The sequence below is a fragment of the Ostrinia furnacalis genome, unplaced genomic scaffold (assembly GCF_004193835.3).
Source record: "Ostrinia furnacalis isolate ACB-3 unplaced genomic scaffold, ASM419383v2 OfSCF7614, whole genome shotgun sequence".
NCBI classification, from domain to species: Eukaryota; Metazoa; Arthropoda; class Insecta; order Lepidoptera; family Crambidae; genus Ostrinia; species Ostrinia furnacalis.
Window position 1 is genome coordinate 77,338 of NW_021137853.1, and position 119,194 is coordinate 196,531.

At 40.0% G+C, this 119,194-nt stretch overlaps 5 protein-coding genes across 14 annotated transcripts; 2 read left to right on the forward strand and 3 right to left on the reverse strand.

The window, feature by feature from the left end:
• Positions 1-18,038: 18,038 nt before the first annotated feature.
• On the reverse strand, positions 18,039-21,704 carry LOC114365712 (uncharacterized protein C1orf43 homolog). The gene is made up of 5 exons (XM_028322351.1): positions 21,480-21,704; positions 20,589-20,742; positions 19,937-20,156; positions 18,700-18,853; positions 18,039-18,402 (listed from the first exon to the last, which is right to left on the reverse strand). Exons 1-5 carry the CDS (start codon positions 21,627-21,629, stop codon positions 18,295-18,297), a joined length of 786 nt encoding a protein of 261 aa, XP_028178152.1. The 5' UTR covers positions 21,630-21,704; the 3' UTR covers positions 18,039-18,294.
• A 6,763-nt stretch (positions 21,705-28,467) lies between these two features.
• Positions 28,468-63,056, forward strand: RIC-3 (RIC3 acetylcholine receptor chaperone). Of its 10 annotated transcripts, XM_028322346.1 has the most exons (14): positions 28,486-28,863; positions 29,598-29,909; positions 35,901-36,073; positions 44,231-44,368; positions 45,166-45,274; positions 46,227-46,247; positions 47,451-47,542; positions 52,838-52,916; positions 53,382-53,611; positions 54,890-54,988; positions 57,325-57,444; positions 58,604-58,676; positions 59,647-59,702; positions 60,515-63,056. In XM_028322346.1, exons 1-14 carry the CDS (start codon positions 28,707-28,709, stop codon positions 60,635-60,637), a joined length of 1,782 nt encoding a protein of 593 aa, XP_028178147.1. In that variant the 5' UTR covers positions 28,486-28,706; the 3' UTR covers positions 60,638-63,056. The 10 variants fall into 10 exon arrangements, with proteins under 10 accessions (XP_028178146.1, XP_028178145.1, XP_028178147.1 ...); XM_028322341.1 differs by having other exon boundaries at positions 35,901-36,028; positions 52,838-53,611; XM_028322338.1 differs by having other exon boundaries at positions 28,488-28,863; positions 52,838-53,611.
• A 568-nt stretch (positions 63,057-63,624) lies between these two features.
• ND-B14.7 (NADH dehydrogenase (ubiquinone) B14.7 subunit) lies at positions 63,625-64,789 on the reverse strand. Its single transcript, XM_028322350.1, has 2 exons — positions 64,200-64,789; positions 63,625-63,727 (listed from the first exon to the last, which is right to left on the reverse strand). The coding sequence occupies exons 1-2, from the start codon at positions 64,702-64,704 to the stop codon at positions 63,717-63,719; spliced, it is 516 nt and encodes a 171-aa protein (XP_028178151.1). The 5' UTR covers positions 64,705-64,789; the 3' UTR covers positions 63,625-63,716.
• A 465-nt stretch (positions 64,790-65,254) lies between these two features.
• Positions 65,255-66,976, forward strand: cpa (F-actin-capping protein subunit alpha). The gene has a single exon (XM_028322349.1). It carries the CDS (start codon positions 65,284-65,286, stop codon positions 66,148-66,150), a length of 867 nt encoding a protein of 288 aa, XP_028178150.1. The 5' UTR covers positions 65,255-65,283; the 3' UTR covers positions 66,151-66,976.
• Positions 66,977-69,734: 2,758 nt separating this feature from the next.
• Positions 69,735-115,709, reverse strand: LOC114365715 (alpha-2-macroglobulin-like protein 1). The gene is made up of 30 exons (XM_028322352.1): positions 115,246-115,709; positions 112,256-112,431; positions 112,000-112,072; positions 111,542-111,704; positions 105,119-105,286; positions 103,657-103,772; positions 103,125-103,341; positions 102,245-102,370; positions 101,601-101,795; positions 100,816-100,989; positions 97,657-98,013; positions 96,969-97,194; positions 96,094-96,263; positions 94,129-94,275; positions 93,696-93,803; positions 91,691-91,893; positions 88,619-88,701; positions 88,390-88,508; positions 88,006-88,144; positions 86,650-86,774; positions 86,035-86,157; positions 85,454-85,684; positions 82,477-82,612; positions 81,794-81,954; positions 81,194-81,374; positions 79,956-80,116; positions 77,437-77,554; positions 74,877-75,067; positions 70,266-71,307; positions 69,735-69,877 (listed from the first exon to the last, which is right to left on the reverse strand). The coding sequence occupies exons 1-30, from the start codon at positions 115,326-115,328 to the stop codon at positions 69,735-69,737; spliced, it is 5,655 nt and encodes a 1,884-aa protein (XP_028178153.1). The 5' UTR covers positions 115,329-115,709.
• Between the last annotated feature and the right edge of the window lie 3,485 nt (positions 115,710-119,194).

Below are 119,194 nucleotides of genomic sequence, written 5' to 3' on the forward strand. Positions count from 1 at the left end.
TTCTATTGACATTTGGGAATTCAAACCATGACTAGAATCGAGTTAATTTGGAATATAAATACCATGACTTTATTGGATGAAGATGAAAAAGAACTAAAGGGGTTCTGCCTTTTGTGACGCAAATAAAAATCAATCAATCGTTGATTCAAATCCAACAATAAATAACTTTTGAAGAAATTTTTGATAAAAGTTTAGAGCATTCCTTGCTCGATGGACTGTCGATCTCATTATAGATGACAGTGGTTGGAAGAAAGTAGAGTTTAGGTATCTCATTTGTCTCAAAACAAGCTTTTGCATAATAGCAAATGTGAGAGATTGTTCTCTTAAGTTCCTTGGAAAATGACGATGATGACTTCAAATATTTTTAACCGAAATTCTCTAACAATAGAGAACAAAAACTATTTGAAGCTTTACTGACATGCCTCTACTCTATCCAGTGACTAGACAAAACTCGGTTTGATAGATATGACGTGTTTTAGTGCACAGTCATCCCAAAATGGCGGCGGAACTACCTCCTCCAGTCACTTATAAGTTCGCGACGACCTACTTTGTGGGGTAGTTGAACAATATCATTGTTTTGTTTATGTTGTTGTACGCGTGGGATTCATTAGGGCGGTATTATTAATTCAAAGAGGAGCGGCGTTTCAAACGCGTATTCTGGAACTGTGATGCTTTTGATATGTACTGAGATTGTTTGGGGAAATTATTACTCTATGGTATTGAAAATAAGATTGCTTGTCAAAAACTTTTATCATTTAGTTGTTTATTTACTACGCCCCGTTTATTTTTTTTTTCCATGTATTTCGTGTTTTTTTTGTCAGTTACTATGCTGTCGAGGGCTAGATACAGTTTTGATGTCGTGCTCGTGACCCATACTACAGGGTGGCCCAGAAGAAAGTTCACTTTTCAAAGATTCAAAGATTCAAAGATTCAAAGATTATTTATTCACCGAGATAATGTATTGTGGTACAATAAAATATGTGGTCTTAAATTAAAAAGAGGTGCAGCTTATCTCACCAGCGTAGCTGGCATGTGAATTTGTGCATAAAAATCATTATTATAAATTACAATTACAATTATAATTATTAATAATTCAATTAGTTATTCAATAATATTAATTATAATAATCTTACTTCAATAAATTAAATTAGATGTCAAAATTGTTTATCGGAATTTACATGTCAAATAATCCTTAACTGAATAAAAACATTTTTCACATAACAAATTATACAGTTTCTTATTAAACAGATTTCCATTAAGGTCTTTTATTTGGTTGGGTAATTTATTATAAATAGTAACAGCCATAATGTGCGAGTTACGACCGCATAGTCCAGTTTTGACCACTGGGTGCGCCAGTTTATTTTTGTGTCTTCCGCCAAACTTGTACACATCTTCAAATTTAGAAAACAAGTTGGGATGAGTCTTTACAAATTTACACAATTCAAAGATATATAAGCAGGGAAGAGTTAAGAGCTTGTTTTCTTTAAATATTGGTGCACATGGTGTCCATGGTGGCACATTGAAAATAGCTCGAAGACATTTTTTTTGTGTTACAAATAGGCTATTTACTGCAACGCTGTTGCCCCACAACACTAGCCCATACCTGAGGAGGGACACAACATAGCCATGGTAGGCCAGAAGAGCAGTCTTGCAATCGGTTATGTTCGTCAATTTCCATAAAGCATAAACAAATCTATTTATTTTACCATTTAATNTACTATCCTAAGAATTATTGATTACCTACATGGCCAACATACCTTTCAGCATCTTTGGGAAGCGAAAAAAAAAGATAAATCCGGTAGATTTCAACGCCCAAACACCCGAACGCCGCACAATATTTCTTTCTCTTTATGTCCATTTTTAAATAATACTTCGATCATAGAATTAGGTACTACAACGCACGCCAGCGTCCTGGACGGGCGCGCGCGTGCCACTCGACTGATATAATACCCGCCGGCGGGGCGCTTCGCTGTAGGTAATTATCGGATGTACCGCGCGGAGTGAGCCAGGCCTGGCGCCAGTTTATTTTTGTGTCTTCCGCTAAACTTGTACACATCTTCAAATTTTGAAAATTCAAGGAAACGAAAACTGTAATTTTTTGTAGAACTTTAACTATTAATTTTAAAATAAATTGCATAAAATTTCCTTTAACTTGCAATAGTTAAAGTTCTATAAAAATGTATAGTTTTCGTTTCCTTGAATTTTCAAAAGTAAACTTTCTTCTGGGCCACCCTGTACTTGTCACTCTGTTGAATTTATAGACATTCGAACACTTGGAAACGCTTGTGAAATCATTAGCAGACTCATTATTTGAAACAAAATAGAGACACCTACTGATAAATAAATTAATCAGGATTTAAGACATACGACATACTTCAATTGACATTATTTTTCCTTTCGCTATCAGACGCACTTATTAGCGGTGAAGCTGTAGATCCTGGCTACACAGGAGTTGCAGCGGTGGGAACGAGAGATGGAAATAGTCCCGTTATCAAACGCTCCTAATATTTATTTTTCAGGCTATATGAACCTGCACCATCCCATAATTTATATATTTATATTCCCATCTGATAGAGCAATTCCCAACGCCTCCATCGCGTCATGCCCCCATTACGGCCTCAATCTCGAGCGCTTTCCATTAGCCCTAAAACCCATAAAAAAGAATTAACCATTACAGGGGGTATTTATTCTGGTGCTTCTCACTCGAAAGCACTCGCATCAACCACTCGAGAGTTATAATCTCTCGATCGACAGACGGTGCCTACGTGATGCTCATCCAATATAAATTCCCGCACTTTTAGGGATGTAGCGGTATCGATATGTTACAAAGGGCTAGGCCTACCTGTGGCGTAAGATGTAGGGCTCTTTCAAATGAGACTTTCTGAGTTGGATTAACAATGACATTAGTGTTCAGTCTGACAGCTCAAATGTCTTATTTGAATGAGCATTTACGTAACGCAGTTGACACTCAAATACCTACTTAGAAAAACGTAACGTTGTGTGTAACTGTTTTAGAGACTATTGAAGCTTTTTAAAAATAATGTATATTTTAAATATTATTGTAGTTGTTTTACAGTACCTAATCCTACATATAAAACCGGCCAAGTGCGTGTCAGACTCACGCACAAAGGGTTCCGTACCATTGATTTATTAAATTTTTTATTTTTTTTATTTAAGTTATTTGTATGAAAGATTGCGCGGTAATAAGCGGTTTACGATTTACGAGGTATTTAAAAAAAAACTTCTCACTAGATCTCGTTCAAAACAATTTTCTTTGGTAGTTTTTATAGTAATGTTCATCATAGTTATGTTTTTTCCACTTTGGAAGCGTCTGTCACGCAAACTATTCGGTTTAGAAAAACAGTATTTTAGAAACCTCGATATCATTTTTGAAGACCTATCCATAGATATCCCACACGTATTGAGTTTGACGAAAAAAAATTTTTTGAGTTTCAGTTCTAAGTAAGGGGAGCCCCCAAATTTATTTTATTTTTTTTTTATTTTTGCATCAAAATCTTAATGCGGTTCACATAATACATCTACTTACCAAGTTTCAACAGTATAGCTCTTATAGTTTCGGAAAAAAATGGCTGTGACATACGGACGGACAGACGGACGGACGGACAGACAGACAGACTGACGAATCTATAAGGGTTCCGTTTTTTGCCATTTGGCTACGGAACCCTAATAAAAGAACAATTAGATACTCTTCATTTCACACTACATAAAACAATCACAATAAATACAATATTTGATGACACAATTGCCGTATGTTTATTGTCAATATAAAATAAATAATGCTGTTCAAAGGCATGTAACCAAAATATTTTAGCGCAAAAATAAAAGCAATATTTAGCTGTCAATTCGATTATCGTAAGCCTCTGCGAACGCGAGTTGTCGATGATTATTGTTTCAACACAACCTAAGTAGTTAAGTAGGTATTGGATGTATTTACTCAGTTATTGGTAAATATTTTTAACGTTTTATTTAATATTTAGGACATTATAGTCTTTAGGGCATCATTCTCTAACTGAACATTCTACTTAATTATATCTATCAGTTGATCTTCATAATACCGATTATGTCGACTAGTATTAAGAGAATTTAAGATCTATTTTATATATAGTAAGTTACATTATAATGTCTGTCTGTCGTCTGCGGTGTTTCCGGACGGATACGACCTGCAAGCTTCTAAGAAGAGAGCGTATCTTCACCTTAAAGGCCGGCAACGCACCTGTAACGCCCCTGGGACTGCGGGTGTCAATGGGCGACGGTAATCACTTACCATCAGGTGATCAGTCTGCTCGTTTGCCTCCTATCACGTAAAAAAATTAATGGAATGGCTTTTCCATAAAATATTTAGGTAACGAGCATACGTTCATTCGTTCGTTTCAGCCGAATGACGTCCACTGCTGGACAAAGGCCTCCTCCAAGGTTTTCCACAATGAACGGTCCTGCGCTGCCCGCATCCAGGCTCTTCCAGCGACCTTCACCAGATCGTCGGTCCACCTAGTAGGAGGCCTGCCCACGCTACGTCTTCCAGCCCGTGGTCGCCACTCGAGAACTTTTCTGCCCCAACGGCCATCGTCTCTACGAGCTATGTGCCCCGCCCACTGCCAATTTTAGCAATTCTGCGAGCTATGTCAGTCACTTTGGTTCTCCTGCGGATCTCCTCATTTCTGATTGGATCATACGTAAAAAGGTTTAATTGATAAAAAGTAAGAAGTTGACTTATGTTTTTATCGATATTTTTGATAGTCTCCCCTCACTACCCCATAACTTTTGAGGCGTTCCCTAAAATCGTCTCCTCGGGTTTACTACACCATGCCGTCGGGAGATGCATCCCCGAGAACCAAAACACTATCACAGTTTGAATGTTTTATACCTTTACTTGTTTGAGGTAAGTCAGTGAAAAAACAGAAATAAACAGTAAAACAGAAAATTTTGTAACAAAATGTGCTTTTTATCAAGAGGGAGGGTAAAAAAGCAAGTTAAGTTATCAAAAGTCTTTTTCACTTTTTCAAACTGTTAAAAATTTAAAGAGATCAAGCGCGCCAAAGTTCAAAAGAAGAGATTTTCTTCGTTTCTTTACCTCATAAATAGTTCTTTAAATTGAATATTCTTACCTTAACATTTTGAAACGCTTTTCTTTTACTGAAGGTTCACCACATAAGTTCGCAAACGACCTGCCTTAGGGCAACCGAACACTACCACTCGCTGAATTTTTAATGCGTCGCCGGCCTTCGCTTTGTGGACAAATCGAATTTGCCCGACTACCCGCCATTACCGGTTTATAGAGGAAAGATTTTAGGAGGCGAGACGAAGGTCAAATTTGAGAGAGAAAAAACACGACGCATTAGAAATTTATCAAAGCTATTAAGTTTGTTAAGGGCAGGTTTGTTTGTAAATGAAGCAAGCGAATTTTGAACAGAATGTTTGTCTAAATATATTATTATACCACTCAAAGGTGACTGACTGACTGACTGACATAGTGATCTATTAACGCACAGCCCAAACCACTGGACGGATCGGTCTGAAATTTGGCATGCAGGTAGATGTTATGACGTAGGCATCCGCTAAGAAAGGATTTTACGAAACTCCACCCTAAGGGGGTAAAACGGGATCCACGCGTACGAAGTCGCGGGCGGCCGCTAGTTATTTATAAGATTTTAAACTTTCGCGTTCCATTTCGACTTAAATAGAAAGACACGGGTCTTAACGCGACGTTTATTAATGAGTTACATTATGTACTCACGGCTTGACGTTTCGGCTGCGATGCTGCAGCCGCGGTCACAAGCAGACTGGCGGCTCGCGGCGTCGTCCGTTCGGGCGGGCTTGAAAATTTTCAGCTACCCTTGTCATTTGTTACACCACTAGTGATGTTAGAATGTTTGTTGCAAAATTGCAACGATTAAAACTACTTACAAAGATACCATAGCATTTACCATAGAGCCAGCATTGCACCTATGGGATGCGCGAGAGTCATAAGACGACATGCAACAGACGGCTGCCCATTAGTGCCCATCCCAGTGGTTCGTATACTGGACCATAACATAACTATGGTGGCAGGGAATTCCATCGGGGGAACATAAAATGACAATGTGATGAGCACGGTTATTTAAGTACTTATAGTTACGCCCGTATTCACAAAAGCTTGCTTAAGTGAAGCAGCAAATCGCAGCAATCGAACGCACAGCGTTGAATAGAGCTCTGTGATTGGTTCGTGTGTGACCCTGTGCGTCCACGCGCTCTGTAATGTTACCTCCTACTAATGTTTGTGTTAAGTAATACTTAGTCGTTAATTAATAGGTTCAGTTCATCCCATCTGGTAAAACTTTGCTTAGTTTGGGACTATAACATACTAGCGGCCGCCCGCGACTTCGTACGCGTGGACCCCGTTTTACCCCCTTAGGGGTTGAATTTTGCAAAATACCGTTTTAGTGAGCACCTGCGTTCTAAAAGAAACCCCCATGAAAAATTTGAGACTCCTAGCACTTGGAGTTTCTGAGATTTTGTAATGAGTGAGTGTGTCAGTCAGTCAGTCAATCAGTGACCTTTATAGATTTGCAGTATATAGCTCTGAAGGTGCTATTTCTATTAAAGTGTTAAGTCTGATCGTGCCTGTACTTGAAAGCACTAAACGTAGACCTTATTAGAAACATTTCTCGCGAGTAGACATTGGCTTCACATAACAACTTACGCGGTCTTATACAGGGTGACATTGGAATCGTTGGCATCCTTGCAAAATTAGACTCTTCTCATGATACATACTCGTAGTACATTCCCTGAACATGTGACAAATCTAATGAGTTTTTTTATCTTAATTTTACTATTTATTTGAATTAGTGTGCTCTTAAAAAGTTTAAAACGATTGTACAGTTAACAGCACATCAGGCTTTTCATTTTATTGCAAAATAACACTTAATATATCGAAATAAGATGCCACAGTGTTAAGTTTAATGTGCTGGCGTCTGTAAAAGGTTTTAATTTTTGAAATTTCAACTCATCAGATTTATCTCATATTCAGGGAATGTACAGTCACGGAATGAAAAGGTTCGTCAGTTTTCAAATTGATTCCTTCAACGAATCGCGAGCACATATTACCTTTTGAAACTATGTTACAGAATAATCTAGAGTTAGAGAAAATAATCTTTAACTGTTCGTCAGTAAAGTTCAAAATTATTCAGATCAAAGTTGTTTTACGATTTATCTTGTCAGAAATAATAATGGCAGGTTGAACCAACAAGAAGTTCTTGTTGGTTCAACCTGCCATTATTATTTCTATTAAAAAAAAACTACATTTTGTAACATTGCACTGATGCAGATGGGATAGAAAAATAAACAAGCAAAACCTTATTCGTTAGCAAACGTCATTTTTATTTAAATGTTAGCAGCACTGTTTCTTGCACTGTTATGTTGGCAGATTTGACTCTTACAGTACCTAGTGCAAGCGAAAACCGACACTAAGGTGACGAACCTTTTCATTCTGCGACTGTACAATGTTCCATGAGAAGAGTCTTAGTTTAATAGGATGCCAACGACTTAAAAGTCACCCTGTATAAAACTCTCCGAGGAATGTCATGCCACGTCTACAGTATCGGAAAAATACTTAATTGGGATTCTTCTGAAGCTATTCACATACTTTTCACCTTTTTCCACTTATTTGCTTTCCAAAGGGTTTAATGTGTTACTTTCTTTTCACGTGTCAGAAATAGTATTTATTTTTAGACATCATTTTTTTCGTTAGATAATATTTTATTTGTCTGGGCTTTGTTACGAATTAAAGAATACCTACCTCTACTTAAAAATATATTAAAGAACAAAAATTGTATGTATTGTGATTTATAATGTGTTTCGCAAGTTATATTATTACTCTTAGTCAAGACTGTACTGTCGTTCGATAGGCATTTTGGATTTATATAAATCCGAATTTATTTAAATACGTGGGCAGGCCTCCTACTAGATGGACCGACGATCTGGTGAAGGTCACGAGAAGAGCCGGGATGCGGGCAGCGCAGGACCGTTCATTGTGGAAAACCTTGGGGGAGGCCTTTGTCCAGCAGTGGACGTCATTTGGCTTAAACGAATTAACGAACGAACGAAATCCGAAATGCGTTATTGAGTGACATTTTTCAATACATTTGAAAGATTTTCACAACTAAAACATATTAAAGTCAATAGTTTCGCATTACAGTAACACTATTAGTATAAACAGCTAAAAAATCCCCAAAGAAAGAGTCCAAGTCCGTTTTATCTGCGTACTAACATTTTTGCGATTAAGCACCTTCACACAAACTTCTGGAACTCAACAATGGAACAATCAGACGGGAAGAATTGGGTATCATTTCCAAGTTTCAGCTCCCGACGACCTCGGCACAATACAGTGGGGTGGAGAAGACCCTCGTTCACTTAAGGATTATTATAGGTTCACTGAACTTCCATTTCTATTTATTTTATACATAGCTTCCTAAGACAGATTGGGCAAGGAGAAGGCTCTTCCAAGTTTAAATTCTTAAGAGTCTACTTCTAAAAAGTCTAAACGTCAAAAACGAAACAAAATCTGTTTCGCGTAGGTTCGTTCGTTTCAGCCAAATGACGTCCACTGTACAAAGGCATCCTCCAAGGATTTCCACAGTGATCGGTCCTACGCTGCCCGTATTCAAGCTGCCCGTATTCATGTACCGCATAGGTACCGCTACTCATAAAAATATCAATTGGTAGACACACAGACACAAATTTCAAAAACTTCAGGAGCCGATCTACATATATGAATCTGTCAATGAGATCATGGAAAATCGCCCTATAAATGAAGAAAGAAATCCCTTTCACTTTTCACTTTATCATCACTTCCTTTAAATTCTACATGTGTCACTATGAGCATTACATTTAAAGTGCTGCTTATACTATTTTCATTACATAACATGATACATAAGACCTGTCTGCGGTTTTACATACTACCACGTACTGCTTACGACAGTGGGTCATGTGAATGTGCTTTAGTGTGGTAGCTATGATGGCAGTAAGGGCATGACATGCCTACTTCACCCACACCTACTGCGCCTGACGAAGCGAACTATCCGCCAAAAAACAACAAAGGATCGGAACAAAGAAACAATACCAGCTTTTGTTTCGAAAACAATCCAATTAGTTGCGAAAAGGCTGACGGGGAGGGGCAGGGGGGGGAGGACAATTAAACCGTCTTTGATAAAAAGAGAGGGCAGATGCCATCTCAATGTCTTGATTGGAGATTGACGTTTTAACTTCCCGATTTAGTTCGATTGGGAACTTTTTGGATTTTTTGAAGATCCAAGTTGAGATGTTCATTAGGAAATTACAATTTGAATATTTCTCATTTGTTTCTGTATTCCGTTTCCAGAAATTATTAATAAAGCAAAACGATTTTTGTAAAACAGCGTACAATTTTCTTAGGAATTCTTTTAAGTATTGTTTGTGTCATTAAAGTTAAGCGAGACTCCGCTAATTTGGCCCAGTTTTTTTAAATCCCATTGTATATTTAGCACAAATCAACAAAGTACGAGTTCAGAGCTTCGGTCCAATTTAGCCAACCGGTTTGATAATTTGTACCACAGGGTTACTAAATTGGATTTCAATAAATTTCAAGCCTATAAAAAACTATGGCAAAATATTATTACGATACATTTTTAACAAATTAGGAAACGAAAAGGAACAGTAGTTAATAACATAGACAATCGATATTGTTTTACACGTTATCACGATTTTGAGTATAAGTTTTGTAATTCCAATTATCGTAACGCATACTTGTACCTAATCTACTTTGCCAGTCTTTTGCTTTCATTTATTGTTAGTCAAACATAACTACGCTATTATAATTGCAAAATATGATTTACTAAAAAAAATTTCAAAATCCTTTGGTAAAGTTCCATACAACTTGATGTGGTACAATTTAGCCGACTAGGTGATAATGCTTTTAAAAAATCGGTAAAAAATATAGCTTATAAATACCGAAAAATCTTTCAAATAATTGTAATCCACACTAATTTATGCTTCTAAATAATATATTAGAAACACCCTGTGATTAAATTTAACAAAATTACAAACTAAACATGTATTATCAAAAGTTACTTGAAAACAATGAAAAAATACTTTTCAAAATAAAACACACGTGTTAATTGTCACGGCAAAAACCACATGGCCGATATTAATTGATTTTAGTTGTGTATCGCTGAGTGTTGCAATTACAGACATTCAATAAATACTTTACGAAATATGAGGGTGGTACAATTTACCCGGCGGTACAATATACCGAACTCTCCCCTAATACATTGAACATGTACCTATTCTTGTTAAGATTTATACAATTGTATTTGTGTAATTAACTGTTGGTAAACCAAATAAATAAAATAAAAATCAAGAAATATTTCTCAAAAACAGTCATAATTAAGTTCGCCACAGTGCATTGTTAGTTTGTGTGCTGAAGATTAAATAAATAATTTCCGTGACTGTTGTTTAATGAGATGCAACAATAAATAGTAGGTAAGAGTGTCTACTTTTTCACCAATTACGAGGCTTCTTAACCAGAGCTCTCCCATCAAAACATTTAATTAAGAAAAACACCGTTCCTCAAACTGTCATCTCCCTAAATCAGTATTAATAACCCCCTTTAACCGTTTCATGTTTTGACAAGTGACTTATCGGCGTCCCCTGACGTAACGCGTCCCCAGGGCCGCGAAGGGGTCTTTTGGCTTATATCCGAGTTTTTGATGACACTTTGAAATATAGGACCGGAACAACCCCTGAGAGCATTTTAGGGTTTTTTCACTTTACGAAGTTAATTTCGAGTTGGAGTTGTTTTGTGTATTGTTACAGTGTTTAACGTTTACGTCAGTTCTATCCTAAAGTGGTTTCGTATGCTTTGGCGAATCTTTCGCTTCTGTTATTTAGGATTTGACCCAGATTTTATTTTGATAAGGACTTGTCCTTATAACGTGCCGCAAAATGCAGCTAATCGTATCAATTTTCTTTTTCAATAAGCTCAATAGAAGAATTATTTAACAAATTAAAATAAATATTGAAATTCTAATTCACGATTGCCCCTGCCCACATCTTATTTTATAAAGATTAAGGCTTGTTTTCAAGTTTTTTTTTGTTTAGCTTTGCAGTTAACTGTGTGTACGAACAAATGAACTATGAACTATGAACAAAGCTAAATATCCACGTGTGCCAATCTTGAAGCCGCTCGCTGCGGATAAAAATAATTAAATATGAAAAAAAAAATTTTTCTTTACGTAAATCGATTAAGTTACTGATTCTGAGTCGCTCCTAAAAATTTAGACACTGCACTGATTACAAAATCACCCTGTTTTAACTTTGAGGTGCAACTTTTAATCCAAACTAAGGGGTCATCCATAAAGTACGTCACATGTAAAGAGGGGGGGAGGGGGTTGACAAAGTGTGACATGGTGTGACAAGGGGTGGGAGGGGTCCTAAGTTTCGTGACATCACATTTCAATTGTTTGAAATATTTGATATTTAATAATGTTGATTTCATTAAAAAAAGTACTAGCTTAAATAGAAATAAAACTTATTTCGGAACTGCTGTTAATTTAATAATTTTTCGATGTGTAATTGCAAAACATGTTGATTTCATTAAAAAAAGTACTAGCTTAAATAGAAATAAAACTTATTTCGGAACTGCTGTTAATTTAATAATTTTTCGATGTGTAATTGCAAAACATGTGACGTCACACTAGGGAGGGGGGGGGGGGGTCTCGGAAATGTGCCCACCTGTGACAAGGACGGAGGGGGGGTCAAAAAATCATGAAATTCGTGTGACGTACTTTATGGATGGCCCCTAATGACAAAACAAAAGCTGAATTCTTATTGCCCAAATTAATATAAGCACTTTAAGTAATATCCGAAATTTTTTCTCAAACAAGTACTTACCTGGAGTTGTGTTTCAGATAGTCTGGTATTCCCAGAATAATGGAAGCCGAGCAAAAGTTGATAATTATTCCCTTTTACTTTGGAAGAAGGAAGCAAAATAAAAACTTGGAGGAGATCTTGATAAAATGATATTGTTTCGCGAAACCATTCAAAAGAGACCATCGAAAACTTCACGAACATAAAACCAAAGCGAAATTAATACTCAAGTAAATCTAATTAATATAAATCATAAAATAGTATTAAAATAAATAAGCCTGAAAAATTGGTTTGTTCATCCCACAAGCCTTTCCTGGAAATAATGGGCATTATTAATTATAATAATCCGGTTTGTTTTACAATCTTATAAGGAGTTATAGGTTTAGGATTAAGCAATTTTTTTCAATAATTATTTAGCACAAATTTTTTCACTCATGTGGTCCACTACTTTTCGAAATAGCTAATCCTATTTTGATAGAGCTTTTACTGACTGATAAGAAGTAACTGAGGTTACTTTTATTTTAAGAACAAGGAAGAATAGGTTCCACACAAAATATTTAAACTCATGATACTGATTTATCTCGTGGAACCCACGAAACTGCGGTTACTATAAGGCTGATTTGCACACTTTATTATAATCGTAACAATAACTATAATCGGTGCTTTTTGTATAGAGTTTGACAGATTTCTGACGTTTGTCAAAGTTAAAGTAAGATGGTGCAACTCAGCCTAATTGATTTCTGTCTCGATTCGCTGACTTTAATGGGCTACGAACAAAATCCGTGGTAAAATTTACTTAAGTGAACCCGCGGGAAAAAGCTTTGTCTACGCCATAATGTCGCTGCTGATCTATGGACCAATCACAGCGCATAACGTGGGCGCTCCCGCGCCGAGCTGTCAAATTCGCACTCCAACGACAGACCTTTATTGCCTCCCAAACTATTAACTTGATTGCCTTGTATTTATATTCAAACTTGGTAAATCTATAAACCTAATATTCCCAAATCTAAATCTTTTATTGTTCGTCTAAATTCCCTGAACAAGCTTGATTAGTCAAACATATTCGTAGATGCTTAAATCTTAACAATGTCAGTAGTTTACACCAGAATAACCTTTATTTCATCTTCACCCTAAGCTCACGCAGCGGCCCAATTAAACCAAACAGTTATAATGAACGAAACAGTCCAAACAAGGCGTTGAAGTTAACCGTTGGTTAAACTATAGCGACCGAGCGTCAGTTTTCTTGCTCAAGTTAAATTAGCTCCGGGAATTTATTGCCGAAGTAACCGGAACTTGATGAGCGAGGAGCTCATTGATTTGTAGCGCGAATTAACGTTCTTGAGAATTATAAACATTCCTCAAGATGCGGTCGTGGTAAGTATGGTAATTATGGGATCAAAGACAAACTAGTAATTACTCAACTTTTTCCTCACCTAAGTTCCTTTTGCACTTGCACCTCAACGCAACATCTAACACTCGTATTCACAAACATAGTTGCTTAAGTGAAGCAGCAACGCTATGCGAAGTCGAACGCACGGCGTTAAATAGAACTCTGATCTGTGATTGGTTCGAGTGTGTCCGCGACTCAAGTATTGTCTATGAAAGGTTTTTGGAACCCTGTGCGTCCACACGCACTGTGAGACCTCACAATAATGTTTGTGAATACGGGCGTAAGCCACTGAGTTTCTTGCGCTGCTTCTTCTCAGCACTGGCATATTTATTGTCCCGAAGCAGTGGTAGGGTTAATACTGGGACTTGTAAAAATGCTTTTTAAAAGCAGACTTGCAAAAAAAAAGAGTTTTATAAGTTTTTTTAGAGAGTTGATTGTTGTTCCGTTACGGTCTTTTTTCGTGCAGAAACACCAAGTGGAAGTGAATAGTTTGCAGAACAACTTCATGTTTAACTGCGCTCAGAAACTTTGCTGTGGCGCTTCACAGCGTCATACAGGATACCTGACAATTAAAAGTCTTTGAAGCAATTTCTCAAGCAAGCTTTGAAGCAAGTTCTTTCTGTAATACGTGGTAGTACCTACTTAGATAGGCAATACAAGAAGTACATAGAATATGGGTGGTCGTACAGACATCGCTTCGGGGACAACGCTTATGATTTTAGTATACTCGCAATATGCAACCAAATATTATGACTTAGATTTTTTTAACTTTTGTAGTCAATTTCCGGGACAAACTTGACCTTCACTGGTTAGGTTTTTATAGCGGTCAAGCTGCAGATCCTGGCTACATAAGAGTTGCAGTGGTGGTAAAGAGAGGTGGAAATAGTCCCGTTTTTATAGTCAATCTTTGTTTCAAAAGCATTACAATAAAATGCGACAACTAGGCTGAAGTATAATGGTTGAAAGACACAAAAAATACAATGTTAAAAGATGAAATTTACGACAGTAGACTGTGAATATAAATCGATAGAGAAGAATGAAAATTTCGCATTCATTTTGCGAACAGCTACCGCAATGTTATTTAAATTCCAAAAGCAAATAATTCCGTATTAATGACGAATAAATTATTTTAATTGATTGAAGGAATAAAGCTTAATTTCGATGACTTGTTTCATTTTAATTGCTGTATTGATTAATCCGTGTTTTCGACGATCTCATGCGAATTACTGGAGATTTACATTCATGATTAACAAATGAGTAATTCATGTATATTTTTTATGTTAACTCTTTTTTATAATTCCTGTTTTTTCTGGAGCAGTTTTTTAATAGTTTATTGAATCACCTGTACTTCTTGCTACTTTAATTAATAATGGTATATAAAAATGTTCCTTAGAATTCCTGTGCTAACGTTAAACTGTACTGTAGTCGATATTATATTTAGCTTTTGCGTTATCATCAAATAAAGATCAACAAATAAATACCTTAAAATGAAAATTATCCTTCGTTACAAAATCTTTTAATGCAATACAGGGAATGCCATTTTATTTTGGGAAGTAGCAGAGATTAAATATTAATTAGATTATGAAGTTAGTGAAGATTAATGCGGGACTCCCCCAGGGAGCATATTTAGTATCTTATTCATTATTGGTATGAAATTCAGTATTTTTAAGCCTATTTTAATTTTGAAGCAGATGTTGATGTAAAGGTTTTGTTTAAAATAAGAAATGTTGATAAGAAATGTTGAAACTATTTGAAGAAGTATGTAATATTTGGCATTATCTAAGGCTGTGGTGCACCACCTTATTTTAACCGTAACATTGACAATAACCGGTGCTTTTCGTATTGAGTTTGACAGATTTTTGACGTTTGTCAAAGTTAAAGTAAGATGGTGCAACTCAACCTAAGTCTCTCGAGAATCTGATTAATAAACTAAAAGTTAAAGTAAAGAGGTTATATTATGTACTAAGTGTGCATAATGTACAATGTACATAAATAAAGAATTTTTGTTTACCATACATACAGATCTCGAAAGAATAAATAGAAAAAAGAAATCCTCGTTCATGTTGTTATGAAAATTGAAATGCTCGTGACTTTGTCGACAAAGGGAGATCGAAGCGACTTAGCTATTTGCATGATAGACAGATGTGGAGTATCAAAGGTCTTTGCCAGTACGAAACAACAAATTGACTGGCAATTATTTTATCTGTGTCCTTTATTAATATACTGCTGGGGAAAAATGATTTGTATGAATGATGTAGGTATACTTTTTGTCTTAAGAAAACACTAAATTCAAAGCTTAAAAGTATTTTGGTTGGTTTACGTCTTGTGAAACGCGTTATATTGTCATATTTAATGTTATTTTATACGGCTACCAATCGGTCAATATGGAAATCATTAGGATAGGCCTATGTTCAGCTGTGGATGTCCTATTAATAGCTGAAATGATGATGATGATTGTAATTAGGTACTTTACAAATCAAATCAAATTTATTTATTTGCGTAATAATTCCAGGTACATAAGTGGTCTTACATAGATTTGGTAGGTTTCACAGGAAGCGTGCAAATATTAAAAAAGAGTAACTAGTAGGTAGACTTTACATCGAAAAACAAAATATACCAGCAATAAAAACATGTCATATTACATTGAATTTAATACCAAATTGTCTTATTATGTATCCTGCTATGCCTTATCCCGTGCTCTTGCTCTTAGGTTGTCTTACAATAGAAAATACCTACGCTATGATTATAATTGTTACTACGATCTATAATTGTTTTTTTTAATAAGGTAAGGTTACTAAACTTATTTTATCGTGTCGAAATTTGACTTCACCAATTCCAGAAGCGTACCAATCACTTAATGCTAATACGGTTGGTACTCAAAAGCAGTCGCAATCAACACCCAACTGCGTTCCATTAGAGTTTGGCTCGGACTGATTGCGTGCGGTCGTCACCCGACTACGGTTTGGCTGATTAGTGCTATGTTAGTGTTGGTAACGACTGGATCAAATGACAGTCTCGTTCGGTTCAACCAAAGGATGTCCACTGCTGGACATGGTCTCCAAGGATTTCGACAACGACCGGTCCTGCGTAGCATAGGCACTACATCAAGGTGCTTCCCGCGTCCTTCACCAGATCGTAGGCCCACCGGTGTATGAGTTACGATAGGAGTATTTTTACTGTGGGACTCATAGTTTTTTTTNGTGTAAGGAGAGCTTACAAAGCGCCGCTACACTTCATTACCCGTTACCCGATGCGGAGTTATCGCTTATGACCGACGCTTCAAACACGTGCGTCGGCGCGGTTTTACAGCAAAAGGTAAACAACGTGTTATTGTGTTTTATTTTTTTGCATAAGGAGGGGGATGATGTAGGTACGCATTAATCAGAGTAATAAATTAACTTTATGAATGAACAGAGCGTATTGAGTAGCGTCCTGCGTTCCCACATCATTGCCCAATACAATCAACAATAGAAAACAATAGTTATACTGTTCCTTGTATGTGTCGGCGGCTGAGCCCGCCAGTTTTATTTTAGTCGCAATTACACCTTTAAAGAAATCACATGTTTTACTGTTCCAACCTTCTGACGTACGTTTTGTGGAATTAACTTATAAAGTGGACATTACTTATAAGTGGACAACAACAATAATATACCTGAACATAACGTATATTAATATAATTACGTACTTACATCGGGTATATAAAATTAACGTACAATTATTACAATATTTACAAAGCAAACTATCCTATAGCTTTTGTAGATTTTCGTTCACTGCGCCTTTCTGACACGAATAAATAGTGGAATTATCACTACACCACCACTTGTGTAACACAAAGCTTTTTTATACAAATAAATACCACTTAGCCCTTTGGAGTTGTTTCAGTCCGCCGGCCTAGAGAAATATGTGCAGATCAGTCACTTTCTTAGCTGTTTGTTGACGACTTGGGAAAGAAATTAGCACTAAAAATGTCTTTGATAGTTTTTTGACCCAAAAGATACACTATATCACTTCGTCCCTTTCTTGCACCACCATTTTGTTCTTCTTTTGTCATTTTGTCCCACTCTAGCGGGCGTTTTACGGATGAAATCTCGTCACTAATCATGTGTCCTTTATAGTTTTTGGCTCAAAAGATACACTATATCACTTCGTCCCTTTCTTGCACCACTATATCATCCTTCTTTAATGAGGGCTATCGTTTTAGCGCTCACCAGTTAGCGCCACTGTAGAGTAAGGTCCCGTCACTTGCTAGTAGCGAAGACAGTGGCGCCAACTTGTGAGCGCTAAAGTGGTAGGAGGACTATCGCATTTGCACTCATCAAGATGGCGCCACTGTAGAGTAAGGTCCTGTCAATCGCCAGGGGTGCCAACTGTTAAGTATAAAAACGATAGCCCTCATTACGTTGTCCCGCTCCGGCGCCTACAGCGTGAGGCTGGGCGCACGGCGGGCGTGGCGCGCGCGTCACACGGGCGTCTCGTCGGCGGGGGGACCCCAGCTCTTGCAGGACTTCCTCATCTTAGCACTACCATGATCACTACACTTGTGTCACTAGCTATTTGTCCCACAAGCCTCACTCGGTCCCACTCTAGCGCCTACAGCGTGAGGCTGGGCGCGCGGCGGGCGTGGCGCGCGCGTCACACGGGCGTCTTACGGATGAAATCTCGTCACTAATCATGTTTTTGGCTCAAAAGATACACTATATCACTTTGTCCCTTTCTTGCACCACTATAACATCCTTCTTTAATTACGTTGTCCCGCTCCGGCGCTTACAGCGTGAGGCTGGGCGCGCGGCGGGCGTGGCGCGCGCGTCACACGGGCGTCTCGTCGGCGGGCGCGGTCTTTAATAGTTTATAGCCCAAAAGATACACTTTATATCACTTTGTCCTTTTCTTGCACCACTATTTTGTCCCTTTCTTGCACCACCATTTCGTCCTTCTTTTGCTATTTTGTCCCACTCTAGCGCCTACAGCGTGAGGCTGGGCGCGCGGCGGGCGTGGCGCGCGCGTCACACGGGCGTTTCGTCGGCGGGCGCGGGCGCTGGCGCGGCGGGCCCCGGGCTCTTCACTGCGACGCGGATCACCTCGTCTTCTAATTTGGACTCTATTGGCATGTTCTGGAAGAGAGAAAGTTCTTTGTCAACAGGGCGCAAGTTCGTTCGTTCATTTCAGGCAAATGACGTCCACTGCTGGACAAAGGCCTCCCCCAAGGATTTCCACAAAGACCGGTCTTGCGCTGCCTGCATCCAGGACGCAAGTAGACGACTAATATTTTCAAATAAAGTTAAGATGTTCGGAATCATTCATGACGTTTTGAGTGGAGAACTGTTTCGCCTATGTTTCTAAAAGTCATTTGACGACAAATCTTTTGTATCTACAATAGTCCCGTTTTTATGTGACATTTCGGTGCGTACCTCGAGCGCGGTATAGTGTTTGTGCAGCGCGGGCAGCTTAGCGGCGGGCAGCGCGCCGGGCCGCAGCCGCGCCGCGTCCAACAGTCTCGCCGGTCGCCGCAGCGGGCTGGCGCGAGGCGAGCGACAGGCGCCCACGCTCTTTAGAAGACGGGCGCTGGAAACACAACGATGATTCATTGGGCAGTTGACAACAGTAACCAATAACCACCCTCTTCATCAAGCGCTATTAATTATGCAGTTGACAATAGTATCTAACTACAGTTCATAGGAGACACTATTAGACTAAGCCTAGGCGCAGACGACCGACTTTTAGTTGGCCAATAGTTGGACCCGATTCTAATTTGTATGAAGAATCGGCCGACACCAAATCGGTGTAATGTGCGCACTTTCATACATCTCTATACTGATGAACAGCCCGAGCCAACTGGTGGTCTGCGCCTAGGCTAAAAGATCTCAATTCCAAGACACAAATTTTCATAAAACGATTCATTCTAACCCTGAAATCTAATCCTCAGTGAGATATTGGCAGGTAACAACTATCAGCCCTAGGCATTTGCAATAGTAAAGAGTTACCAATTTGAGCATAATACTCACGCATCCAACAGCTTCAGAAGCAGCCTGCTGTATGCCTGGTACTCGTCGTCCCCAAACTCTCCAGGGTGATGACGAGCATATTCGTAGGTATCGCAGAACTGATGCACCAGCTTTCGTCCGCGACCGTCTCGCGGCGCCGCGAGAGATGAGAGGATTCAGACCCTAGTAGATACTATTTCCAATAGCAGAGTTAGATATGTATTTGTGTGTGACTCACGCATCCAACAGCTTCAGAAGCAGCCTGCTGTACGCCTGGTACTCGTCGCCAAATTCCCCAGGGTGATGCGCATACTCATAAGTATCGCAGAACTGATACATCAGTTTCTGTCCGCTGCCGTCGAGCGGCGCCGTGACAGATGAGAGGATTCAGACCCTAGTAGACACTATTTCCAATAGCCGAGTTAGATATGTATTTGTGTGTGACTCACGCATCCAACAGCTTCAGTAGCAGCCTGCTAAACGCCTGGTACTCGTCGTCTCCAAATTCCCCAGGGTGATGCGCATACTCATAAGTATCGCAGAACTGATACACCAGTTTCTGTCCGCGGCCGTCGAGTGGCGCCCCGAGAGATGAGAGAATTCAGACCCTAGTAGACCCTATTTGCAATAGCAGAGTTAGATAATGTATTTGTGTGTAACTCACGCATCCAACAGCTTCAGAAGCAGCCTGCTGTATGCCTGGTACTCGTCGTCTCCAAACTCTCCAGGGTGATGACGAGCATATTCGTAGGTATCGCAGAACTGGTGCACCAACTTCTGTCCGCGACCGTCGAGTGGTGCCGCGAGAGATGAGAGCAGAAACGCGCGGAGGGATTCGCGCGGGTGCCGCCGTAGGCCTGGGTCTTGGTGGGCTATCTCATCCTCTGTTGATAGTAAAGGAACAATGTTTTGAGAAAAGAATTAATGCAAGAAATTACACACAAAAGAACAATAAGATTATATGAACAGGCAGAAGCTAGAAGCCTAGGAGTGTTGAATTTAAACCTGTAATAAATTCTGCGAGATCTCATTCATGAAATGAGAACAAATATCAAGTTACAGGTGAATCAAGTCCAATAAAAAAAAATGTTGCAGCTTTTCTGTGCACTTGTGCAGTCAGTTAAAACATCACTATGGCTTAAAATAAATCATTCTGACTTATCCTAGTGACACAAACATTTAAGGAGTGTTCCTAAAAATATCAAAAGAATCTTTGATTTGAATTGACTACATATAAACCTGATCTGACTACGTGCAGAATCTAAGAATATTCTGATTCAATATTTTTCAATAGAAGCAATGATGCCCATTATTACCTAGCGTCTTGACATCGTCCACAGCTCGGAAGCGGTAGTGATAGGGCTGCTGGGGCTCCAGGATGTAGTGCGAGGGCTCGGCGCTCAGCAGGCGAGGCTCGTGCGTGATGCGCGGCACCGCCTCGATGCGCCGCTCGATTTCTTTCTTCAGGCACTGGACAGTACAATAATTAACTTTAAAAAAAAATAAAACCGACTTCAAATGCGTGAACACAAAAAAAAACTAAAAATTAAAAATATTTCATATAAAAAAGTTCATCCCCAATTTTCCACCCTTGGGGGTGAAGTATTTTCTTTAAATTCGCATGAAACCACCCTTTTGATAATACCTATTCAACAAAAAAATAATCGTTCAAATTGATTTATAATCGGCGGAGATATTGCGTATAAAAAAGTTCATCCCCAATTTTCTACCCTTGGGGGTTGTTTTTTCTATTATTAAATTTAAATGGGACCACCCTTGAGGTATTACCTATACGCCGAAAAAAGATTTGTTTAAATCGGTTCATAATTGGCGGAGTTATCGCGTAACAAACATAGAAAAAAAAAACATACGGGTCGAATTGAGAACCTCCTCCTTTTTTGAAGTCGGTTGAAAATAATAGTTACTTTCATTTGTTTCTTTAGCCTCTTTAGTTTATATGACCTAGATTTGACAATAAGAATATGTTGGTTCGTTATAGCATATCTCAAGGCGCCTCATGAGGCCGTGCATGAGGTCTAAACAGTGCTTAAGCAAGCGTACAACACACGCATGACAATAAAGGTACATTGTTTGAATTTGGAGCGACTCCTCTACAGATTGCAATGTATAGAACATGAACCTGGTATTTGTTTATACCTTGTACGTAATATAGTCGAGAAAACAATAAAAGTATCTCCAAAACTTACTTTTTTAGCATCAGTTCCAATCGGAACGTGTGGGCCTCTACGGGATCGAAGTGCAAAGCGATAAATCTGTCTCTTCGCGAAAATGAATAGGATGACAAATGTCAGCACGCCGCCGCTTATGATGAATATTATCTTGATGTAGTCCTGCATCTTGTTGATTTCTTATATCATTTATTTTATTTGGAAATAACAAAAACACCAACTGCACACTCACAGAACTGCGACTGTCAGTGTCATAGAGAAAAGTAATACACATTACACAGTGTCAATGTCAACGTCAAAAATTATGACATTTGCAGCTGATCGCTACACTCCGTTTCATGCAATTTAGGTTTGATTAAAAAGAATATTTATTTGTGCAATGCATTTATAAAATATACAGGGTGACGTAAATCTGGTTAAACTAAATAAAAGTACTAATTAACTTTGTTCAACCGTAAATTGCCAAAATCAAACACTTGTACTCGGATATTCAGCCAGAACGACCAGTATTTTTGGGCCCAGGAAAATGGCCTATATCCTTACAAGCCTGTTATGTAGGGCTCGAACCCAAACAAACCAGAGCCCCGATTACGGTAATTTTTAACGTCAACAATCCAGACACGCTTCTCGATTCTGCGATACGATTGGTCGTTCAACAGCGTACGTCAGCTGTTTTGACCAATCGTATCGCAGAATCAGAAACGCGTCTGGATTGTAGACGTTAAAAAAGTTACCGTAATCGGGGCTCTGGGGTGTTCCCTCTGCCGCATAGTGGTCATGCATGATGTATAGTGATGCATTTAAATTGTAAATGCATGCCAGCATCGAAACAAAGCAAAATAATTATAATTTGTTTGTCGTTTCCTGCGAAGACAAAAGCTATCCTTGTAGGTCGATAAACATATTATGGAACCTTCCAGAAAATATCAATCATCTCTCTCTAGATTATTCCTTCCAACGTGCATTAGAAATCATCAGTATTCCTAGTAACTCGTTACTTATTCAACGTATATGATATAGCCCTTACGTGCTGACGATCATGAATGCCATCACCATGATTCCCTCTATTCAGGGTTGGGCGCGGCGTAAATGTCTTTGGTGAAGACGCGACCCGCATGTTGATGGCCGAACATCGATGGCGATGACCATTATGGCATCCTGGGATTGCTCACAGCCCGACAATAGCTGTCTACAATGGACGGCGAGGTCATATTTGGTCACTTTACGCTGCCTAAAAGGCAAAGGGTACGTTTGAAGTGCGCACGGACGTTTGTGTACAGGAAATCGCACGCAGTTATTATTTTAACTGAAACTTTTATTGTTATTGATTTGAAAGTAGGTACCTACTTTAAGTATGAGCCGTGAGCCTATTTCTTACTCATCTTTTCGTCGTTTCTATCAAGTTTCATTAAGCCATGCTTAGAGGTATTGACTTAGTACTTTAGTTACGAATATGTACAATTATTTGAAAGACCTTTACTTTCCGAGAACTCTCGAGAATCAAACCCAAGACATTTTACCAACATTACCTACTCTTAACCGACATTGTGTCTCAAACCTATAGGGTGTCCGCAACTTAAAGCTCTGTGACTCTAGCTGGGGGATGGGTCCATAGTTGAGTATTTAAGATCGTTCGATCGATCGAAAGTTAGTTAAACGGTTGCGCGATGTGCTAAATGTACTGTCGACTGACTGCACATCCAGCTAAATAGGTACTGTACTGTGGCAATTGTGGCATCTAATATGTTCAAGTCTTTAGTAAAACAACATTTACCTAAGTAATCGTCTGTGGGTAGGTATTCCACTCATATCATAGGAGTATTCCGTGACATCACTGAGAATCCCTGAACGAAGGCATATTACATTTCATCCCAATCGTCAGTTATTTTACGTACCAGTAATTTTTATTCAGTATCGGTACATGTAGGTACCGTATACCATTATTGCCACGAAATAGGCATCGTGACATATTAATTTAGCGCAGATTCCGTTTTATTTAGTGACGTCCCAATAAGTCACCGTTTTCTCATGTTCCCGCTAAAACCATCAACCTTCGACTGAGGCTGCGTTACGAAATTATTACGTGATCTTGAAATAAGTAGGCGTAACCTAACTTGCTTTCCTAGACCAATTTCGACCTTTTCGAAGATTTGAACTAAAAGTTTAGGGGAAACTTTGTTACAACAAAAAATTGGTCGTCAAGGAATGAAGGAAAGAAGGAATGTACAGCTTCATAATATTGTGTTACGACGAGTTAGTTACCGCGTGCTACCAAAAAGTCGACGCGGAATCAAACTTGGGAACTGTTCAAAGATTTACAGTGCCACACCGTAGAGCCGAACATTTGTTTTGAATATTTACATCTATGTTTTTTCGACGACATCCATGAGGTACAAGTACAACCTAGGTACCTACTATGCAGTAATTAATATAATTAAAATTAGATAAAGATTAGTTAGTAATTTATTGAATTACCGGTGGATTAGATACATGTACTGCTGCACATAGTGGCGTTTAATTGAGTCATAGAATGCAGGTCTACTTTAAAAAAGAATAACATCAGACAATTTTTCACACAATTCCACCCCGTGTTAGTACACACGCGTCGCTGCGCTTGCGCATGCAAAACGCGTGCGCGCTTCCACAATGGCGGACGCGCAAATATGCGCGTGTCGCCACCGCACTTGTGAAACACTGCCGATTGTGTTTGTTAATGTTTTATTGTAGAATATTAATGTTTCAGCACTCCCTTCGAAGCTGAATTATTTGATTTGATTTTCAGGGGTAGGGGGACCAGGGGTCTGTGACCTATTGGTGAGAGGGTTGGATGCTATCAATCGGTAGGTGAATCCTGAAAAGTCGCTTAAGTATTTACCTATGCGAGTTGAACTTTGATGATCTTAATTGTAATCCGTTTTGCGTCTTTAATACCTAAATAAATAAATTAAAAACTACTTCACGTTCGCCAGGGGAATCGACTGAATTAGCTCTACACTAACTTATTTTATAACTCTACAATTTAAGTCACCCATCATCAATACCATCATTGATCACACATCAATATCCAGTACCAGATAGCTTAATAGGGAGGAGGATGCGAGTGCGACGGGCCACAGCGAATGGAAAAGCACTGTGACCATGAACTCTACTTTGAAGCACAGAATCATCAAGGAATCATAATCGCAAACAGTTTGATTCAAGCATGCGTAATGTCTAACCTGGGAATTAAACCGAAAACTGCCAGAACAATAGTATACATTACATTCCTTAGATGGGACAAATCGTAGCAAGCGGATATAATTTGTCTCCAGCATCCAACGGGAAATCGTTAGTGTCGGCCGCTTGACCTAGTGGTTCACTCGCTACCTCAGATCGTAGCCTATGATCTGAGCTCACTACTAAGTAGTTAGACCTAGGTAGCATGCCTGAGGTCACGGGTTCGAACGTTTATGTGCACATCTTTTCAAATTGGTCCTAGTGTTTTCTATGATATTGTACTGTTGTCTGGTAACCAAAGTACCTACCTACGCTTGGTTTGGGACGTGTTTTGATGTAAAAACGTCCAAAGATATATTATTTTATATTGCTGTGGTTTATGTTCGACCTGACACTGACGAGGCGGCTTATGACTTTTTTGACTGACTCGCGGTGGGTCTGATGGAATTTAATCTCAAATCCGCAAAGGTAAACTCATTTTTAGCCCAATATGTAGGTACATTAGTCCGTTACTCTTCATGATTAAAACTCAAAGTAGGCGAGTACCCTAGAGCACGAGGGCGTAATGAAATGATCTGTGAGTCACCGTGGCATCACTTCGCCATTCATCAGGCAGCAGCCCACGCGTGCGCAGTTGTTGTTACCGTCTGTCTTGTACCTTGGAGTAGAACAGCTGTGAGATGAGCTGAATGAGATTAGCAATACCTTAAGATAAGAATTCCGCTATTCGGAGTAACCGCATCGAAGTGGACAAATACTAGTCCGAAGGGGTAACAAAAAGGTTACTTCTTCCTCTTTTCTAACGGTAATAACTTGGGCTTTAGAAAACTAGCTCTACTTTGTAATAAGTGTTCAGAACCTGTTGGGTCCAGGCCGCGATATTAGTATATTGATTGAAACTTAGTTGTTTCAGAAAATTTATAAAATAAATTTGTCCTCTCCCCGAGTTGGCTGTAAGAGATCTCTTCCTGCGATAAAACCGTTCAATTTTTTTGTACTTCTTGTACGTAATTTGGTCAGTGTGTGCTATAAATCTACCCTACCTATCTCAACAATTTATTCGCTTCCATGTGCGGCTACCAATTTATAAATTCTATTTAAAAGTAGGTGTTTTTAACTCTTTACGTACCTATTTTGAAGACCGAAAAATGTTTATTTAAACAGTTGTAACACCAACAAGACGGTCTAAAAAAGCTTTGGGGCTACATTTTTTTCGAATCGACAGTTAAACCATTATATGCAATCAGTATTCGTGTCACACACATCCCCTCCCAGAAAACAATAGGTAGGTAGCGCTCTTTTCGTCGCAGGAAACGGCGCACGCGGCTGACTTACAAAATGGCCGCCGTCGCCATATTGGAATGGCACAAATGGAGTTATAAGACAGTCTGGATGCTAAGGAGACAGCTCGCCATAAAGAAAGAGGATATCCTGGCCGGTTTCCGTTGGTTCATATCGAAAGTATATGAGGAAATGCGTGATTCAAATTACATTTTGTGGTGGTAAATTGGTAACCTCCCGCACGAACATACAAATTAAGTAGGTAATTGTAACTATTGAAGCTTGAAGGTTAAACTATATTGCTACACATATAATACACACAACACTCCACTCACAACACAACACACTAATTCACTCAATACACCCACTCATAACACTACACACAAATTCACTCAATACCACAAAGTCCACAAACACACTAACTAAGAATGTATGTTAATACTTTTGGAAGAGCGGTAACCTCCTACTACAGGCATAGCTGGGCACCGTTAATCAAATAGTTAACTTCGTTAATCGTTAAACCGTTAATAAAAAAATTAACTTCGTTAAACGTTAAAACGTTACATTTCGCAAGAGTTAACGCAAGTTAACGTTAATCGTTAATCCGTTAACACATGATAATAAAACGAAAAAAATAATATGTTCAAATAATTTCGAAAGCTTGTATCGCGCATGGAATTTATTCCTCTTTTATGTTTGCGCTACAAGCTTTCCAAATTATTTGCACCTTGCATAAGTACAATTATTTTTTTCGTTTTAGTACAACTGCATTTCAGTATAAAAGCTTGTTAGGGTTCCGTAGCCAAATGGCAAAAAACGGAACCCTTATAGATTCGTCATGTCTGTCTGTCCGTCCGTATGTCACAGCCATTTTTTTCCGAAACTATAAGAGCTACTGTTGAAACTTGGNACTACAGGTATTCCTATACTTAAAAGGATGGTTACCAAAATATCTTGTAATCCACTTTATTTATCAAATAAAAACATTTTCATTTTTTTCATTTTCATTTTGAAGGTTGCAACCTTTATACTCCAAAGTTTAGGACAATATACAGCGAAATTGATAGGCAAATTACGTTTACCTAAGGTCTCACTCCAATCAATGTAAAGCCTGAACCATAATGACTAGCAAATTCACATCTACTAATTGCGGGCATGCAAAAATATTAAAGTATCCAGCGGTCAGCGCATGTAAATAAAACACCTACTTAGCTACTTAATTGGTACATGGCAGTTTTAATGCGAAAGAGTAGAACAGGTGGGATTACCTCCTGTCATCAAGTAGGTACTTAGACTGAGGGCCAAAATATCCGAACATCACGCCTTCTCAGCCTGTCTGGTAAGCGAGGGAAGTTTTATGTCAAATCTCCCACCTGATGAACAAATGTAGGTACATTTCATATAGCAGCTATAAAATATACCATTAATTTCTTCACGTAAGTAGCTGCTACGTACGTATGCTGCTGCGTATAATATGATTAATCTAAATATTAGCTACTTTTTTACTTTCTTTCAAGGGATGATTCCGAAAATATGGGTCTTATTTAACTACTTTGGTATGTTTGAGAGTGGATAGGAGACTGTCTCGTTTTCTCAGCCCAGCAACCCAAGGAAGATCTTTACGAGATAAGCTAAATCTCGGGTCAATGTAAACAAGATAAGTTTTTAGAGCTCTCCATGGAATTTGTAGGGTAAGTAAGCAAGCAGTCATTATAAAAATAATTAAGCGTAAAATACACTTATCTCGGGCTCACCATCTCTCTAGCGATGATGATAAACTAAGATCAAACTTATACCTAATTGTTCGCTCATTATGTAACTCTGTGTAAGCAAAGGCTGGTTTTATTATCGTTAACGTCAACAATTTTGCATAATTTAATAATTTACGTTTGCCGTAAAATATTTGTAGGCGAATAACATTCCGCTCCGTCATATCATTATAGCGTAGGAGATTACACGAAATGATGGAGGCAGGTAATACTAGTAGGCACATACTTAGTAGGCAGACTTTAGTACCTAAAGTACATACTTACCTACCTAAACTATTAATGTACGAAGTAACTTGACTGCCTACTTATGTTAGGTAGGTTACCTTACATGTAAACTATATGTGAATTATCAAGCTGTTGCTGTTTACCCATCCTCTTCCCTTTTTGATTGACAAAACCAACGGAAAACTACAACAATTGATGAAGTTCGGGGAGGAAGCCACCGAGTGTCGCCTGCGACATGTAGAAGTGTCTAATTAGTATTCATCTGAGCGCGTGTAGTCCTCTTCGCGGTGGGGACGGGTTAATAGCCGCCGCCGCCTCCGCGCCCAGCCATATTGTACCGAGGTCTGACCAGCGTGCGCCGTACGCTCGCCCGAAACGATAATTATTCACTCTGTCAATATTTGAACATCAACGATTTCACCAGAAGCCGAGCCGGTGGCTGGGAAGGCAAGAAGTCGGCATAGCTGTTTGAAGTTATATACGGCTGTGTCACTTCGAGCCAGCTCAATCCACCGGCTTTCTACGAGGGAAATGAAGAAAACTACGATCGCTCCTGTAAAATGAAGAAAGTGGGATCGCTCCCGTAACGTTTCCGCCGGGAGAGGGCGCGTTTGACAGCTGTCATTTGCGCGCTTTCCTCTCGGGCGGACGACGACGGACGGAAATCTTTATTTATATCACACACGACGATGTTCCCCTAGAGTGCGACCGGCTGTGAACGTGCGTGACGAAAACGATACGAAAACACGACAGAATGGCGAACGAGGAGGTGTTGGGTCCGCGAAAAACGATGTTTGTATTAGTGATTGTTGTGGGGTGTTTTGCGGTGCTCTGGCCCAGGATCCTGTCCCCGCTGATCCTGGGCCACACGCGGGACCAGTTGAAGCCCAACCAGTTCGACCGGGAGGCAGGTAAAGTCGGTATTTTTAACTCAAGCTCAATGTCAATACCGCTGGACGGAGCGCGTTCGTTTGTGACTTTAATCTAATTATACGCCGCTTACGGCCGTTAAATTATCACTTACTGCAGCTGATGTCATTCTCGTGAAGAACATTAGTTTCCATGCCTAAGTAAACCGAAATTCTATGGCTGTGCACGCACACAAGCACACCGCGCACATTCCTATTTGCAATTCACAAGAACGAGATATTGCTAAGTAAACAAGTCTTGGTCCAGTTGTTGACTTTGAGCATCATATTTACTGAAGACCTTCCGAGAGAATAGCACGCTTATGTAATAAAAAATAAGCATCAGAATTGATTGCAATCACTAAAATTAGGATGTTTGAAGGCATTGTATTTGGTCAACTTTTGCATCATATATTTTGAGTAAATTGGTACATCTTTGAGTTAATATCATGCTAAATAAAACTTTATCCAATTCCTTTTTTCATTACATCAGAATGATTTATTTGAACTTTCAAAAAATATTAATTTTCAATCCGGTTTACTTTTTGCTTTATATTAATTATAATTCGATCTACTTGATTCTCTTATTGTAATGATACAATGTGTACCTTTTATCATGTGACTAGTTCTCACTCAATATGTATGAATCATTTTGTCGTTGCACAAAACAAGATTTATGTACCTGTGTATTTTTTTTGTGTGTCACGTGCAAACCCACCCATCGAGTTACTCCACAGGATGCTGTGAGGTAATGTTTGCATCGGAAGTAGCAGTTCTGGAGCTCATCAACGAAGTGTGCAACTCAGTGGTGCATGCTGACGTGAAAATATCACCGTACGCAGCTGCTGAATGTAGAAAGGCTGTGAACGAAACATGTGGCGTTGATATAGCAGCGTTTTTGAAACGCGATGAGAATGTGGGGAAGACGTCTAAGAACTTGGTCAATATTATGAAGAGTAGCAACAGTTCGTGCTTGAAAGAGCACTTTGGGATGCCACAATGGAGCCTCAATGCGCATACAGCGTTGAACTCTTGGACTATACCAGACAGTTAGTTGAATTTTACAGTGATTGGCACGCATGGAATTTAACTACAAAAAATAATTTATAACATGTATGTATAATAAGGAACTGAAGTATGCGACTAATCATGTTTGGTATACTAACATTTAACATACTAATGCATTTAGCATTAAACTTCAAAATTATGTTGTAATTATGCAAATGTATGCAGAATTACTTTATTTACCTTTGCTTTTTAAACAACTTTTTTTATCCTTAAACCTTGAAACATATTCTCATATTTTTGAATGTTTCTGCAAAACTGAATAAAAATGTATTGACTACTTGCACAAAAAAATTTTGTGGAGAGGCATTCTCTACCAGTAAACATGTTATAATAATCAAAAATGTAAACCTGTCGCCTCTAACTTTCACGTTATTGTCATTCGGCGCTAACTCCATTGAGTCACGAACGAGACGTGTGTAGGTACCTAGAAGTTAGAACTTAATACATTCAGTTTCTGCTCACAGAAAGACTTGATTCATAGACTGGATACCTTATCCAAGATAGATTAAAAGATTTTTCGGAATGTTCTGAAAACACCTTCTTTCTCTCTTTCCTTTTTCCCCTTTACGTGGGGTTAGATTTTCTAATTGGACGCACCATTTATTTTGCTCAAAGCATCGTCAATCGTCATCTTACCTCTTTTAGATAGCCAAAGCTCCTACCTATATCTCGCGAAAAGTTGCTTTGCGATCAAGCTGCATTGATCTCTTATTCTTGCTTGCTACAATTTCGTCACTCGGCGCTCTAGGCGCCAGTTGGTTTGGACCAAAAGGTTGCTCATAAACATTCAATTCCACCCTGATTATGGGTTACCGTGATTCTCGGGTCTTTTGCACATCTCGTCCATGACCGATGGTTTCTGAAAGATTTTTTTGTCTGAATTTCATCCATTTTGAGTAGGTATCTACACGTGGGCTAAATAATATGGATCCTCTAATTGGTTACTACCGCTTATAGTTTAAATTAGTGCACTCGTTTGTCTTCTAGCGAACCATTTTATAAACAGCCTTGATTTTCGCTCAAACAGGGAGTTTGTTCACAAATAGATCTTATTACATTTTCGTCATCCTCACGTGCAATATCCTACACTAGTTCTAACTACGGACTTCAATTTAACGTGTGAATTGCGTCGTGCGCGCACAAATTAGCTTTCGTACGATGATTGTGCTTCGATTGCAGCAATACCGTAGATTTTTCATTGATTTGCCACATTTTCGCGAAACATCTTCATCATCGACATTGTTCTAAAGTTATTGTAACGAATTCTTCTATCGCACAGGTTGTATGTTACATCAACTCACCCTTACCTTGCCACAATCCGATATAGGTAGGTCCCTTTCGTGTTGAATGTAAGTGCTATTGCTAAGGCTGTTATGGGCATTTTAGGACTTTATTTCTTTTGATAGACTTTCTTCGTTACTTTTGCTACGGGCCAAGCGGCAGAAGATAGATTTTCAGATAAAAGTAGTACGGCAATTAAACATGCATTACTCGCAGCGTTTAGTAAATCAATTCCTCGTAACTGTTACGAAAAGAGCTTCTAACAAGTAGGTAACATTTTACCCACAAAACAGCCGAAGTCGAAGCCCACATCAAAAACCTTTGCGAGTCACCGCCTACAGTTCCAAGTATTTAAACATGCAGAGCTAGCCATCAGTATTAGAATGATGAACTTGACTCGCGTTCCTTTGTGCAAGTGAATACAAATAGGGGCACTTTAGCTTTCACAATGCGTTTCAAGTAAGACGAGTTTGAGCGGCCTCAAGACAGAACAAAAGTTTGTCGCCATATTGTCGTGGTAAGGTCACGTCACGTGCTAACGGTTTGGGGCGACAACGTGTGAAATGTACCGACGATTTGTGGGAATTTGTTGGACCTTCTCTGTTGAAAGTGCCCCGTAACCTGTAACCTTGGATGGATGTTCCAGAATTACCATTCAAGTTATAAACTACTGAAGGTAGTTTTTGATGTTGGGGAAGTCCAATCGCACTTTTGATTGCTAGATTTAGGTGCAGTTTTAAATCTAAAGCATTATCTTTTATCATTTGAACAGAGATGATTTTGTATTGGATTTTTATGATGGTCGCTCGTTCCACAATATTTGCATCCTTACTAAGTATTGCACGTTGCTGCCAACCGGTGCTGTTGATTGAGCAGTCGTAATGTGTGGGTAGACGTCACGCGACATCTCTCTATTTGCGGTTAGCTAAGTGCACTGCAAGGCTATGTTTTAGGACCCGCTTATGGCAGACTTGATAGGTCGGTTCATCTGTAATCTTAATTCATAGTTTGGTGCCACTTTCATCCTTCACTTTACTACCATATGCGGCTGATGAAATAGTGGCAGTCAGAATCAATAGCAGTGTAGATAATTGGAGTAGGCGCCCTTCTTGTAATTATCTGATGAAGGCATTTAATTTCCTATTGTTTTAAGCCAGCGGTTCCCAAATTTATTTAGTCTACTGCCCACTTTAAGAATAAATTATATTTTAGCGCCCCCCGTTTTTGTAGTCAAGAGTCGAGCTCAGTCGGTGTCTAAGAGTTCTCCTAGTAGATGACGCCTCCCAAGCCTGTACACAACGTCCCGATTTTTTTTTCTGGGTCTCTTTAAGCCTGCAGCGCCCACAAGGGGGCGTTATCGCCCACTTTGGAAAAGACTGTTTTAAGCCTTCACATAAGCCATTGACATTGCTGAATACTGCTCAAAGTATAACAATCTTGTGCCTATTACTCTCTGTACTAGTCGTACAGGGTGGGTACATTAGCTCGTAGTACAAATAAGTAAACTAAACATTGTCAAACTGGCACCGAGACGGGCAGATTCCAAGCATAAATTGCCATAATGAGATCCGGCCGCGCCCAAACCTACGGAACAGTTAGGCCCTAAATCACATTTCCGAGATTGTTCCGACATCATAACTTGCACTGATTATGTCATAATTTTGGCAGGATTTGTTCAGTGCAATTAGATAGATAGGATATTGCTGAATGTCCTAAACAGCAAATGATTTACGTCCTACCTATGGGTGTAAAAAATATTAAAATACTCTCTTGAGCTAAGAATTAGGATGCTCGTGATAAAAACTTATCGATGAGTTTAGACGACAAGTCTATGAATTTATCGCGTAAAATCGATAAATTGCCTCGCGCAGCATCTTTTAGGCCTACAAATCAGAGTCGTCAGGACATCATCAAATTCATGATCTTCCTTACTCCATGGTCTCTTTTCCGAAACAATTGTGGAACGTTATTCTCGTGTTCTTCTAGTTATGGCGTAACATGTTGATGCCACATGGTCACACAAGTTTATTATATTAGCGGCACCTAAGTGCCTTTTAGCGTCCATACCCTGCAGTCCTTGACGCGCACATGGTTTTTATACAAATGAGGTAACTCGGTAACTCGCCTATTGCCGAAGTGGGTCACAGTGGAATTAACACAGCACAAAGTAATCCATTGTTACGGGGCTGGTGAGTCAGTGAACCATATGGTGTTGTTTCTGGTGCTTCCTGATAGGTTTTTAACTTAAAACACATTTTTTGGAAGATCCCATGAATGTTTGCTATAGGTCTTTTTGTCATAGACTTCAAATATTTGGCTTTATTATCAAATCAGGAGGTGCATTTTTTTCAATGTAAACCTGGCACCGCTGTTCATTGGTTCTATTGCAGATTTCTATACCATCGTTATACATTAGCTGTTGACTATAGAACACCAATTTATTCATTAGTTCTATTGTGGATTTATCGCAGCTATGCAGTTCTACAGCTCTACAGAGCCAAGTGCAGGCTTTAGACTTTACAATGTTTAAACGCTGGGAATTGTAAATGGGTCTACATTGGAAGTTTGGGATTGGAAGATTGGGCCCTATTCCAAGCTCGTCTTATTATCTACAATATTAATAGAGATCGCTTCATAGCGATAAGACCGCCTAATTGTACCTTATGTGTTCCTTTCTGTTTTTTTATCTGGTGTGCAATAAAGAGTATTTATTATTTTTATTAATCTAGTCCGTGACCCGTGTATCTATGATATCTATCTACATTTGAATGAAAATATATGATACTTCTAATGTGTTCAGAGTAATTTTCATCGATGCATGCTTTTTACGAAGAACGCATCTACTTAATTTCTTATTGGAATGGACGGATATGGAACTATAAACTCTTAGATGAAAGATAAAAAGATAGGAGATAAATAAAGATTTTATTATATTATTTTTTTCTACTATGTTTCATAGGCACGGTTTCCACTGGAACCCAGTTTAATGTCGTTCACGGGCCGAAGCCAAGTGAACAGACTTTTTGAAAGTATTGGGTTTGTTCGCTTTGAAGGAAGATATTAGATATTAATTAACTATCGTAGAAATATTACATGTAATCCGTCTAGATTAGACGCCACTGTCAATGCGCGCGCGCTGACTCACCCTGGCGCTGATCGCGCTAAATTAGGAAATGACTTGTTTCGGAGTATGAGAGGAATTTTTTAGTAACCGCTTTAAATAGGCCAATTAATTGTGCATTTTAATTTTGTCACTGAATAACCCAAAAACATGTTTAAAAGAATTTTGCAGATGTTCCACCATGTGTGCTTGTGACTTTTAACTGGTCATATTTGCTAAAGAAATCCTACCTATACTATCTTGTACTTACCTAAATTCCACTACATTTAGGTCTCCAAAAATACTCGTAGCTACTGTAAATAATATTTTAAATCTAAGATATGTAGATAGGTATTAAGTATATTAAGGTAAAGTCTCCTTATTGATGTAAATTCGCATGAATGTTTCAAACAAGTTTTGAGATTTTATTAACACATTTATTGAATTATGTTGATAAGGATAAAATCAGGGCATTGAACTAATAAAATTGTTTTTTTTTGTCACTAATTGCCGTAACTGCATCGTGATAATAATATACCTATTTTACTGTATGTTAGTAGAAATAATCACAAAAAAGTTGTGTAAGTTATTAATTGTATAATTAACATAAAATACCAATTAATTATGTATTTGTTTTTCAAACAAATGTTAGTCTCTAACTAGATACACAGAACGATTGACTTTTATGTGCACTATTACGGTAATTCCAGTATACTTACACTGGTCCAGTCAGCGTCAAATAGTTCGTGATACTATAAGAGGCCAAAAAGTTGACAACACAATTATTTCAATGAGGGCTATCGTTTTTATACTTAACAGTTGGCACCCCTGGCGATTGACAGGACCTTACTCTACAGTGGCGCCATCTTGATGAGTGCAAATGCGATAGTCCTCCTACCACTTTAGCGCTCACAAGTTGGTGCCACTGTCTTCTCTACTAGCAAGTGACAGGACCTTACTCTACAGTGGCGCTAACTGGTGAGCGCTAAAACGATAGCCCTCATTGTAACAAAGACGTGCTGCAAACTTTTTGGCGTTTGGATTGACGCTGACTGTCCCAAAAATCACCACTGTTTCCTAAACCACCAGTTCTTCCATGGTCTCTTCGCCCACAGCCCTGAAGCAAGTATGCCCCTCAATGCAAGTAGGCCTTTACGATGACTCAAAAAATATCCACCAATACTCTCATTTCCATAACGGTCTTGCGCTGTCCACATCCAGGTTCTTACAACGATTTTCACCAGATTGGTCAACCTAGTGCCAGTGCAGTTATGGAAGTCCTTGAGGAAGGCCTTTGTCCAGCAGTGGACGTAATTTAGCTGAAATGAACGAATGATTTTAGCGATTCTGCGAGCTATGTCGGTCACTTTGGTTCCCTTGCGGATCTCCTCATTTCTGATTCGATCACGCAGGGAAACACCGAGCATAGCACGCTTCATTGCCCTTTGGGTGACCTTGAGCCTTCTTATGAGGCCCATAGTGAGCAGATGCCGACAGCGCAGGACCGTTCGTTGTGGAAAACCTTGGGGGAGGCCTTTGTCAGCATTTGGCTGAAACGAACGAACAACTCTCATTTACTTTTCTCCCACAGCCGTGAAGCAAGAGCGCCCGTCCATGCGAGTGGGCCCGCACCCTGCTTTGCGCGAGAGAGGGCGCGCCATCCCACCAGGGCCCAGTCCGCAGCCGCGGCCACCCATCACCATGCCGCCGCACGCCAGGGTACGCCCTTCCCCCCTAGCGGGGTACTATGAGCTCGACATCAAGGTCAGTGAGAGAGAGAGAGGGAGCTTCGCTGATGGCTGGGATTACTAATGGGAAGGGCTTGCAATGGTCGTGCCAGGTGTTCGTAAAGTGTGGAAATTGTAGATTTGCTCTTTATAGTAAACTCAATGGCCGGAAGAATGTGGGTGGATGTATTTGTATCCACCCTTACACGACCACGTTTTCACCTACTGAGACGTGTGGATAGAAGATTTGAAAAAGATAGCATAGCAATGGGTTGAAATCATGACCATAAAGCTGCGTTTCCACCTGTGATGTGAGAGGATGCGTAGCGAGGGATGTGTTTGTGAAGACCCACTAGAATCGCTTCATTGATTTCTCGTCTCGGTAGATGAAGTGGTTCTATTGGTTCTTTACAAACACATTAACTACGCATCCTCGCACATCTCTGGTGGAAACACAGCCTAATTTTAAAAACTATCTTAAATTCTTATTGCCATTGCTTGAACGCACGATGAGCTGCGAATTGAGATTTCTGAGAATTTTCTGACCCTGGCCCTAGGCATTTGACTTTTGCTCTAATTAGCCTCATTTCCGATTTGTCACTTAGCTACAACTCCAAGTCTACTAGTGCAATTATGAATGATGGCATTATAAAAACAAGAGAAAAAGAAGAATTGCAATAACTTCTCTAGAAAAATACCTGGTATGAATGAAGCCATAAACATAAGGAAACCCATTGCAAACCCTTTCAATTTAACAGCAGCGACAGCTTCGCCGCATAGTCGCTTGTACCGACTAACCCGTAAGTAGGTACGTAATAATAGTATTCCGCAATAGTACGCAGGTTTGATGTCAGATTAAACAAGGTTTTGTGGAAATTAACATAGCATCCGCAAGAACTTGCTTCGCTAACGTGAAAATGGTAAGTAAATAAAGTAACGTAACTCGACAAATCTACAATTTGCTGTTGGATTCCACTGTTCGTAGCTCGAGGAAACTCAATAAATTGTTAAATGACTTTTCTTTTATGTTTCTATTTTAAACACTTAGAAAGTATATTTATCGTCGTAGTAAAGGTATCATATTTTATAGCAGACTTTGATGCATATTCTTCAAGGATATTCAATTCCAATTTCCAATGCAGCACTTTTGGAGCTTTTATGTTGGTTATAAAAATGGCATAGAAATTAGTCGATTGATAACTACTACTGATATCTTGGTAGGCCTATGTAGCTGTTGAGATTTTGAATTCAGATTACATTTATTTGATTTCTTTAAATTGTTGTGCATCATTTGGGATGATCTCTTTCCTCAACTGGTTTCAAACTTATCAATATGAATATGACAAGACAGTGTACATCAATGCACCAAACAAGTGCAGTATTAAACAACGCAGTACCCATACAAAGCCAAAACACAATGCCCACTTGAGGCGGGATTGCACGCACGTCGGCGCTTGCGCACTGCTTTTGGGATTTGTCATCTGCCACAAGATAAACGCTTTAAGCGGTGCTTAAAGAAATTACAGTAGTTCTTGGAACTATTTGTTTCAAAATAACCGTTTATCTAATTTCAAGTTCTGCCTCATTTTGAAACCTTACCAAATTAATAATATGTGAAAAAACAAATTAAAAATACCAAATTAATAATATGTGACTATCCCTGTTTTATTATTTTATCATCGTTATGTGAATTAAGTTTATCCTTATCAGGTTATTTAGGCTCTACATTTTAAACTCCTCTGCAAGTAGCAAGACTGCCAGAGGAGTTATGTTGATCTGTGTCTCGTCAGTGTTCTTCCACATTCCAAATATTATAGCTATACGCTTCCCTCTTATGCCCTGTCCTACAAGCTAGAAAGAGCCGGCTGTTACGCGCATGATGTCATGCTCATTATTTCGGGGCTTGATCATGTTGCGCTAGCGCATGTGACATCCTCGCTCGCAGTTTATCAAACGCCCGAGCCGAGGCGATGATGAATATTTTAAACAATTGAACTGCGAGTAAAGCAGATGGCGGATAGGGTGGGAATCTGCGAAAATAAATGGTGCTTCTTCAGTCAATTTTTCGAAGAAGCTGTGAAAATTCTCTGAAAATAAAATACCTGGAGCAGATGTGAATTACTCAGAATCTGAGCGCAACAATATTGAATTATAATTTCTGCAGATCACAAGAGGTCGTTGTTATAAATTTCATTAAATTAGATTCTAGCATAGTTATTTTTTAAAAAGAGTCAAAAAGATCTTTTCAAAAATTCGGATATGGGTCAAGGTTTTTAAGCCGTTTGTTAGAATATTGATTACTAGTGTTTCATAGAGATGTGAGACAGATATCGTAGATTCTACGATGGAATTCAGACCAGGAACCTAGGCTTCTAACATTTAGCAGAGCTATTGCAAGCTAGATATTACTCGTATCATTAATTTATCTGAACGGGTGTTGAAGCTGCGCCAAAACGTGTGTCGGTTCAGTGGGCCATTGTCTTTCGCGTCTATAAATCACGCGTGTTCGATGACTGAAAATGTTTGCTTATTTATGTATTATTCAGTGCCAATTGGTTTTCTACAATAAGTAGGTACTGTTGGAATTATCTTAGGAACCTGTAAAAGTAAAGTTGAAAGATCAACAAATTCAAAGACAGCTGTAATCGTATCAGGCACGATTTTAGTTAGCAGATCTATGTTAGCTTTCGCTTTAATTTTAGGCTCAACTACTCTTATCAGGGGATTTTTTATTTTAGTGTAGGTACTTTAACCCTAGCATCATCAGTACGAAGTAGGTTATTCTAATAATCTGCAGTCTATTTCAGTGAGTCATTAATAATATTATGTTTAATTTGGGGTTTGTCCAAATCTATTTATGTGGCCTTAATTTCACGATTAACAGCATAATTATCTGCTACATGATTATTTAGGAAAAAAGTATTTTAACTCTCAGTGTGAATCTCCTTTTATACATTGTTTCTCTTCTTTTTATGGCAGTGATGTCCTATTTTCTGCAAGCTTAATTTTCAAACATTAAAAAGTAGTTTAAAACCTATTCGAATGAAACACTGCACAGAGACGGAATTCTTTAACTTGTTATTCCACTAAACGGTTAATGACTTGGTCATCTGTAACACATTTTGAGACAAGAAATCTTGCTAAACATCACAGAGAAATTAACATTTGTATGAAACACCGACTGTCCACGGCTTGTCATGTAAATTGACTTTTTAAATGGTCATTTGTCGAAGCGTCTTGTTTTGTATCTTTTACTGGGCTATTTCGATCGTTGTGTGTACCTCTACCGAATTTTACTTTAGAATAAAAGGTTAAAGACTATTAAGTTTAGGCCAGTTTTCATTAAATGAGTCCTAGTGGAAATGCAGTGCAATATAGTTCGAAAAGACTTGAAATTGTGGCCAGTTTATCGTTCTATCCATTTGCAAACTTGGCAGACACTTGTATAGCTAGACCCCTTGGAAGTATGCAAAATCCATTGTAGAACATTGTCGCAAAACTGATAATATAATCATTGTCGACGATCTAAACTGCGGACGAGAAAAACATAAAGATGTTCAACAGCACGTAACCAGTATTAGTTGAAATTGTCAATTTGCCGTGACTGACGGGTTAGCAAGTACTCGCCGTCTCGAAACTTCACTTAGCATGTGACCGGTAGATTCACGTATTAGCTGCCGCTAATATTTGTAGATGGTGGACATTCTGGAAGTTTCTGAATGAAAAATATTATATTTGAAGCTTTCACGGCCATAATCACCACAATGAATGAGACTAGGGTCTCTACAGGGCACTATTTTGTGACCTTTTGATAATCGACAATATGTACATACGCTGGATGCCAAAACTCGATTGCGTTTTACGCAAACTAAATTTTTCACAAGATTTCAGAGTGAAAGCTTGTCAAGATATTGACGAATGTGTTGGCTTCCTTCTCGTGTTAAAGTATGTGTGAAACTACTATGTAGCTTACATGTAAATGGAAAGGAATTTAAGTGATGTCAAATGTCTCTATAAAAACTACAAGTAGCTGTACTCTGCTACTCCAGTATTTACCACCTAACCTTGATGTATTTAAATTTTCCTGACGTTCCTCTTAGAACATTTGTTATTCAATGTGTGTTGTAATTCTAGAGGCGCAAAGCCCTTAGCATTTCGTAGTTCCCACCATCTGACATGCCACCCTGAATGGCCGGTGAAAGTCGGTGCGATGCGCACGATCGTCGCCCACCGAATAGATGCGCGGGAGTGCCGCGCTATTTGTGCACGGGTCTAGGCCGCCATCATTTGATTTATTTATATAGCATTCGCTTGACTTTCCTAATCGAATTGACGTTTGGCAATATTTGCTTACTGGATGTCGATGTTATAATGATTGAGAGTCGTCGTTAAAATCATCTTTTACGATGATGTAATCGGTAATCTTCTTTTAATGATGATTTTCTCCTCCTCTCCTTAGTCCTTGTCTCTATATGAATGAACATTGTTTTCATTCTTGTCCTGAAATTGTATGTATCCTTTGCAACCTTGCTTAGATCTTAAGTTTAAAATTAAATGTTCTATTTCTATTTTTATACGGTTCAAATCAAATGCTACTCTCCTAATCTTTGTTGTCATCTAGTTTGCATTATCCCTACTTACTTTCGTTTGTCCCCTCTGTTTCATAGCATCTAGAATCTAGACCAATTTGCCTAGCTAGCTAGACTATCTCAAGCCGTCTCGCGCAGTTACCTAGACATGCGCGGGAGTGTCGCCCGGAGTTATTCGCGAGTGTGTCTAGGCCGCCGCCCAATGCCAGCGAACTTGATTTGTTTACGTTGACATCTGGGTCGGTGCAGCCATCTGACGGCGATGTTACGACAGTTTTCCCACATTCAAGCTTTGGGGATCTTTCTTCTGTCATTTGTCAACGAGGCCATTAGTTTTATGGCGTGCTGAATAGGCGCGTTCACGATCAGAGCTTATTCACTAGTGGCTATAAGCTTTTGATTGTGAACTTGAGCTTTTAGCTATGGTTGATATTTCATTTCAAATAAAGAATTTGCTAAGAGGAATGGCGCTTTTAACAAAATGCTCTGCACTTTATACCAACTTTGAGAAATATTGTTGACTCAACTGTTAATCTATTTTATCCCTAATTCTTGGGAAAAACTTTGCCTTCACTGGTTCAGTTTACATTGGGAGTTGAAGTTCTAGATCCTGGCTACATAGTGGTTGCAGTAAAAGGCTTTTCTTCACGAAACTTCATAGCTATAATCATGAATTAGTTCTTCCTAATGAAATCAATATGTTCACGTATGGTGGTGTTCTTTCGTCGTTCCACGTGTGACCTCATAACTTTTCCCATGTTTGGTGTCTGGTCTGTCTGACACTATGACAAGTGGCCAGCTGGCCGGCTTAGGTCTTCGACGGCGTGTATATTGCCTCAGCCATGTATTTGCGCTCTCTAGTTTCGTCGCTGCGCAAACAGTGGATTTGTTTGACAATTTCACAACGGAACGGCGCGTGCGCTTCACAGTCTTGCGATAGCTCGAGGTCATGTTTGAGCTTTACAGAATGTTTTAAATAAGACCAACCAATCTATTGAAAATGGAAAATTGATTGTTGATATTGATTTTATAGTCCTGTACTCTGTTTCTCTTTGTTTACTTTTTTCATGACAATCGGGCCTGTTAAGGCGTGAGTGAATAGGCACTTACAGGGCAGGTATGTGTCGTCCTAGACTGCATCTTATTTAACATCAGTTGTGATTGCAGTCAAATACCTGTTATCTGCTGCATAAAAAGAAAAGTTTCCATGAAGTAGCTTTTATAGTAATGCTTCTATCTTTTCCATTTACTCGCTGATTATATAGGTATCCAAATAAAGTAGCATCAAGCGTGATGATTTATTTATCGTTCCGGTGACATAACGCGCAAGTTTCGTATATTTTGTATATGACGTCACCTTTGTACGTCCGCTGGACATCCGATTCTGGGCACGCGCTATTCCAAGTCGTCGTAAAAGTAATTTATGTTTTGATAACCGTCCGGTTTTGCCAAAACAACCAGTCAGCCGCGGTCGAGGACCAACCTAATGTGTTTATGGAGCGCACACTGAAGACATTAGTTTGTATTTTTAGATTTTTTTTATCTTTGATTCGTTTATTTTTGGGCAGGTTCGATTGAGGTACTTTGATCTGTTTATATCACTACTTAAAAACATTATGTGGGTAGCATCGCAAAACAACTGACTGCAACTGGTGGCGTCATGGACCATGGTCACGTCAGTCAGTCATATTGCTGAATTAGATCTAGGTGGGTCATATCTTCGTTATTACGAAGGGCATTATTATGCCCCCCAGGATTTATTAAAAACAACAGCTACAGGAAAGCTATTCCTCTAAAATTCAAGGAGATTGGCGTTCCGCAGTTCCGCAGATAGGTAGGAAAATGTAATCACAACTTAATAACATGTTTCATAACATGATGACAAGTTTCGAAAATCTAGAAAAAATCTGCTGCAACCAAAACCAGGAGTAACTCGTGCTTATCCCAAAGTCGCAAACGTGCGTTCCACCGATGATCCCAAATACCGGAAACCATCAACCCGTGGTGTCGTAAAGCGGGAACCGGTATTTATAAAATTATAATCCCAGCAGCTTAGTCTCCCAGCAGCCGTCAAAACGATCGGCGCCGGTAATTGGCGACTGCTCGATGCATTAGCGATCTCGATTTACGATTTATATGATTTGTACTCGGGTATTGTTTGTGTGACTTTAGTTTCTGGGACTAGTTATCTTGTAAGAGATTATTTTGTTGTTTACTAGTTTAAGAAATGGTTAATCAGGTGAATAAGGTATTTTAATTAATTTATTATTCTGCTTCTGATCTTCTGGTATTCTAAAAGTCTTGGTTTGGTAAATTAATCTACTCATTTCATTAAGTTCTTTGCTTCTTCGTTTCTGATTACCTTTTTTGGAAAAATCTGGAATTCTACCAACAAATTGATTCTTCTCAAGAAACTTTAGACGATTGCATCATACGGACTGATGCAGTTTCGCATCCATAATTTTTCCTAAGTTTGCTACCTAACCTAAAGTTTTTAACAACAATGTAATTCCAATTTATGCACAAGCTTACTTAACATGTGTTTCATTACTTTTATCAGCATGCAACTAACAGCAATACACTTTTCTGATTGTTTCGTGACCATACTCTACTTTATGGTGGAGTAAATTGAAATAAATGACAATTATTCATGGCAAATTGCTATGAAATCTGGGGCAATAGTTGACCTTCTAGACTGCTGATTACCTACCTACTAATGTAACTTATGACTGTTAGTTCTCTGTTAGTGTTTGGATACCTTTGAGATGTTTGCAAACACTTGAAGAGCTATATGAAATAGTTACCCCTTGATTCAATGATTATTTTCCTACTCATTCTGCAGCGTGTGAAGCAAGCACTCCTTTATTTAAAAAGGATTTGTGTGCAAATTTCTTCTGCAACATTAGTTTTGGTTCATGTAGAGCTTTTTCCGCCATTGTGTCTCAAAATATCTGTCACACACAACCAAGACTCACAAGTTTCTTCCAACCTGTGATTAAATATTAGATTTGTATGATGATATTAAATTACTGTCAGTGAGGTTAAACAACTGTTTATGTTAAATCATTTTAGCTGTAATACTCGTATATTGTATCTCTCTCAAATAATGATAAAGATGAGGATTTGTCTACTTAGTACTACCCAACATTGATGAAACAATCGCTGGTCGTAACAGCGTATTAAACTTGAAAACGACTGGTTCATCCAGTGTCTAAGTAGCTCAGATGGAAGAGCAGTCGCCCGGCAAGCGAAAGGTCGTGGGTTCGATTCCCGCTTTAGGCATTTCGATTTTTTCAAGTGGTTTATAATTTAGTTTGAGATTTGAGATGCAACTCTTAACGCTTAAAAATTATAATAACTAAATGATCATCATCATCATCTCAGCCATAGGACGTCCACTGCTGAACATAGGCCTCCCCCAATGCTTTCCATGTTGCCCGGTTGGTAGCGGCCTGCGTCCAGCGCTTTCCTGCTACCTTTATGATGTCGTCGGTCCACCTTGTGGGTGGACGTCCCACGCTGCGTTTTCCGGAACGCTACCTCCGCTTCAGAACCTAGCTGAACTAAATGATCCGGTATTAATAATCCATGTTGTGTCCCTACAGCCGCCCCCAATCCCGGGCATGAGGCCGCCCCTGGGCTCGCCCGGGGGCCCCGTGGCCGCGCCCAAGTCTTCCATGGGCTTCGTCATGCCCATCTACACCATCTGCATCATCGTCTTCTTCGTCTACACGCTTAGCAAGGTGAGTTTATTACCTACGCTTCTTACACAAACCATCACAAACTAAGGCTGGGTTGCACCACCTTACTTTAACTTTGACAAACGTCAAAAATCTGTCAAATTCCAAAAAAACACCGGTTATCGTTAAAGTTACGATGAAAGTTAGGTGGTGCAATTCAGCCTAAGTATTAAACAGATTGGAGGAATCAGTGGATAGAAGTAGATTAGAGGCGAACTTTACGTACCAAATGGACTTGTACTTGTGTACTTGAAAAGCTTATGAAATAATCAGTTTTGAAAAGAAAGGTGAATTAATGGCTCTTATGTTTTGGAAATGTTGGTTTATGCAGTCAACCTAGCTGATTGTAGGCGGGGATCAGTTTCCATGGCGTGCAAAGTGGAAGCCTGTAAACAACCAAGATGTCTATTACTTAATAAAATTATTATCAGTTCTGCTTGGTTTAAGCACAGATGATAACATAGTTTGGGGCTAGGATTTGTATCACTGATTCGCTCTAAAGTTCAAGTCTCACTCGGGGTTGCCCTTAGGCTCGGTGCTTAAATTTTGAGGTAGAGGCTCCTTTGCTTTTACAGAAAAACAGTTGTCATCACCTGAGGGAAAGTAATGATCAGTAGGTCTAAGATGCGCGCCGCGATAAGCGGTTATCACGCCATTTTATCGATTTTGCACATACATTTTGACGTCGATAAAAGTTATCACGGCGTGCATCTTAGGCCTACAGATATAATTTAGTAACAAGCTTAACCTGGCTATTTTACATTATTTCTTTATCATTTATCTGATTGTACCCGCCACAGATACTGTTCAAGCGCACCGGCTCGACGCCCTACGAGGCGGTGAGCCCCGACCCTCAGTTCAGGAGGCGCGTCTTCAGGGATGACTCCAGGACCTCGCCTGACAAGCTGGGTAATTACACACTTTTGTTAACACTTATTGCTGGGGAATAAAGGTTTTTGTGGAGTTAAAACTGCAATGGAGAACGTAGTAGGTCAACCGAATTGGGAACTAGTTCTGTCCCGGGACGCCATGAAGTTGAGACTAGACTAGAAAGGGTTTGCTACACGGGGTGCGTTCTGCGGGCAGCAGTCAGGTCAAAATAAACGTGACAAAGCAATCTGTCAGCGGTTCAGAGGGCTTAGTGTGAGTTTATATCAAACGTCCTCACTAGTGAGCTCATTGAGTTCATTATAAAAATATATGAAAATTTTAGGTCTTGAAAGTATCCGCTAGGGGCGCTGTATAATCCGTCATATACTTAATGTCATTTTTATAAGTACGCGCTCACTAGTGAAGACGTTTGATATAAACTCACACTAAGCCCTCAGATTGCATTCTGTGCTCGTTCCCGAAATGTCAGATTCAAATCGCATCAATACAAAATGTATAGAGACCGAAATGTTGTTCATACGTGATGTGGGCTGGGTTCACTGTTACCTGACCGATACCGACAGAACGCATCCAGTGGCAAATCCTGAAATGTGTGAAATAAAGGTCAGTCACATTCTGTCTTTGTCGTCGTTACTGCTATCAGCTGGTGGAAAACTGCGGACTGCGCAACCGCGGCTGTTGCATTACCAATGTATCAACCATCAAATTTTAAAGAGTTTTGTGCCCGTTTTCACCATCAATCCCTAATTTTTAAGTGACCCCTATGTAAACAAAATTCCTGTTATTTGATACCATATGGATCACTTAAAAATTAGGGATTGATGGTGAAAACGAGCATTAGGCCCGTATTATGAACGCTCAGGGCGTTTTGTTCGTAGCGGGAACGTAGATGTAGTTTCATAAACATTTACGCTATGTATTGTATAACTTATTGACAAAGTTTCTATGTACTATATTCTTGCGCATGCAGGCCCGAAGGAGCGAGACACGAGTAAGTACACATTTATGTTCATTTCGATGTCGGGTGCGAACAGGAAAACGGGCCCATTGATAAACCCTGTGTTATCGGCTCTACGTGCTCTGATTTACTATTGCCGATATAAAATCGTATAATTGGATAGGTGGTTAACAATGGATGGTTAATAAAATTGTTTTAGAATCGAAATAAATAGCTAGCTCTGTTGAACAGATGATACGTAAAATAGTTGAAAACAGCTGTTGCTGATGCGGAAAAGCTTTGAAAAAGCTGTAGAGCCAAAAACATACACCAATTATATTATAGAGCTTTAAATGGACTTGTTTTTGAGTTACCTCAATCGATGCCACCTGAAATGAAAGAAGATTATCTCAGAGATTAATTAATTAAATACAGATGGTATTATCGTAGACAAATTCTACACTTTTATCGACTCGAACGCGATGTGTAGTCGACGTATAGAATTGACTATATTTAACCAACGTTTAAGAATTTGACGATCGTCTGGTTTGTTGGTGCGTGACCAAACTATGAACTGGATAATTTAGTTACTAGCTCGAAGGTTCTGTGGGCCTTAAAGCAACTACTTGTGTATGGTTAAAATAACCATAGTAACGCTGGCGTTAGTGTGAAATACCAAAACAGGTTGAAAATACTTTGTACTGTATTCTGCGGACCACGCCAATTTGAATTACGTCAAAGATTAGAATAACGCAGAAGTCATTTTAAGATTGAAAACATTTTATGCCTAAAAATTTGCAAGTGGATATGCACTCGTAAGAGAGACCTTCTTTGTGCCGTAAGGGCATAGATTTAATTATGTAAAATATCATTTTCCACTTACAAATAGTCGCACTTACTCGGTATTGTTTCAATTTTCATCGGGCTTCATTTTTTTTAATAGCTTTTAAGAAAAACCCGCTTTTTTATAAAGCAAACTGTATATTGATCACGTAATTAGTTTAACGAACGATCTGGTAAAGGTCGCGAGAGGAGCCTGGATTCGGGCAGAGCAGGTCCGTTCATTGCGTAAAGCCTTGGGGAGGCCTGTGCCCAGCAGTGGACGTCATTTGGCTGAAACAAACGAAGAAATTAGTTTAAGTGTGAACTATAAAGCCTTGGGGGGGACCTTTGCCCAGCAGTGGACGTCATTTGGCTGAAACGAACGAACGAAGGAATTAGTTTTTAAGCGTGAACTATTATAATACTCGTGCGTAGGGGACGACGAGTTGGAGGCGCTGCGCGCGCGGCTGGCGGAGACGGAGCGCGCCATGCAGCGGATCGTGGGCCAGTTGGCCAAACGCGACGCGGTACGGTGCCGCTGGTTGATGAAATTATGACCAATCGTCTTACTTTTATCTTTCACTAACTGTGTACGCGTGTTTTTTCTGTTAGAATATTTTTTCCGTTTTCACAACATTTTTTATCGATGGCCTATACAAGGATGGCGAACCTTTTTGTATCAACGTGCCACTTATCTAAATGTTTGATGTAGTCATAGATGCACCTACAAATAACACCTAATGCTATCAATGAGGGGTATTGCCACTGGCGAGTGACAGGGCCTTACTCTAGCTACAGTGGCACTAAGGGAAAATACGATGGCCCTTATTAGAAACACATTATTTACTATTATATTTTATAGTGAATTTTGTGATTGGGCTTGCCCTAAAATTTTGTGGCACGTGCGATTAATAGCAATCGTGACATCGTTTTGTCATCCCTTGCCTAGGTATAGCCTTCTTCGATAAATGGGCTATCGAACACAAAAATATTTTTTTAATCCTAAGATTAGCGCGTTCAATCAAACAAGCTCTTCAGCTTTATAATATTAGTATCTTTCATGTTTGGCCTAATTTGGCCGTGCCAAGACACTTTGCCACTTCAAAACTTGATGATACTCGTAACTGTAGTCGCTTGGCTGTGCCATCAGATTTTTCCACTTCAGAAATCGATGATAGTGAAGCAGTGGTCGTTGCAATTTTGGAACGCCGCATTTTAAATTATGGCCAAAGAATAAAGCGCGCAGAAGGGACTTTTGAGCAATCATTTTGAATTTCGTACCTACACGATTATTATTCGCATTGTGGAATTTTTAGCAGAGTTTCAATTGTTTTAAAATGTGTTGGTTGGCATCAAATTCGCAGCTTAGAAAAAGATCTATCAAAATTGGTCTCGGGATTTTTGGTTTTTAAATTAGAGTGCCTAATTGATCGTTTTATTGCAACTTATGACTGAAAGATAAAGTAATGACATTGGTAGCTTCAAACAGTTAAGCACGATCCTGCCACTTCGTTGCGTGTTTAGTATTCCTATAGTGGCTTCGGCATGGTGACGGCCCTTAGACGCACGCGCACGACCAATAGCGCTGCATCCGACGATTGTGGACCTTGTGTTATTAGAGTTAGAGCTCGATTTGACTGGTGTTTTCCCTTTGTGGAGTGGGTTTCTGGGGTTTGACAAGATGCTAAAGTCATAGATATAGTATTCCCAAAATAATCGTTTTAATAGTTAGCTTATACTGATCTATTTTATTATGACTTTAATGAATAACTGTGTCCCCAAAGACTAATGTTTTATGTGACCTTGTCAGATGTGTCAATGTTTGTGTTTTGTGTATCCCATGTTATTGGACGTATTGTTCTTGTGTGAGTACACTTTGTAGTGCTGGTACTAGTATTAGTAGAAAATGATTGCAGAAAACATAACGTGTGTCAAGGGAAATACACATCCTTTTTGTGTTATATAAAAGTTAGAAGTACTAATGAAAGTAATGGAGGATGTAAAATCTAAAAACTAGATATTGACTTGCCTTTAGAATTTAAAACATACATATCGGGTATTAAAAGAATCGCCGATATTTGGCTTCACTCACATCATAGTATTAATCTACAATGCAAGTAATTTATGAAAAGGGAGAGTACTACAATGCTTTAGTTGTATATTTGGCAATACAATAAAATAAAAAATTCTGTGCCCACCTAAGTGGCGTGTTGAAACTACGTAACATGGTACTAAGCATAAAGCCTTAAATTTAACCCTTTTCTTGGCACAGTATTTGAACATTCCTACGTATTGGATACTTTGCAGCATGGTAAGGGTTACTCCCTCATAATTTACAATCTGTTTATGCAGCTGATGCGTCTTTAAATGAGAGAGATTGAAAGATCCGAAAATATGAAATCGGTGCTAATAGCCCTTCAAGTCAACACCCTACGTCTCGTGTTAAGAACAGCACCTTACAGAACCAACAACAAACCCACTTTATAATCGGAATGCCCAAAGCCGTGGTCTGAGATAACGAAAGCCACGCCACGCTCGCGGTCAGTTGGCGTCGCTCCAGCGCGATCGTCTGATGCACCCGGCTATTTCGAGACGTGTCCTTCGTATTTTGTTTTGATGATATCTATTTTTATTTTTGGTTTCCTTTTGTTTTTTAATTTTAAATACAAAAATACAAAATCGAGCGCAGTACCTCGAGGATTAATGACATAACTGCCGTAAGGAATGTGTCCGCGTGCTATTAATAATTCGGTGAACTTGAAGACTTTATAGTCGTTAAAATGAGAAATGGGTACCTACTTTTAGATCGAATTAATAAATGTTAGTACAAAGTTTTACACTGCTATGTATATTACCTAATATGAAATAAACCGTAATAATCTCGAACTTCGAAGATTGTGTTCAAACTTTCTCAAAATCGATAATAATTTTAAGAACTTCAATTTAGACGAGGATGAAGACGAAATTCGAAATTTAACTTATTTTCATGGGAATGTTTTAATAATTGATATTATCGTACCTTTTGCTAATTATTGTTTCCATAGTACCTTTGATACGGGGCACATTTTCCAGTTTCGAAATAAATTGAAATTGTTAAAGTTCAAGGCACAGTATCCTATCAACAGTGCTGTAATTTCAAGTCCAATGAAAAAGTTTCTTGTTCTTACAATATTTTTCAAAATAACTAACAGTGAGCATTGTCGGGCACAGTTGTTACGGCCATATCGGGCCTGGTAGCGGAGGTGCGGCAGCAGATGGACGCGGGCTACGCGCAGAACCAGCAACGACAGGTCACTGCATGCCGCAACATGGCCTCACCTTTCAAACCCACCATCTACCACTATTGTCTTCGAATAATATCCTCCTTTCACGGGTTACCTACATTATATCGAATCACAAATGATCGAAAATCAAAATATCGAACACGTTTCATCGAACGATCAGAATATCGAACGATCAAAATATCGAATGCTCAAAATATCGAACGTTCAGAATATCGAATTTACAAATGATCGAACGATCAAAATATCGGATGATTAAAATATCGAAAGTCGATCTTATGTTGCATAGTATAGAAAGATGGAGGTAAGGGTTCCTTGTTGACTATGGTACCCAAAAGTGGGAAATAAAAAAATGTGTTTAAGAATTTATGTTTCATTTACATTAATCGTATGACATTTAATTAAAACCTCTATATTGGTTTTTCGATATTTTAATCATTCGATATTTTGATCGTTCGATCATTTGTAAATTCGATATTCTGAACGTTCGATATTTTGAGCATTCGATATTTTGATCTTTCGATGAAACGTGTTCGATATTTTGATTTTCGATCATTTGTAATTCGATATGGTGTAGGTAACCCTCCTTTCACACCCATCATCTACCACTCATTACCTTCAAATATAGTTCGATCCTCCACATCCAACAACCAGTGTACCCATATTCATTCACCATTCCTATCTCCTACCACTGATGGCCTTCAAATATCCTTCCTTCCTCCACTTCGTAAAACGATATCATAATAAATAATATAACCATAATATGGATATTATGCGGGTGTCTATGGGCGACGGTAATCACTTACCATCAAGTGATCCGTCTGCTCGTTTGCTCTTCTTCAAATCATATTTCCACTATTGCATCTCATAGAATTCAAACGGCAAAAACTCAACGTTTTATTGAACTTTTCTTTAGGACTCTTCTAAAATCAAAGTTTATTTCCAGTTCTGAAATAAGATGATTTTTCAGAACATTTTTTTGTTAAATTTCCATTCATAATTACGAATTGGTTTATACTAATTACTAACTTGTCCTATTAGGACCACAACATAATCTAAAATCTTACAAAGGGGCTTCAATAATGGTAAAAATATTTAATTTTCTACCAATGCGAGTGTCATTATCAACTGTGGTCCTTGAATATTCCAGTTAATTAGCCGTTATCACCCGTTATGGCGTTGTTGACGTTATTTTAACATCATTAAGCACATTCTTAACTTACGTCTCATTTGTATCCTCCATGTTTCATTTATCGCTGTTTTTGCCCTTTGACTTTGACCGCAAAATATTGTTTCTAACACTCTTTTCCTTACTTTGTGGACTTTGTTATTTGTGTTTAAAGTTCTCGGTTGATTTTTGTGAGCTTTTTCGTTGTGTCTCACTCACTTCATATGATTTACTAATTTTTTTAATGGTCTTTCAAGTTAATAAAATACTCAAATTAATATGATCTCAAGACCAATCATACGTTTTAAATCCTTACATCCATATCCCAATATACCTACATGAAATTAAACGTTACGTCTATCCGTATACAAAAGAAAGCATTAGAATCATGTTCAGCCAAAATTATTAATAATTTGATATTAAAAAATAATTAAATGGCATTGAAGCCTAAAATAGGCCTCTACTATGGAGTATGGAGAGAAGCAGATATTTTAGATGCCTTTAGTCAGTTTCGGTTTACCATGTGAACTGCAAATTATGATGATGATCTCGTGCAAAAAAGTTGCTGAAAAGATACTAATATTTCAAATATACGGAAAAGTCTATTTTAATTTTAAGTTTGCACTTAGATCCCTTATGCCTTCACGTTTTTGTTTCGTTGCGTTTACATTCAGTTCGGTCAGGTAAGGTCTGTCGCATGGAGTTACTGTCGTCGCCGCCACTGTCTGCCTGTACCTAAGTTACCATGCCATGACTAACAAAATTTCTAGTTCTAACTGTAAAAAAAATAGGCAGAAAACCAGGAGCAGCTGAATGAAAATGTCACTTCTGATCTTTCTATCATCTGTGAACTTTTCGGTGGTTTGGTTGCCTTGGACCAGTTTAAACTATAGGTTTTCATAACTAAAATTTAATGAGCTGCAGATTAATTAATATTTAGATTAAATCTTGAATAGGTACGTAAATAAATAAAAATAATGTTCAAAAACTTTTTTGCTTTTTACTGCTATTGCACTGTGTTATTTTCTGTTCTGTTTAGACTTACAAAACACCTGTTATATTGGTTAAGTCTTTTGTGTTATAGATTTAGAAGTGCTGTAAATTATTATTTTCACAGTGTGGAGCTGAAATAAGTTTTTTGTTAGCTTGTATTTAGTTCGTATGTATTTTCTAGTTTTAGTTAGCCAAGCTTACGTGTTTGTGAACTAAAACCATCTGGCAATACATCTTATTTCTGTTACAAATACTTTTCGACATTACAATTGACTAAAGCTATCAAATTTTATAAATTTTCTTCAACAAAGAGGTGTATTGTGAGATGAAACTTAATTTTTTCCATTCTTGCCATCACAGAAGTGTCCCTAAATTTCCAGGACCTGCAGGATAACCACGCTCGCCCCTACACTAACGGAACCGTCCTACACAACACCGGGCCCGTGCACATAGTCGCGAGTGAGTACCGGGAGGAGTCCAAAGAGAAAAGCCCAGAACCCGCCAAGAATGAATCCATCCCTGAGTCTAAAGAACCCTCCCCTGAGCCTAAAGAATCAGCTCCAGAAGAGAAACCAACCCCTGCGCCCAAAGAATCCCCTCCCGACCTTAAAGAACCCAAAGAATTCTCCCCTGAGCCTAAAGAATCAGCTCCAGAAGAGAAACCAACCCCTGCGCCTAAAGAATCCACTCCCGAGCACAAAGAACCTACCCCTGACCGCAAAGAATCTTCCGCTGAACTTGAAGAGTCTTCACCAGAGCCCAATGAATCCTCCCCTGACCTGAAAGAATCTTCTGTTGAGCTTGAAGACCTTACACCCGAGTCCAAAGACACCAGTCCTGAATCTGAAGAGCCGATCCCAGACCAGAAAGAATCCACTGAAACAAAAGACCAAAAACACAATGCAGATCTCGTTAAACTTACAGATACTGAAAACGCTGTAGAAATTGCTGAAGACGTTGTAGTAAAATCCACTGAAGACTTTTTGGACAACGCTAGAGAAGTGGAAGTGGTTTCGGCTAAAGAATTTGAGGAAAGTCCCAAGAAAGAAGAGAGGACGACACCTGAACTGCTAGAGGAGGCTCTGAAAGAGGATTCGTCGGAGAAAGGATCGGAGGATGGCGCGGAGGAGGACCAGGAAAAACCCAGTGTAAAGGTGAGTTTCCTTATTTCCTTTGCAATGACGTGATATAATTTTGTGGCTAAATACTTTCACTTACTTTATCTATGTGGTTTTTATTAGTAGTAACTTTTGTGGCTGCAAATATTTAACTCCTGTGATAAGTATAGTGCGATCAATAATAATTTATATAAAATTCACTTCACGGGATTTTACATCAAAACTTTTATAACGGTAAAAAATATATTTACCCTCCCGACGTTTCAACTCGGTTGCACGAGTCATGGTGGTAATTTATATGCTGGACGTTACATTTTCTGAAGATTCTCCAAAACTACGTGACGTTTTAGCTTTAACCCTAGCCTTCTGCAGAGTCCCAGAGTATAGGTAGCAACGTGTAGTTAGTGTAGTTCAGTAGCTCTTTAACAAAGAGTGAACATCTGGTGCGCTGTTAGCGTAGTTTTAGTAGCTATCAGCACCTATAGTTCAATGAACATCTCCCACGTGCCCTAGTAGCGTAGCAAGCAGCAATACAGTAGCTACAGTAGCTCTAGTAAGTCGCAAACGAAGTTCTAGCTAGTAGCTCCTAGTTCCTAGAGAATAATAAACATTGTTCACTGGCCTTTTAGCGTAGCTATGGTAGCTCCCAGCACTTGAACACCTCTCACGTGCCCTAGTAGCGTAGCCGTAGTAACACCTACCTACAGCATTCGGTCAATGCCACGTGCCGTAGTAGAGTAGCTCTTACTCGTAGTTCCTATAACAAATGAACTTCTCACCTGCCCTATACCGTAGTTGTATAGTCCGGTCGCCGAGCACGCGCGAGCTACTGTGCGACAGCGGCAGCAGTGAGTGTGCGAGCGCGACAGCAATATAATAGGGATGTTTCCTGGGTAAAAAAGCAAGAGTTTTAATTAGTCCGTCAGTAAACTTAGCAAAAACTATTCGACACGTATTTTTCGCTTTTTAAAACTAATGAAAATGTAAAGAGATAAAGCGTGCCAAAGTTCTAAAGTAAATGCCCGTGACCTCAGTGAGTGCGTAAAAGTGCAGCACTTTGTGACGTCGCGCTAAACTTCAACGCACTATAACTTTGTAATTATTTGTTTGATTGACAATTCAAAATATGTGTCCAATATTTTTTTATATTAAAATTGACGGATTAAAAATTCTTTTTAGGAAACTAGCCTATTACGCGCGTGCGATAAGGATAGGTAGCTTGAGGTCATTGCTCGGCGACCGGACTTTAGTAGGTTGCTCCCTGAACACGTGCCCAAGTAGCGTAGCCGTCAGCTGTAGTGGCTCGTCCCACAGGTGGTGGGCATGGAGGTGACGGCGCACACGGCGGACGGCGGCTCGTGGCGCCCTCCCGCGATCGCCACCGCGCCCGCGCCCGCGCCCGCCGGTCGCGCGGTGAGGCCCTACTGCACTGTCCATATCACACAGATCCTATACGACGATCCTGCATCTTGATACTTGTGTAACGTTCGTGATGTTTGTGCCAAATGATGTAATTTTCAATTTAATTTTAATTTTTTGTAGTTATGTGGATGAATTACTATCGCTCTCCCTTTCTCTTTCTTCACACCATCTGGAATCGGCGAAACGTGTTTTCACTGTCTGTTTCATTATTTAATTTTCTTTCCAAAACGAACTATCTACAAAACTTTAACAAGCGAATTGAGAACCTCCTTTTGTTGAAGTCGGTTAATCATATTAGACTTGACCATTTATACCCTAAATCTAATTTGATTCTTTGGAATAGACTATGTAAATGGGACTTCATAAGTACCTAATCATTGAAGTGATATCTAACTTGTAGATTTTAAAATACTTTGTTAAGATTTTGAAGGCTGCAATTGGAAGAAATAAGCTTATCAAACCTCTAAAAAGTGACCTTGATTTACAGGTAATATTATTGTAGGCAGAATTTAGCTAGCCGTTATTATAGGCTGAATTTACTTTGGCACAGGTTTTTGTTTTATGCGGCGCAAACTTACTCATTTGGTATGACAGATTCTACATCATTTGGCACAGATTTCAATGTTGTTTGTATGTGTAGTGAATGTTTAGATTCCTCTAATATCACTGTTTCCTCTATTATAATATTTATGATACCCTCCCAAAAGTGGGCACTTGAAACCAATTTTTTACGAGTTATCCATAAGGGTTAGCTTAACTTGCACTGGTTAATTTTTAATGCACAAGAACACATTCAGTTTATCATTACCAACATTGTAGTTAAGACTAAAAATGATTTAATAAGTTACTATTTTCAGTACTTTCTATCATGTCAAAGTGTTGGGTTGTTTTTTCCCCTTAACACTGCCTGAATATATTTTATGTTGTCGTAGTTAGAAATAATTCGCTATAATTTCAGAATCACCATGCGTACATTCCATTCAAAAAGAAAAGTGAAATATACACAAACTACTACATTATCCACACTTCAGTGCAATCGCTCTGAATTTCTCAAGTTATATTTTGATTATCATATTTTATTATTTGTCCAGCGGATTGGTCAGCTTTCTATCTATGAGATATCGTTTAAATTCGGTTTTTGCACAAGTAGCGTTTATGTATATCACCAGTGTATCTCATGCATATTTATATTTGTCATGGATGAGGTACGCTCTGTCGCATAATTCCAAACATACAGTACAAAGTAAAACTGCTTTTTTCTTACCTCACACTTTATTTACATTATTTTACAATAATAAAACAATTATTCCAAACCAGCAGTTTTATTTCGTACTAACATGTCTGTTTTTTTACTAATATAGGTTGAATCTAACGTGAATCTAGAGTTGCTAGTAGATAAAAATATTAAAGAAATAATTTTGCTGTAATATGCGAGACAAATTAAATTCTGCATCGCTATACTGGGTGGTCCAAAGGAATTTGATCAAAATACAATAAAGAACTTAATCATACCTCTTTATTTTTTAATGATGATGAGCAAAAAGTCATCCTTCATATTTCAAAGTGGGGTAAATACTTTCTCGTACTTATAAGTAGGTAAGCAACGAAGGAAATACTTGAGACTCGTAAGTAACTTTTAGCAGGACTGCATAAATCCCGGATGTCTTTCTAATCTCTGGCGTATCTGGCCGCATATATTGTCCAGTATTATAGGTACTGCAGCAGAGTTACAATTGCCTAAAATGATGATTTTATGAATCTCAGTAAAATTAAAATTATTTTCATTCATACTTAGGTATTAAAGTTTGATGTTGCACACTTGCCCTCCTCCTCTTCTATTTGATAGGTATTTATGGCTTCTGAGCAAATAAAAAAGTAAAGGTGGAGTAGTCTTGACCAGGTTAAGGCAAATCAGATTTTCTTAGGTAGGTACCAGGTAGGGGTAGGTATCGCCTACCACTGGGATACTAAGGCCCAGAACACACGGCGAAACGCAATTGCAACGAAACTGCAACTTCTAGCCTTCTAGTTACTTTTGAGTTGCATCTAAGTTTCTGCCATAGATTCCGTTGAGAGACCACACATGACGCGACCAGTTTGAAACCGGTTTGAAATGGTCGCGTCGTGTGTGGTCTCTCAACGGAATTTACGGAGTAACTAGAAGTTGCAGTTTCGTTGCAATTGCGTTTCGCGACAGCAATATAATTACGCGCGAGCGATAAGGATGGGTAGCTTGGGGTCATTGGACAAAATTCTACGTGCTCACGGACCAGGCGTTAGCTATCCTAGCCCGCCTACCGTAATAAAGGCCTGTTTCCTGTCCGCAGCACGAGGCGGAGTCGGTGCAGTCCATCTTCTTGGAGACTCAGATCCCGCAGCAGGCGCGAGTGCTGGTGGCCGACTTCCAGGACCACGCCGACGCGCGTACGCAGCCCAAGCACTCGCCGGTCAGTCACTTTACATACGCACGTAATACCTACGGCTGGTGGTTAGGTGGACCGACGATCTGGTGAAGGTCGCGGGAGGTACCTGGATGCAAGCGGCGCAGGACCGGTCTTTGTGGAAATCCTTGGGGGAGGCCTTTGTCCAGCAGTGGACGTCTTTCGGCTGAGACGAACGAACGAACGAACCTACGTCTGAAAGCCGACTATCGAATAATCTTATATACTACTAATATTATAAATGCGAAAGTTTGGATGTCTGGATATATGTTTGTTACTCTTTCACGCAAAAAGTACTGAACGGATTTTAATGACACTTTACACTTTTACCTCCTTACTAATAAAACTTACACGCTGGTTGATCAGTGTTTTAAAGTGACGTTTAGTATGGAAATGTCATTTTAAAACAGTGATCAACAACTGTGTAACTTTTTATTAGTAAGGGGGTTATTGTTTATAACCCAGAATAACATATAGGCTATAATTTATTTATGACGAACTATGACAAAATAAATTTAACGCGAAGCCGCGGGCAAAAGCTAGTAGCATATAAATAGCTGCAATATTTTCACTATACTGTTGTAGGGCAGCACTAGAGCAGTAAAAATTGCAAAAATAGGGAATAACTACAGTAATTCTATCTTTATCGTGCCAGTAGCGCCCTCTGTGCAGTTTTGCGTATCGAAACGTGAGTCCACCATTTTAAGTAAACTATTGTCATTGTAAGAAACTATTGAGATAGTCAATGCTTATGAATATACCAACTGTCCTTCCACTCTTGAGTTGCTCCTCTTTTTACCTTCTTAATTAATTGTTATCATTTTTGGTTTCTGTTCTTGTACCTTAGTGCGCAAGTTCTACTTGGACAGGTTGGACTTGACCTTTTCTATAATATTAAAACACTCGATTACAACTTATTTGTCAGCTTTTAATCTTTTTTTGATTCGTTTTTGATGACGCTTTCGGCAGCTATAGTACAGTCGACTGCACATCAAGTTATACATTTTTGTTGCAAAATAGCCTGTGTTACGACGAGATAAGATGTCACTGTGTTTAGGTTGATGTGCTGTCGTCCGTACATGCAGCGCCATCTCACGGCGCAATAGGACAACTCGTGTTCTCTTTGACAAAGGCGTATAAAATAATGTCTTTTTGTTTTCTTCAGACGGTGGTGAGCGGCAAGATGACGCTGTCTCTCATCCAGGACGCGCCGCGAGACACTCCCGACCGGGATCTTGGTAGGTTTAGATTATATTGTTTATGGAGGCCTTGAAAGTTCTGCAGGGTGGAATTTTGTAATGCTTCCTCCAGGGAAAGTACCTACTCTTAATACTGTAGATAGAAAATTTTACTGAAAGAAAACATTCCTTTATTTTTGAAAAGAAAAAGAACTGCATTCATAGATTTTCGAAAATTCACTACCATACCAATAACAATTTTCTGCACATAATTAAAGTAATGTAAGATTTCATGGTTTTCCTTTCATTTGATTTATCAAGTTTATTAGAGATATTTCATCCTTATATTTAACCCTAACGATCGATGCAATAAAAATACAGGGTGTAATTTTTAACAGATTTTAGTTGGTTCGATTCCCGGGTGTGGCAAGCAAATTTTTGGAAATCTTTGAATGCGGTTCTATTTCTATTCAAAAATAAAGGAATGTTTTCTTTGAGAAATTTTTTCTATCTACAATATTAAGAGTACTTTCCCTCCAGGTGGCATTACAAAATTCCATCCTGTATATGTATGTTGTGCTGAGAAAACTACTCCAAAGAGGAGTTCTAGTCTACTTAGCGGGCTTTGGTGTCTTCAGGCTGATTTACACTTTGATTTGTGTGAGTGCAGGTGAGTACTGCGAGTGTAGGTGTGTAGTGCGAGTAGTGTCCAATTCACTGCGAGTGTCCAGACGTGTTTAGTGGCAGGCACGCTGCGAGTGAGGGGGGAGGAAGGGAGCGCGGGACGAGGCTACTCGCAAAAAAATAGAACACGCTTCCATTCACTTTACTACACAGCCAACTAATCACTTGCACTAATCAGTTGCTGTCCACACCTAGTCACTAATAATCACCTGCACTCACACTAATCAAAGTGGAAATCAGCCTTTCTTACTAAGATGTGCCTAGTTTGCTGTTTAAAAGATGTCAAATGATATTTTTTTACGATAAAGGCTTATAAATAATTACGATTTTAATTGTTACTTTTCAGAATCAACAGTAGACGACTTCACAACAGCGAGTGGAGTCACACAGCCGGCCGCTGAGGTGAGCTTTTAGCACTAATTAATGCTTAATATTTGATACGCTAAGTTAACGTGTATGCAAGCAGCAGCAGCAAGCATCAGTATCAGTACTCAACGTTCAAATAATCTTTCGTACTACGCAAACTATGTAAACTGTTTACACATATTATGTCGCTGCTGTCATCATTGCTGTCACGAGCAATGTGTTATGTTTTTGGGCATATTGCTGCGACACTGGCCCCGCCCCCTTTTCACATCTCCCTTTAGTTTCTGTGATCTGTGATTTTTCCCATAAATTTTAACAGTTGACAAAGTTGTTGACAAACACTAGTGGAAACCTATACATATAGGTAGATTTATTGACTTACTTGACTTATGGTCCTATGTCCCCTAGATGGGGCAGAGGGCGTCCACAACAGTCCTCCATCGCGTTCGGTCTTGAGCTATGTGTTTGATCTCGTTCCAAGTCTTGCCGATCTTCTTTGCCTCGTCTGCCACAGTGCGCCGCCAAGTTTGCTTGGGGCGACCACGTTTGCGTTTTCCTTGGGGGTTCCAATCCAGAGCCTGCTTGGGGATGTGATCGGGATCCCTTCGGAGAGTGTGGCCAATCCAGTTCCACTTGCGGCGCTTGATCTGCTGGTCGATCGGAATTTCGTGGCAGCGTTCCAATAGCTCGACGTTGGAGATTTTCTCAGGCCAGTAAATGCCGAGAATTCGGCGAAGGCAGCGGTTGACGAAGACCTGCAGCTGGTGCGAGATGACCTTGGTGACCTTCCACGTTTCACACCCAGTAGATTTATTGATCTATCATAATTAAATTTTATCTCATTACAGAAAGACGAAGAGTTGTCCGACGAGGAAATCGACGAGGAGATCGAGATAGAAGAGATCGAGGAAGAAGTTGAAGAAGTTGACGAGGAAGAAGAACCGAAGAAGAACTCGGTCCAGAAGAAGTGAACTGATTGTAAAGGCGCGGTACCTCGGCATTAGAGGGTTAGATTTTGATAGAGCTCCCATCGACAACAAGAATAAATTGTATTGTCAAACGATTCTGAAACGCTTAGTGGCAAAAAATGGAATATTATTAATTGTAGCGCCATCCTAATAATGTCGTAGTTGACTGGGACGGTTCAGTGTTGGAATCGAAAAAAAAAATTACAGAAGGAAAATCAATATGGTATCTGTGGTGCAATATAAAACATAGATAACAAATAGCACAGACCATGTTAGCGTCGCTTCTGTTTTGTTTATTGTCTGGCTCTAATGAAGGAGTATGAGTTTTCTTTGAAACTACTTTTAACTAGGGGGCACTCATACTAACATAAAGATTCCTACAAGCTTAATAAATGTTAAGCAAAGTGAAAGCTTATATCATAAAACGATGTAAATCGATGGTAAATACCACATTTATTCTTGTTGCTGTTGGAAGGACAGATGAAACGTAGATATGTGCGAATATTTTGTAATAAATTTTTTACTGGCATTGAAGTTTAAGGAAGTTAGAATAATAGTTATAGATATATTTAGGCTTTATTTCTTTGCCACTCATTCTCTGACTTCATTTTTGTTACAATTATGTGTTATACTTCTGGGATGTGTCATTGATAAGTTGAAAATAAGATTTAAACCTCTAATGTCGATTCAAAGAATAATGACGAAATGAAAGATAATTTTGACCTAAGATACAGATTTGATTATTGCTCTTTTCAATTATATTCGCATAGCGTATGCATATACTTTAGTTCTATTCAGTAACCAAGTAATTTTATCTTTGGTCATTGTTATCATCAATTTGTCAAAATTCGTGACATGTACTGGCAACTTCTAGCGCTACTTTTAAGCTCCATATCTAGATTATATTGAGTGATATCGCGAGTCTTAACATAATATTAGGGTCAAGTAATCCAACTATACGTTAAATTTAACCATTTCGACGTGCGGTCTCTGTGATCACAGATATCAGTTAAGTCCGGAGTTAAGACAGCAGTTTTTTTTTTCAATGGTAACATTTATTTATTTTTTACATAAAGTTCGTAGTAATGTCAGCAGGGACCTATTGAGTGGATTGAGGGAAAATAATATTATAACTGGAAAGTTGCGACATTACTATCATACCATGGATATTATATTTTGTAAGTAATAAAGTGTCTGATATTTATGCTGTCGGACTGTTGAGACCACAGTGACCGCATTTAGTAAGATGTTTTCATCTAGATGTAAATTTCATTTACTTACGCATTGACTAAATATTTCTCGTGAGTGTTGAAGGAATAAACAATCTAGACGTAATGTTGCTGTAACTACGAATTTATATTTAAAGTAATAGTACAACTTTCTGGTTCAGTTTGTGCCAAATTTTCTTCCAGCTTTTTATTGTTATTGCTATAAAATAGAAAACATTTTGTATTATGATTATTGTACTCAAGCTCAACTTAAATTTACTACGTTTATTGTATATTTAGGCCAATTTTTAAGTCTGCAAATTAAAAGCCAAATTTTCCTTATATTTTAGATAATAGCTCAATAAAGCCCCAGTTTAAATTTTAAGTAGGATATTAAAATTTGCACCTGTGTGAGTTTGTAGATATAATTGTGCATTTATGAATAATTGTGCAAGTGTATTTATTTTTTATTGATCATCATTTCATTGCAAATGCCTATTGCATTAAAGTATGCGCTGCTACAAACAGTTGTTTTGTTACTATACCTGTAAGTATCTGTGGCACAAAGAATATTTTAACTTGGTGACACGATGCAGCGCATGGCAATTAAGAAGTAGCTTTATTGCTCTCTAGAGGGACTAACTTTTATGTTTAAATGTTGCCGAAATGAACACGTTTCATTGTGTTATGTTATTAGTGAATAGCTTAAAATGAGAATTGGAAAATTAGCGACCCTGGAAGGTTTTCATCTGAGTGATGTTGACGCCCAAATATCTTTTATTATTATACCTATGTTGACCCCAAAGCTCTACTAGTTGCAGAGAGATGCTTTTTATCTGTCACTATAGCTAATTTTTACACACATGTGGTCTATATTTTTTACATCAGTCAAAACTAATCTTAAAAATGAATGTTGGAGGTTAATTCAATTCAAATTAACTATAAGATTACTAGCTTTGAAAGTACGATATTTTTACAGGATATTATGTTCTTTGTTTAAGGCTTTAGTACAGATTTAACAGTGTGAAGCTTGAACATTCCTATTCTCATTTGTATATTAACCTATTTGATATACGTAAAAACTACAAATATTATTTATTGTTATTATTTATTTGTGTACTTATTGTAGGACAATTTAACATTTAATTGTAGCATTTTCGTTGCTTGTTATGTTTTGTTTTTTAGTTGTAAGGAATAAACGTGAATTAACTGAATTCGTTTTTTATTTACTAGCTGTACCTAAAACCTTGGCTTCTATTTTACTAAGATAATCTCATGGAAACCCAGAGATCAAGCCACATTGCTCATAGAAATTAAATAAAACACAGGTTTTAAAGTAGCGTGACTAATTTCCACTGTTAAATACTCAAGAAAGTTTTTTCTATCTGTAATCAGATCTTATTAAACACACCATTTTTAAATTAAACACATCTAGATACCAACACATGAAAATTATTCAACTACATGTTCTTTAGTTTCTTTACCAAACAAAAGTAGGCATATTCTGGTTTGCTAGAGCAGGGTTTCCCAAATTTTTTTTGCCAAGGAACCCTAATAGATTATACTTTTCCTAGCGGAACCCCCGTCCTACTCCGCCCGCACGCCCTGCCCCTCCCTTGTGCGTAAACAAGTCGGTGCGAGCGAACAACGTCGGATAATATTTTTTATGGAACCCTTGCAGCCTTTCCACGGAACCCCAGGGTTCCGCGGACCACCATTCGGGAACCGCTGCGCTAGAGTATCACTTATGAGTTATTTTGTGGAATAAGTAAAAGATTATGATTTAAAAAACAACAATTTACTAATTTATACTTAATTAGAGGTTTAATTACATATTCTTCATTGAATGAACTAGTCCTTTCACTTCCTTGTGTTTACTTAGATTCTGAAAACAAAAGAAAACATTATTTATTAATATTTGTTATTTAAGTTTTTTTTTAACTCAAAAATTGTTAATTCCAAATATTCCAATTAGCAATAGCAAGTGTACAAGGTTCTAATAACAAAATAATTCAAGTGTACTTATTATTGAAAATAAAGATAAGCTAACATGTAACAGTAAAAACATGTTTGATTTGTATTAGTGTGTGGCAATACATGTTCCAACTATTACACAGCAACTTAGGTCTTACAGGAAGGTAACATCGGAATATTATTTTTGTTTCAATGTTTACAGAATATAGTTTGTCGATTCTAAATCCAATCCAATGTTGTGCTAGCTAGGTTTGATACTTCAGTTGTCAGAGATTTGAAGAAGTTACAGTCAATTCCTGAATTGATGGCATATTTTACTAACTTAAGGTACATGATAACTAAAGTTAGAGACTGTGAAGAAGTAGTAAAACAATAATAATTACCTGTGGTATAATTCTTCAATTCTTCGATGTCTTTCACTATGCTCCAGTCACGTTTGACGGATTGGATCGTTTTTGTGGCGTGAGGCACTTGCGGCAGCAGCTCCCAGCCTTCGTCGATAGCGGTCTTCTTGACCACGGCCACTAATCCCAAGAGCACCGCCATCGGCACGGAAATTGTTATCGATCTTTGCCAAGCACCAAAAACTGAACCCGCAGCCACTCCACCAAGGAAATAATTTATCTTGTCATTCTTGCCGCGAATGTTCTGGGCTACGTTAGTGGTCACGGTGAAGGCTGTGGCCATACCGACCAAAGGACCGATGTACCACATGAATCGTCCAGCGGTAGCCACAATACCTTTAGGCTGCGAGTACATAAGCACATCGAACGTAGCTGCACCAAGACCGGATAATGCGGCATATTTGGAAGTCACAATGCTTTTCATTAAAATATCCTGCCCCTCAGGGGTGTCGTAGTATTTATATTTCATCATATTTAGAGACATTATTGGATTTATTCAGGTTTTTTCAATAAAAATAGTTACACAACACCACCACTACTTGCTGACGGACATTTACGAAGTCAGTTAAATAATAATATGACAGCTGACAGTGACAAATAAATAGATTAAAAAAAATGAAATTTTGTAATTTTAGAGCATAATTATAGACAAACAGAATGTAAGCAATTAAACAGTTATAAGTTTTATATAACTACAGTATAGAATACATTTTATTTATATTTCCACAGAAATAAGCGACATGGAAATCTAATCTTTGACTAACTTCGTTAATGTATGTGTGAAATTACCTGTATCGTTCAAATACTTAAAATATTGAAACGAAGTATCTTAAATATTTTATTCATTACTTTGCTGTACTTTCTTACAGTACATTTTCTGTCATAAAAATTAAATAATTAATTTGTTTATATTATTTTTTTAATGAATAAATAATCCAAAATATTTAATCTTTTTGTTTTATAAAGGATTACAGATTATATCTATAACAAACATTTTGAACGTTACTGGCGACATTTTTTTGCACATCCGTCAATCCCGTCATTAGTGTCAAAAGTATCAAAAATGGCGGCGGACGGTGACGAAGTGATTAGTGATCAGGAAAAAGTTAGAATTGTTTCGGATTTCATCCTTCATTCGCCACCTGGGGAATTCAACGAAGTATTTAATGATGTGAGGGTCCTTCTTAACAACGACAGTCTACTCAAGGAGGGCGCCAGTGGGGCGTTCGCGCAGTACAACAAGGATCAGCTCACGCCCGTCCGCCTCGAGGGCTCGGAGCTCCACACTTTGATTACCGATCACAACGAGCTCGGTGGCGGTAGATTCTTCGACCCACGGTCAAAGACATCCTTCAAGTATGATCATTTACGTAAAGAAGCGTCCGATTACGAACCGTACGAGCCCGACAAAGTGGCGGAGCCCTGGCGGGCGGCGCTCGACGAGGAGCTCACGGCGTACGTGGCCGCGCATTACAAGCACGTCGCCAGTCTAGTGGTCGGTCGTGCTCTAGAGTCTGGCGGCGTTTCACTAGTGGCGTGCATCGAAGACCATCAGTTCCAGCCGAAGAACTACTGGAACGGGCGGTGGCGCTCCGTGTGGACGCTGACTGTGGGAGCGGGCCCGGCGGAGCTCCGGGGCATGCTCCGCGTGCAGGTGCACTACTACGAAGACGGGAACGTCCAGTTGGTGAGCTCGAAGGAAGTCCGTGCGCCCCTGGTCGCGACAGGGGAAGCTGCGACCGCGAAAGAGTTCGTGCGACTCGTGTGCGACGCTGAAAACGCTTATCAAACAGCAATTTCTGACAATTATAAGACTATGAGCGACACCACCTTCAAGGCGCTCCGACGACAGCTGCCGGTGACGCGCAGCAAGATCGACTGGGCCCGGCTCGTGTCGTACACCATCGGCAAGGAGCTGAAGAGCCAATGATGTCCCGCCGCTGCGCTCTGAGCCGCAGCGGCCGCTCCACGCCTCTGTACATATTTGCATAAGAGTAAATCATGTTCAAATGTTTATGGGCACTGGGGCTTCCTGCTCCCATGTGTGTATTTATCTATGAGTATATAGAGAAATCGCTATCATAACTGTTAAATTTTATTGCATTTTGTTACTCTCAGTACAGAAGGATTATAATGGTGTCAAATCTCTGAAGTGGCTGACAATTGGACAGATCTTTTGCTTACTGAAAGGGACAGTTCAACAATTTGTGTCCATTTTTGTTGGTAGCGTTGCAATTATAAAGTAATATTGTACTTAGGTGTGGACCTGCTCTAGAGCAGTTTAAGAGGTCTGTAGCAGATTCCTATGACTGAAACAGCAGTTTGAATTATTTATTTGCTTCCCAAGAGCGGACGGTTGTGTAAGCAATGTAATAAAAAAGATTATTTTTATTTCACTTTTTGATTTTAAAATTATGCATGTCAATTAGTGTAAAAAGTATAACCCATAAAAATCTATAGTTTTACGTAAAAGAGATTATTACAATCCATCCAAAATTGAGTTCATTCATTTTAAATCAGTATTATTTGTATCTTGAATATTGCTTGCATGACAGTGAATTTATGTGAGAATTGAACAAGAAAGGTATAAGGGATGTTTCCCAATGGTGCATTTAAAATGTAGTTAATTTAATAAAATGTCCACGTACCTAGCTTTAATGCAGCGTTTATGAGCATAGCACAATATATTCAATATTTTTCAATTTACAAAAACATTTAATTGTCGCATTTTGCTCAAACGTAATCTATGTAACTCAGATGAAAACGAAGAATTATAAAAGTTATGTCCATATAATATGGTTCTTGAAAGTGCGGATGGAAGCATACCTTTTTTTTATATTAATGTAATAATAATTATAACACCAGTAATGGTTATTTTGTAATTATTATAATTATTTTTAATAAAAAAACGTACATTATAAATCCAAGTATTCTGTAATGTATGATTGAATTCATTTGAATAAAAATATATATTAAAATGTTGCTAACTACTGTTTTCTTTTTATTTCGGTTGGTCAACAGAATGTGTATAGTAATTTGTGTGAGGAAGTTGTTGAGCAGGATGCGAGAGACTGATAAGTGTAGTAGGTACACACGTTGACAATATTTTCGAGTTCAAAGCACATATTATTTGAGAATGATGAAACGATGTCGGTGAGTCATCGTTGTGGCCGCCGCCCCCCGCACCTGCGAGTTGCACTCGGCGGTATGCGAACCAGTTTCGTAATTGCCCCTTGCACTGGAAACTAAAAATTGCATCAAACAATTTTAATTTCAGTGTCCTGTTCTGTTCACATTTTTAAAACTGACTGTTCTCTTTGTTGCCATTTATATTGTTTGGCTCTTATCTTAGTAAAGCGTATTTCTGGGGTGTGTCATTGAGATAAACGCCGATAAAGGAGGTAAGGACGATTATCGCTGCATAACAAATAGATGAAGACGTGTATAAAAACTGTCTGGCTACCTACTTTCTAAACCAGTTGGTTGACTTGTAAACTAATTTGCATACCTACATGTATAAATAATAATGGGTTCAATAACCAAATCAAATCTAAGCTGTCTAGTCAGTCATTTGATACGTCGTCGATCGAAGGCATTGCACTTTATGTAGTGTAACAGTATGCAGGGCATGATATTACTAATGTAGGCACGACGACTAGTTTGATGCTGATGCTGAACTAAAATAGGTACTTAAACTAAAAACCTACTATTTACTTTCAAAAGTTTGATAACTAACTACGTAACTTATTTGATTTCTAATTACCTATTACGCCTCTACTACTTTTGTATTACCTACTCGGATTTTTATAGACAAAGGAATTAGCATTGTTATTGAAAGGCGACCGATTTGGGAAACAAAATGCTTGTCTGACGCATCCTCGTATGACGCTTCGATTCGATTGAGAATCGGAAAAGAATACCGGGTGTAAATGAAATGGAGCAGTAAATAAGGGACAATGCTCTATTCACGTATACCCTATTTAGATACTTTGTACTGATCGGCGCTACATCACTGAATTTTACAGAACGTAGTGGTGTGTAAAACGAAGTTTTATTACACCCTGTATAACTTGTGAATGATGTGCGTGAGCACGTGCGAGATATTATAAGATGAGGGCGTTTATTTCGAGTCGTTTGGCATTCCCAGTCGGTCAAAATACTGATGATGTATGTAATTATGTCACTCCCTGACTCACTTGGTCTGTTGTTGTCAGCAGAATTCCATTTTTCCTGGTCGTAATTTACCTATACGCTGAAGGATGCGTACCTACCTACTTACATTAGCTGAAAATTGTTTAATTAAGGTAACTAAAAGCTGTGCGTGTGTTGTTATGTCGTGTAAATCACATAGCTCTAGGACTATAATCCGTTATGGAGTCTGCGCTGTTTGTTATTTTGAAAATAAAAGAACGGTAAAGTCTAAATGAGTATATTCACAGCCTAAACAATGCGGCAGTATGACATAATAGTGATATCATAATTACCTACTTACGGAGTTACGACACGCGTACGAAATAAATACTTACTTAACATTTTATAGATCTAATTAAGTTAACATTAACAATGCGAGTAGTACTTAATTACGACTAAACAGCACTAACCTTATTATTTTAGTTACAATAAATAACATCATTCTTTAATACCTACATAAAAATACGTTACTAATTATTTAGCTTATGTACTAATAAGAAAGATTTCAATAAATTGGTTCCTGAATCTACCTAATTGAAATAGGTAGAGTTGTCTTTTTACCTCCAACACAGCATCCTCGACAGAATTAAACAAGTGACTTGAAACAAAAATAGTATGAAGTGTCTAAAACAAGATGCGCGAGGGCGCGATGCATCACCCAAATGTAGTCAATGGGTCCCGGGATCAATACCCGGTCGTGACGTAGCTTGCGTCTGGGTGTGCTGGGAATCACGTACTTTACGTTGCTGTCGGAAAGAAACAGAAAAAAAGTGTTCTCAAAATAACTGACGATACCACTAATGTTGTGACTTGCAAGTGCCTTGAAGGGTCTACCTACAACCTACATGCTAATAAAGAATTTGAGTAATTGTTTGTGACTAATGAGATCTCACTAGAGATAAGTCAAGTTAAAATATAGCATACCTACTTACATACTTACTGAAAATACAATTTAACGTTAAGCTGCATATTTTATGAGGTCCTGTAACTCCCCTGGGGCTGCTTCCGTTACGTTTGCTCGTTTGCCTCCCTGTCCCATAAAAAAAGATCCGACTGACACGCTATGTTTTGTTTCATCAATATCCGAAAAACTTTATTGTGACAAGTCACACATTAATATTTCCGTCGAGGATGCAGACGCAGACATCGTATTTTGATACAGTGCCATAATAGGGCGATGCAAGTGGTGCCCAAAAAAGACCTGACTGACAAAAGACAAGGGCGCAGCTAAAAGCTTACATTAGGCATATAAAAGACCGGCCTAGTTTCCGCACTGCTTTGATATATATCTAGACACTATTTCTATTGTAAAATCTAAAGTAATCAACCAGCAGGAGGGCTGTTCCTCCCGTAATAGTAGGGGTAACGGATGTAGGTCGCGTCACGTCGGAACGGGGGTAGGTAGTAGGCGCTGGGAGAGGGTAGGCCTCGCGGGTACCCTCCAATTACAAACTGCGGCTGGAAACCTGGAGATATAAGCAGTAGTTAATATTAGAATAATAACAATAAGTAGGAAAAAGAGGTAAAAAATGCTGTAAAATATGGGCTCAGTAAGATCCTTTATGTAGGTTTTAAACTTTCAAAGTGTAAGTATGAGTAGCCCAAGCAATGTGCTAAACATTGCTTGCAAGTACTTAATGAAGAAACTAATAACATGGAAAATTCCTAAAGAGCCAGTACAGAAGCAGTCCAAAATTGAATGAAGACTGCTGAATTGAACAAACGAAACTGTAGAGGTACCTAATAAAAATAAAAATAGAGACAGCATAAACAGGAAACCTAAATCACCATTGATCAGTCCATTAGTAAAAAATCATAGAGGTCAAATAAAACTAAAAGTAGTGAAATCTTTACCTGGTGGAGGCGGCACCGCCACAAAGTTCTGTGGAGGCAGCACCACAGCGGGCACTGGCCCCTCTATTCCCGTTGGAACTTCAAGATCCTTTTCACTATCGATGACGTGGAAACTTGCTAAATTAGGATTCATTACTTCACCAAGTGAAGCTTCTTTAGGAGTTTCAGCATTTGGATTCGTCAGTTCTTCAATTGGAGTCGATGTTTTGTGCTCTTGAATTGTCGGTGCTAAATTTGGAGAAACGTTTTCCTCGTATTTTGGACTAGATAATTCTGTTAGTGCTTCAGACATTGCTTTAGTAACTGTAGTGTTTGAGTTACTAAGATCTTCTTTTTCTTTGATTAACCAATTTGCATTTGAATCATTGTATTGTATATCCCTTGTACTAGCTATACGTGGCTCAGGCGTAATATTGTGTTTTTTAATGTAATTGTCATAGTAATTATTATAATTTAGTGTAAAAGTGCGAGTTACTGTATCAGAATAATCTTTGTATGCCACTTCAGGATCATCAAATTTCTCCTGATCATCATCAAATTTGGCCAATCTTGGACTATACGCTTGATTTGAATTTCGGGCAAAATAGTTACTGTTTTCCGTATTTCTGAAATTAGCTTGGCTGTAACTTTTGCCTTTTCTTGTTGAGTCATGAGTTGGTTCTTCTGCAGCATCAGTGAATGTTATTTTGAGTTTCTCAGTTTGTTCATTGTTAATTTGTTCATTGGTTTTTGAGTTCATTTCAGTTGTAAAAATATCTTCTGGTATGGTATTAATGCTGTTTTCATCATATTCGGTGTTCTTTCTTGGTGTCACTTCGTTGAACTTGCTCAAATAGGCGATTTCGTCTCTATTCAAAGTGTCATAGATCGGGTCTTCCAAGGGTATGCCTTCGGGAATGTCCTCGAAGGAGAACTCATGGGTTATGACAAGTTCGCCGCTGTGGTTGAGGGACTTGGCTTTAGTGAAGAGATTGTCGGAAGAGTGGTACTCCGGTGATTCATGGGTGATGCGGGCGGGACAGTCTTCTGGGATGGTGTACATCTAGGACAGAAAACATTAAATTATATCTATTCTTCATTTGTATTAATGTCTCTACAAATTAAAGCAAGGTATTCACTGCTTGTGCATATTGTAGTAGTACCTTACCAGCACTGTGTAAGTTTTAAGTTACTTAGATAGTGAAGAATTTTAAGATCAATGGTATGGTAGCAAAATATCTGTGAAGATCCAACTAAGGTCTGCTTAGGTACTACTTGAATTTTGAGGATTAGATTCCTCAGCTGCAACTCCTGTGTGGCTAGGATCTAAAGGTTAAGCGTCAATACAGCCCAATTAAGGCCACGTTTTTCGTCAATGTTATGCTCGTTTGCCCAGCTGTGGTGTGGTCCCCAGGCGTGGAGAGTGGACCCCGGTGTTGAAAATTCTGTTCACTATGGTACCCTGGCGTAGTGTGACGCCAAACTGTGGATCTATAGAGGGTGGCCCCCATCTATGGAGGGTGGAACCCCATCTATGGAGGTTGGCCCCCATTTAGGAAGGGTGGCCCCCCATCGATGGAGGGCGGCCCTCATTTAGAAAGGGTGGCCCCCCATCTATGGATTGCGGCCCTCATTTAGGAAGGGTTGCCGCCCCTGTGGAGGGTGGCCCCCATCTATAGAGGGCGGTCTTCATTTAGGAAGGGTGGCCAGTGGCGGCGTAGCATGGGTTGGCTCCCGGGGCGATCACCCCCCCTCCCCCGTCACCTAAGGCACCCCCTGGTACCCCCCAGGATTTTGGGGTTACCTACCGATTCGAAGATTGAAAGACAATCGCCATACACATCATGTCATAGACCGCAGATTTGCCATGCAGATGTGCCAGTGAGTACTAATCTGCGCGACTTGTGTCACCCCCTGATGCTTGGCACCCGGGGCAGACCGCCTTACGCCGCTACTGGCAATGCCCTCAGATATCCAATCAAGAACAAGGTTCTCTCTGTTACCTGAGTATCGTTGGCGGTGGGCGCATAGTAGTCGATGACGCGCACGTGCGCAGGGTGGGTGCGCGCGCTACGGCAACAAGACATTTCCCTCCAAATTGATCAGATGATCTGGTGAAGGTTTGCGGGGATCATCTGGGTGCGGGACAAGGACCTGTTTCGGAAATGGCGAAGCAATACCCAATCAAGGACAAGCTCTCAGCTGCGTGTCGTTGGCGGTGGGCGCGTAGTAGTCTATGACGATACCTATATGACCTGGTGAAGGTTTTGGGAAGCATATGGATGGAGGTAAGTAGCCCACGATTTGTAGTTTCGGGAATGGCGGGGCAATGCCCTTTGATATTACCCAATCAAGGACAAGCTTTCAGCTGTGAAGGGAAGTAAGTACCTGCGTGTCGTTGGCGGTGGACGCGTGGTAGTCTATGATGATATGTTATGTCATGTAGTGTAGCTTAGAAAATGACGGAGTAATGCCTATTGGTAATGCCCTCAGATATCCAATCAAGAACAAGGTTCTCTCTGTTAAGGTAAGTGCCCCCTACTTCGGTATATTAAGGCTCTTACGACTTTAACATTTTATTTAAAAATAACCAAGCATGATATCAGTATGAAAGCTTTTGTATGCTAAACTTTGGTCTTTTGACAGTAAGTTAATACATAATTTATAGTTATATAGTTTGAACTTTTTTTAATATTAATTGTTCTGCGGACCTCTTGTTTGGATCCTGTTTCGTGACAAAATTTTGCTCTGTTTCTAAGTTCGTGAACTCATGTCCCCTATTTCGGGATAAGGTTTTATGCATACAGTTAGGCTATTTTAATAATGATTAAGGGTTTAATAAATTTAAAAACGATAATAAAAATTTAGAATAAAATAATTATGTGAAATTTCCCCAAGTAAAATTCATGGATTATTGTCAAAATGTGTCAATTAACTATTATCTATCCCATATACAATACAAATAAACAAAGATAAATAAAACAAATCGAAATAAAACCAAAATTATGCTGGTACTACTTATGCTAATTTATCTTAAAATTGGTCATATATGTGAACTTCAAACTCGTGTCATATAAATTCTAGTGAACGAAACATATACCGAATTTAGGTCATGAGAAACTTAAATAAATGCATTATTTGTTTCATAACTTACATTTAAATTATCACAAATAATTATTTAAAAACCAAGCATCAAAATGTTATCCATAATATCCTTGAATCGGTAGTGTCACGAAATAGGGGACACCCGAAAAATAATATGTACGCTATTTCGTGAGTCAATTAATCGCAATTTTAAAGGAATTCTACGTTTTCATATAACTTTTTTCTAAGCCAAATCAATTGTCAAGGAACACATGAAACTACTATTACAAGTTTTATTTAAATGGACGTTTCTTCGCCTTTTTATAAGCTTAAGAAGTTGGAGCGCTAACCTTACGGTGAGAGCAACCTTTGCAAGCCGCACGGCTGTTTTTGGCTCTCTGAGAGTTTGAAGCTTCGTATTGCTCTCATTTTTGGCGCCACAATGTTGGTACTTGGTTTTTTAGATAGCTTAAATAATAGAGTTTTTGTAGTAATGAAGAATTTTTATAAATAATATTCCATTTGCTTATTATTTGAGCTAGAAAAAAAACTTACGAACTTACGTACTATCACGAACTAGTAGCCGTTTACCTTACCTGAGTATCGTTGGCGGTGGGCGCATAGTAGTCGATGACGCGCACGTGAGCGGGACGGGCACGCGCGCTTAACACGACATTCCCCAAGTTGGACTGATGATCTGGTGAAGGTTGTGGGGAGTCTGGACTCTGGATGCATGGATTATTAGGACCTGTAGTTGACTGCTTACAAAATGACGGAGCAATGCCCTCAGATACCCAATCAAGAACAAGGTTCTCTCTGTTACCTGAGTATCGTTGGCGGTGGGCGCGTAGTAGTCGATGACGCGCACGTGCGCTATGGCTATCCATCTTGGGTTCCCCACAAATTGGATAGATGATTAAAAGTTGCTTGGTTGGTTGCGGGAAGCATCTGAATGCGGGACCAGGACCTGTTTCAGAATGGCGAAGCAATATCCAATCAAGAACAAGGCTCTCTTAGTTACCTGCGTGTCGTTGGCTGGCGGTATTCGCGTAGTAGTTGATGACGCGCACGGAACGGGTGCGCGCGCTATGGCACGACATCCCCCCAGTTGGACTGACGATCTGGTGAAGGGTGTCTATATGCGTGCATTATAGGACCTGTAGCTTAGAAAATGACGGAGCAATGCCCAGTGGCGGCGTAGCATGGGTTGGCTCCCGGGGCGATCACCCCCCCTCCCCCGTCACCTAAGGCACCCCCTGGTACCCCCCAGGATTTTGGGGTTACCTACCGATTCGAAGATTGAAAGACAATCGCCATACACATCATGTCATAGACCGCAGATTTGCGGTCTCATCTCTCATAGAGAATCATTTGGAGGAAGTGATTATGGACAGATTTTTTAAAAGAAAACTTACTAGACGCTTGCCTGGTCTCTTTAGGCAGAGAGTTCCAGAGCCTTATGGCCTGGAGACGGAAGGAGTCGGAGAGAAAACCAGTTCGGTGAAGTGGGGTGGAAAGAACGGACTTGTTGGAGGTTCTCTCTGTTACCTGAGTATCGTTGGCGGTGGGCGCATAGTAGTCGATGACGCGCACGTGGGCGGGGCGGGTGCGCGCGCGCGGCCCCACGGCGTGCACGCTGAAGCACGCGTGGCCCCCGCGCGCCGGGCTCGTCCCGTCACGCGTGCCGAGATATAAGGTGGCTCGTCCGCCGTTTGGTGCGAGTTCTATCCGGCGTAGAACTAGGAACATAAGTTATTACAAGTATTTCAATTGATGTATATTCATAGTTTCAAACACATGTTTTCATTATAGTTGTAAAAGAAACTTATACTATTACGCATATTTTTATGCACATTCGTCTTTAAAAATATGCACTTCTTCTTAAAGAGGAAAGACACTCATAATTTAAACACCCGACATAAAGATAAACTCTTTCTGCCACAATCTAGAATTAAAAAACTTAACTGCAGCCCACTATTTATGTCAGTAAAAATTTATAATAAAATACCTATAGAGATAAAAAACCAAACTAAATTCAAAATTTTCAAGAACCAATTAAAAAAATATTTAATTACCAACTGCTTTTATACATTAGATGAATTCTTTAATAGTAAACAAACTCTTTTAAGATAAGGCATCTCATAATGTAAGTTGCTAGACCTACTTAAGTTTAGACTAGTCCTCTCTCACCACTAATATTGCAATACCCATTAACGGGTTATTAAGTTATAAGCTCATTGTTTAGATTAAGACCCAATTGTAAACACTTAATATGCAATAAAAAATTTGAATTTGAATTTGAATCTGTTAAGCTCAATCAATAATGTAAGGATTTCTGGTAAGCTGTTCTTTTTGTGACTCAAGAATCACAAAAAGAACAGTCGTGTAATTTTTTCGTCGAGTGTTATTTCCGGTGGCTACTGATTACGTTTTAGTTGAGCCTGCACAACAGTTTGAAATGTATTCATCTTTTGGCGAGGGAATGAATGTAAACATAGTGCATAGTCTATTTGTCTCTATGGGCTCCCCTTTATCTGGCAGAATCTCGTTACGCAGAAACTCATTTGGCATAACTCACTTGGCATAATCTTCTTTAACCGAATATTTATAAGGCATAAACATTGTTAAAAATAATCATCGTTTGGTAGAATGTTTATATACCCGAATTTTCAATGGCATACTTTTAAGATAGAAGAATTTTATTTGGCATAATTTCGATTAGCATAATGTTTCTTTAGCACCATGATTATTTGGCATCATTATTTAATGGTATTCCCAACTTTTGGGTTTGCGTGTTTCTTTAGTGAATAGAGTCCATTCTCAGTGTAAGATCGGCATGATCTAGTCTTCAAATGTACCAACGAAGGTAATTTTAAAAAACTTGTTGGACAACAAAGCTATAGGTTAGGTTAGGTTAGACTTGCGACCTTACACACTACTAAGTCTAGAATCGCATACTTAAATAGTTGATTTCCAATAAAAACTACCCAAAAAACGCAACTTAACCTCAAAATTTAATTTTCAGTTTTTTTCAGAAACTAAGTTTCTGATCTCCCCCATTCACACGAGGAGTTCCCCTACCCCCCTTTCTCCCTCCACCTCATAACTACAACCCTTAATAATGCGATAGGGGAATAAACATTTTACCTTTAATAGTATGCCAAAAGACTATTCTGACTAAGAACTTTCTGCGATGTGATGGTTCTGCTTTTTAATTATTCGGGATACTAAAATTATGCCTAAAGATGATTCTGCCTCACAAAATTATTAGTTTTGAATGTATGCCTAACGAATTTCTGCGTAAAGAAGATTATGCCATCCGTTGTTATGCATAGTAAAATTATGATTAAAACAGTTCCGCAAAAAAAGGTAGAACCGTCTCTATGATAGAGAAGAAAGAAGAAAGAAAGAAAATACATTTATTTGGCACACTAGAACAACAAATTACAGAAATATTAATACGATAAAAAAATTAATTTAAAAATTATGCCAAATAGGCTTCCACTCAGCATAATGCCGCAGTTCAGAGATAGTTATAATGGTGGGTAGTTCGTATACTCACTGATCGAAAGGGCGGGCGTCTCCTAATACAGGTTTTCTAAACTTAAAAGGAGACACCCAACCCCTGTAAATGTGTCTTATAAGATAATTAATTTAAAAAAAAAAACCGACTTCAAATGCGTGAACACAAAAAAAAACTAAAAATTAAAAATATTGCGTAAAAAAAAGTTCATCCCCAATTTTCCACCCTTGGGGGTGAAATATTTTCTTCAAATTCGCTTGAAACCACCCTTTTGATAATACCTATTCAACAAAAAAATAATCGTTCAAATTGATTTATAATCGGCGGAGATATTGCTTATAAAAAAGTTCATCCCCAATTTTCCATCCTTGGGGGTTGTTTTTTCTATTATTAAATTTAAATGGGACCTTCCTTGAGGTATTACCTAAGTATACGCCGAAAAAAGATTTGTTCAAATCGGTTCATAATTGGGGAAGTTATCGCGTAACAAACATAGAAAAAAAAACATACGGGTCGAATTGAGAACCTCCTCCTTTTTTGAAGTCGGTTGAAAATAAAGAAATTTTAAATTTTTTTTGAACTCACGCGCTTGGTCGGGCGTGCGCTGCGCGTAGAGGCGCGGCGCGTCGGCGCCGAAGCCGGCCGGCAGCGCCAGCTCCAGCAGCGCCATCGCCGGGAACGCGCCCGCCCACACCACGCACGCCTGACACAAACAAACAAAGAAATACACCACTAAATTTTTATCACCGAAAAATTTTTAACAGGTTATGTAGAAACGTGTGGAATATTGAAAGCAAAAGAAAAAGAAATGGTTTTCATAAAGTTAATTTTTTTATTAAATTTTCGTTAGTCCGTATTTTACGCGTCACAGCTTTGTCACTCCGCTGCTCGCTAGAGTAGTCGTACGCGCTCGCACGTTGCATCGATCTGTCTGTCTCGCTCACGCCTCGACCACGCTTCCAGTGTTATTATTACATACTTATCTAACTTAGACCATTTTGAATTCTAATAAGTGTTACATTATCGTACTTAAATAGTGCTAGCGACGCGTGTCCATAAATTACCAATTTTAGGAGAAAATTTTGAGTCACTTTATTTAACTTCTTTTTTTGCACAAATGGGATCAGTATCAATAACTCATTACCCAGAATTTTTTTTTTCGGTGATAAAAATTTAGTGGTGTATACACTCGACAGCAAATAAATCGCACCACCCGCGACAAGCTTTCAAACGTATGCATCCCCACTTCACACCAATATTGGTAAGTCAAAAAATTTCTTTATTTGTTTGGACTAATAAATAGTTCTTACAAATCGTCATTTTGCTCTTAAGGAGCCTCTACATGTCTCATAATCTTTTTACCTACCAGCGCTTCGAGACCAACATTTGGCAAGTGCTGAGAAGAAGCGCCGCAACAAACTCAGTCACCACTGTCTGCCGGTTAATATAAATAAATAGAAATAGTAGTAGTAGGTACATTCGATTCAGGAGCAGTTCACTGAATTTACCATGCATTCTTGTATGGTGTATCTTATAAGAATGGGTATACAAGATTACCATTAGGTAAGGTACCATTCAAAAGCCTAGTTCTAAACTTCATTTCATTATAGGAAAGGTTTTTACCCCAAAAATGTTTCTTTAGAAGGATCCAGAGTCACTTCTTCAAAAAATAGATAGTTTCGCTTGAGCCAACTTTTATGGTTATAAAATTGTTAAGTTGGGATTAATCGCTATCCATCTGTTAAAGAGGACACGTGTGATGATTACTTGGTTTTATAACCATAAAATTTGGTCTAATTGATCCCAGAGGTGAGCCCAAAGTGAGGTCTTTTTTCAAGTCACATTTATTGTATATGTTAATCATTTATTAAGAAATTAAATGTGTTTTTCTTTAAGGATATTTATTGGGCTTTCAAATAACACCAATATTGATGGGGCACCATTATTGTGTCAAAAGAAAATCTTTAAAGTTCGCGTCGCGGGTGGTTCGATTTATTTGCTGTCAAGTGTACATTTATTACAATGGACATCACACAAATACAGGCAATTACATAGACATGACAGTGGCACATAATAATGGAAGAAGAAAAAATAAATAAAAACAAGAGTAAACTGAGCAGTGCCACCCATCCACCAACAAGATGCCCACTACAACGGGACCCCACTCAGCATATGCCGTGGCCCACGGTGACGAAGGCCACGGCGCTGGTTTTCAGTGTGCCCCATGCCGAGTGAGTGATACACTCAACAATGAGTAATGCATAATGTAAACAATGCTAAAGCCCGGTCTGTGAGCACGTAGAATTTTGTCCAATGACCCCAAGCTACCCATCCTTATCGCTCGCGCGTAATTATAATTGCTATCGCGACTGTGCGACGCGCGCCCGCAGTGAGTGTGCGAGCGCGACAGCAATATAACTACGCGCGAGCGATAAGGATGGGTAGCTTGGGGTCATTGGACAAAATTCTACGTGCTCGCAGACCTGACTATAGGTGAGACAACAGACAGAAATTCGCTTTTATTTGGAACTAGCAGTTGCCCGCAACCTCGGACGCATGGACCCCGTTTTATCCCCTTAGGGATAAAGTTTCGAGTTTTTTTAGGGTTTTCCCGGAATTATTCGAACTTTTCTCGCCGTAAAAATCATCCTTGGACTTCAATGAACATTATTCACATTTTAAACGTGGCGTTAGCCAAATGCAGCAAGCAATAACGTTGCGTGCGCGCATCTTTGACGTCGTTATACTCTACCGTCAGTGCTATGTTGCATCGATAACGCCGCAGTCAAAGTACCCATTCGCCTCGCCATGCCAACTTGCTGTTTGCTTTAGAATGTGGTAGTCGGTGCACGGTTTAGTTGAGAGCTTCATCCTATTACACAATATTAATTCACCTCCACAACAGCAGCACAGAAGCAGTTGTTGTTGCCAGAAGCGTCGCAGTCGAAGCTGCCGTCGGTAGATACAGAAGCCTGGACAGACAGCCGCTTGTCCAGGTCGCGGTCCGAGCCCGCGCTGTGGTGCGAGCGAGTGACTCGGACCATCGCGCCTGGTTTAGTGAGAGCCCTACAGGTCCACTCTAGGTACTACCAGTATCAGCTCACCTCTACAATAGCGGCACAGAAACAGTTGTTGCCAGAAGCGTCGCAGTCGAAGCTGCCGTCGGTGGAGACAGAAGCCTGGACAGACAGCCGCTTGTCCAGGTCGCGGTCCGAGCCCGCGCTGTGGTGCGAGCGCGTCGCTTGGATGAGGGCGCAGCCGGTGCCTGGTGTGAAAGATATGACAGTGAGTTCTATGCCCGTTTTCACCATCAATCTCTAATTTTTAAATGACCCCTTTGAAAACAAAATGCCTGTTATGTGACACCATAGGAGTCACTTAAAAGTTAAGGATTGATGGTGAAAACGGGCACTAGAATCTTTCTAACGTAGCGAGCACAAAATAAATGGGGAAAAACTATGGACGATGGAGCAAAGTAGACGATGAAGATAATCAGGTTGAGATCCTATGTCAGTGTACTGACCTTCAACCTCGCATCTAGTTGACCACTGGCAGCCATCTTTACCATCTTAGGCACTTTGTCCCCTGAGTACTAAAGAGTTGGCATGGAGCCCTCCGCGCCGTCAGAGCTAATCAAAGCTTACACAAAATCAGATTAAGATCCTATGGTGTAAGTGCACTAACCTTCAACCGCCACATCTAGTTGACCACTGGCGGTCATCTTCACCATAATATCAGATACCTTGCCCCCCGGGTGCAGGAGACTTGGCTTGGCATCGCCAGAGCGCACTCTCATGCTGTAAGAGCTTCCACTAAATCAGATTATGATCCTACGTCTAAGTGCACTGACCTTCAACCGCCACGTCTAGTTGACCACTGGCGGTCATCTTGACCATATCCGGCACTTTCCCTCCCGGGTGCAGGAGAGTTGGCTTGGAATCGCCAGAGCGCACTCTCATGCTGTAAGAGCTTTCACTAAATCAGATTAAGATCCTATAGTCTAAGTGCACTGACCTTCAACCGCCACGTCTAGTTGACCACTGGCGGTCATCTTGACCATATCCGGCACTTTGCCCCCCCGGGTGCAGGAGAGTTGGCTTGGCATCCATACAGCGCACTCTCACGCTGTAAGAGCTACCACTAAATCAGATTATGATCCTACGTCTAAGTGCACTGACCTTCAACCGCCACGTCTAGTTGACCACTGGCGGTCATCTTGACCATATCCGGCACTTTGCCCCCCGGGTGCAGGAGAGTTGGCTTGGCATCCATACAGCGCACTCTCACGCTGTAAGAGCTACCACTAAATCAGATTAAGATCCTATAGTCTAAGTGCACTGACCTTCAACCGCCACGTCTAGTTGACCACTGGCGGTCATCTTGACCATATCCGGCACTTTGCCTCCCGGGTGCAGGAGAGTTGGCTTGGCATCCCCAGAACGCACTCTTACGGTCAGGTTGGCTGCTGGTGGTGGCTGCACTGACGACCATGCTGTTAGAGCTTCTAAGGCTACTAGAGTGTCCTGGAAGTGATAGTGACTTTAGATACCTATATCACACACGACAAAAGTTCAGGATTCATTATTCTGATGTCCTTTTATCTAAAATGAAGAAGCTCTTGGCCTGCATTGGAAAGTGATGATCAGACCAAAGATGAAAAATAATTTAGTTTCTTTAGCAAAAACACTGTACTGTAATATGCCTGAAGAAAATGGAGAAGCAGGCACTTCTCACGCATGCCAAACGATTTGATGTTCTCCCCAGCATTTAGCAAGTTCAGCTTTGCTGCCTATAAAAGTCTTGAAGAATTGGCTTTACTGTTGGACTATTATGTATATAGACGACATTCTATTACTAGGTACGATGGAAGTTACGTTCATAGTTAGATTTCTAGAACTGGTAATATTTCTCTGAGCAGTTTCTGAGACACTTGAACACTGACCTGAGTGGACAGGAATCCTCCAGCAAAGCTTCTATGCGAGGAAAGCCAGCGTGTAGCGGCGCGAGCGTCTACTGCACAGCTGGTGGCGCGTAGTGATGATGGGCAGTACGATAGAGCTAGGAGAGCGTAGCCTGTGGCTTCTATTGATGTGGAGAGACTACCTGAAAACAAAATGTTTTATTAAACATATTTTATTATTCATATTTTTTGCTGGAAGAAAAGAAGACTAGTAGCTGGGTCAAAGGACAATCCTTCAAGTTCATGTGAATATAGAGAGAAGATTCACCCACTTTAATACTATAGCCACGATAGCCGAACGGTGAATGGGTCGGACTGGCTGACTCGAGATCCTAAGAACGCGGGTTCAAATCCCACCGCCACTCGACTATTGTGCTGAGCCTACACGTAACACAAGCTTATTTAGCTTAATACGAGGGGCTAACGGGACTATTAGTTATTTGTGCAATACAAATTGCTAATTCTAATAATCTTTTGTAAAAAAAAAATGCACCTGGTGCTGCCAAGCCAAATTACTAGTTGACTCCTTTTGCCTTATTGCTGCAGGCCAAGTTATTGAAGAAATGAAAACCAAAGGCCACTGAGAATACGACAGGGATGACCTGTCCAGACTACGTAATGCTTTTGGCATGAAAGAAACAGAAGTAGAATAGTTTGTCACTCACTGGTTTCCCACCACACGTAGTCGCCGTTCCTACGAGCGATCTTGAGCAGTTCCATCAGCTCGCCCAACTCTTCTTCTTCCTTCAGTCCCGCGCCGACTGCCTCCTTGCTGTCCCATACGAGACTCGCTTCATTGCTCTATGAAAATAGTGCATACAAAATCAATTTAAGTAGTTTTAAATTTTTTAGCTGACGATCCCTTAATAGAGAATGCCACATGGCATTAAGCTCGCCTTTTGTACCACTGTTTTTTATGTGTGCAATAAAGATTTTAAATAAATAAATAAATAATAGGACGTAATCTCATATTTTAATGGTCAGATGCGAAATTGGGCATTGTTGAGTGAAAGTAAGGTGATGACGTAGGTAGGCAGTCAGACAGAGCCATGCTGGTGATCTTGACTCCTTCGTTGAGACCTGATGTGGCAAGCTGTTCTTCATTTATCTTATTCATTCATCTTCATTTACATATTCATCTTACCTTCTTAAGCTCATCTTCGTAGCTCCTCAGCCTCATAAAGGTATGGCCTAACAGAGCATGGGCATACACTCTGGTGGGAGTGCGAGCCTTCATCGGTGGGAGGGCTCGCAGGCATGACAGAGTGTTTCGTAGCACTCTGGCTGGGAGGGGAGCGGTACTCTCGACTAGGGAGGCGATGACTTAGGCGGTTAAAGCCACACAGTCGCTTTCTTCTTTGAGCCTTCCCTGTGGCAAGCTGTTCTTTAATCTTACCTTTCTCAGCTCATCTTCGTAGCTCCTCAGCCTCATAAAGGTATACCCTAACAGAGCATGGGCATACACTCTGGTAGGAGTGCGAGCCTTCATCGGAGGAAGGGCACGGAGGCACGACAGAGTGTTTCGTAGCACTCTGGCTGGGAGGGGAGCGGTACTCTCGACTAGGGAGGCGATGACGTAGGCGGTCAAAGCCACACTATCGCTTTTTTTTTAATCCACAACGAGGAAGCTCTTGGCTAGTATCTCACCTGATGGTAAGTGATGATCAGGCCGAAGGTGGAAGCTTTCTTCGATGAGACCGTCCCCGTGGCAAGCTGTTCTCTATGTTACATCTTACCTTCCGAAAGTTATCTTCAAAAGTCCTCAGCTTCATACTGGCGCAGTACTCTCGACTAGGGAGGCAATGACGTAGAACCACTAGGCTAGAGACTAGAGAAGACTATGTTTATTTTACCTTTCTAAGCTCATCTTCGTAGCTCCTCAGCCTCATAAAGGTGTACCCTAACAGAGCATGAGCATACACTCTGGTAGGAGTGCGAGCTTTCATGGGTGGGAGGGCTCGCAGGCATGACAAAGTGTTTCGTAGCACTCTGGCTGGGAGGGGAGCGGTACTCTTTACCAATGAGGCGATGACGTAGGCGGTTAATAACACGCTGGCTCGCCTTGTTCTCGATAACATTGTAAACTTATACCGAATAGATAATTAATTTCATACAGTCCACTCTTTTCATTTATAAACTTCCACTACACTCACTATCGAAGTAACACACGCTGTCGCTTTCTTCTTTGAGACTTCCCTGTGGCAAGCTGCTCTCTACGTAAGTGATGACGTAGGCGGTTAATAACACGCTGGCTCGCCTTGTTCGTTGAGACCTCCCTGTGGCAAGCTGTTCCTTATTATTATCTTACCTTCCTAAGCTCATCTTCATAGCTCTTCAGCCTCATAAAAATGTACCCCAGTAGGGCATGAGCTTACACTCTGGTGGGAGTGCGAGCTTTTATTTGAGGCACGATAGTGTTTCGAAATACCATCACTTGAGCCCTAGCTCAAGTGTTCCTAAGCGGCGTGGGACTCTCGACAAGGGAGTCATTGCCATAGTGGAAATATTTCTTCGTTCAGACCTTCCCTATGGCAAGCTGCTCTCTATGCTACATCTTACCTTTCTAAGCTCATCTTCGTAGCTCCTCAGCCTCATAAAAGTATAACCCAGCAAAGCATGGGCATGAGCTTACACTCTGGTGGGAGTGCGAGCCTTCATTTGAGGCACGATAGTGTTTCGAAATACCATCACTTGAGCCCTAGCTCAAGTGTTCCTAAGCGGCGTGGGACTCTCGACAAGGGAGTCATTGCCATGGTGGAAATCTTTCTTCGTTCAGACCTTCCTTATGGCAAGCTGCTCTCTATGCTACATCTTACCTTTCTAAGCTCATCTTCGTAGCTCCTCAGCCTCATAAAAGTATACCCTAGCAAGGCATGGGCATACACTCTGGTGGGAGTGCGAGCTTTCATGGGTGGGAGGGCTCGCAGGCATGACAGAGTGTTTCGTAGCACTCTGGCTGGGAGGGGAGCCGTACTCTAGACTAGTGAGGAGATGACGTAGGCGCTTTCTTCTTTGAGACTTCCCTGTGGCAAGCTGCTCTCTACGTAAGTGATGACGTAGGCGGTTAATAACACGCTGACTCGCCTTGTTCGTTGAGACCTCCATGTGGCAAGCTGTTCCTTATTATTATCTTACCTTCCTAAGCTCATCTTCATAGCTCTTCAGCCTCATAAAAATGTACCCCAGTAGGGCATGAGCTTACACTCTGGTGGGAGTGCGAGCCTTCATTTGAGGCACGATAGTGTTTCGAAATACCATCACTTGAGCCCTAGCTCAAGTGTTCCTAAGCGGCGTGGGACTCTCGTCAAGGGAGTCATTGCCATGGTGGAAATCTTTCTTCGTTCAGACCTTCCCTATGGCAAGCTGTTCTCTATGCTACATCTTACCTTTCTAAGCTCATCTTCGTAGCTCCTCAGCCTCATAAAGGTATACCCCAGCAAAGCATGGGCGTACACTCTGGTAGGATTACGAGCCTTCATTAGCGGGAGGGCGCGGAGGCACGACAGAGTGTTGCACACCACTACTCTTCACGAGGGATGCGATGATATAAGCAATGACGTAGACGGTGAGAGCTATGCTGGCTATCTCAACTTCTACATTGAGATCTCGCTGTGGCAATCTACTCTCTATGCTACATCTTACCTTTCTAAGCTCATCTTCGTAGCTCCTTAGCCTCATAAAGGTATACCCTAACAGAGCATGGGCATACACTCTGGTAGGAGTGCGAGCCTTCATCGGAGGAAGGGCACGAAGGCACGTCAGAGTGTTTCGTAACACTCTGGCTGGGAGGGGAGCGGTACTCTCGACTAATGAGGCGATGACGTAGGCGGTTAAAGCCACGCTGGCGATCTCGCCTTCTTCGTTTAGACCTCCCTGTAGAAAAAACAACAAATACTAAAGGTATTAAGTGGTAATAGCCTGGTCACCTCCCTCGTTCAACCGATATAAACCTTCAAAGGAAAGATTCTCGCGTCGTGATGGACTGAAAGACGCTTTGGGTTAGACCATTCCCATTTGGTGGGTATACCTAGATCTATGGCATTATAGTTTTACCATTTGGATTTATATCTACCAAAGTTCTATTACCTAAATATATGGCATAATAGTTGCACCATTTGTACATAACTAGGTCTACCAAAGGTTGTCCTTTGATACTCCTACTGCTAAAGGTACTTCTAGCTACGTAGGTAGACTAAAAAACAGAGTTTATGTTCGAAGCTTACCCTCAATTCTTTGTGGAACACCTGCCCTTCGTTTCTAAAGCATCCATTTTCCATTTGCTGGTCTAGGAGCCAGCGCTCAGCTCGCTCTATAGCTGGAGGCACTGGTAGTCCAGGCGTTAGGATCTGGGAAGAGAATAAATGATTAATAGGCTTTTTCACTCCGAATATTTTATTACTCGTATAAGCAGATACTAATAGCTTGCCCACCAATTAAACTTAATCAATGAATTCGCAAAAAGAAAGAAAAAAATCTCAACGCATGCTACCTTTCTGAGAAATTTTCAGCTAGTATAAAGTGATGAAGGTCTAGGGGACTATTACCAGCTCTTGTTCCCACCACTGCGTCTAATTATGTAGCCAAGATCTACAGCTTGGCCGAAGGTCTAGCGTTCATAGGATTTTGGATGGTTATTGGTTACATTAATAATAATGGATTTTTTTAAGGGCTATCGGAAGCAAACCACACATTAGAGGAAGAAGTAAAGTACACACGCCCCCACTGTTAACTATCCATTTCCATTTTGCTCTCGCTCTAATCAAATGGCGATTATTTGCGATAGAACGAGATGACATGACTTTTAATGGGCAGTTAACACTGTTGGCGATAGTACTTACCTGGTGGGCTCTCCTCAAGTAGCGCAGTGCAAAAGCCGTGAGCCAGGTGGAAGGGGTTGCGTCGGCCGGCCCGAAGGCGCTGAACCCGCCGCGAGCGTGCGCATACTGCAGCTGCCGCGTGAACCCTGCGCACAAGCATGTTAGTAAGACTATAGTCTGGTCCGTGAGCACGTAGAATTTTGTTCAATGACCCCAAGCTACCCATCCTTATCGCTCGCGTGTAATTATGATGCTGTCGCGCTCGCACACTCACTGCAGGCGCCCGTCGCACAGTCGCGACAGCAATATAATAGGCTAGTTGCCTAAAAAAATTTTTTTAGTCCGTAATGTTTAATATCAAAAAATATTGGACACGTATATTTTTATTTGTCAATCTAACAAATAATTACATAGTTATGGTGCGTTGAAGTTGCGCACGACGTCACAACGTGCGGCATTTTTAAGCAAGCGTTGACGTCACGGGCCTCTTCTTATGAACTTTGGGGCGCTTTATCTCTTTAAATTAGTTTGAAAAAGTGAAAAATACGTGTAGAGTATTTTTTGATAAGTTAACTGACGGACTAATTAAAACTCTTGCTTTTTGACCCAGGCAACATCCCCATTACGCGCGAGTGATAAAGATGGGTAGCTTGGGGTCAATGGACAAAATTCTACGTGCTCACGGACCAGACTTTAGTAACTATGTTGTTGTATAGTAAGATGATGGTACATCGAGCTGAGATTTTGGCTTAAAAAAGGGCTTGTATCCAAAGCCGTGAAACATGATTCGTTCGTTCGTTCGTTCGTTTCAGCTAAATGACGTCCACTGCTGGACAAAGGCCTCCTCCAAGGTTTTCCACAATGCACGGTCCTGCGCTGCCCGCATCCAGGCTCTTTACCAGATCGTCGGTCCACCTAGTAGGAGGCCAGCCCTCGCTACGTCTTCCAACCCTGATTTTTAGGTGACATACACGACAAACATGATTATTAGGTGATATTTTAGTAACTCGAATGTTAGCACATCGAGCTTAACACTGGTCTTACGTAGTTCCCTCCGCAAGAGGGGCGTGCAAGGCCTACTGTTCAGGTGTTTATCGCCAGTGGTGTTGCGGAAATCTTCGGCCGGATACTCGTGCGACACCGCCACTCAGGCGATGACGGAACTGTTTTGCAGGTTTTAGTGGGCTTAGGTACCGCGTCCTTGTCAGGGCTGAGCAGCGCACTATTTAGGAAGCTGGGCGTTATAAGTTAACTTGCTAGAAAAAATATTGTAGAGTCTGATATGCTTTTACTTCTATACTTCTACTAGGTGCAGGCTTTTGAAAAGACGGAGGCTGTACTTTATACTGTAGTAATATTTATCAAGAGTGCACTGACCTCTAGCCACGTGTAGCTTAGCAGTGGCAGCGGGCGCGCCGGCGGGGTCGAGCTGCGAAAGCGCCAGTAAGTTGGTAGCAAGTCGCGCCATGTTCTGTTCGCCACAACCGCGCGGCAGCGTCACTAGGGAATCTGCGTCCTGGATTATAATAAAATTGGTGTTTAAAAACTCATAAAACTCATTTATTTCTGTAAATAGGTTTAAAAAAAAGCACTTTTACACGTCCCAGTATTAACCCTACCACTGCTTCAGGACAATAAATGGGCCAGTGCTGAGAAGAAGCAGCGCAAGAAACTCAGTCACTATTGTCAACCTATATTTTTGTAAAAAATACCTTCATAAACTTCTTAAACTTTTTTACTTGTGTAAGCAGGTACACTTACAGCTAGTAGAGGGCCTGTGACGTCACCGATTGCCCACACAGTGAGGGATTCAGTCCCTGGTACTGGTTGGATGGGTGGCCAAGTCCAAGACACTTCAGACTGGCTGGACTCTATACTGCCTGAAAAAAATTTACAAAATAGAAATTAGGTAGGTACCTACATAAATACTCGTACCTAATAGGTACACATAAGCACTGCCATCTTCTGTAAAAAGTGAAAAAAGACGTACCTTTGCCGCAAAGCAATATAGATTTGTGTTCTTGAACCGGTACTCCCTCTGGGTCGACTGTGATGTTGATGATAACTTCGTCGCTGAAAAATTAAAACAAAATATAAATCATCATCATCATCATTTCAGCTATAGGATGTCCACTGCTGAACATAGGCCTCCCCCAATGCTTTCCATGTTGATCGATTGGTAGCGGTCTGCGTCCAGCGCTTCCCTGCTACCTTTACGTTGTCGTCGGTCCACCTTGTAGGTGGACGTCCCACGCTGCGTTTTCCGGTACCCAAAAATATAAATACCCAACATAAAATGCGTTAATGTTGTTATAACGCAACACACACGAATTGAAAAATTCAAGTCGGCATTCATTCAGCACTGCAGAAGCACGTTATATTTTTGCTTTCCACATTGAGGAAATTCCTTGCCCTGCATCTCACCTGTTGAAAAAGATGATCAGGTCGAAGGTGGAAGCGAGTTACCTCAAGCTGTTTCCACTGGGTATGAAACGCAGAACTTCATTGTCTGAAGCTGGTGGTTACCACCATAGGCTACACGGTTGGTTAACACTTTGTAGGTATTCTTGGCTCACCTTGCCTGTGAGCTGGCTGCGGTGCCATTGGCACAACTCCGGTCGCGTACAGCCTTGGCTCGTACGCTCAATCGCGCGTTGCTCGAGTAGAACCCTGATCTCTGCGCAAAGTGTGCCCTGTCCTCTAGCCTATTGCTGCCCCTCCTGGTCACTGGCCTCAGTACATCCTGCCTATTGCATCCCAGCCTTCATGCTTCCTGTGCACTTACCTGGCCTGAGAGTTAGCCGCAGTGCCGTTAGCGCAGCTGCGATCATGCACAGCCTTGGCTAGTACGCTCAATCGCGCGTTGCCAGTAAGTCTAGCTCTGATCTCTGCGCAAAGTGTGCCCTGTCCTCTAGCCTATTGCTGCCCCTCCTGGTCACTGGCCTCAGTACATCCTGCCTATTGCATCCCAGCCTTCATGCTTCCTGTGCACTTACCTGGCCTGAGAGTTAGCCGCAGTGCCGTTAGCGCAGCTGCGATCATGCACAGCCTTGGCTAGTACGCTCAATCGCGCGTTGCCAGTAAGTCTAGCTCTGATCTCTGCGCAACGTGTCCCCTGTCCTCTAGTCTAATTGCCTCCTCCTGGTTCCTGTCCTCTAGCCTAATTGTCTCCTCCTGGTCCCTGTCCTCTAGCCTAATTGCCCCCTCCTGGTCACTGGCCTAAGTACATCCTGCCTATTGCATCCCAGCCTTCATGCTTCCTGTGCACTTACCTGGCCTGAGAGTTAGCCGCAGTGCCGTTAGCGCAGCTGCGATCATGCACAGCCTTGGCTAGTACGCTCAATCGCGCGTTGCCAGTAAGTCTAGCTCTGATCTCTGCGCAACGTGTCCCCTGTCCTCTAGTCTAATTGCCTCCTCCTGGTTCCTGTCCTCTAGCCTAATTGTCTCCTCCTGGTCCTTGTCCTCTAGCCTAATTGCCCCCTCCTGGTCACTGGCCTAAGTACAGTCGCAGAATGAAAAGGTTCGTCACCTTAGTGTCGGTTTTCGCTTGCACTAGGTACTGTAAGAGTCAAACCTGCCAACATAACAGTGCAAGAAACAGTGCTGCTAACATTTAAATAAATATGACGTTTGCTAACAAATAAGGTTTTGCTTGTTTATTTTTCTATCCCATCAGTGCAATGCAATGATGACATTGACCAATTGACAATAGTTTTTTTTTTATTTAATAGAAATAATAATGGCAGGTTGAACCAACAAGAAGGTTTTAGTTTATCAATCATAATAATCTTCTTGACAAGATAAATCGTCAAACAACTTTGATCTGGATAATTTTGAACTTTACTGACGAACAGTTAAAGATTATTTTCTCTAACTCGAGATTATTCTGTAACATAGTTTCAAAAGGTAATATGTGCTCGCGATTCGTTGAAGGAATCAATTTGAAAACTGACGAACCTTTTCATTCCGTGACTGTACATCCTGCCTATTGCATCCCAGCCTTCATGCTTCCTGTGCACTTACCTGGCCTGAGAGTTAGCCGCAGTGCCGTTAGCGCAGCTGCGATCATGCACAGCCTTGGCTAGTACGCTCAATCGCGCGTTGCCAGTAAGTCTAGCCCTGATCTCTGCGCAACGTGTCCCCTGTCCTCTAGCCTAATTGTCTCCTAGTCACCAGCCTTAGAGCCTTATGCCCTTCGTCCTCAGTTTCCCCTAAACCTACTTCCCTGTCTCCATTTTGCGGCCTTACCTGGCCTGTGAACTGGCAGCAGTGCCATTCGCGCAGCTGCGGTCACGTACAGCCTTGGCTCGTACGCTCAATCGCGCGTTGCTTGAGTAGAACCCTGATCTCTGCGCAAAGTGTGCCCTGTCCTCTAGCCTATTGCTGCCCCTCCTGGTCACTGGCCTCAGCCATTTGCACAGCTGCGGTCGCGCACAGCTTTGGCTGGTCCGCTCAGGCTCGCGTTGCTTGCGAGTCTAGCCCTGATCTCTGCGCAACGTGTACCCTGTCTTCTAGCCTAATTGCCCACTTCTGGTCACTGGCCTAAGTACATCCTGCCTATTGCATCCCAGCCTTCATGCTTCCTGTGCACTTACCTGGCCTGAGAGTTAGCCGCAGTGCCGTTAGCGCAGCTGCGATCATGCACAGCCTTGGCTAGTACGCTCAATCGCGCGTTGCCAGTAAGTCTAGCCCTGATCTCTGCGCAATGTGTCCCCTGGCCTCCAGCCTCTTTGCCCCTAGTCACCAGCCTTAGAGCCTTATGCCCTTCGTCCTCAGTTTCCCCTGAACCTACTTCCCTGTCTCCATTTTGAGGCCTTACCTGGCCTGCGAGCTGGCAGCAGTGCCATTCGCGCAGCTGCGGTCACGCACAGCTTTGGCTCGTACGCTCAATCGCGCGTTGCCAGTAAGTCTAGCCCTGATTTCTGCGCAACGTGTACCCTGTCCTCTAGCCTAATTGTCTCCTCCTGGTCCCTGTCCTCTAGCCTAATTGCCCCCTCCTGGTCACTGGCCTCAGTACATCCTGCCTATTGCATCACAGCCTTCATGTTTCCTGCACTCTTACCTGGCCTGTGAACTGGCAGCAGTGCCATTCGCACAACTCCGGTCGCGTACAGCCTTGGCTCGTACGCTCAATCGCGCGTTGCCAGTAAGTCTAGCCCTGATCTCTGCGCGTCGTGCCACAGAAGCGCGTGCGGGCACGCACGCCCACTCCACGTGCTCTGTTGGTCCTTCGAGCCGGGCGTCTGTTAGGATCTGGATTTGGACCTGGAATGACATTTGAAATTTGAAAAACTGGAAACGTGCGAAAATGATTAAGCCGTGGCCCGTGTCGTGTTTTAAGAGATCCGCGACGACACAGACACTACGAGCTGCGATACTAGAGGCTACTGTCGATGGTACTATTACTATCCCGTATTCCCAAATTAGGGGGCGTCCATAAATTACGTGAGACAATTTTGGCCATTTTTCAACCCCCCCACCCCCCTTGGTGAGATTTGGTGAGATTTTGCCTGACCCCCTCCCCCACCCCCCTAATCTCACGTGATATTTAATAAAATGCCTATTTTGCAATGTCTATGCTTCGAGTCTATTAGATTTATATGAAAAAATCAGTAACCCAGTGTCGTGCCACGCGCAGTGCAGGGTTTCGTAGCTTCCCGTCGTTTAGTAAGACAGATCTGAGACGTGGTTGCTTACGATGGGCCTCATAAGAAGGCTCAAGGTCACCCAAAGGGCGATGGAGCGGGCTATGCTCGGAGTATCCCTGCGTGATCGAATCAGAAATGAGGAGATCCGCAGGAGAACCAAAGTAACCGATATAGCTCGCAGAATTGCTAAAATCAAGTGGCAGTGGGCGGGGCACATAGCTCGTAGAGACGATGGCCGTTGGGGCAGGAAAGTTCTCGAGTGGCGACCACGGGCTGGAAGACGTAGCGTGGGCACTGGGCAGGCCTCCTACTAGGTGGACCGACGATCTGGTAAAGGTCGCGGGAAGAGCCTGGATGCGGGCAGCGCAGGACCGTTCATCGTGGAAAACCTTGGGGGAGGCCTTTGTCCAGCAGTGGACGTCATTTGGCTGAAACGACATATATTTTCATATTGTCTATGTAATGTCATTTTTTAGGGTTCCGTAGTCCTGACAAGGAACCCTTATAGTTTCGATATGTCTGTCTGTCTGTCCGAGGTTTCGCTTGGAAATTATTGGCACTGGGGAGCTGTAATTTTGTGAAGGTATGACATATTAATCACGCCGAAAAAAGGTAAAATAAAATTTAAAAAAAAATCTAGAGTAGCTCCCCTGCATGTAAAGTGGGGATGAATTTTTTCAAGGAAAACTATAAGGTTAAGATACATTACTTAGTTTAAGAGTAATAGTCATTTGACTCATGTATTATACAATTTCTTAACCAGTAAAAATTCCTTAGAAGAAAATATGAAAAGTGACTTTAGATGAATTAATTGCTTGCTTCCGAAATGTATTGTGGTAACGACAGACAACTACGGAACCCTACACTGCGCGTGTCACGACACGCACTTGGCCAATTTTTTACGCAATAGCGATGCCGATGACGTTTTTTTTTTAATTTCGAATTTTCTTAATTTCGACATTTATTCTGCATCTTTAGTGTTCACAAATGCAGATGGAGGCATTTTTAGTTTAATTTGATTAGACGCTTTAGAATAAATTGTCATTATCATCATAAAAAAAAAACATTTTTTTTTACTTCAATAACCCAGTTTTCTGGCAATTTTACTCTATTTCTTGCGGGAAAAATTACGTGATATTTTCCGAGACCCCCCCACTCCCCCACGTGAGATTTAGTGAGGTTTTCGTTGACCCCCTCCCCCCCCTAAAAGTCTCACGTAATTTATGGACGCCCCCTTACAAGGCTTCTAAGGGCATCGTCAGGTCTAGGTAAACGAGCTCCACATAACTTTGATTTCCTGACGTGAAAAAACAGATTGGGAGTTGTTTATGTGATGTGATTATCAGTATCTGACACCAGGATTATGACCTCCGTTGTTACAGCCCACACTATTAGAAATAAGAATTAATTCATACTCACGCTGAGTGGTTCATACAGGTAGTTGAACAGGCGGTACCGCACTATAGTGGCGTCCCCACGCTTCAGTCGTCGAGGACAGTCAGCGTGGATGAAGAATTCGCGGAAAACCTAAAATTATAAAAACAAACTGCTTGAACCTTTATATCTCCACTCTGTAAATGTAGGTTTAATATACATAACATAGTTCTTTTCATCCACGAAGACGCGCCCCACCAATGTTTGGTCGAAGGAAGCGCGGGGTGCGGGGAGTTTGATCCGAGCAATCCAAGCGGCATTATTGTAGTGTGCGTGTGCACTCATCATGGATAATTTAGCGTGTACCGATAACACTCAAACATTAGCGGAAGAATGGTGGGGCGCGTCTTCGTGGATGAAACAATCTATAACTGTCAGTTTTTGTATTGCAATTATAAAGAAGTTAAATGCTTCATACCTGAAGAACAGCCGGTTGTGATATGGCGATGCCAGTCCGCGCTAGGCAGACTGCCGAAGCCTCGAACCTGCTGATGGAGTCAGGTGCTTTAGCCGAAGCCACTGCTGAACCATTGCCTCCAACACCCACTAGCCGCCACAACCACGCCTGTAAGAAGAAAACATTTATGTTCGTCATTCTTTGCAAGCTGTAGGTAACATAATTTCAAGAATAATTTCGGAAAGCCATGTGGCCGTCAGCTCTAAGCAATGCAGTTGCATGCTTTGGAAGAAAATCCTAGTCCCTGTTCCCTTGTATCTCGCCTCGGAGAAGTCACTCCAACACGATGGTGTCCTCAAACATGGGTCATCAGTCCCAGAATTTTTCATGGGGAGTCCTAATGTCCGTGCTTGGAGATGCATCCTCGGTAGCGCAAGCTGTTCTCTTAAGCCTCACGATTAGAGATTGCAATCCGGATTATTCGAAATTCGAAAATATCTGAAAAATCCGGATTTTGAAGCTTTAAAAAAATCCGGATTTTTACTTTGAAATCCGGTTTTTTCGAATATTTTTACCCCAAAAATTTTATCATAAACCAAAATATCTATTGAATGCAACATGGATGCAAAACAAGCGAAGTTTTGATTGAACGAACCCGCACTTCGTCGCACAACACTCACACCTGCACTGTGCCTGCACAATGACGCGTCATGCCGCATGCGTAAGTGAATTCGCTAGTCGGCCAGTGAGTTTTATACGAGACGCTGATTCTGAAACACCATATCGCTGAGTTTTAAAGTGTAAGTCATTATCATCATCATCATCTCAGCCATAGGACGTCCACTGCTGAACATAGGCCCCTTGCCCAATGCTTTCCATGTTGCCTGGTTGGTAGCGACCTGCGTCCAGCGCCTTCCTGCTACCTTTATGATGTTATCGGTCCACCTTGTTGGTGGACGTCCCACGCTGCGTTTTCCGGTACGCGGCCTCCACTCCAAATTCAAATTATTTATTGCGATGGATCAAACTTGGAGTGCAAGTGTGGTTTTGTTCCCCAGTCGACCAAGCACATGATGTCGTGCCCTGCGTGCCCAAACAACTGCAAGCAGGAAGATTTAATGAAGGCTACTGACAACGCCACTCTTGTGGCGGAGTTTTGGGCTAACGCTGTGTAGGTTTGTTGTCGACACGACAAGAAGAAGAATAAAAAAAAAATTTTTTATTCTGAAATGCATTTGTACTAAAACGAAAAAAATAATGCAAGGTTCAAATAATTTCGAAAGCTTGTAGCGCAAACCGAAAAAAAGAGGAATAAATTCCATGCGCGATAATAAAATAAAACGCTTTTCTTCAAATACTTACATCTTTTTGAAAAAAACTACGTTTTATTTAAATTAAATTGATGGTTTAAAAAATTTACCAAATATTCGAAAAATCCGGATAATCCGGATTTGCACGTAATACAAATCCGGAAAACCGGATTCAAGAAAAATCCGGATTTTGCAATCTCTACTCACGATGGAGAATTCTTCGTCATGGTGGAGACTCCTCGCAAAGGGAGTCCTGCATGTTTGATGCTTGAAATTAGATCCTAGTTTCTGTTCCCTCGTGTTTCACCTCATAGAAGTCGCTCCTCGACACGGTGGAATCTTCGAACATAGGCAAGGGAGGCTAAAGACTGCTCGCGGGAGAGTCAAGTCAAGCTTTGGAAGCAAGTCGTCCCGGCACCCGCAGCCCAGCCACGGCAAGCCATGTAGCCGTCAGCTCTATGCTGCTCGACGGGAACTGCTGCAGGTCTGTTGCTATGAAAGGATATCCTAGTGACTATTCCCTCGTGTCTTACCTCAGAGAAGTCGCTCCTTGGTACGGTGGAGTCCTCAAACAAGAGTAAGCCCGTCAGCTCCAGGTTGCTCTTAAGACAGTTTTGCTTTTCTAGTGCATAGGAAGTAATTCAAAGACTCTAGTTCCCGTTCGTTCGTGTCTCACCTCTGAGAAGTCGCTCCTCGGCACCGTAGAGTCCTCAAACATGGGTGAAGGTGGCGCCAGGCAGGCGATGCCCGCGCGGTTACCTCCGCCCGCCACCCGCACCCCCGCTACTGCTAACCACGTGGCCGTCAGCTCTATGCTGCTCGATGGGAACTGCTGCAGGTCTGTTGCTTTGAAACAAAAATAATAAAGGTAATTTGGAATGATAGCTTCGTTTGGGCGTTACTTTTCTGCGTAGCTTATTATTGTCAGAATATTTAAGGGTCTGAAATGTAGTCATTAAAGCTTGGGATCAAAAATCAAAATCAAAATCAAAAGCATTTATTCAGTTTAGACCACAAGTGGCACTTATGATACCCCACCCTTTACTCATCCTCAATCTCAGGAGCTCTCGTGTGTGGTGGTGTTTAACTCGACCCAAGAGGCCACGTGCCGGAAAGCGCAGCGTAGGACATCCACCCACAAGGTGGACCGACGATATCATAAAGGTTAGTAGGAAAGCGCTGGATGCAGGCCGCTATAAACCAGTCATTATGGAAATCATTGGGAGAGGCCTATGTTCAGCAGTGGATGTCCTATGACTGAAATGATGATGATGATAGAATTGATGATGAGATGACGAGACGATGGCCGTTGGGGCAGGAAAGTTCTCGAGTGGCGACCACAGGCTGGAAGACGTAGCGTGGGCAGGCCTCCTACTAGGTGGACCGACGGTCTGGTAAAGGTCGCGGGAAGAGCCTGGATGCGGGCAGCGCAGGACCGTTCATTGTGGAAAACCTTGGGGGAGGCCTTTGTCCAGCAGTGGACGTCATTTGGCTGAAACGAAACGAAACGAAACGAACGATGATAGAATTAGGAGAAACTAAAAAACTTACTTAAAAAGCAAGACCCAGCTGCCTCATACTCCGTCAGGTTCCGATGGCTGTCCATCAGTCTTCTCAGACCCGTCATAACCAGTTCCCGCACGGTAGGTGCTGGCTGGTTCCACTTAGCTGCTGAGTCCACCACTGTGAGGGCGCACAGCGCTGGTCCAGGGGTCGTGATGCGAAGACTGGCTGTACCACCAGGGGCCACTTGCCGGCATAACCAGGTGGCTTCCACCTGAAAGAAGGAAAGAATACAGGCAAAGACCACAGCTGTTCACCTTTTCCCTGGGATACGTTTGGCTGTCATTGGTTGGGTTTTTGTTGGAGGTCAAACTGTAGATCTTGGTTACACAGAAGTGGTAGCAGCGGGAATAGTCCTATATGGCATAGTTGACAAAATAAGTCACAATGTAGCACAACAAACAAAAGAATACCATAGATAGATTAACACCCGTATTCACAAACATTACTATGAGGTCTCACAGTGCGCGTGGACGCACAGGATGACACGCGAACCAATCACAGTGCTCTATTCAACGCTGTGCGTTCGATATGTTGCTTCACTTAAGCAAGTATCGTTTGTGAATACGGGCGTAAATACATCAGCAGTGCAGCGTTGCTACTTAAAAGATCTCTCTGCATAAGCCTGGAAGGACCTGCGATGAAATTAATGGGTTTTCTTTCCTTGATGGCTTACCTTATTGCTGAAACACTCGTCCATCTCAAACTGCTTGCTAGCACTGACGAGTTCTCCATTAAAGTAGAAGTAGGCGATCAAATGGCTATCGGGGCACATTTGGTGCGTCACTTTGATCGGCAGCATGACCCTCAGCATATGCCTGTCTAGTAAGGTGTCTGGGTCATTCCCGTCGAAGATGGTATCATTGGATAGGATTCTGGCTGAATTTGTTTGAGAATTTGTGACCGTAAAGTCTGGATTTGCATTGTAGCATTGAGCGTTTCTGGATGTGGTGGGTATGTAGTCAGATGAACTGGTCTGGGGACATTGTGTGGTCGCTCCCCAACGATAAATGGTTCCTCCTCTAGTGATTACCTGAAATAAGAAAAGAAGTCTTAGAATGGGCTCCAGACTATAATCCGGGCCATTTCAAGGCAAGAGTGAATAGGCACTTACAAGGCATATATGTATGCACCATGTCTGAGGCACCATGCTAGATTGCATCCCACTTAACACCAGGTACGATTGTGGTCAAATACTTACCTGCCTTGTTATGCATAAAAAAAGATCACAGCAAAAACTAAATCTGTTTTATTGAAAGTAAATTATTTTTTATGTTTATAAAGCAGCGTCAATACGTAACAAGTGTAATAAGTAATAACAAGTGTCATTTTTTCCCCTATTCCAGTGGATGGATGGATTTGACCAATGGATTACAGTGGTAATCCATTGGTCAAATCCATTAATGGATTAGATTCCTCTTCTGGGTACACTTTAGTCCATCGATGGACTTGTTTCCGCATCAGAGTATACCCCAATCCATCAATGGATTTGATTCCACTTTTAAGTAGGTACACCCTAATCCAAAAAAATTTACACAACTGTTTTTAAAGTAGCAGTAGAATACCAACATCTTTTATCTATCCATTGGATTATACATTTTAATTCGTGATTTATTTTATAGATTATATAAATAATATACTCGTAGATATAGAAAATACGAATTATTTATTTTTAAAAGGAAAAGCCCAGGTATTTTAATTATTTAAAAATCAAAATTAAAATCATGACTTAGTTAATCACGTTGGCCTAAGTAGGCGCGCGGTCTTAATCCATTTATAGCACGGACAGCTCTTTTCTGGAATATAAAAAATTGGCCAAGTGTGTGTCGACGTGGCACGCGCAGTGTAGGGTTCCGTAGTTGTCCGTCGTTATCACAATATATTTCAGAAGCAAGCAGTTATTTCATCGAAAGTCACTTTTCATATTTTCTTCTGAGGAATTTTTACTGGTTAAGAAATTGTATAATACATGAGTCAAATGACTATTTCTCTTAAAGTAAGTGATCAACCGCTATAGTTTTCCTCGAAAGTTCATGAAAAGCCAACAGTTTAGTTTTTAGAGGGGGGACGCCCTACTCGAGCAAAAATTGACACTTTAAAGTTTAATAATTTGCAAACAGATCCCTAAATCGAAATATAGTCTTAGAAACCCCTAAGCCATTTTAAAAGGCCTATCCAACGATACCCGACACGATGGGGTAGAAGATGAAAAAAATTCATCCCCACTTTACATGTAGGGGAGCTACCCTAAAAAAATTGTTTTTTCTCAAAATTTTATTCTACCGTTCTGTCGGCGTGATTAATAAACATACCTTCACAATTACAGCTCTCTAGTGCCAGTAGTTTCTAAGCAAAACCTAGGACAGACTGACATATCGAAACTAAAAAGCTATTTCAAATTACAACTCCTCAATCAACCTCTCTCAACAAATAAAAAAACTTAAAGCCTTGAAACGACAAAAATAATTTACCCTTTATTATTGATTATTTCATTTTAACTCTTCCAGAAAATGGCCCACTATTATGTACCTGGGCTTTTTCCTTTAAAAATAAATGAGTTCGTATTTTCTATATCTACAATATTATTTATATTTCAATAAAATAAATCACGAATCAAAATGTATAATCCAATGAATGGATAAAAGATGTTGGTACATTTATTCTACTCCTACTTTAAACAGTGTGCCTACCATGAGTTTACGTTAGGTGTGCTCGCTAGCAACTGCGTAAAAAAATGACATTTAAATGTATGACATATTGTTCAGCGCCCCTAGCGGCTACTTTCAAGAAATAAAATCTTCATAGAATTTTTTGACGTATTCGCTAGCGAGCTCACCTAACGTAAACTCATGGTAGGCACACAGTTGTGTAAAATTTCTTGGATTAGGGTGTACTTAAAAGCGGAATCAAATCCATTGATGGATTGGGGTATACTCTGATGCGGAAACAAGTCCATCGATGGACTAAAGTGTACCCAGAAGAGGAATCTAATCTATTAATGGATTTGACCAATGGATTACAGTGGAATAGGGGCATTTTTTATAGTTATAGCCTGANTAACAACCTATAATAATATTTTTTCGTTAATTTATGAAAATATCAAATTAGCCCGTAATCCTGATACATAAAGTTAGCCTATTAATTTAACACAGGTACGACTGTACTCAGTGTTGCACTATCAAATGCAATTGACGCGCCTCTATGCCAGGGTTTTTATGTTCTTGGTCAGGCTATACTTTTGTGAAGCCTCAATGTAACCTTGTTGGTGTTCAAATAAATAAATAAATAAATAAAATGAGCAGCTTTAGATTTATTTTGCTGACACTAATCGCAGCTATTAATAATTCAACACCTAGTTGGGCACTGGTCATCACCATTAGTCATTGCTAATCATTAACTCTGCTCGATAATATGTTATTATAAATAATGTGTAATTTTAAGCACACAATGTTAGTTATTAACAGTAATAATGAAATACCTAAATAAATAATATCAGTCAACAACACATCAACCTTTCACAAATTTTTTCTTCTTCAATATTGTGAACTGGTTTTCTTTTTCAGTAGTGCCTGTGAGACCCCAGCGCGGTGGAGACATTTGTATGACATAATGACGACTGACATACATACGACGAAAAGCCTGTTGATACAGAAGGCAGTATTCACCACGAAGTGAATCGTAGGAGGTTTAGACACATTCCTCAGGTTATTGTATAGGAACAAGATCCTTTCGGAGCCGGCCTCAGGCCTTAAAGGCCCCAGCGCGGTAGAGACATCTGTATGACATCCTGATAGGTATCTACGGACAGCCTGTTGTTACAGAAGGCAGTACTTACCACAAAGTGGACTGTAAGTGGCTTGGACACGTTTCTCAGGTTGATGTATAGTGGCACAAATGTTCTCCCGGAGCCTGCTTCGGGCCTGAGAGGCCCCAGTGCGGCGGTGACGTCATCACGCCGTGTGGCCACGTACAGCGAGGTTGATACGCTGCTGTCGTTATGGAGAGACGCCTGGAAATTATCCGTTGCTCTTTGAATAAAATTATCTGGATATTTTTTAAAGAAGTTTTCAAGCACGAGGAAGGCATCTTAAAATAATTTCTGTTGTTGTTTTCCAGAAGAATTATGAAGAGCTTGAGGTGACACAGCTCAGTGAAAGTGCCTGGTAGCGATCATGAAAGATAAGCAACCTACACCGTGGTCAGTAATGGATGGTTGCCAATTCCACTCATGATTAGGAGCATATCCAGAGCGTTGAAGTGACGTCACGGCTAGGTTTGCCAGGTCCAAAAACACAAAAGCCGTATTCTGTGCTTCATTTGGCCGGAAATTTTACCCTAAAAGCCGGTGCAATTAGTGTCATAGCTCACGAGTGAGTACTATCATCATCGGTTGCCCAACATCCTGATGCCGTGCGCTTTATATTATTCTGTGACTCGACTTTCGCCTGGCGTGACAGCCACTTAAAAAGCCTAACAAAAGCCGGACAGGCCGGACAAGACCGTAAAAAGCCTAACATGTCCGGCTAAAGCCGGACACCTGGCAACCCTAGTCACGGCTGCTAGGTGCGCAGTTACCTCGACTGGGTTGTCGAGGCTTAACATTATGTTGTTCAACTTTACCTGAAAATTGTAATAGCTGCCGCCGTCTTCATTAGCTGTGAACATGACTTTGGCCACTCCCTTGTCGTCGGTCAGCGCTTCGTGGCAGGAATCGTTCAGCGCAGAAGGCTTGTAGTCGGCGAGGAAACCAGGCACTCGGCAGACTTTAATCCGTTCGTTTGCCGCTGGCTTGTCGTCCCAGCGGGTTGCTTTCACCTAAAAATGAAGGTAGACATGAATTTATCAATGGATAGTTTATGCTATCCGTTTTTTACGCATCTTGTGATGCAATGGAATAACCTGGACATAACTGGCTCAAAATGAAAGGTGTAAGGGTTGTTATTACCTAGAATGTATTCTGTGCTAGAAGTGAGAAGAATTAAGACTGATGCTGAAATCGCAAGCTAGGTAGAAGACCTATCCTAAATTATCAGAAGTTAAGTAATTTCCTTCAAAATAAAAATTATCTTTACTTGTTTAGACTAATTAAATTAGTACTTACAAATCGTCAAATGCTCTTAAGGAGCTTATACATGTCTCATTCTTTTTTTGCCCTACCAGCGCTTCGAGACAAACATTTGGCAAGTGCTGAGAAGAAGCGCCGCAACAAACTCAGTCACCACTGTCTGCCGGTTTAAAAATATTTTCTTCCTTTATATTCCTACCTTCAATTTATAAGGTAATCCTGGGGAGATTACTGGCCGGTGTTTCGTCAAGAACTGCAGGGAGATTGGTGAGTCCACAACTTCTGACACGACTGTGGTGTTCTGCCATATTCTGGTACCGTCCTCCTGAAACATACACATTTATTTCAGTAGTAATTACTTATTTAACAATATTATGATGTTGAGATTTAAGTAACGAATTAGGGCCAGAACAGACGGTGAAACGCAACTGCAACGAAACTGCAACTTTCTGATGAATGAAACTGAAACTGAAAGTTTCAAACTGATCACGTCATGTGTGGTCTCTCAACGGACGCTATGGCAGAAACTTACATGCAACTCAAAAGTAACTAGCAGTTGCACTTTCGTTGCAGTTGCGTTTCACCGTCTGTTCTGTACCTCTAGTAGGAAAAACTTTCGAGTTCGTTTCGTTGCGTATTCAAAGTGTCATCGAAAAATTTTGTATGAAAAATTAAACAGCGCCCCCTATATTATAGCCGCCCTAGGGGGCGCTGTTTAATTTTTCATACAAAATTTTTCGATGACACTTTGAATACGCAACGAAACGAACTCGAAAGTTTTTCCTATTAGAGGTACTGGCCCTAATTCGTTACTTAAATCTCAACATCATAATATTGTTAAATAAGTAATTACTATTTGTTTGAGTATTGGCTATTGTGCCGAGAGAGAGGTTCGGAAGCAAAGACCGGTTTTACCTAAACTATGACATCCAGTGTCCAAATCCTGCTCCTCAACCCGGTCCATTCAGCAGTCACCTACCGTGTGTCTGTAACCCTAATTTTCATGCTTCTGGATTCTGACGACCGCCATGACACTGCTCTTAACAAATACACCATTTGGTCACTGTGGTACCACTTACTTGGAAAGAGAAGTCAGCCACCACCACATCAGGTGGATTAGTCCCGTTCAGCCCAACTCTTCTGGCAGCCGCCGCGTGTCTATGACAAGCTCGAGGTGCCTTAATCCTGACGACGGTCTTGATGCTGCTACTAGATGCCTCTTGCGCGACCACAGTGCCGCCCGCTCCTCGGATCCGGATGACCAGCATGCCTTCTACTGCTTCGGTCCAGGGATATCTGAAAGTCAACTCAAATTATATTAGACAGAGACGCGAGTTTCGAATGATTCAGACTTATTCAAATATTTAAAGTAAGTATCAAGTGGCAGTGGGCGGGGCACATAGCTCGTAGAGACGATGGCTGTTGGGTCAGAAAAGTTCTCGAGTGGTGACCGCGGGCCGGAAGATATAGCGAGGGCAGGCTTCCCACTAGATGGACCGACGATCTGTTTAAGGTCACAGGCAGGACCCGTTATGGACATCCTTGGGGGAGGCCTTTGCCCAGCAGTGGACGTCATTTGGCTGAAACAAACGAAAATACGAAAGTATTTACCTTACGCATACAGTCCACACCAGCCTCTCGCTGGTCCTCAAAACTCGAGGTGCGTGGCGCACGCTTAGTTGGAAGGGCGGAAGCTCATAGTTTCCCACCCAGAACACTGCTGCACCCTGAAAGTTACATGAAGTCAAAGAAAATTCTCTACCGTTAGAGCTTAGTGATACTTTCTTTAAGATAAAGATTGATGATCAGAGATGCCACTTTTACTATCGGTGGGTTGAAAGTTTGAAACCATCGATAACAATTTTCCGACTCTACGTTCGGTAGCAGAATTATTATTCTGTAATTTGTATCAATACTTATTATGATTGTAGCATACCTAGTAAGTTATACGAGCAGTAACAAATTAAAAGTCAAGAAAATTAGGATATTAATATTTGATTACAAAAAAAAAACAATGAAACGCGATGCTGTAAACACAAAAACAGTGTTGATTCATTATGATCATGAACACCCAACAAATTATTTGAAATCCGGAAAAGAAGATAATGTGTAATCTAAAATTCACAAGCAATCTGTCATCATTAATCAGTGTCTTTCTTTAGCTCATTAATTCCAGCAATGAACAGAGTAAAGACCCGGCGTGCGGTTCAAACATTTTTTGAAATTACAAGGTACCTCATTACGTCCTCTGGTGAACACGCTAATGACTAAACAAGCAGACTTTCATTGGACAATTAGAAATTGATCAGATTGATTTCGATGCAGAATTATGAGATCACTTTTAATAAGAATCTAATTTCATTGATTAGTTTTTGTCACATTTTTCTGAACGCTAACTAAAGTATAGATTGTAGTCAACAAATAAAACTATATTATAGAGTTAGTCACAGCATATACACTTAGAAGTTCTACAAATAATGCAGGGAATATAATCTATTAGATATAATTTGCTTCAATTTCGATACAACATGATCAGACAGTCTAGACAGCATCAATTACGAATTAGCATAAAATTTTAATATCTAGCCTAGATTTCACACCTAGATATTGTCTATTTTTAACCTTCACCATGTTGGCCTTGATTGTCAACGTGTTCAAGTGGTTTTAACTATCCCTTAGCTAGCTCAATTCCCAACACCAACAAAACTTGCTCATGTTGTAACTAAGCGATGCCCATAATATGCGTCCTAACAAAGTGCGCCGCTCTCATTCTCCACTAATAGCTGGCTTAGTCCAAAGTACCAGAAGAACTTTTTACCAAGGTGTCCTAAATCAGGATGATCTGACATTTTCAAGGGGTGCCACTAACCTGTGCGCCATCTGCCATCTTGACTGTTAACGTCCATCTTCCGGTAGGAGCGCCAACCAGCTCGTGTTGCAACTGGGCGATGCCCATACGCGTCCGCACTCGGAACCATTGCACCGCACTCCCACCGTAGCTCAGACTCAAGCACCAGCAGAACTTTCTACAAGGATGCAAGATATTCAGAAGTTGCTAAGGGCTGTCACTAACCTGCGCACCATCCGCTAGTTTCACCCGTAGCGTCCATCTGCCAGTAGGAGCTCCAACCAGCTCATGTTGTAACTGAGCGATGCCCATGCGAGTTCTCACTCGGAACCATTGCGCAGCCCTTGTACCCTCCCACGCACCCGCGGGACCTTCCAGCCAGACTTCGTCGATCTGTAACGAGAAGGCTGTTTGTGAGGATACTAAACCGTAACTGTCATTGCGATGGGCGTTTGTTTCTGATCAAACAGTTGAAGCGACAATTGACACAGCAAATGTTTTACGAAAGAAACGATGAGCGTGCTGTCAAGATTACAAAGGTCCTACCCGACATTTGAACTATTACGTTTGCAAGCGTCTAACATTGTAACTCTGTTCAAGGAAATGCTAGGACACAGAATCAATCAATTACAATTTAATAATTGTAGGCTAACATTTTGCATAATTTTATTCCATGTGACAACTTTATAAATGTACTAGCTTTCTGCCCGCGGCTTCGCCCGGGCTTTTCGGTTTTTTATATAACCTATGATACTCAGCAATAATGTGGCTTTCTATTCGTGAAAGACTTTTTAAAGTCCGTTCAGTAGATCCCGACCTTACAATATAACAAATTATAGTCAAAGTCAAAGTCAACATTTCTTTATTTGTTTGGACTAATAAATAGTTCTTATATAAACACACAAACTTTACCTCTTTATAATATTAGTATAGATGACACATTACTGATCAGTTTTAGCATATATTGTAAAAATTAACCCTTTCAGACCTGGCGTCCACAATTGTAGACATAAAATATAAATCAAAATTATAAACTTAACTCTGTACATTTGAAACTTAAAATGGTTGTCTTCATTTGTTCACTTAATAAACTACCTAATTCAGTACTTTTAAGACCATCTCTCGTGGTATAATATCACTAATTGACAAGTTTCAACCAGTGCCCGAGCGTGATTTGAACTGTGCAGGTGACCTCTTTATTTTATTTCGAAAAAATATGAAATAGTGACAGATATCTTATGTAATAAATACTAGCGTGTATTTAGTATTACAAGGGACACATAGAACATACAATTTGTGTATTTTGTGTTGTCTTTGTATTACTAATGTCGAGTTTTAGATTTGTACTCAAATGATCCCATCAGGAGGCAACTGAGCATTTTGAAATTGTTCCAAGTGATAACGGTTTTATTATAAATTCTTTTTTGTTCAACTTTTTTATTGTTCAAAAAATACATTTATGTCAGAAATAATATAATATATTTATGTAATGTATTAAATATATTTTTTTTTATATCCAGATAATATACTGTCAAAATGTTCTCACCAGAGGCCTTGAGAACACTTGATAACGGAAATCTTTCTGATTTTGTGCTATCTTCAGATGACTAAGAGAAATATGGAGAAGCCTTAGCCATTGATCGATTCCTCGAAATTATTGACAGTAATATATCTACCTCGGACAAACGATTCAGCTAGGTAGGTCCAATTTCGAGGAAGAGGTCAATCGTCGAATCCGACTCGGCTGGGCAGCGTTCTGGAAATTACGCAACATCTTTTCGTCTAAAATACCTCAGTGCCTGAAGACTAAAGTGTAGGTACAACTAATGTGTGTTACCATTAATGACTTATGGTTCGGAAACGTGGCTCTCACTATAGGCCTTATACAGAAGCTCAAAGAGGCACAGCGTGCTATGGATAGGGCTATGCTCGGTGTTTCATTACGAGATCGAAACAGAAATGAGGAGATCTGTAAACGAACTAAAGTCGCTGACTAGCCCGACTGATTAGCACGCTGAAGGTGCAATGGGCAGGGCACATAGTACGCAGAACTGACGGCCGAAGAGGCAGCAAGATTCTGGAGTGGAGACTGTGTACCGAAACAACGCAGCGTGGTACGTCCACCCACAAGGTGGACCGACGACATCATAAAGGAAGCAGGAAAGCGCTGGACGTAGGCCGCTACCAACCGAGCAACATGGAAAACATTGGAAGAGTCCTATTAGGACTTTATTCCTATCCTATATTCAGCAGTGGACGTCCTATGGCTGAGATGATGATGGTGATGATGATGATGAAAGAAGACATTTAATTTTGTTATTTAGATAAAAAAGAAGATTTTTTAATAAAAACTAATTAAAAAGAGCTCCGTAAAAGTACGTTCTATTATTTCAATAACACAGTTAATCCTATAAGTTTTTTTCACGTGGGACGGATGACCACATTTGTAGACATAAAAAGAAAATGCATTTTCTCGAAAAGAATAACACTAGGATTTTTTTCATTATTTTTTTCTTACATACCTAACTATACTTTAGTTGCATAAATTTTACTAAATTGATCGGATGAAAAAAAAATAATTCAGGTCTGAAAGGGTTAAACACAAAACGCTCATCAGACCTTCACCCATTGACCGTGTTAAACTACCGCTGAGTCCACATAATACTTAAATGGTGCGAAATCGTTGACATTGTCGAACGAAGTACAAACAAATATTTTATGATTGGATACGTCGCGTTCGGAATTTCGTTGTCTGGAGGCGTAGCATATCGTTTCTTACGATTAGTATACTTATTTATTTTATTTATTTAGGACAACCAACAATACAAATACAAGAAAAGTTACACAGTTGTCTTAGGGCTAGGTGATTTGTGATTGCGCAATTCTAATGCTTACAATATTTACGCTCACAATAGAATACTTAACCTAGATTGATCTTGCATTAAGAGCAAACAATGGATTCTGCCAGGTTCATCTAGGTACCAGTTACATTTGAGTCAGTTTTTTAAATCAACTTGTTACTATAACTTAAGATTCTGGGGGAATCATCCATTCTGGGGGCTTTACGCTAAAAAAGGTCCCATTTCCAAATAGAAAATTCTTTAACGAGCGTGACTCTCTTTGCCATGAAAGTCGCAGGAAGGGTCAGTCGGACTCACTATTTTAGCTATGTATTGTCTTGTGGTCAAAAACACTTCAATCAAGGATCACCCATCTCCAGCAAATTCCATCGCGTATCTCAAAATAGCCAGCCTCAAAACCGGTCGCGTCAAGCTCCCGTAACACTGACCCACTTGTGAGGGCATGCAAATCTTGTTTATGCGAAATTCACCGGTTTCTCTGCACTCGATGTCGATACATTAACCGTTAATTGCTGCTTTTAATACCGGTAGAGCTTTACACGTTACCAGAATCGATATCTTGGAAATGGGGCAATCAAGTGCTTCTCTACATAGGCAGAAAACTAAGGTTGCATGAACGCTGTTGTCAGACTTTATGAGATACCACAGGCTCTGACATGGCTCAATTCGCGATGTCTAAATCATCCATTAGTCTCAACTCAACATTGTAGTTTCCAACAACAAAGGACGATTATGTAACAAAATGATGATAATATATTTTTAAAACGTGATTTGCTTCATCTCTCTTCTAATAATAATGTATGTACCCAGATGCATGACAATCATTGTAAAACTTAATTGGGCTGATTGGTTAACTTTGAGCAATAAATTCACTTCAATGATTGACGATTTTTAGTCATTCTTATTTCATGCTATAGACCTACTTTTTGTCGACTGTTACAATAATAAAGCATTTCTCAGTATTTTGTCAAATACCTTTCAATTCCTAAAGTTGATGACACGGAATTAAATTGTTATTTGTTTGTAAACCACGTTACACCTAAAATATTTGTTGCATAATATTCTTAGGGATTATTGGTAGCTAATATTAAAATTTGCCGAAGGTTATCTCTCATGGTTGTCGCCATGTATTTTGCCGGTAATTTATTGTTTTAATCGGACACATCGAAGACTTATTTGCATGTTTATTTACTAGCCTTTGGCTGTACCTAAGGCGTACATTGAGATTCTCTAATAGGTATTCCTCCATTCTAGCTACACATCTCTTGAGTAGACTTGAAATGCACTTAACCGTAATTTTGCTATTAAACTAAAATTTGCAACATGTCTTACTACATAACTAAAGTGCATTTATCTCTCCCTTTCTCGACGCTATAACCAGACTTTTAATAGGTGCTAAAATTAGGCATGTCGTATATGTCGCTGACTCCATGAAGGTATACGAAAGCGCATTTATTTCTTTCTAACTTAAAGGTACCCATGTCCAGATTTTTTGCTTATCTCCGTAACCTTTATCGGTCGCGAACCGAAAATACCCAATTTATCAGTCAAAACATTTTTAACTAGTTCAATAAGTACCTACTTACTTACTTTACTATATTTTATAAATAAAAGATAGGAGACGTCATGTAAAGTGCCGTAAGAGCTACCTTTTTACTGTATTTAACATTCATAAGTGCCAACGGTGGTCAAAATTGAATAAAATATTTTTGACTAAAATAGTAAGACACGGGTCTTAACGCGACATTTATTAATAAAATATTTTTGATTTTAAATAGTTCTTTATTTTAAGCCTCAATGGATGCCTAGATCATAATCACAATGTGAAGGTCATGATGAGTCATATTTATCCTTTTTTGCGGGCACTTTTTACTCATCTAATAGATAATCATTATAATCATGGTCCGGCAGATCGTGAAATTGACGTCCCATTCAGTAAACATGTGCTCATGGAGGTAATTGGTATTAAATAACATGTCATGTTAAAACACCACTCACGCCCGAGGCCGGTCATGACTGGTCATGACCATAAACATGACAATAATAAAGCTTTTAGCCGTAGAAGGATTTAATTAAATGTTTGAATTTGATGCTATTTAGTTATCACATAAACTTAAGCAGCATAATAAATGTAGATAGAAAACTAATTTTGCTTTTGTATTTCATAGGTTTTGGAGTCCAGGACATCGTCGTGTCGTGACAAAGGTTGCAAATGCACCCTTTGGTTCCGGAGATCACTTTAATACTCTAAGCGTAAGCGTAAGCGTTGTCTTTGGATCTTAGTTAGAGGGAGCTTACTTGCTGTATTTTCAGGTTCTTTTGCTCCTCTGTCCTTAGATTTGGTTGGCCTACTCCTTCATCCTTCAAGGTTGAAATTTGGATACCAGCCACTGCAATATTATGTGTAGGCTATTCTCGTCAAGCAATCGTCTGGCCAGAGTGGGGAGAGTGAAATCCCACATTTTCTCCTGAAGTGGGAATTTAGTGTCCATTTTCCAGATCTCATGTTGTGATGAAGATGGGAGCCTAATCTAGGATGTAGGGGTGTAATCAGCTGAATCAATAAGAATAACTTACCACACCGTGAGCTAGCGCCAGGTCCGGCTTCAGGACTATAACACGTGCTTATAGTGCCTGTATCGCAAGCGCTCTGTATGGTCCACTACCACGCGGCCGCTTGACATGGTCACTGCTAGCTCTCGCTGCCACGAGCACTTGAATTCGGGGTATCTAGAGGATTGTTATCAGCTGTTATAACAAGATGTACTCACCACACCATGAGCTGGTGTCAGGTCCGGCTTCAGGACTATAACACGTGCTCGCAGCGTGTCCCCCGGCCGGTAGCGAGAGCGCTCTGTGTGGGCCACTAAGACCCGACCGCTTGAGATGGTCACTGTTAGCTCTCGTTGCCACGAGCATTTGGATTCGGGGTACCTAAAGGATTAGCATCAGCTGTACAAGACGTACTCACCACACCATGAGCTGGTGTCAGGTCCGGCTTCAGTACTATAACACGTGCTCGCAGCGTGTCCCCTGGCCGGTAGCGAGAGCACTCTGTGTGCACCACTACGACCCGACCGCTTGAAATGGTCACTGCTAGCTCTCGCTGCCACGAGCATTTGGATTCGGCGTACCTAGAGGATTAGCATCAGCTGTTATAACAAGATTTACTCACCACACCATGAGCTGGTGTCAGGTCCGGTTTCAGCACTATAACACGTGCTCGCAGCGTGTCCCCCGGCCGGTAGCGAGAGCGCTCTGTATGGGCAACTACGACCCGACCGCTTGAAATGGTCACTGCTAGCTCCCGCTGCCATGAGCATTTGGATTCGGCGTACCTAGAGGATTAGCATCAGCTGTTATAACAAGATTTACTCACCACACCATGAGCTGGTGTCAGGTCCGGTTTCAGCACTATAACACGTGCTCGCAGCGTGTCCCCCGGCCGGTAGCGAGAGCGCTCTGTATGGGCAACTACGACCCGACCGCTTGAAATGGTCACTGCTAGCTCCCGCTGCCATGAGCATTTGGATTCGGCGTACCTAGAGGATTAGCATCAGCTGTTATAACAAGATGTACTCACCACACCGTGAGCTGGCGTCAGGTCCGGCTTCAGTACTATAACACGTGCTCGCAGCGTGTCTCCCGGCCTGTAGCGAGAGCGCTCTGTATGGGCAACTACGACCCGACCGCTTGAGATGGTCACTGCTAGCTCTCGCTGCCAGGAGCACTTGAATTCGGCGTATCTAGAGGATTGTTATCAGCTGTTATAACAAGACGTACTCACCACACCATGAGCTGGTGTTAGGTCCGGCTTTAGCACTATGACACGTGCTCGCAGCGTGTCCCCCGGCCGGTAGCGAGAGCGCTCTGTGTGCGCCACTACGACCCGACCGCTTGAAATGGTCACTGCTAGCTCCCGCTGCCATGAGCATTTGGATTCGGGGTACCTAGAGAGAAAGAGGTCAACCGTTTGTTACTCTTGTATAGACCTTGGGTAAAGATACGTTCAAGAATTAGGGAGTTGGATACAGTAGGTGAATAAAAAAAGCTGCTGAAAGTACCTATAAGCGCTACGAATTCCAACCAACTTTACTTATTTTATTTGCTCTTCTTGAACCAATTACTCTAATCAAACAAATATAGCAGAAGTTAATATTTATATGGCCCAGTCGCTTGGTCATCTAAGTTTTCAGAGGGCACAATCACTAAGCTATTGTTGAGGTATAAAGCTAGAACACTCACCATAAGCTTACCACCAACTTTGCTTTGGTATTTGGTTTCTGTGGAACAGCGATATCAATGCAGCCACCATCACCTAAAACCAGATAAACGTTTCAGATTCCATATTACAATTTATTCCAGGAAAATCATCAGGATCTGTCTTTTTTTTATTCAAAACGAGGAAGCTCTTGGCCTGTATCTCTCCTGATGGTAAGTGACAATCAGGCCGAATGTGGAAGCGAACTTCAAAGGGCCTTCCTCATAATTTACCACTTACCTGGTGGAAGTTCTCTCGATGCCATAGCTTCTGCCTCGTCACCAGAGATCAAGGTGAGCTCCATCCTCGCAGGGCCATCTGGGGCGAACCTGGATACACAGGCCCTATTGCTGCCCCCGGCTGTGAGCACTCCTGGCGCTAGGAACAGGTGGTTCAGGTCTGTGCAAGGGTATGGGCTGGAAAAGATGAATTGATGATAATAGTTGCTAAATTGTAATGTACAGTCACGGAATGAAAAGGTTCGTCAGTTTTCAAATTGATTCCTTCAACGAATCGCGAGCACATATTACCTTTTGGAACTATGTTACAGAATAATCTCGAGTTAGAGAAAATAATCTTTAAATGTTCGTCAGTAAAGTTCAAAATTATTCAGCTCAAAGTTGTTTGACGATTTATCTTGTCAAGAAGATTATTATGATTGATAAACTAAAACCTTCTTGTTGGTTCAACCTGCCATTATTATTTCTATTAAATAAAAAAAACTATTGTCAATTGGTCAATGTCATCATTGCATTGCACTGATGGGATAAAAAAATAAACAAGCAAAACCTTATTCGTTAGCAAAGGTCATATTTATTTAAATGTTAGCAGCACTGTTTCTCGCACGGTTATGTTGGCAGGTTTGACTCTTACAGTACCTAGTGCAAGCGAAAACCGACACTAAGGTGACGAACCTTTTCATTCCGCGACTGTACTATGATACGGTTCCTTGTAAATTCTGATCGAATGATGGAGCATAGCCGTTGATTATTACTTAAATGGCTCACTAAAAGTTTCTCTCAGATAGTGCTATGAGATGGTGATATTTATAAATGAAATTCATGGTAGTTACTCATAACGTGGTTATGCATTGCAAATCGCTGATCGTTTTACGCCATGCGGATAACTAGAGAATAAAGATGCTACACAACTATACAAACATTAGCATTTAATGTTTGCTTTTAGTTTTTATATTGTGTCGGTATTGGTTCAATATAATACTTTAAAGCAACACATTACTTCTATTTGTTTTTGATTGAAAAACGCCGCCGATGACCCAGATCAAAAGTCTCATATGGAAACTGAGCTGAGATTGAGAACCAAACTCGCATTTAGGGTGACAAATTTTTTCTAGAGAAATATCATAATTAGCGTTGTAATGCAAAAACTACATTTAATAAGGAGCTTGTTAATTAATACCTAAGTATGTATAAGAAATACACAATACATTTTGAAATTTTCACATAGAATTATGCCATTTTCATGACTTATTGAAACCGTATTAATGGTATTTAGGTAGGTAAGTACAAGTTTATTTTTATTTATGTCAACTAGGACAGACGACTGGGACACCATAGCTACAGTTGAATCACAATAATAATAATAATAATAAAATCATTTATTTGCAAGAACATGGTTAGATTGGTGTTAATTTAGTTAATTCCAGCATATTCTGTCGCATGCGACGTGCAAAAGTTTTTGTTCTTAAAGTTATGTTAATTGTTATTGCTACATTTGGTCTTAGATTTTCTCTCACAATGTGTTTACCCATAAAATTAAATTAAATAACAATATTATTTAATCATAATCAATCATCGTCAATCGCGACAGGCGATCATAATAATAAACAATCTATGGGTTTTATTTCCCATGGCGGCTAAGGTCGCGATGCGCCGGGACAATTACATCGTAACTGTTTCCTTATAGTAAGAAACAACCATGGCCTTCTTTACTTTACATGCAAACTAGTTTGAATAATCTTTAGTATTCTACAATAATACTAATTTTATAGGAAGACTAAATATCTACTTTAGTTAAAAGAGGAAAAGTGGGTAGGTAGGTAATTTTCCAGGCCGTCACGGCTGCCGTACCTGATACAAGCCAAGAAAACTAAGTATTTATCTAATTAACTAACCCAATTTTTAAAAATACATGATATTTATTGCCTACATACTTGTTCTATTCTTTCAAAATAAATGGGTAACACTAAAATCAGTTACTTACATCTCGGCTGCCGCAAATATTATTTCCAATTTGCTCAAGTAACCACTTAGAGTAACCATGAAAATTTCGTGGATTATGTTAAAGAAAACAATTGAAGATCATGATCTCTTTCCAAAAACAAACGAGAAAATTTTTAGGAAAACATGATCAGGTTCCCGCCATTTTTGTTTTGTACAAACTTTTTTTTTGTCATGGCGGCGTAAGAAAAAGTTTCGTCAGCCAGTGTTTGAACTTTTTTGTGTAATTAATTAGTTTATGGCATCGGAATTAGATTTTTTGCCAAAATAATGTTGATGAAAAGATGAAGAGATGTCTGTGTTATGGACAGGGTTTCTTGTTGAAATCAATTAGCCACACGTATTCGAAATTATTAAATATTGTTGTAAAAGTCCGTAACGAAGTATGTTTCGTACAAAACAAGCTGTTTAAAATTATCATCAAACAATGAACCTTGTCTTGAGTCCGGAGCGGATATGGCTATCAAATTGCAAGTAATGAATCAACATCTCGAACTTCTAAAACAGTTTTGTGTAGCTAAGGAAGGATGCACAGTAATATACATAACTTAGTAACTACTGTATTTCTTTGTAAGTTAGTATAGGTAGGTATCTACGTTGTATAAATGGTTTGGTCAATAAATGGTTTGGAAGAAAGCAGTTGTAAAAAATAACGATTTTAAAAAGCTTAAAAACACACACGATAGATTAAAAATTTTTGGAAGTCGGAAATTTAATTTTTACTACAGTTACGTTTATAGTTTATACAATAAATTAACCAGCAAAGTACCTACTCAATATAAAGTTCATTTAAATAATTGGAGTATTCTCATTGATATTCGTGTCGTATTGTGTTTAATGAACTTCAATGATTAGGTACCTAATGTTATATTGTACCTAAAGGGAACTAATATTAATAAAACTAAAAGTACTTATAACTATTACTTATTGTGATATTTTTACAAAATTGGAGTAGACTTTTTTGTAGAGACTTTTAGAAAAAATACGAACCTTGTAATATTTTGTAGCTCACTGAATTCACCAAACTTAAAACATATCGAAACCAACATAAATAAAATATACGCCCACTTCATTTTGAAATTCAATTTTTATTAGCACTGGAATTAGAAAGTCACACTATCCATTTTCTTCAATTAAAATCCACAAAATAAATAAATAAGTTATTTTTATAATCGCTTAATAATATCACAGTTTAAGATGTCACTTTTATGTAACTGGCCACTAGTGAAACAATTTAGTAATAAACTTTTTCAATTTTAAAATAGGAATAGTTTTTTGTAAACCGCTCTACATTCGCGTGTTTTGCCGGCACTATACCTATGTCACTTTTTTAAAATGTATAAAAGTAATTGAACTTTTTTTTAATTTTAATTCACCGCTCTGCAAGAGTTATTTTCGCCGATAGACTTTCTTATCTCGTTCGAAACCAGATAGATCGGAAGAGGAACCGGTGAGAGACGCGCAGCGACTATGGACCGGTACCAATGCAAAGGTCGCGAATGTATGCGGCAGGTGTGCCCAACTTTTTACCCTTTTTCGTTAACGGTACATGATGTGGGCTAAATAAATATGTCGTTTATTTTTAACCTTCACGCTAAGTGGTTTCCGAATGCAATAATTCTGAGAAGTTGCAGTAAAAGTATTAATTAAGGATTATGACGGGAAAAATGAAATGTTATTAGCGGAACAAGGTTTAAAACTTAATTGCTGTAGATTGCCATAAAATCTGTGAAGTAGCATTAATTAATTATGTGAAATTATTAAAAACATACATTATCCTCTTCCTGTTACAAGGAACTTAGGAAATAAACTTTTATTTTCTTTCTGCATGCACTAATTAGCTATAACATGAAGTTTAAAAAATTCTACAAACATTTTTTAATCAGGTACTTACCTGTTCATGAAATTATGACTGCACTAGTAAAAGTTATTTAAATGGTACTTTAACACTGACTTAAACTATGAAAGTAAAATGTTACCTCTAAATCAGTACTTTATTTTATTTTATTTTATTCAGAAAACAAACAGCTTACAAATACATAAATTGCATAGATACAGAGTAGTTGGTCAAAGCCCTATAGTTATCACCTCTATAAAAACCAAGGGGTATAAATTTTCACAAATTTTAATTATACATAGAAACAATCGAGTTAAACAATTAATCTAGTTAAAAGCTAATTAATTAGCGTACAACTGTTGCGCGCCCCTGCCTGGGTTAATAGGTCGATCGTCGACCGCGACAGCAAAACAATAACTAAATCCACGACATGTTATTGTTACAGTTGCTCTTATTTTTTCATTACAAACATAAATTAAGTACATAATATATTTAATTGAGATTAAAATACTGGAAATATTATCAAACTCTAACGCCCGTATTCACGAACGATGCTTGATTAAGTGAAGCAGCAAATCGAACGCACAGCGATGAATAGAGCTCTGTGATTGGTTTGTGTGTCATCCTGTGCGTCCACGCGCACTGTGAGACCTCAAAGTAATGTTTGTGAATACGGGCGTAAGTACGAGTATCCCAACTAATATCCCAACTAATATTATAAATGCGAAAGTAACTCTGTCTGTCTGTCTGTCTGTCTGTCTGTCTGTCTGTCTGTTACGCTTTCCCGCTTAAACCTCGCAACCGATTTTGATGAAATTTGGCATAGAGATAGTTTGAGTCCCGGGAAAGAACATAGGATAGTTTTTATCCCGGTTTTTGAAACAGGAACGCGCGCGATAAAGTTTTTCTGTGACAGACAAAATTCCACGCGGGCGAAGCCGCGGGCGGAAAGCTAGTGTTTAATAAATCTCTGACATCGGGAAGTGATATGACTTAGACCATTTTTGGATGTTTCATATTATGGGAAAACCTGCACAATATTCCTTGTCTTTTAGAAAAAGGTACTTTTACTACCGTGGAATTTATAATTTGATTTTTAAACTTGTGATCTTTGGGGCGTCTAGATAGATAGGTTTTTGTTTAAGTCTGTTAATGGTCTAACCATAGGTACTTAAAGCAAATTGACTTTGAAAGAAATATCATCAAAATACAAGCTTGGTTGATAAGATAAATAATAATGTTTACATAAGCAACTGCACTCAGGAGGATTTGATGAGTGCTGCTGACAACGTCACTCTTGTGGCGGAGTTTTGGGCTGACACTGTGTAGGTTTGTTGTCGACACGAAAAGAAGAAGAAGAAGATAAGTAATTTAGCAATTATGACTAAATTATGACGAATGTAGACTGTAGAGGCAATGAAGACTGTCGTGCACTGAACTCTACAATCTTTTTAATCTTAATTATTCAGGTTTAAAACGCAAAATAATTGTATACAAGTTACTATTTAACGCTTTAACTGACGATTGTTAGAAGAATTTTGGCTTAAAGGATCGCGTTGGTTTGACTGAACCTTTAAAAACCTGGGAAAACGAAAAAGATAATAATGGCGATGATAGTTTCAACTTATCTTTTCCATTTTACCTTAATTTCTCTGTTAAGGAAGCACCTTTTAAAATCGTTAAGGAAAAAGTGTTGCTGGACGGGAAAAGTCTGAATTAAGCTAAGGCTGAGTTCTACCATCTAACTTCAACCGTAACTATAACCCGGTGTTTTTTGTATGGAGTTTGACGACAGATTTTTAACGTTTATTTTAGTTAAAGTAAGATGGTGCTATCCAGCCTAAGAAACTTAGGGTCCAAGTAACTAGTTTTGATAATTGTGATTGCATTAAAACAGCAAGTGTCTAAATGTTTATTGTTTAAAGAAACGAGACACAAATGACAAAGAAAATGTTAAATTAAAAGCAAACAAAGTGAACATTTAGTCTGACCCATCCCGGATGCAGATCCATGGGGTCGTCAGAGCGTGTCGCCATTGTGTGGTGTTTACCCACGGCTAATGTGGCTAATGGCGGCTAAGGTAAGTGCACACTATGATGTTTAATTTGATATACCTACCTACTTACATAGTTACCTACGTTACTTCGTTCGCGTGGGTTTTGATACAAAAAATATTAAATAACCTTAATGAAGCGTGATTTAGATAAGTTTGGCAGTGTACTCTACCTACGTCCTAAAGTTTTGACAAAGTTTAGTTTTAATAGGTGCTATAAATTAATGTAACTGGTTTGTTGCGCTTTTAATAAGTAATTACCTATCTTTTTCAGTCACACTTTTATTTACGTATATTGCACAGTGCACACTCTCATTAAAATTAATTGTTTGTGACATTTTATTTTGCTTAGTTGTGAAGACACCTTTACCCGTCTTCACGGGTAATCAAGATTTTATACATTTTCTTAGATTCTTTATTAGGTACATAAGTAATATCCTAAATCACCATAGTTAATTTTTATAATTAAATAAGAGTTAAAAAAAACAAAGGAAAACTCAAGTAAGAAAACTCTAGAATAGCGCCATCTAAACTATATGCGTAGAACTACTTTTATTGAAGAGCTTTACAATTTCCAGCACCAGTGAAGCTATGGTACCATCGTAGTTTTCACGGTTTCCAACAGATGGCATTTTATTGCAGTTTCAGTTCAATATCAACAAAAAGCAGAAAAACAAAATTAATCATTATTAGCAACATTATCAAGCAAAAATACTTTTTCCAGATAATCAAAAAATGCCAATAAACTGGAATATTTAAGAAAATTATTTTCTATTTTCTTTGCATGAAGTTTTATTTGAGTGAAAAATGCTGGTAGATGCGCAAATGAAAAATGACGTGTGACGCGACGATTTATATTATTTTATATTGACAACGATTGTCATTAAAAATCTAATATTAAAAACAACCTAAAAATAATTAAATCTTTATGAATTTAATAAACTGGTGGTGAAATCTTTACATTTAATAAAATAACGAAACGCGCAAAATCAAAGATCCAAATTCGAAATTCGAATCACTCAGGCGCTGCAATGACGCGTGCTCAGCCT

Bases quoted from the DNA above. Each gene is read 5' to 3' on its own strand.
- LOC114365712 (XM_028322351.1), bottom strand. From the start codon at position 21,629: ATGCAGGACTACATCAAGATAATATTCATCATAAGCGGCGGCGTGCTG. The intron at 20,743-21,479 runs GTAAGTTTTGGA...TGTACTGTCCAG, and splicing joins TTGGAACTGATGCTAAAAAA to TGCCTGAAGAAAGAAATCGA. The intron at 20,157-20,588 runs GTAATAATGGGC...TACTATCAACAG, and splicing joins GGACGATGTCAAGACGCTAG to AGGATGAGATAGCCCACCAA.
- RIC-3 (XM_028322338.1), top strand. From the start codon at position 28,707: ATGGCGAACGAGGAGGTGTTGGGTCCGCGAAAAACGATGTTTGTATTA. The intron at 54,989-57,324 runs GTGAGGCCCTAC...TCCTGTCCGCAG, and splicing joins CCGCGCCCGCCGGTCGCGCG to CACGAGGCGGAGTCGGTGCA. The intron at 57,445-58,603 runs GTCAGTCACTTT...TGTTTTCTTCAG, and splicing joins CGCAGCCCAAGCACTCGCCG to ACGGTGGTGAGCGGCAAGAT.
- ND-B14.7 (XM_028322350.1), bottom strand. From the start codon at position 64,704: ATGTCTCTAAATATGATGAAATATAAATACTACGACACCCCTGAGGGG.
- cpa (XM_028322349.1), top strand. From the start codon at position 65,284: ATGGCGGCGGACGGTGACGAAGTGATTAGTGATCAGGAAAAAGTTAGA.
- LOC114365715 (XM_028322352.1), bottom strand. From the start codon at position 115,328: ATGAAGTGGGCGTATATTTTATTTATGTTGGTTTCGATATGTTTTAAG. The intron at 88,145-88,389 runs GTAAGTGTACCT...ATTATAATCCAG, and splicing joins TCACAGGCCCTCTACTAGCT to GACGCAGATTCCCTAGTGAC. The intron at 69,878-70,265 runs GTAAAGATTTCA...TTATATCTCCAG, and splicing joins GGCGGTGCCGCCTCCACCAG to GTTTCCAGCCGCAGTTTGTA.